Genomic DNA, 140,152 nt, shown 5'->3' on the forward strand with positions numbered 1-140,152 from the left:
AAGACACAGAGAGTGACTTTTTGGAGTTTCCATTTACAGGTCAAGCAGGTACTCACCAGAACCTAATAGAATTGTCACATCAGGCTCCACACTGCTTAAAAGCTTCTTTTCCTCTTGTTTGTACATGAAAGTAATTATTTCATACAGAACTCAGTGGTAACTAAGGCTTTGCATAAGGGAATAAAGGCAGAAATTCAAACTACGGAGGAAATGTGTTCAACCTCTTCTGAATGTCTGCAGGTTCCCAGTGGTTGTGGCACTTGGAAAGCAGGAACAGGGCACGATTGAAGCACACATGGTCCAGGAGGAGTGAAGGGTGGGAGGGAGAGGAAAAGAATCAGCCCTGGAGATATTAAACAGTTTAGCACTGATCCCCTGCCTGTAACCACTGTAATCCCACTGAAGCAAACATTCTTCTTCCCATTCACAGAGCTGCTTTACCTTCACAAAGATTAAGATAATACACTGACTCAGGGAAAAAAAAAAAGTATTTTATGAGAGATCAAAATCTCTATTCCCCTCCTCTGTTTTAATTTGAGCTGCATTAGGAGAAAACCTCTGTTTTTGCAGTCATGTCTCAATATTTTTATGCCATTAGAAGCAGCTGTCCTCTTAATGTAATTACAGGTTTCACCAGGGGAGTGATCATATCCTGCTGTCAGTGGGAGGTTGTAGCTGCCTGATGTTGTCTGTTCCATCACCTTTCCATCAGCCTAGCTTTGGGGTTTTTTTCCAGGTGTCTGTTCACCTCCCTTGGTGTGCTAAAACCTCACAGACGCATCCACATGGCCTTCTGCTGGGTTGGGCATCTCCTTCCTAATTTCCCTCCCCTCCAATTACAGAAAGGTTGAGGAAATGGGAACAAACCCTGAAGTGAAGCGTGAAATGAGCTCCATGATCCCAGATAGCCAGGGCCATTTAAAGCCTTGCTTGGCATTTGCATGATAAGAACAAATCCTGTACAAGGATCTCTCCTATGCTTTTTACTCCTGCATTAATTCATGAAGTGTCATGTATCTGGTGTATTTTATTATACATGAGAACCAGACAAATTAAGATTCTCAGCTGAGTATCACATTTGTACACTCAAGGCCACCTCCTTCAGCTCTGGTGAGGGTTGAAGTGACACTGGTTTAAACTCAGCTCACCTTTCAAACCAAATCAGTCAAACCAGCACCAATTCTCCTCATTTCCTTCCAATTTTTTTCACTATTTCTTTCCATTTAGCTTTAACCTCTTCATAGCTAATAGAAGATTAAGAGAAATCCTCTCCTGATCCTTGTCAAAACACAGGCTGTAGATCAATAGACTGGAAATGCTGAAAACAAACCCTTTGTAAAATAAAAACAGAATAGGGAAGGGTGGAACTAGGTGATCTTTAAAGGTCCTTTCCAATCCAAACCCTTCCCTGTTTCTACAAATATCCCCACCAGTGGGACTGTCATCCTGCAGCAGCCAAAACTTCCTTTAAATCTCCAGAAGAGGGAACAAAACTGGAAAAGGGATTTTCTTTTTTTTTTTTTAATCAGATTCCTCATTAGTGATGTGAACCTCCTCACATTAGTGATGTACACTTTAATATGCCGTTGTAAACTAATTAACAATCCTGGAGATTATATTTTTTTTCCAAGGGACATTATCCTTTCAGCTGGAAGGTGAAGCTGAATGCTGATAAGCCTCTTGAACTTTGCAAAACCACTTGTCAAAAGCAGTAAGACAAGACTTCGTTAAGGTCTTCTAATTGAGAAGAACAAGGTCCAATTAAGTTCTCACTAAAGTGCTGCACAACCCAGTTAAACAATGGCATGGTGAGGATTTTCCCATCCCCAACAGAGCTGCTTCATCCCTGGAGTTCATCTCCAGCTCTGGTTTGGAAGAGTTTCTTTGGCCAGCAGAAGCTGTGGTGAGGAATCATGGGACAGCTGGAGCATTAAGATTTTGGGATTTTTTATTGTTCTGCAGCTGGAATTGTTCTGAGATACTCTCAGAGTCACCAACAGCATTCCAGAGGCTGCTTTTCCCTCTCCTCTGACTAGGAGTCACTTTGCACCCAGATCATGTAGAGCTACCTGCTCAGGCTGCTGTTGATTATCTCATTATTGGAATCTAAAGAGGTTCCTAACTCCCAGCAAGGACAATGTGTGTGCTGCCCTCAGCTCTGAGGCTGCCCTGCTGCATCCTGGATGCTTCACAGCAGCTCCTACCCCCATTTTATGAGATGTAGCTTCCTCTTTCTACAGAAGATGTAGAAGAAAATTAAGTTTTGCATCTTGTTGCTACCTTAGATCTCGTCATAAATGAGCTAAAATACACCCCACTTGAAGGGAGAAAGGTGAACTGAGTAATTTGGGATTTATCCTCTCAGTTTTGGAGGACAAGATCCAGTGAGCAGACTGGCACCTCAGGAAACCACTGACAAACTACAAGATTTCAGTGGAGAAATTGCTCAGTGCACAATTCCAGGTCAGCTGGAGGAAGACCAAAGCCTTTATCCACTGAAACATCTCCAAAGGTGAACCAGAACATTCCCTACAGACTCATTTCCCCCAAACCAAAACCCTACAGTTCTGTCTCAAGCACAACTTAGACCCAAGTACTCCTTCCTAATGCATTTTAAATCTAATTTTAACACCCATTCACCTGTGTGACTGACTGCTCTGCTCATAAATGAAATACTTTTAAATATGTATGCACTAAACTGAAAGACAATAATGGCCCCAGGGAAGTTGCATTCCATCAGGCAATTACCTGTGTTTTTAAAATCACTGCATAAGTAATTCACACAACCCATTTCTCTTGCACATAACAATAAACAATTTTATCAGCTGTGCCCTGCTTGGGCTGCTGTGTACCAGCTCATTTTATTTCGTTGAGAACCACCACTAACCAGGAAATTAATTGAAATCATAAGGCAGCAAGAGGGGGAAGTAGCTGCTCTAACAGGAGCTGACAAAAGCACATTTCCAAGAGGGGAGTGATAAAACCACATCTCTCAAGGGCAAATGGGCTGATTCCATCACATAATTCAAGAGTCACTCTGGAATTTGCAGAGGACTGAGTGAGAAATGCACCCAGCCTGGAGTTCCTCTGCTCTAATTGCTTTGCTGTTGAACATTTAAGTCAGAGCTCCAAGCCATTTCCAGAGCCAGCTCTATTTGCATGCCACACATCCCACTAAAATCTGCACATGGAGCTTTCCAGGCAAAACACTGTGAACCTCAAATTATAAATAGCCAAAATTTTTTTTTTAAAAAAAGAGGGTTATGTATTCAATCTTCCATCCTGGCAGCCCTAAGCCCTATCCAGTGTTTCTGGATAAAACTTGAGGCAGGTCAGCAATCCAGCTGCAGAAAGCTTTGCACATCTGACAATCACAAGAGATCAAATTAGATCCATTAATGAAACTTTCTCCAGTGTTTCCAGCATGATAAAGGATTTAAAAAAAGCAGCCTCTGGGCATTGTATATGTTCTTAATGTATCTGTGCTTCTAAACTATCTTTAATTAATGAAATAACCCAAAATTACTTATTAATAAGGATCTGTGGGCTTTGTAAACTCCAGACATTTTGCATGAATTAAAGAACAATATAATGAAGTTTTAATGAATACAAAGTCACAGTTAATGTAAAATTTATATATAGCAAGCCAGAGGGGGAAGGAATTTAAAAGTACTTTTAATCATAGATTATTGGCAGCTTGATAGCTCCTTTTTATACTTTTCTAATGGGTGCTTGGTATTTCTATTATCACACCAGCATGGTCTGACTAGGTACAGTGCAGAAAGCAGCAGCACATTTAAAGCTCATTTGCTAATGAGGAATTTCTGCCTCCTGCAGTGGCAGCAGGGCTGCTGTCCACCCTGACTGTGCTGAGGCAGGGAGGGGAAGCCCCAGCTGCATTCATGGGCAGCTTCTCTCTTGCCAAATTACAATATTTGACGTATTTTGCATCAACCTGCAGCTTACTGGAGCCAGTGAGCCAAGAGCTGTTACAGGGTGGGGAAAAGAAATAATAAATAATGAACTAAATAATGAACTTTTACCAGCTGCTGCTGCACATGAGCACCTGGGATTTGCCCTCAGACACATCACAACCTACAGCCTCTTACTGCACCTTCCCAAAGCACATTTTTGGCAGATTTTCCTCCACTCCTGCTCACCTGTGACCTTCTCAATGAGCCAACTGTGTTTCCCTTGTCTTGGGCCCTGTGTAAGAAATCAGGATAAAACTGTCACAGAAAGTTTTGTAATCAGCTGGAATTAGATTAAAACCATTAAAATCAGTAACAAACTAAGCTAAAAATTATTTTGTGCCACCCAGTCAAAAGGAAAATAAAGACAGCAACAGCTGAAAGATGTAATATATAATTATATATATAAAGAATTGATTCCTTTTAATTAACTCTTTATCAACGCTGAATGCATTCAACACAATTGTAAGTACAATAATATTTCACCCACAAAATTCAAATAGTGCAGGAGACACTGAATGCCAGAGGGTTGGTACAACTACTGCAACTGCATTTTATGGAAAACAAAACACTTTAGTGCTTCCATTTCACTGTTTTTGTGAGCTCATTACATTATTTTTCCCTTTACAAACCGGAGGGTTACAGACCTAGAAAAGGTGTCTCTCACTTTCAACATGACATTTAGTAAAAAAAGTTACAAAACCCATCAGCTTCTCATTAAGAAACACACTGGAATTCCTCAGCTAACCTTAGAGCCAATGAAGGACTTCAACCAAGGAAGCAAAAATGTCTTCAAGTGTAATTCTGTCAATCCAGAGCAATGGCAGTAAATTCCATGGAAATAACCTGGAGTTACCCCAGGAATGAGGAGGAGGGAGTTGCTCCCTCACCTCCTGAGGCCCCAAAATTCTCTCAACCAACAGCTTAAAACAATGAGAAAACATCACCAAATGAAGCAGCAATTACCCTCAAAGGTACCATGAGATATTTCAAGACTGAAGTCATTCAGAGTCCAATGGGTTTAGTGCATTATGATTTGGCTTTATAAAAACATTTGAATGCACACTACACAGAGAACACTTGCATGGTTCAGGGTCAAGGGGTTAAAATCACTGTGTGTTCCTTGCAGGGTGCTGAAACACATGATTGAAAAACCTTGCTAAAAATCCAGTTTAAAAAAAGAAAGCAAACATATTATTAAAGAAATAGTCTATCTGCAACTATTGGTGCTCCCATTTGATGGGCTGTTGATGCAACTCTAACCAGAATAGATGCACTCATATATATATATAAAAATCAAAACAGGCAGGTTTCTCCTTCCAGGCTGGAAAAAACTCCAAAATATATGGCATATTTAACCAATAAAAGGGAGCTAAGCTTTACCCAAGCCTTTCATAATGCACTTCATGAAGTATTTTTTTCTTTTAAAAGAACCACTGGTATTAAATAGAGCTTTTTCTTTACATACAGTATTGGTATATACAAAACAAATACAGAACAAAGACAGACAACAAAAAAAAAACCCCACAAAAACCCAAAAAAGTGACTTTAATAGTCTTGAAGCTCAGGAATATTTTGGTACAGGTCCAAAGCCTCTGGGTTTGAGAAAGCTCCCCGCTGCTCAACTTGTTTCCCTGCAATTATTTGCTTCACAGCTACTTCCACTTTCTTCCCATTTACTGTGTACTGCAAAACAAAACCAGAAAAGATAAAATTACTTTTTTTTCCCCATGTAGTGGCTTTATGAAAATATGCATGAAACCCCCCACCAATTCCAGAACTCTATCAAAATTTTGCAGAATGCCTTCTCTTTTGTTACACTTGAAGCAGTTTCTTCTGAAAAATCACTTGAAGAGTAGGTAGAATTCAAAGAGTTTGTGTCAGTTTATTACTCCTACTGGCAATTCTGTGAGAACACGACTGAGCTCCAATATAAAACAACAAAACCAGATCAGAACCATGCTGTAAACACAAAAAATATTTGGTTTTTATGTTCTGGCACATTGGATTTTCAAACTGTTTTTTAAGGATGGGCTCAAAAAACAAAGCCCAACCACACTGGGCTTTGGAAGAAGAAAACCATGATTTTCTTATCTTAACTGGACAGTTTTCCTTAAAGGGTGAAGTGAACCTCTGGGCTTAAATGGAATTCTACAGTGAAATGTTTCAAAACCAACCATAACAAATAAAATAAACTGTAACAGACAGAGGCTTCACCTCCACTTATGAATCACACAAATTCTCTGATATTGTGTGACTCAAAGTAAGGACATTGCAGAAAAAAACCCTAATTCTTCTCTAGGGATCAGAGCACTGTAATTTCTGACACAGCAAGGGAGATGTGCTCCAGTGTGAAGAGGAACAGCCAAAGCTCATTAGGGATGATCTCTGCTTTTGGAGGCACCAAGGCTTTATGAGCTCCTTCCTTGTGCTGCTATCACTGAGACATTTTGGGGGTGGATGCCTCCTTTAAGGAAAAAAATCAGGCTAAATTAGTTTACTTTAATCAATAAATCCTGAGGATGATGATCAGAATGTTGATCTGGTCAGGACAGAACCAGACAGACTCACACTGTTTTTTAACACCTGAATATCCCATTAAAACCATGTTTTGTGTATCCAAATCACCTCAGCACAGATGTACTTTTTCTACCAGAATACAGTGTCAGGATCAGATTGCATTTTCAGATGAGGATTCAAACATTTCTAAAAGTAGCAGAAAATTGGCAGTTCCCCTTCCAAGCAAAACTTTTAAAGAAAGATGGGAGACAGCTTTGATCACTTCACCACTGGCACATCTATGTGAAAGGTAATTAAAATGCAGTCAATTCTCAACTCAGTCAATGTGTGAACTAATTAATGATCTAAGCAGGCTCTCCTGAGGGGCAGCCCATCACAAACACCCCCCTGCTGCACACCCAGGTGATTCACACAGTTCACAAGTTCAGCACTCCATGCAGGAGCTGAGCTGCAGCCCAGGAGATGAGAACTTCAGGGTTTCACACTCATGCAAAGCAAACATTGTGAGCCAAGGATTATCTGCCAACAGCATCCTGAAACAGGAGTAACTCAACAGATCAGGAGCAGATCACTCTGTGGATCACAAAGTAGTTCCACCTGGGAACCTACACTGGCTCTAAAGAGGTACCAATATCCACTGCTGGCTCTGAACTCTTCAGTTTTTTTCTCTAGACACACTCAAGTCTGTGTGCAAATGGACTTGGAAAACCACACTCTGCAGCCCCATTCTGCTCCTCAGAGGCATTGAGGAGACTAACATCAGAGGACTGTAAAAACAGACATTCCAACTAAAGAATTCATACAAAGAGCTCTAGTAGAACACAGCTTCCAGACTGAGCATGCAGAACCTTTAGCTACACAAACTTCTCCCTGTGAATAAGCACAACAATTTCATTTTAATTACTGTTACAGTTAAGACAGTGATAGAGCTACATTTAAGTGGCTAAGCAGATGTAAAAGTGAAATGGTTCACAAAATGATTTTCTGAATTTGCCGAGTGCTCTCAGCTTTCCCAAGAATGTCACTCATAACAGGAAAACAAAAAATATGCTTATGGATAGCCAGAAAAGTTAAATTACCTTTTTAATATTTTCTTTTAAGAGGTTTAAGTGCACATTATTGAGAAAACGCAACCCATTTAAAAAACAAAAAACACCCTTAGCTGAAAAGGAGATGAAAAGATGTTGCTAGGCAACACAGACAAACTATTTATAAAGCTCGAATACACTTTTGAGATGCTAAAATTTCCATGCATGTGGGTTTGAAGAGCAGTGACAACTGCTCCTTAATTACTATTCAAGGTGACAAAGAAAACAGTAGGCAGCATTTTCCCTGACATACCGGAATGCCTTTGGTTTCTAGGATGAGGCTGGGGACGTGCCGGGCGGAGAGCGCCACGCGGATGGCGTCCTGGATCCTCTTCACCAGGCTGCGGCTGAAGGAGTGGTTGGATGCCATCTTCAGGAACAGGATCACCCTCTCCTCGCCGTCCTTGTTGTACTGAGGGACGCAGAGGCTGTCTGACACCTCCTCAAAGGCTTCCACTGCAAATGGAGTCATCATTAGCACTTGCGTTCTGGGCTTTTTGTGGTTGTAGTGAAAAAAAGTGTCACCTCTCCTTCCTGGGTTATCCAGAGCTTCACCTCTGGGTGCTCTGAAATTTTAACTCCTCATGCAAAAATCCAGATCCATAACAAAAAAAAATGGCTGTAAGTTTTGGGACGGAGAAGGTTTTACACTAAGCTATTTTCTCTGGTTTTCCTCACAGTCCCAACTGCAGCACCGACAGGAGACTGAACGTCCCTGGTGACACAAGAACGAGGAGGCAACAGGTCCCTGACTCTCAGATTAGCACCTTTGCAGGGACAGTTTCCCCACCTGTCACAACAGGCTTTGAAATGCAAAGCACAAGCTCGAGAATTGCTTCTAATTATCAGGGAAAGTACAATAAAAACAGTGTCAAGGGCTTGGCTTTAAGGGAAAAAGAAAAGCCTGACAGGTTAGGTATTCTCTTACAAACCTTCATGATACTGTTCATCTCTAAGGCCCTACTGTCTGCTCCATAAAATATTGCTTTTGTGTATATCAACAAATCATCTCCCACCCTACAGATACTTCAGGAAAGCAACCAGTTTTAAGCTTATAAAACCAAATTTTACTGATACTAACATACTCTGTACTGTCTCATTTGAAAAACAGCACATTTGTTCTTACTTAATCCTTTCAAGCATCTTTAGAATGCCTAAAGTTCACATTTAAGGCAACAATCTCATAGCTGAAAGAGGTGGAAAATTGATTTCATACCTATGTTATAGATTTCAGAACTTCCAAATCTTACTCCATTTGGATTTAATGTACCATCACTGCAAAATCATAGACAAATAAAACAAAGAAACATTAGGATGTGATTACAGCTTGATGAAGAGGAAAAATTGATGCAATTAACCAAGTCTCTCTAGTGAAAGCAAAATGACATTAGAAACAGAATTGTAAGAGAATTTGAGTCAAAAAGGCATTTTACTCATTAGAGCAAAGCTGTACAGAGAACAGCAACATGATTAATTCACTCAACTTTGCTTCAAACAGCAACTTAGAAATGCAAGCAGTAAATTCAGCCCCAATTGTGATCTTGAATGTCTGTGATCACTGATTCAGGCACAACTTCATACCTGACCTTCTATAATGAATTTTTGCTGTAAAACAAGTTGATGGCAAAGCCAAGACCACAAAACAAGTTCTCCAATTCACCACCCTGAATGTACAACACTCAATCCAAACTCTTGTGACCATTACGAACCATGGAACACAAAACCAAGCTCACTACTGTCTTGTGTTCATAAATACAAGAGTGGGGTAGAACCTCAACATGAGCTCCATTCCCTCAAATCCAGCTGCTCTGATTAATTTAAGGGCTGAAATCCACAATATGGGATTCAATAAAATTAACATAAAGCTAACAAGTGTGACAATCATGTATATTAGACTCCAAGGTGAAGATTGCAGATTTTAACTCTTGTTTACCCAAAACACTTCCACGAGAACACTGTACCTGCGACCCAGCATGACAATTCCTCCAGTCTTGGGATTGATTTTGCAGTAATCACCGTGGGCCCAAACACCTAGTGGGGAATGGCAAATGTTAAACAGCTGATTTCTTATCCATCCAATCACAGCAGACATTGTGTAACTCAACTGGCATTAACTTAGTGAAATACACACAGAAATATACATATTTTGAAGTACTGGCAGCATCTTCCACAAAAGTAACAACATTTCCACCTCGATTCATTGCCTTTCTTGATGCATTTTTTTATTACGCACAATTCTAGACAAGAAGCTTTCTGGGCTTGTGTAATAGATAAACAATTCCCTAGGGAGCTTTTGTGCTTACTGCTCTTCATTTATGTTAATGCAAAAATCAGATTTGACTTTTTATTATTATTTAAGATGGATACTGATACAGCAGCCTGACAAAAACGGAAGCACAACCCAATTCTAGTCAAGTTTTTCTAAGGAAAAATACCATCCTCAGTTATTTGCACATAAAACCATTTCCCAACTTAACTGTTACAACCTTAAGCCCATTTACAAGACAGAAAAGATGTCCAGGCAGAACCTCAGTGATTTCAGTCTTAAAATTGTCACAATGATTTGTTTTTCTATTTACTGCTGTCAGGCTTACATGCAGACAGCAACTTCCACATTCCCTCCATTTTCCTATATGATTATCTCCTGCTGCACATCCTGACTTTTCTTGTGAATCCACTCTGGATTAATGCTAATTATAAAAAAAAGCTTCCATATCCAAAAAACAGCAGCTGGAGATCCTGCTCCTAAAAAACCTCTGTCCCAGAGGCAACAGGGATTTCAGCACTGCTGTGCCATGTAAGGAGAAACCCTGGATGAGTCAAGTCCTCCACAATTATTAAGAAAAGCCTCTGGCCCACAAGTGCTCCTTTACTCTGCAGAAGGCTAAGGATGCAGAATATGCATGTCTGAGGCAGCAGAGATTTAATCCTAATGCTAATGAGGTGGCAGGTCAGCATTATCCTTTGGGATTCACTGCTGCAGCCTGGCAGAGGTGCAGGAGCACTCATTAATAGCTGATTGCTACCTGACCTATTCTGCACTTCCATGTCACACCATGCCAAGCAGTCTGAGCTGCACTGCACACTGTGAGAGGCAGATCTGCCTCAGGAGAGCAGCAGCAAAATGGGATTTGAGCTTTGCAGAGATCCTTACTGGTTTTATTTGGATCTCAGTTCGAAACAAAGCACAGGGAAGCAGAATGAGGTATTATGAAACACACTGGAAATAGGGACTCAAAGCTGCACACGTGGCTGTCATTGGGCAGCAGCAAATAAACCTGTGCCTTCCCCAACAATCTGCATCCTTGGTCAGGCTGCAATATCCAAAGCCTTTCATTACACACCTGGGAATTTTGAAAAATAAGCCTTTCTGTATTTGCTTCCATTCTCATCATTCCAGAAGTGCGTGGGCTGGCAGGGAATAGGCTTGGTGCAAACCAGCTCTCCACTTTCACCCCAGACTGGCTTTCCTGGAGGAAAAAAAAGTAGTATTTTCCACATTTCCTTTCTGTAAATAACAGTAACAAAGCAAAGAGCATCTACACTTATTATTTGTTGTTAAAATTAAGATCATCTAACTACTGTATTTTGGATCACAGTTACCTTCATCATTCCATGCTTCTACGGCCATTCCAAGATTTCTGGCCTGAATTTCTCCTTTGTAAACTGGAACTGTAACATTCTGACCCATGAAACATGAAATTATATCTGTTCCACCTACAATAAAAGAAATCCATTTAGACTAGACAGTACGTTTTGGAAAAAGCAAACCTGGAAACTACATAGGAACTCTGGAACTGCCAACTGCCAACCCTTGCCAAAGGCTTCTGATCCACACTAAGTAGCACAGAACAAACAGCATTATCTAGGATGTTGTGACTTATTAAAAGGTTTTCTTCCTTAGTTTATATATCTTTTTATATGTGTATGCCTTTCATGCAGAACTATCCCTCAAGGCATAGCTTTTCTCCTTTCAACAGTCTCTTTAATCTCATTTAAGGAAATTTCCATTTATAGGAGAAAGAAAATAAGCAGGCCCTACTTTACAGACTCCAGATATTTACTGAATTACTTCGAAATGTTTTCTTGTTTGTTTTCATTAGTTTAAAGTAACCAGTCAAGCTATTCCACTCAACATTTACTTAGCTTTTATTCCTTATTAGCATGGGAGGAGGGGAGCCAGGCCTTCAGGATGAACAGTTATCTCAAGAAAAATAGATACTGTCAAAGTGCTTACTTAACTGGAATATTTATAGTCTTTTTAGGACTTCATGGAAGAGAATTAAAACACAAATCAATCATGTTAGCTTTTCTCAAAAATAGGCTTCTGCATTTGAGTCTATTAATGTCTGTAGTAGCAAGTTCTAGATTCAGCACTACTCTTACTGAGCCCAGAGTCTGAGATAACTTCAGTGGCAGAATAGTTACATTTTAAAAATCAAACTGAGTTTAAAAGCCCTTTGAAAAAGTCAGTCCTTGTTACAAAGCAAAATGAGGAGTGCTGTGGCAGACCTGACGTGACCAGAAGTTGCCTCAGCTAGCACTGCTCACAACAAACTGCACAGCATGGGGGCTTGAAATTTCTCTAATTATATAATCTACAAAAAAAAATCTGTCTGCAGTGCCAATTACTTGGCACAAAAGAACCGAAATGGGAACTCTCCAAGAGGTATTTTCTGCTAAAGTCAGCTATTTGCAGAACAGTATGTTCTGTAGGTTAATAGAGTCTTTGCTTGATCTCACCCTGCCACCCCTAAGGACAGCCAGTCAAAATAAATGATCATACTTAAAATCCAAAACATGCACCAAAACCACTTTGGAGTGTCTGACTTTCATTATGGCACAGTGAATTATGCAGAAAAATCTCAGCACTAAAAAGACAGCTCATTCCAGTTTAACTACAACCAATCCCAAGTGATCCAAAGGCTTGAGCTTCCCAAACATGCAGCACAAACAAGCAGGAAGCAACTGCAGTCAAGAGAATTACTGAGATGCTGCAGCATAAAAGCCTCACCTGAAATGGATCCCAGGAGGACATTGCTTTTTATGTGTTTGTAGACATACTCATAGCTTTGGGCTTTGAGAGGTGATCCTGTAGACAGGATAGTGTGGAGTGTTTGGAGGTTGTGTGTTTCACCTTAAAAAGGAGAAAAATCAACACAGGTTAAGGCAGAGTTTTTACAAGTGTTTGGAGCTATTTGTCACTACAACCCAGAATAATTACACAAAGGACTGTGACAAGGTAGGGAGCCAGAACCAGGAGAGGAAAGGTAGGAGGGAGGACAGAAGGGATTCACCAGCTTTTTGAAGCTTACAGGGTTTTAAATTTTTCTCTTCTAGCACAGCCAGCCACTTTGCACCCGTTCCAAGGATGGTGATCCTAGAGGGAAAAAAAAGTTTACTTGTTTTGCATATTTAAATATGCTAAGATTCTAAAGACCTGCAATTCCCACTGCAGTAAGCAGAGGCTGTTCCACACTCTGTACGTGGATCAGACAAACAATGCAGCCTCTTAAAGCTTTCTAAGTGCAAAGCACATCCTTTTGAACTATCAAAATCAGTCAGATCACATGTCATCTCTGCAGCTTTGCAACTTTGAATTCTATCTTTAAATATTAAGCAAAGCTTTCCCATCTCACAAAGGCATTCACTTACATTTACAGGGATTTGTAACTGCAGAACACTCCAAAGAGACATCACAAAATGTTATAATATTTACTTTATTAATGGGTTGTAACTTTCCCAAAGTGCCTTGCTACACTCTCACACAGAAAAACTTTGCCATTTCAGGGCATAGTTTGACAAAATGTACTTTAATACAGAAACTAGTGATTTTATGGAGATACCAGTCAAGTTTCCACTGGTGAAAGCCAAGCCTAAATCAACAGGAAACTTTGCCCAACTGAACAATTCAATCCTGTCCTTGTAAAGTGTATTTAGAGCTTTTCAATACAACAGAAAACTGGAAACAAAGGCTGTGTTTCTTCCATCTGTCAATGGAAGCTCCAGTTTAATGTTCATACTGACATTCAGGAAATCCTCTCACCTGCCTTCTGCTATTTCACATTACAGCAATAAACTCACTGAAGAAAATGCAGAGCTAGATGAGGATAAGGGATGCAGTCTGAGGGCACAGATAATGGGCAGAGCTTTAGGTAAGATCCTGCTAGGTTGGCTTTTACTCCAAAGGCAGTGTGGAAGGTAGGACACTGCTCAGGCAAGGAGAGGAGATTTCAACAATCCCAAAAGGGGATGCTCTGCTTTGCCATTCTGGTGGAAGATTCCCCCCTAAGGGAGGAACAGGGCACAGAACAATTTATGAGGCACATGGGAACAGCACCAGGGAGGCACAGAATGGTTTGGATTGGAAGGAGCCTTGAAGATGATCTCATTCCAACCCTGCCATGGGCAAGGAACCTTCTACCACCAGAGCCCACTGCTCCTCAGCCACCCTGTACCTCAGCCATGTGAACTATTTTCACTCTTGTGTAACATCTCACTTGCCTTCCATGCCTCCAATCAGGGCTTATTTTACATTAGAATACAAAATGCTCCTCTATTTTAAGCTCTTTGACACTTCCTCTACAGCACATGTAGAGCCAAATCTCCTATTATTTCCTTCCAAGCGCTACATAACTGCATTTAGTCACCATCCAACCAATTCCCTCGAACAGATCACTAATGGTTGTCCACTTGAGTCATTCTTGCCATGCAGGATGAGATATCCTGATGATACCCTGAGAATATGCTATCTGAAGGGAAGTGTGGTGCATCTTCCCAGAAGAAGGTAGTCTTCACATGTTGAAGGCTTTTTTGTTCACATATTTAACATATGAGTGAGCTGGGAACAGACTGCATGATGAAGTAGCACCCAGATGGCCACCGCTTTTAGCGCCAGATTACAAAAGTGAGACATGCAGACACATTTATCTTCACTTGCTTTTGGCATGTGGAAACAATGCTTAAAAATAAGCTGGGTTATTTCTCAATTTGGATTTCTTTGCCTGCTGTTTTACCAAGGTTTTGTTGGGGGGTGAAGCATGGCTTAAGTTGGTGGGTTTCTTTTGTGCTCTTTTAAATGGAAGCATTTTGAGTTGGCATTAAGCTTGAGTTATAATAGCCAGAGACAAAATGTCAGCCTTTAAATATTACATGTCACAAAAGACAGTGGAGTTTGAATTATTAATTATGCAGAGTCAGAAAGTGAATCTTTTGTCATCCACTTTCCACCACAAACAATTTTAATTATCAATTAAAAATGACACTCATTTTACTGGTAATAAAATTCAAATCTACTCCTTACATGCAGTTGGCAAAACAGGAAAGTTACAAAATAAATTTTAAAAAAATTGAAGTTTAACAAAGTGTACAAAGTTAAATGCAATCACAGGGTTTTACTGCTGTTTATCTGATACCTGTCATTTCTCCAGGCTTCAAGAAAGGGTGCTGTGCATTTTCAGGCACCACAAAAATGGTATAGAACAATTACTGAACAGCTTGTCAGCAAGAATTAGGCATTACAGATTAAAAAAAATCAAAATATGAAAATATAAGCAACCCTGCTGAGCCTTTTCAGTCAATTTATGTCTTTAAGTCAAAGTTCAATATTAAAATCTTATGCTGAGCTGCTTGAAAAAAGAACTCTTATTTACTAAGTTCTGAGTGTGCTGAGAAATTACTCTTCAGATTGCTCCCAATTACTGCCTTTTGAAAAGGCTGCTCTTGGAAACTATTGAACCAAAAGTCTTTGTTTGCCCAGAATTCTAATACCTGACTCAAATTTGAAACAATCAGCTCTTTGTCTCTCCTGCTCTCTCAAAAAAAAGGCTTTGAGCACAAATTTTTAAAAGCAGCTCCACTCAAGGCTGAGCAAAAAGAAACTATGTCATGCTGTGAATGCGTTCCTGACCTAGAGAATAACACCTTGACTGAGGTTGCTGGGATGTGGTGATTGTGACAGCAGCAAATTCCACTACTCCTCTGTTTAATCCTCAATACATACCCTAGTCTGTCAGTCAAGTCCCAGAGCACGTTTGGTGAAGGAATTAGAGGAGATCCATCATACAGCACCACTGAAGCTCCTGTAGCAAGTGCACTCACCAGCCAATTCCACATCATCCAGCCAATCTGGAGGAGAGAAGATATCCCTATGAGTTGATCCTGCTCAGCTCCCTGTCTGCAGTTCTGGCAGCTCCAGCAGCTCCAGCACAGCACCAGCAGTGCTGCCTGTTGGCACAGGAGCTCCAGGCAGCTAGAAAAGGATGGACAGGGGCAGATCATGGCAGCAGCTGGACCACAGCACAATCCCTGCCCTCCTTAAAGAGGTGTAACTTTCCCCTCCACTTCCCCTGCTGTTAAACCCACACCACTGGTTTTGTCTGATCATATTATTTAAGACTCAGCAAATAAGGCTGGAGCTCTGCTTATCCTCTCACCTGTCCCAAGACTGAGTCAGCTGCATGTTCCTGATGGATGTTCATCAAACTGATCCTTACAAATACCTAATGAGATGGGGATTCCATGCCTCCCTGCACACACAGCTTTAAAGCATGAGTCAGGAGACAGAACAACTTTGAGACAAGGCAATTACCATGATCCCTCCACGGAGATATAGCAAACTGACTAGTCATGTTAAAGTTCAGAAAGGAACTCATGAGGAAAGACAGCAGCCATCTCAAACTGCTACACTCATGAAAGTCTTAGGAATCATTTTTCTTTATCACAACATTAGAAAAAAAACCACCCCCAGCACAATACTGAACTCCTGCACTGATGAGGTTTACTCCCTTTCCTTTATCAAGCTTAGAGCTGGGCAGCTTCTTTCCTCTCAACCAAAACAGACATAACAAAAATTCTCATCTTCAGTATGACCTAGCCCTGCAGGAAGGTGGAATCTGATTTGTAGGTGATATTGATGAGGCACCTTGATCAATAAACCTAAGAGACTTAAAAAAAAAATCAATCCATTTTCCTCACCAGCTAGGTCAGAAACATTTAGCATGGGTTTGATCTTTCATCAGAAAGGTCCCTGTTGCATTTTATTATTTCACCCAATTTTTTTTTTTTAAACTCAGGCAGAACAATCCCTTGCAGTAAAAAAATTTAACACACATAAGAAAAAGTACTTGTGGTTTTGTTTGACAAGTTGTCCCATCTTTGCAGGAAAAACATATTACAGTGCTTTAAAAAATGCCTTAAGCCCCACTTGCCGTTGTGTAGTACATAATCACATCATTGCTGGTCATGTTGCCATGAAGAATGTGTTCCTTCAGGTGCTGGATCAGAGTACCCTGGAAAAAGAGTGAAAGGAGAATACAAGATCACATAAAGGATAAAGCAAAACTCTGACAGCACATTAAGACTTTAAAAATACTAACATAGTCAATATTTGCAGGATGTACTCCAGGATTAAAGCAAGTATTTCCTTTAACTACAGCTGAAGCAAATCCCAAGGCCTATCTACAGCAGCAGCAATTGCATTCTCCATTTTCTCACATAACTTTTCAGCCTCTCTCATTAGACCTCAGCAATTCCCACTGCACATCACTTTTAATCCATGGAATAAACAACTTCCTTCACTCCCAATTCCCCACAGCTATCAGAGCTGCACAATACTCCATGCAGACCCTAATTTTAACAGCAGGCTTTCACCAGTCAGTTTTTCCCAGACAAGCCCTTTGACAGTTTCATTTTCAGTCTATTTGGGCAATGGGAGGAATGAAGGACTGAGAGCTGCTATAAACTGCAGGAGCTGCTAAACATTAGCATTAAGTATCCAAATTATCTTATCTATTAACATCCAGGGAACAAAAGACCTGACAATACAGATCTCTTGTAAACACTGGAGTGACTTGCAATGTGAAATGTCTCACTGCTCGGAGCATCAATATTAATAATGTCCTTAAATGCATTACTTCCTTGTGTTGGAAATGCTGCTAAACCACCTTCCTGATCATTATTAAAGCATAACTTGCTAGGATAAATAAATTTAAAGACTACTTCATTAAGTCACTTCACTGCAGTGACAAATTAACACAGCCAGTGTTAAAATAAAAAATGGTTTTTGCATTTATGCAAGGAGTCATAGCGAAACTATTAAGAGCCTCATAAGCATGAAACAAGATTTACACTGAAAGAAAACAGATTACAGATAAACATTCAAAATGAAAAAGGAGAGTCATAAAGCTGGCACACGCTTCGGGAGAAAAAGCCGAAAACATTAAATAAAAATAAAGGAGTAAATCTTATTTTCACTTCAGCGCTCAAAGGAACCAGGTCTGAATTCACCTGCTGCTGTTTGAACAGCCTCAGCTGTCACAACGCTGCCATCTAGCTACAGCTAGATCTTCTACAGCTAAAATTCACCCCAAAAATCAGATGGAGAAACACTGTGTCGAACTGAATTGTTAAGGTTGCCCAAAAAATTGCAGGTGTTAACATAATTACTGCATTTACAAAGGAAAGCACACTGTCCCTGCAGGAGATTTTGAACGAGCCACACAAAATAGAAAAAAGTCAAATTCAATTAAAGTAAATATAGGTTTTCTTTTTCCTTCGTTTAGTTTTTGCTACTTCAGTTGTGGAACCAAAAGGGGATTTTTAACAACGACTTCAGGCACAGACTTTGAACAATTTCCCTGCAAAACCTGGTACATCTCAGCCTGGAAACAAAGACTCTGGGAGAAGGCAGAGAACTCACAGCCCAAGATGCTCCCTCGAGTTTATTTATAGGGCTTGTTTATTTATAGGACTTTTACGACCCTCCAAACAAACCCCAAGCATTTATCATTTCCCAGCAGCTCTGGCAGCTGATAAAACTCCCTGGTCTGCTTGTGCTCCTCAGGAGCAACACCCAGCTGGTGGAGTGCTGAGCATCTGGAGTGGCAGAAATCAGACATGAGCCCAGCACAGCCCAGGAGGGAGCAGGGCTAGCAATTCCAGAGCTGAGAGAGCCAGGAGCTACTCAGGGAGAGTCTGAGTGTGAAACACCCTCAGAGTGATTTGCCTGCAGCTGCATGAGGAATCTGCAGCAGTGCAGATGTTTAAACCCAAGCCTTGCAAGCTCTTGAGATGGATAGAAATTAACTGAAGAGGATTTTACCCAAAAATTCTCTCCTCAGGTAGCTGGGAACATGGAATAACTGGAAAGGGGACTGGTGTGAATGAGGCAAGAAGAACCACCAATGTTTTTAGGACTACAGAATAACAATTACTAAAGTCTTTCTGTAGCACAACCAACTGGTCAAAACCAAAAAGCTGATTCCAAAACAGCCACCATTTTTAAAATCATCTCCCATGACCTGGCTTCATTTTCTTTATTTATGTATGCCATTTCACTGTGTATCAAGAAAACAGAATATGTGCAGAGAAAATAGACCAAAAACATACTGCAGAATTAGATAAACTGAGTTGTGAATTTGAAGTAAGCTGCCTATTGGCATCTAAAATCAGTACAGTAACAAAACAGCATTGAAACACACTATAAATATGCAATAATTGAAATGTCTTCACTGAAATGTCATCTCATCTTGCTTTTAACTACCAAAACCAAACTTGGTTTAATCTAAGGCTGGAAAATCAGGCAGAGATAGTGGGCTAAATCTGCTTTTTAAAAATCAAATCAATGCGAATCATCCTATTGATTCCAGTGGAAACAAGATTAAGCCAAGAACAAACAGACAAAGCCAATCAATTGTGTAAAAGACATCTAAGAATTTATTTGCATGGACTTTGTGTAGGCCCTATTCAAACTGACATATAAGGCATGCAAACACTGAGGTCAACAATTTGCTTTTAGGCCACAGGTGTTAGCAACCAGGAAAAAAAAAATATCACTCTGCACCACAACTACAGAGCTGCACAGTGGGAAGAATCATCACTAACAACAGATCTTATTCATCCATCCATCCATCCTTCCCTGCTCTCCTCCCCAGCAAGGATGAGTAGTCTGGACCTAAACTCTAAGGTAGCTCTGCACATGATTCAGAAGGAGAGCAGAACCATGATTCAGGAGAAGCTAACACAGGTAACACAGGAAAAAAAAAGAACTTTGCAAGAGAAAAGTCCTATTATCTGATCTACATCTATTTTTCATCTCTACTGTTTATCACGCATCACTGAACAAAATACCTGTCCTGTTTTTGCTAATCCACCCCTGCAAGTACTTAACCAGTCTAAAGCCAGCACAGCTTCAAAACAGCTGTCAACCTTCAAAATCCACCTCCTTTCTTCTTCACAAACGTTGGATTTGTGTCCCAAAGGGACCATTTTGCACATCACGTGCTGCCTGGTATGATCTCCTACTGATAATACCTAAAGCAGAGTGTTTACAGGCAGCAGGGGATTTGTCTGTGGGCAAATCCTGCAGTCCTTGCCATCAAAGAGAGGCAAGAACACACACACTGCGGGCACAGCATCAAAGGATTCTGCCCTGAGGCCACACAGCCCTGCAGGATGCTCATCCTGACTTGCAGAGCAAACAGCAGAATTGGACTCTGGCTAATAGTTGTGCAGTTCCATTTATATATATATTGGTGCAAATGCTCTAAACAGCACATCCTGCATGCCTGAAGGGGAAAAACACCTCTATTAAGGATTATATTATAGCAGAATTAAAGTTTCAACACTGCTGCAGTCACTTCCTCTGCTTTAAGAGCTTTAGAACATCAATAGTAAGTGCAAAGCACGTGAGCAAGGATCATTTTGGCACCAATATCATATTACCTTTAGCCACAAGACACTGCCTAAAGCACAGTTTCCATACAAAGCAAAACCTACACTCAAGGAGATGCCAACCTTCTGGCCTCTTTCCTTAAAAAAAAACAATAGATGAGGATGACATACTCTGAACTAATAATTTTTTTTACCTTTATTTCATGTTTATCTTAGCTAATAAAAACTGCAAGCTCCCTATGGGCCTCAAGCTAACAGTGTCCAAAAATCAGTTGCAAACACCCAATTCAAGTTCTTTCCCTTTTCTTCTTCAAGTATCAGTCAGGCTACCTCTACTGGTGCTTTTTTAAATGACCAGGAAACATCTGGAATCTGAAAGGTCTCCACACTGATCTCTAAACCAATATATTTGATATCCTTATCAATCCACACCTGCTTTCAAACAGCCACTAATAAATACAAAGGTTCACTGCAAGTTACTGAAAAACTGTCAGCAATCAATTCTTCCTTAAAACACATCATGGTGTGATATTGTTAAAGGTAAAATGCAAGCCAAGCAGTGAAGCTCCAGGAGGGAGGACATACCCCAGCTGAGTGAACCATGCATTTTGGTGCCCCTGTTGTGCCTGAGGAATACATGATAAAGAGAGGATGGCTGAAAGGCAGCTGCTCAAACTCCAGCTGGGGAGCCTGGTCTCCTTTCCCAGTGGCAAGGAAGTCTTCTAAAAAGACACTGCATAAGAAGTGGGGAGAGAAAAAAAAAGGAACATTTCAAAAATTTCTGAAAGCATTACCCCAGCCCATATATATAACCTTATATGTGAGGTTACCTCTGTACCCAGTAGTGCTCCCATTACCTGTTTGGAATCTTAGAAATATCTATGGTTTCTCTTGAAGACACATATGGAATCACCACCACTTTTTTTAGGTCTGGAAGACCTGGAAGAAGGAAGAAAATTGTTATTTCCTACCTTCAGTTGCATAACCAAAGGTCTTTTCTGCCTGATTGAATCATACAGTGTAATGCACTAAGTAAAGGAATAATTCTGATGCACTGAGTATTGAAACCCCAGAAGACTAAATTGTTACCCAAGATGTAATTTCCTCAATGCTGCCAGCCTTTTATGTGTAAATCTGCAAGCTTTAGTGCTGTAATTCCTCCCCATTTGTCTTCAGCAGCATTTTGCTTGAGCTTAAAAACACAATAATCAGCCCCTCTTCCCCTGCTTCTAGTGTTGGCTCATTTCTGATGATCTATTAAAGTTAAGCAAGCAGAATGCTGTTAAAATTATAGAAAAGCCATTACCATTTAGCTTTTACCCAATTCTGTTCTGAAAATCAAAGTGGCCACACTGTAAAAAAGGAAGTACAGCAACAAGCAATGGCAGTGCAGGCTCTGAGTGCTCACAGAACTACAGAGCAGGTGAGATGCAGTGAAAGAAATACCTTTTACCACCCTCAGCAGCTTTTCCAAGTGGTTGTGTTCTTTGCCATTGTATATAACAGCTTCGACAGAGAAGATGAGCTTAGGCTGAATTTGGGAAAATCTGTCTAGTACACCCTAGGGACAAAGAGAAAAATGTGTTAAAAACATGAAATTAACTGCTACAGTAGGAAACTTCAGGGGGTGCTAAATGCAAAAGGAATAAGGCCAGGAATTAACAGGAGAGTTGTTACAAGACTGCCTGCTTGTCTTTCACTCACACAAGATCTCTGAAGTACAATAGATTTGTAAGAATCTGTTTCATGACCCCCAAACAGATCAACCAACTATAAAATCCCCACGGATCACAGAGCAGGCCAAAGTTCTCCACACAGCTAAAAATCCACCTTGTCTGTCAGGTGTAGACTCACGTAAAGAGGACAAGCAGCTGTGCTGTGAGCAGGAGCTGAGCACAGAATTCACAGAATTCCTGGCTGCACCTGCATGAGGAGCTCCACGAGCCCCAAGTCTCCCAAACAAACACCAATCCTGGGGGAGATAATTTCTGTGGTGAGGTGGCCCTTTACATGAACTGGCAGCTTTGTTCTGCCACCATTAAAGGAAACTGCACCACTGGTTTTCAGCAAAATAAATCGATATTGAACACAGACTACCAACAAAAGACACCACAGCTCCTTTAGAATCTCTGTGGCACAGCACATTCAAATGCTAAATTTTCAGGTGTCTCCTCCAGCTTACACTGTGTTCAGGAATTTACCACAGCTATCATCTCTTTTGAGATTAAAACCCTTCTGGCATTTACTTTTTTCCATGTACACTGCATGCAGCAGCCTACCAGAAATGGATCTTTTTGTATGCAACAGCAAGAAGCAAATCCTTTCAATAAAAGCTCTCAGCACACTGATGTTCAAACCACTCTAGCTCCATTACTTGAAGCATTAAGAACTACAAGATTACACAATACTGTAAAATTGTCAGCTAACTGTTCAAGAACAATCTCCTAAATCATGTTTCAGAAATCAGACTTGAGTCATCCACTTATTCTTCCCAGCATTCTTTATTCTTCTGTTTTCTATTTTGCCCTCTATTTCACAGCCAAAATGAGAAACAAATTATTACCAAATCAGAAGATGAATGCAGAAACATCACGATCACCCCATCTCTGTTAAACTCCATTCCAAACCAAGCTGCTCAGGGTTGAAAGAAAACCTGCTGCAAAAGAACAGCAGTCCTGTCCTGACAACTTCTCCACGCTGTCTCCTCAGGAAAACTCACTGAACACCACAGGTAAGGTACAGGGATGTGGCTAAATATAAATGTATGTGCTGAGTATATCACTTAACAGCTTTCCTTCCTATCAAAGATTTATCTCCTGCCCCTTGTTTACAAGCAAATAGAGTGGCAATGCACTGACATTCAAATCTATTTATTACTTTAAAACATCACCAGAATCTGTTCTGGTGACAGAAGAGGTTTTCAAGAAGCCCCTAATGTGTTACCTCACAAACTCAGAAATGGAGATTTAATTAATACATTACACTTACTCTCTAAGGGAGTATGAAGCCACATTTTCTGCTTCTCAGGTATATTCTCATACCTCCTCCTTTGTACCATTTTCCAAGAACAGACCAGGCAGCCACACACGTGCTGTGTGCATTTATATGTGAATATATCCTCATGCTGAGTGCAGAGCACACACAGCCCATTTCTGTGCTGCCTGATGTTTAAAAATTAAGACCAATGAGAACTAAGGGTACTCTAAACAGAGGAATCAAATGTGAAAAGAAGTGTGAATCAGAACCAGAGATGGCTCCAATTCTCAGGGTCCTACCAAATCTGCTAACACACCCAGTTAGATTCATTAGCACTGGCAGGACCAAACCCCACACGGCAGCCTGAGACGATACAAAGGCAATGCAAACAGATGGAACATGTAATTGCTACACTGGAACTTTAATCCAACCAGATGGCTCAGCAAGGAATTCCTTCCACAAAAAGCTCAGGTGTAGCAGATATGGCTTGTTCTATTCCACGAGCCTCCAGCTCAGTCAAAAAAATTGTGCAGCACCCCATGAACGGAGCTGTGCTGGAGCTCAAGGGCTCCTCACCCAGCCCTGAGAGCAGAGCTTCCTCATGAACTTATCCACCCAACCATTTCTCATGCACAGGCCACAGAACAGCACTTTCCCATTAATTTATGGAAATGGATAACAGGGACTAGAGAAATGGTGCAGCAGCTGCCAAGAGTGGCGTTGTGCGTGGGAGGGAGCTCAGTGGTTCTCTGACAGCAGACTTCCTCAACGCTTGGAGCCCTGGGATGGATGGCATTCAGAGCCTGCAGTGTGTAGGCAGCTCTGAGGAGTGACATTTCTAAGCTTCACAAAACATGTATACACAATTGGACTTGAGATGTTGAAAAAGCTATGCTGTTTCTCCAAGCACAAAAATCTTCATTTATGTTAACAGGACTAATGTAACTTCACTGAAGGAGGAATAGCTTTTCCTTAGGTGGAAGCCAATGTCTCTGAGGAGCTCTGCTGAGCTCCCTCAGGATTTTAGGATTTGAATTCATGCCAACACACTCTGCCAGGGGAAAATAAATGATATTGATGGCACTGCAGCTCCAAGGCCAAGTTGCATTAAAAAACTATCACAAAAAACTAAAAGCTGGGCACCAAAAACAACAGCACACCAACAGGGACAGAAAACATACCAGCCCTTTGTAATGCAAGTAAAATGAACAATCTTCCCCCAGATGAGAGATCGAATCACACTGCACAGAAAATACTCCATACCATCATTTTCTGAGCAAGCAGAAAATATTTGTAGAACAGATTGATCATTACATGCTGTAATGATTTATTTAATCATTTTTTTCCCAATGATACACCCTCGAGGCTAAGAACATGGAATGCTGCTGCCCTCTAGTGCTATCCCAGGCAGGACTGCTCCATACATTTTCCCAGCCACTGGGGTTAAACACCAAAATTGAGGTTATTATCTAAAAACATTTTTTTCTGTACTGTGCAATGCACAAACACTGTATTTTTCACATGTAACCTTTTAGAGAGAATAAAGGTTCAACACCCCCTCTCAGAAGTGATTTAAATCTGTTGTTGTGTGCTAAAAACTTCCCAAAGGAAGCAGAATATATTCCCAAAGCTTCCAGGGCACATCTGTTTGGATGTCATGACTTCACACAAAGCATTTATTTCTACCCTAGAAAGAGTTAATCAGGTTAGTGATATTAGCATGGAATTTCTCACTGTTGGCAAATAAAGCCTTCTGGAAAAGACAAATCAGGGTGGTGCTGAGTTCACCCATACAGGAGGAGAAGGATGGAACTACTCAGGTAAAGAAACTGGAGCATGGCTAAGCAGCCTGGGGCAGGATTTGGGAAGAAAAGCCAAGCCTCAGCCAACTCTGTTGCACTGCTGCTCATTTCCATATTTAATATAATAAATGACCACCAAGAGCAAGGAGTCCATCTCAAAATATCCCAACAGTGAAGGGCTAAAGCTGCTCAAATCACCAAGCTGAAAATCAGTCCTGACAGCTGAAAGCAAGTGGGTTTGTGCAGTTTGTGGCAGCTGGAAAAAGTCCTGAGTACTCAGCTGTGCCAGGAGGTGGCAGCAAGACTGAAGGGAACAGAATCCATCTGCCACTTGAATTTGTCACCCTCACATTTGTGTGAGACACAGCCAGGGCTGCTCTGCACAGGCACTGAGGCTACTCACGTTAATGCCAAAGTCTGGGGATATGGAACTCCAGATAGCACCAATGCTTGCAGCAGCCAGCATTGCTTCCACTGCATGGATGCTGTTGGGCAAGTAACCTAGGGCAGAGGTGGAATGGTTAGAGATGGAACAACACTAACAAATAGATATATTAGCAAGTATACAGTAAACAGGCTTTTAAAAAGCAAAATCCTAGGCTGATGCACCCTTTAAAGTCTTCCACACAATCAATGTCCTACTTGGAAGTCAAATCAGTTACATGAGGAATTAGTAATAAATCTATTTATAGAAAGATTTGTATCAGGCTTCTCATCTACAGTGTTACTCTGAATTGACAAATGCTCCTGCTTAATTAGGAGCCTTTCCAGATAAGAGGGCAGCACACTGAAAAGAGTAACAGGGAGAGAAAATTAGTGGATTGGTTAGGGTGCACAGAGACTAAGAATACAGCAGCATGCAGGGGAATAAAACAAGTCTGTAGGAACAGATATTAGAGCAAGAACAAGTATCTGTAAAGAAAGATTATAAATAGCTCAGGAGCAGAGATTCAGCTTCACAAAGCTAAATGTTGTCTGATAGACACTGCCAGAATCTTGAACACAAACAAGCAAAACCAGTGTCTCAGCTGATAAGGGAGTAACACACTGGAACAAGCCCTGGAACATTCCCACACAAATGTGGCTCTGCAGGTTTCTCTCCTCAGCTTGCAGCAAGATTTCAAGATGTAAATTCAATTTATCATGACATATAGAATAAATTAATGTCAAGAAAGTCAATTTTTTGTTTCAATGAGCTCAATTTAAGCAGCTCTCCAGAAGGTGCTGGGTGGCTGAGTCTGACTCTGCACTGCTCAGAATTCAGCCCACAAATGAAAACATACAACTAGAATTCACATACTACACTGAGGTGGATCAAAGATTGGCGTTTTTGATCCTTAAGCAACCAAAAAGTACTTTAAAAAAGCACAGGAAAGGCCTACTTGCAGTGCTCTGACCTCTAATTAGAATTCTGCATTTGAAAGCAAAACTTAAATGGCAATAAAAACGCTTTCCAACCTGCTGAACAGCAGTGGTGGGCACTGAGATGTTGGACTGCAGGTGCATCACAATATCTACCAGACAGCAAACACTCACCAGTGCAAGGCACTTCTCAAAGAAGGATATTTATGGATGTACTTTCCAGGACAGGAACTGAAATCACAGATCTTTTCAAAACAGCAATTTCTGCTACATTAATATTATCAAGTAGGAAGATACCAAGATGGATTTTTGTGAGGTTTTTTTATGCAGCTTGGAAAAAACCCATCATTTTTCAACTTTGTAAAAGGTCAACTTGAAAATCAAGTCTTAAATTGAGAGTCTTCCTCATTCAAAAATCAGTGAAATCAGTTTTTTAAACCAGCAGTGCCACTTCAGTTACTGAAAGCTGCTGTGCTCTTGGGAGTGTTAACTTTTAAAACAGCATTATGACTTAAACCCAAAAATTTCTGGAAAACACACAACTGTGAATAAAAGCCTCATGCCATGTTAATACATAAATTACTCCCTAAAACTGCCTACAGCTATCATGTTTTGTTCAGTGAAGTCTTGAAGCACATAAAGTGCAGCAAAAGCTCATGCCCACAAAAGCATTGTTTATTTTGCTATTTTTCCCTTGGGGCCAAGGTTTATCCAAGACACAGTATCCCAAAATCTTAGTGATTTTTCTTTTGAGACAAATCTTCCTCCGTAAATAATTTGAAATATATGAACCAGAACAGAACAAAATGTCATTTTGTGTGACAAAAGCAGTTCTTTAATCGATGCCAAATATTTCCACAGAGCATTTCTTGGATGGGATCATCAGGGGGCCAGAGGGCAAGGAAAACTGAAAAGATCTCTCCCCATGCTTTGGACAGTTATTGCTTTGCCACAGCTTACAAGCTTCAGTTCTATTCTAAGCAATTCTCCTTTTCACCACTCCTACACAAAAGCCCTCAAGGCAAGAACACAAGTCTGTGCTGATTATTGTGAGCCACACAATTAAATCATTACTTTTATTTGTCAGCTGGCTTTGAGGTGGTGGTTGAGTTTTGGAGGATACCAGCCAAAAGTGCCCAAAGGTATGAAACATGCACAGCAACTGACTCTGCATTTCTGTGTCCTCACCCCATCACTGAAGCCTTGCTGCTCTCTGGGATCTCACAGATTTGTCCTAACACCACCACAGATAAAAATATGAGTTTATTCTGGCTGGAGATCTTCCAAACACAGCAGGGTAAGAACTCATGTTCCTTTTCTCCCAACAGCTAAATGACAAACTACTTATCCTGCCAGTCTTTCAGATTAAAACTGGATTCTCATTTAGAAGTAATTATGAACTTTTTCTTCCTCTCACATGTCAGATTTTTGAGCTGATCACAGTAACTGCCATGTGTGTAAAGCTCCCTGCATTTCACTGAGCCCCTCGAGATTCCAGCACTCAGTGGGCTGACACAGGTCCTGAGTGTCTAAAACTGGAGAAACAGCAATGTTCTGACAAAGAGGATGAAAAAGGCAGCTTCTTTAGCTGGATTAACATCAGGCAGGAGTCACAGAGCTGTGACCTATGTACAACAGAAGCTCTGTACTGCAGAAGAACAGTACTGCTAATTTAAATATTGATTGTATTTGTTCATATATTTAACTAGAGCCTCTGTGTTCCTTGATATAATATTGCAGCTAAGGATCAAAACTTGGATGTGTCAGCATGGGAAAGGCTACAGAAGATATTTCTCTATCTCTGCATTTTAACTTACCCTTTTCTCGAAGGTGGTAAAAAAGGTGAAAACTACCATTTGTTATTAAAAAAGATCTTCCTACTTTGGGTTAGCTAGAAAGCAATTGAATGAAGGGCTCAAAACACAGGAGCTGGGAACTCATCAGGAAGGAATATCAGAGTATGACACACAAGGGTCCCAGCAGCACTCCTCCTGACTTATAAAAATGTACACAATCTCCATAAAAACAGAAGTGGAAGCTTTACCTGACATAAAACCTGCAAAATCTCAAAGCAGGACAAGCAGTATTTTAAAAACACTGGTTTTTTTTTTTAAGAGGCACTTACAGCCTGATCTGTTCAGGACTATAAGTGCCTCAGCATTTTCTGTCAATTGCTATTTGCTTAATCTGGCACACACCAAGATTACACTTACATGTGTTCACTTACACTGCAGCACCTAAGCAACAGAAGAGAAAAACTGCTGTCCAAAAATTTGATATCATCACGCTGAAAACTATGGCAAAAGTCTAATTTCTCACAGTGCTGAGAACACATTCCATATGAGCACCCAATGCCTTCATAAAGTTTAATAAAGGTGTACTCAGAAAAAGAGGCACCAGAACATTCAGCTATCTGCATTAAAAAAAACCCAAAAAAATAAATAACTGAATTGGGACCCTGCAGCAGAGATTTTGGCTGGGCCTTCAAATAAGACACCATGAAGAAGGAAAAGAGGGAGAGGCAATTAAATATCTTCTCAATGTCTTATATTTTTGAGCTACAGCAACTCTTGAACAGAGCTCAGAGCCCAGACTTCCAGTTTTCCTTTTCAGTGTTAACACAGCATTTCACACTCCTGTAGGACTTGTAAGTGACCACCCTGCCTAACATCACTGTGGCCTGAGACTATTAGTACCATGCTAATCTTCTTACAAAGCTAGCTTTAAAACCCACGTAAGCAAGCAGGGCTAATACAGTTGCTATAGATAAAATAGCAGCTTTAAACAATGTACTTTATTGATGTTTTGTTGAGGTTTTTGTGTGAACACCTGGGGAAGATCAGATGGTTTTTAATTGCTGGCTTGTAACAGAGCAAAGCTGGCTATAGGTATACAGCAGAAGCAACCTATCCAGAGGTGAGAACATCCTCCCAGTTTTATTTTATTCCTATTTCAGCCATTGTTATTTGCCAGCTGGCCAGTGGGAGACCAGGAGTACGTCACATGTGGATCTGTGCAGCCTGCAGTAGGTTTTGTTAGTCTCTTCCAACTGCTCAAGCATCACTGACAGTACTGTAAGACATCTTTAGAGGAAGAAATATGTTTCACAACACATCTGCTTCAATTATGTTCACTATTAACTGCTCTCCTCAGTGATGGAAAGGGAAGACTAGGATGAAATCAAGCTGGAAAAGTGCTGACACCACTGCCTGTCCACCCACACTCACCCACCTCCAACTTCAACATACTATTACTGTCATGATGCAACCATGAATTCTATTGAACAAACTAGGGGGTATGTTAAGTATAATGAGAAGTTAAAGCAGTCTTGTCACAGAGGCAGTAAAGCATGGAGATGAAATTCACAGAAAACAACAGCAATGGTGTAATGTGTAATTCTAACAGCTCCAGATTTTAAGAGAAAGTGTCAATGAAGGGCAGCAGAACCTGACAGGCTGACTACACGTTGGCAGCTCTAATAAAGTTCATGGAATATCGCCTTTTTAGTTAAATGCTGATTTTTCAGCAGCAGCAGAAGCATGCCCTGTGTTGCTATGATGAACCACACCAAGAATTGCCCTTCCCTCTGCCATCTGCTCTAAATTTTGGAACTAATTACATCCCAGTGGATTCTGACAAGTTTTGGGGAGCCTGATTTTTGATACCACAAGTGGGTTTCCTCAACCAATGCTTCACCTGTCTTCCCCAAGTGAGTTTGAGAAGTTTCAACCTCTGACTACAATGTTGCAGTTGAGCTCTTCCAAGGAGTGTCAATATCCTCTGGCAGAGGAAAAACATAGGAAAGAAGTTGAGACCCCACTGAGTATTACAGTGATACTTTATTAATAACTTTAACATATCAGCTATGCTTTTTAATTTAAACAAGAGGTAAGCCAGCTGCCAAAACAAGAAATATTCAAAAATCAGCCAGCCTGCAGTTGTGTTAAACAAGACAGTCACTAACTGTTACTAAAATTATAATAGCATTATTAGCAGCACAGGCTACAGCTATATTTGTTTTCTCCAGCTACAGAGTACATTTTCCCTGCTGCTACTGCTCAAGAAATGGTCAGATATGAACATGACAGCACTAAGGTTGAAAATTGAGGTAAAATTAGAGCATCTTCATCTTCATTCAGACAAACCTTCTCAACTTCACTGTATGGTTCATCCCTAATTAAGGATTTAGCTCTAATTCCATATTAAAAACCAAGCCACCAGCTGTGATAATTTCATGTCTGGCTGCCAGTTCCAGTGAATACTCATACCATATGCAAGAAATGAGCTCTACTGAGTAGATTTACACTTCCAGGTCATATTTGTGGGTTTAAAATTCTGGTTTTCAAGACACAGGTTCAAGTTTTCAGCATGCAGAAAACAAACCAAGAGTTTCAACACTTTGAGTTTGCATCATCTAAGAACTAACACACACTTATTTAGGATAATGGCCAAGTGTTGCTCCAAGAACATGCAGTACAGTGGATACACACAGCAGAACTGCCAGGCAGGAGCCAAGGAGCTTCAAGGATATTACAGCTCTGACTTGCATTACACTGACAAACTAAAGAGCTTTACAGAGCACACACAACAGAGGTGAAGCAGCTCAGCCAGAAGATCAAAACCAGCAATTTAGAAATCGATGTAACTCCTCTCCATGTCTGGACTGCACACTGTACAAGCTGTTCACAAGACAAAAACCTGTTTATACAGAAAAACACGACAATCTTGTGACAGGAAACCTGCAGAAGATGTGGTGAGCTGCTGGAAGGATCACAGGGTTCTAACTCCCCATCTCTGCACTGCTGACTTGAAGAGTTATTGTCCCCCAGCTGCTCCCTACAGCATTCTGGTGCAGGACAAGTTCTCTCCTCCAGACCTGCAGCTCACAGAGCACTGGATTGCCTGGAATTGCCAGGACAACCAACCTTGGACCATAATCTCCCAGACTACCCCACATGAACCTGCCAGACCTGAGCCAAGGCTCAGCTAGAGGCAGAGTCTCCATCACCTCTGATTGCACAGAGTGTTTCTGAAGCAGACCTTAGTGAACAAAGCATTTTCCTTCCCCCTTCAGTGCTAGAGAACCTGCAGGCTAATCCAGGTTCCTTCCCTCTAGAAATGCATTTCCTACAAATGTAAATACAGCAGCATAAGAGCCTTTTCTCTGGAATATGTATGCAAAAATTTCTGTGAAGCACTTTTTCACATTCATGTTTCTGTAACTCTGACTACTCACTTGCACATTTAAAAAAAAAAACCTACCTCCCATCCTTTAAAAAAAATTACTCACCTACAACTCTGTCTCCTACTTTTACTCCCATCTTCCTCATGGCTGCAGCATACAAAGCCACAGCTTGTCTCAGTTCTTCAAAAGTAACTTTCTGGATTTCTTCTTTGCCTTCCCCTGAGGAAAGAAAATTAAAACAACCAGTCAGAAATCAGGCATTGCAATGTAAATAGAGTCTAGTACAAACAACTAAGTCTAGAAGAATAGAAAGCAATTTTAAGAGAACAGTTTCCACTAATATTTATACTTTTTGCTTCTGAAATTCCTCTTATGCTGCACCACAAACTCTTCTTTTTAATGGCAATCAATTATTAATCAGTGGTATTTGTTCAGTGTGCACAGGTTTTACTACAGCAAGTCACTGACTAGAAAATCCTGCATGTGCAGGCCTGACTTTCAGTGTACTTTTGGAACATCTACCTCTGCCAACACAGCACAAAGCAAACAAACTCAACTGAACTCCATTCACCTCAGAGGATCTGCAGGGTGTTTTCCCTATTGTACTGAATGTCAGGTGTTACATAAGCTGTTAATAAATCACTGGTGAAACAAAATGCACAAAACTAAATGTTATGAAAGCAAGAATCTGTCACCTTAAAGCCCCTTCCTGTACTTCCTCAGTGTAACAAACCATGTGCTCTGTCCTATTCCCAGTATCCAGCATTCCTTAGGAAGACACACATGCCAAGGATATCACTGGAAAGGTGAGCTGCACACCCAGGTCCTTGCAGAACAGCTGCTGTCAGTCTGATTGCCTCAAGCAGGGAATGGTATTTTTTACTCTTGCCTTCTTAAGAAGAGTTTCACACCCATAAATCTGGACTTAGAGCAAGGGAGCAGGTCGTGATGCAAAACAAGGCAAGACCATGTACCATGTAGCTCAGAGTTAGCAGGGACTGCCAACAGAGCCTGTGTTCCCACAGAACAACAGGAAATGAGACACTGATCTTGCTCTGTGATTACAGCCCCAGGAGAAGGGAATCACAACAAGGATTCACCGTGGGAGCCACAGACAAGTGAAAATGTTTAGGAAAGTCACATTTACATGCCTGTGCCCTATCACATACCCACACTGCTCCCACAATCATCCCCAGTGAACACAAACCTGACCCAGGCCTCCAAACCACCACTCTGACCTAGCAGCAGGGAGTTATCAAAAAATACTCTGACTTAAGAGGTCTTAAGGAGATTAAACACTGCAGAAGGTCACGAAAGAAATGCAGGTAGAAGTCTGTTCACCACAGGAGCCAATGTGCTCATTCCAGCACTCATACAATAATCAACTAGAAAATAATTTTGCTCTTTTTGCTATCACCACCTGTGAGTATGTGACACAAAGCAGTCTCTGCTACACCCCATGACTTCCTAACAAAAAGCAAAACCTACAGAACAATGCAATCACATGTCAAACAAAGCAATTCACTAAATTGATAATAACTCCCATGATAATTCGAAATGACAATATTTAACTCCCCTTTCTCAAGTTGCATGTTTAGCTTTTAACATTGCCAAATCAATCACATCAATTCTACATACATTTACAGTTGACTTATTAATCAATGTTTGGCTTTCAGGTGCTCCACAAGATGTACTTCACTACATTGACTTTTTTCTCCACTAAATAATATATAAGAAGCTTTCCTAACCATCTCAAAATCTGAAAGTGATGAACCCATTACTTTGAAGCCAGCTTTTGGTCACAAGCCTCATCTCCATCAGACTTTACCAGATCAATTCTTATTCCACCAAAACTGGGTCACAGATTTCACCATTCTCTTTGAACTGATAGCTTGTTTATATATATTATACATATATATGATCAGAGAGCTTTCTTTCAACACCTCTAAGCAGTGAAATGTAACTAATGAGTCTTTCTCCATCAGTAAGCTTACAGAAAGTGTTTGCTGTCTCACACAGCTGTTTAAAAGCTATTTATTTGTAACTCAAAAGCTAATTCCCATATACCTAAAATCAGAAATTAAGATTTTAACACCTACACAATCAATGCACAGTTCTGCATCATTTCCTCTGCCAAGGAGCTGCAAGGCTTCATTGTTCATTGACAAGCTACTAGGAAGCATCACTGCTTGATAAGGATTAGGTCCAGCAGAAGGGAAGCTCAGAATTCAGCTCCATAAGGAAGCACTCACACCTTCACAGAAGCTAATCCCATCTTAGAACTGGTTTTTAAAGTTACCAAAGTCAGCAGACAGGAAAAAAGAGCCCCTTCTCTGTGTATTAACATGACCATCCTCATGAGTATACACAGATTTTACTAGGCTCAAATCTTCAGTGTAACAAATTAAGACTGAGCTTCAGTGTTCCAGAAAAGTAAAATTCCAAGTCTTGCATGCACATAACTATTGTTCTTGCATTGCCAAATGCAGAGTTAATTCCTACCTAAACCCCATGTAGTTCTTAGTATTCCTAAAATAAATAGCATAGGAAGAGGGTGGGAAGGACATTATCAAGCTACAGTGCCAAAATACTTCCTGAAGGCAAGCAGCAGGTGAGTGTTTCTGACAAATGTGAAATACATCAAATACTGAGTGATGTTAAACAGCATGACCTCCACTGCCTTAATGCAGTTAAGCGTATTCTTAAACTTCATTTAGCCTGCCAAGAACTTTCCAGATCTATATTCCCAGAGCCTGTTTTGCTGGGGTTTTTCTGCAGAGCTGCATCACAGATTGTGCAGCATTACTGAATTTATTACCCATTTTTCTCCTCACCCAAACCAGTTTATTTCACTGTTTCATCACAGCTGTTTCCTAAGGCCTCATCCTGTGAACAGCAAATAAGCACAAGGCATTAATTTTCCTTACTTGCTGCATACAGTGCAATCTTGTCATTGTCCTTGTGCTTCAGGAGATTCTCTGCATAGTTCAGGCGGCTGCCCTTGAACCATTCTGGGACATCTGCAATGCTTTTGGATGTATCCACCACCTGAAAGAAACACATCATTCATTCCTGGAGAACTGTAAGAGAATGGCTGTTTCACAGCATTGCACAGAAGTCAGCTAATTAGTTCCAAGATCTTTGCAGATTAGGCAAGAATCATATCTCCCAGCTTACAGACAGCAAACAGACACTGAATCCTGTAATTAGACACCTGGAAAGTTTAATTATTGGTCAACCATCACAAGCAAATACGTCATTACAACAAAACTAGGGAAAGTTCCTTGCTGACAGTTCTACCTTTGGACCAGCCTTTAATACACAAGTAAAACAAACCACTGTGACTACACCCAGACCAGGAGAACCACAAAAACCACAGGGAGCATTGAGGTTTTGCCCCTAGGAACACCCCAAACAGGGATTGAGGTGAAGAACACTGCAACTCTCTGCCAGACCATACAGCCCAGCCTCTCAGGAAGGTGTGAGCATCCACTCTTCCCCACCATGAGCCACAGGGTACAGAGATCAACATCAGGAACTCAGACAATGCTAATTCAAAATAATCAATTGTACAGCCAAGTGTAACTGAAACATTCCAGCTTTTTATTCAAGTTCTCAATTTTTTAGGATTAAGAGGATTCAGCAAACCCCACCTAGTAAACCCATATTAACTCCCCACTTAAGACTAAGACAATGCAAAGAATTGAAAAATCACCAATACCTTCAGCTGAAACAACTTCCCCCATCTAGAATGAATTAAGTCTCAAAGAATTAAACTACCCCTTCATAAGCCACAGTTAAGACTACCTTTAATAACACTGATAGCTAAAGAGCCCCTTAGCCAGAGGTCTAAATTCCTTCCAAAATGTCCCTCTGCTTAGTGATTCAGCTGCTCAGCAGCAGATTTGGAAATCTTTAAATAGAAACTTTCTTTTCTAGCTGTGTTTTTGAAAGCTTCAGTTTATACCCTCAGGTTCTCTCTCATGGATTGCACATACATTACAGAAACAGCATTCCTTCAGTACAAGTGAAAGGCTCTTCTGAAAGCCAAGCAGAGCTCAAAATACATCCCATTCCAGAAAACCTACTGGTTTTGTGCTTTGAGATGGGCAGTGTATGTATTACTGGAGGCAATTTTAAAATTAACTTCTAACTTAAAACTCATGTGGAAGTGCACTACTGCAATTTATTTCAAATGTATTTTCTAAAAATGGGAACTCAGATTTCTTTGCTCCTAACAATCAGTAAGAATGATTTATAATTTATCAGGCTGCACAAATGATTTTTATACTAAGATATATTACCGCAGCAATTAGAAGCTGCTCTTAAATCTGACTCATTTCTGACTTCCTCAGCTTGAAGAAAAGTGAGCAGAATGTTTTCAACATTTTCCAGGACAAGATCCAACATAATTTTTTTTTTTCTGAACTGGAAAAAATCCTTCACAGAGCTTCAAAGAACTTCACTAGCACAAGGTGCTAGACTCACCCACTGCAGTATTTTCTCCCCAGATAACACCTATAACTCCTAATTAAGCTCAATCTTTGGCAGTGGTACTTTGTTATACAAACAACATGATCCCTCCCTTAGAGGCCTCTCCACAGGGCCAACAGGTGTCAGGTGCTCCTCATGGCAAAAGGAGAAATCAATTTAGAACATCCTTCATTTAACAACAGCTGCTTGTCAGTTAGCATTCCAATGCCAGTGCTGCCATGCCAGTCAGCTTTGCACACTCAAGTACTCCCATTCATTCCACAAGTGACACAGATGTCAACTGCTACAGAGTGACATCAGCACATCTACATCACACACTTAAAACCTTTACTAGGATTAAATAAAATACTGGCTGCTTTTATTCTGTGCACACAGGATTTTATTGTTTTCCTTAGAATGACCTGTGGAAGCAGAAGCTGTTTCACACACAACCTGAGAAGCTCACAAGTACTGTCAAAACCTTCCTAGACACCCCCATCTTGTTTCTCATCCTCAGGAAACAATTTTAGGGCATCATCTCCTGCTTAAGTCTATCTCCAGTTCATCAGCCACTGATGGCATCTGGAAGGACTGACTCCCAGGAGTGCCAGTCCTGCAAGGCAAGAGAACAATTGTTACTGTTACTGTCCAGCTTGCTCAGTACAGATACAAAGGTCCTAGTTTTAGCTCCTCTGAATTCCTTGCTCAAGAATATGGGAATGCATGTGGAAATTTAGAACAGACTTGCTAGCAGCACAGAATACGTGGGAAAAATACAGCTCCCAGAGATTGAGCTAGCATCTGTAGAAAACGTAAAGATTAAGTGTTCATAGTGCTCAGATCACACACTTCAAAGCAGGCTAGCTCTTACACTCTTGCTGCATTCCCTCTCCTGAAGGGTGTCACATTAAATAAGACCACAGTAGGAAGTTCCACTTGACCTATCATATCAGTACAGAAAGCAATAAAACAGGGAAAGTCAAAAGAAACATACCAGGCCCCTCTGCAGGGCTGCCAGGACTCTGAGGGGTCTGGAACAGATGGACTCCAGGGATTAAGACACAAGTCCAGTCCTCCCTACTAAATCCCAGGAAGGTTCCACCGCATCAAGCTTTTCAAGTAATCAGCCCAGCATCTTCCTCAGGTGGGAAACCACAGGGTGATGTTGATATCCTATACCAGGACTGTACAAGGGCTCCATTAGCAAGAGCTTCTGAGTCACTTTTATTCCAAAGGAATGCTGTGGCACTGCCTGGTGTTCCACCTGTGCCTACATTCAACCACTACCATTCCCTCAGAGCTATTTCAAGCCTGCACCTGACTGCAGAGCTTCCACAACCAGTTCTACAAAGCCAGAGTGTAACAGGTGTGCTTATCAGGTGAGCTGACTCAGGCAAGACAAACACGAACTCGGCAGCATGCCAGCACTTACAAAACCAGGGCAATACTCTACCAGCACCAGCCTAAGGCAGAAGGAAGTGCATTGCCAGACTCCTCACAAGAAGCAAGGAATGACAAGGTGTGCAAGAGAACATGACCACAGGGACACTACAGAAGAACTGCCTAGGACAACAAAACTCAAGGATTTCACTGCCCTAAAGTGTACCAGCAACACCACCGTCCACCACACAAGGAAATTCAGGACTAGACACTTGCCAGAGTTCTAAGAAGAGGTCAAAAGATTGATTGTGAAGTCAGTTTATTTCCCCTTTGTGTTGCACTCACTGTAAGATAAGCACTGAACTTACCTCATCATAGAGGCGAGAGCAGACAATGTTGCTGTACTTCCAGAATTCTGCCCAGAAGTCTGAGTAGGATTCCACTGACCACTGGTATAAATCATCATAGTTGGCTGCAAGAAATAGATGTGTTAGCACTATGCAGAGAATTACAGGAATCTAGACAAACTACCATTAGGGATATCCCAGATGAAGGGAATTTGTGGCTAAAACAATTAGGTCCCAGTCTGGGACCAAAGACCTCTGATAGCTCACTGACACAGAGAGTGGATGCACTTGTTATCCAGCCATGGTATCAACATCACTGTTACAGGAAGCACAGCTAATTTTCACTAAATATGGGGTCTGACAGACTGCAGCTTACCTTTCCATGCTGAAACAGCATGAATGAAGTAAAACAAGATGTTTACTAACTACATATTAAAACCATAACCTGTCATTAAAAGCATGGAAATAAGCAGTTTAAGTCTTACATGACTGTGAGACAAATGAAGTAACCTGAAGGATGCATAACAAACTCCACAACTCAAACTAAATGCTGAAATTTAGTGTGTACACAGTTCTAGGTATGAATAACTGAAGCCAATTCCTCATCACAAGCTCAAAAGTGCAATTCCTCATCATGTCCACATTATCTGAAGCTGTGCCAACAACCAATTAAATGTGAGTATCTGCCATCAGTAACAGTAAGTTTCCTGCTCTGCCAACTGTTCCCTATTTGATGCTTTCAGCTAAACCACTAAAAGGCATTTTTGCCAATTATCTCTGGTTTGTCATCCTCTTATCCAGCCAATTGCTTCAAAAGTCATCTTGGCAATCCCTTTCCTACAAGGAGGACATCTTCCAGCTTTTGAAGAGAGAAACATTGAAAACCATCATCTGCACTGTTACTCACACTTAGCCACTACCTAGCAGTTTCCCCACCCAGTCTGTCCCTTCCACATCTTATTCCCACCTCCCAATCCTTCCCATCGAAGTGAGATTATTCCCTAGGTATTATTGGCAGACAAGGCAAAGACTCCTCCATAACTCAGATTTTGTCCACACATTGCCCAAATCCCAGCCTCTACACACCCTTTTTCCATTCCATCACAGCTACTTGTCACTATCCTCTACTCCACATATCAGCTGCACAGAGATAAGACCTGACACAAGAATTTAAGTTTCCATCTCCTCCTTGAAAACCTAGTTGTACCACCTGCTCCAAATCATTCGATACATGCAAGAAGTTACAACTGACCGTTAATTTGATTTGTTACTGTATGAACAGTTTGTTCTGGTTTGTCTATAGAGTTTGTTCCAAATAAGCTTCAGCATGCAAGTTCTTCAGGGCAGAGGCCTGTTACTCAACAATCAAATATTGCATTTTATTACTACATTTCCAGGGCCTGGCAGAAACATTGTCTAAAGGGCTATATTGCCCTCAGCTCTCCTCAGAGAGTCCATATCTTAATGTTACATAAAGCATCCATTCTTTGTTGTTGAATAACACTCAGGCCACTGCACACCAGTGGAAACCCAACGGAAGCTGACAAAGGTTTCTATATATACACAGGAAAGCACTTTCCAATAGAGAAAGCCACTTCCAAGAGGGATGAAAAGAGTTCTAGTTATATCAGCCATAAACACAGGCAGCCCATCCAAAGTTGCATTTGCTCTTGATCACATGAGCACATCACATTCCACTCAGGAGTTGGCTAAAACCCTCTAGTAACTTGCTTCCCATCCAGCAGGAGGGTCAGACACCACACACTTGGATTCCAGTGGGAAATCACCAGCAGTCAAAATAATGATCTGCTTTACCCACACAGTAATCTAGACATGAACTGCCAGAAGCATTATTGACTGCCACCACTCCAGAGGGTGTCTGCTCACACCGTGACATCTATGCCAGACTGAGAAACTTCCAACCCACTTGCCAAAACTACTCCCTTCACCCCACATCAGACAAATGATTACAGGAAATACACACTTGCAATTCAGGCCCCAAATACTCATGGAGAACAATATGAAACAAACTAGTCAGAACTGAAGGGTTTGACTTCCACATGCACTGAAGTTTACCTGGTCCATGATGTAGCTGAGCCTACAGAACCAGCACCACTGCCTCCAGATAGCCTGGAGACATGACCTACAGCCAGCAGTTACAGAAAAAACAGCACTCTGAGTTGGAAACACCTCTGGAGATCTAACCCCTGCTCAAAGCAGGCCTTGTTTCAAAGGCAACAGATTGTTTTGAAGTCAAAGAACCACGCACCTGCTCACAGCCACGCAGGTATTTCTGAACAAGCATGAAGCAGGCATTGCAGTTCAAGAGCTGTGGCAGAAACACGGCAAAAAGCCCTTACCTTCCACCCCTGAACAAGTTCATGCATCACCGTTCGCCTCCCAGTACACCTGAGCATTACAAAACACATATTCTCGGTAATGAAGGATGAGCTTGGCCATAACTCCAGCCTCACCCGCCTCTCCGCTGAAGCATCACGCTGAGGCTCTCACTGCCCTCACAGCCATGGCGGCAGCGATCCCGCCTTCCCACAGCCCTTTAAAACACCCAGTCACTCCAGAGCCGCCCCAGAGCTCCCTGCACACCGGGAGCTCCGCAGGTAGCGCTGCCGGCACTGCCAGGGCTGACACCCAGCCGCAGCACAGCGGCAGATAAGGCTGTTTGCATTTCCCAGCGGCACATACCTGCACACAGCGGATGCTCCCCAGAGGCCTCTGGCTGAGGCTCAGAGCATCCCGGAGCACCGCGCCCGCCTGCTCCAGGAGGTGCCCAGGCATCCAAGGGGACCGAGACCCGAGCGGCAAAGGGATAGCCCCCAGCCATGCCAGCCCCGGGAAGGCAGAGCCCGGCGGCCCCACAGCCCGAGCAGTCCCCGGGCAGCGCCCGCCCACCCCCGCCCAGCACTCACCCAGGCGGCGCCCGCAGCTGCCGGCCACGGCGGCAAGGAACCGGTCCATGTGGGTGTTGCGCTTCGTGTCAGGCTCCCACATCACCTGCGACTCCATGATCTCGGGCTCGCGGGACATGGCTGCGGCAGAGCGAGGCGAGCACGGTCCGTCCCGCGGCACCAACACAGCCCGACCCGCGCTCAGCCCGCCGCGCCTCAGCGCTGACTGCGGCCCCTCCTCCGCGCGCACCCTTTAAGGCGCCGCTGGGCGCATCACTCCGTAACCTTCCGCCGCAGAGAAAAGTGCGGGCGGTGCGCCTTGCCCCGCCCGCCGAGGGGCGGTGGGGACAGCGTGGGGACAGCGGGGACAGCGGGGACAGCGGGGCTGGGCCGGGAGCGGCGGGGTCGGGCGGGGAGTGCGGGGTCAGCCGTGCCGGCGGTCCCGGAGCGCGGGCGGTGCGGGATGAATTGACCGGGGGAGCGGCCGCGCGGTCCCTGTCACCTCTAAAGGTCACCGCTCGGCACGGGAGGAACCATCGCTCTGCGCTGCTCGCCGGATCGCCGCTAAATCACCGCCGCTCTGCTTATTTATTTTCTCCCCAGAAGTACCCAACAAGTGTCTTTGACCCAAAAATGAGGCGTTTTTCCGTGGTCTCGCCATCCCAGCTGCGCTTGTGTAACACTGCCAGCCTACACAGCTCGCACCTTGGATTAAAACTTACTATTGCTGCTCTGCTGTCTAATTGTGAGCTCTGCGAGTGACCACTGAGATGTTGGAGAAGCTGATTTCAGCCAGAAAGCACTTAATGTGCAATTCACTGCTAGACCATGCTCTTTAAAGGTCTTTTATAAACCTAAGCGACTCTACAATTCACAATGTATCCATGCTTATGTAACTTATTTTCAAGGTCATGGTTTTGCTTCTCATTCATGGAAGCCTCAAAAACGGCAATTTGATGGTAAATTATACAGACGTACTGTATAGGAAAGTAAAATACGTGTAGCAGATTGTATACTTTATGTTTCATTTAGATTTTTGTGCTAGCAGAATGCAACTACTTCATTAAATTCAGAGGCCATGGAAACGTGATTTAAACAATCCACAATTTTTATTTGCCTCGAGACAGACCTTACATGTGGCATATTTTTAACTAACTCTCCCCAGAGGCTAAGGGGTTGGGGAAGGCTGAGGTGGAATGGGGACACGTTATCTGCCTGCCGTGGCTCTCTCGCCCTGGCAGCGCTCAGAGGTCAGGGGAAGTGTGAAATCCACGGCAGGACACCTGCCAAGCACAGCAGAGATAAGGGAGCAGCAGGACAGGAGCTCCAGGGTCCACATCCCAACGGGTTCAATGGGATCTGCAGCCTGTGGTGGGGAAGCTGCCTGGAGAATCCATCTTCCTGCAATCTGCAGAGGAGATAACTTTTATTGGTTGCCCCTTTTGGGCCGTGAAGGTGTTTATAACACAGTGTTAACCTGTGTGGGTACATGCACAGGTACAGGACATGCAGGGCAGCTGCCAGGAGGGTTTTTCTCCTCCCCATCACAGCCCCTCAGCACCATTTATTATCATCCCCAACGATGATCATTCTGCCCTGCTCTGGGCCTAGCAGTGAGCTTTGGTGCTGGACAGGCTGAGAATTACACCTAAACAAACACCTGGTGACGCCATCTATGGCTGCAGCCCTCCCGAGGGGACAAGGCATAGAATAAAAGGATACAGGCTTAAGCTGTGCCAGAAGATAGAGTAGATATTAGGAAGAATCTCTTCTCAGAAAGAATAGACATTGGAACAGACTTCCCAGGAAGGTGGTGAAGGCTGGAGATGACACTGAGTGCTCTGGTAAGGCTGGAGATGGCACTGAGCGCTGTGCTCAGGCTGACAAGGCGGTGTTGTCCCGCAGGCCGCACTCGCTGGCGGCAGCAGTGTCCCCGCTCGAGGCGCTGCCGTGGCTCGGTCACTCGGTGACCCTGCCGCCGCCGCGCCCCTCAGGGCCGGGCGGGCCGCGCTGCGGACGGATCCCGCGCGGCGCGCTGCGCCCGTGACGCCGCCGCGTCTGATTGGCTGCGGCGCGCCTGGCCCCACATCAGCCCAGAGCCCGCTCTCCTCGCGCTGCGCCGAGCGGGGAAGAGCCGACGCCGGAAGGGACCAATCAGCGCAGAGCTTTCTAAAGCCCCTCGCTCTGGCGGCCAATGAGCGGCCGGATCGGGGGGAGGTGTGCCCAATCAGAGGCGCGCTCTCATGCCGCCCGGCGGGCGGGGCGGGGTCGCTCGGCGGTTCCCTCAGCGCTCAGGCGATGCCGGAATTGCCCGTTTTAGGATAAAAAATCATTAAATCGCTGAATCAATTCGCTTGGAAAACACGTCTGAGGTCATCCATTCCGACCTATGACCCAACACCACCCTGTCAGCCACACCATGGCACTGGGTGCCTCATGCAATCCTTAAACACGTCCAGGGACTGTCGTTCCTCCACTTCCTGAGCAGGATTAGACAATCTAATGTCCAAAACCCCCTTTCTGTGAGGAGTTTCCTCCTAAAAGCAGCAGCCGAACAGCCGCTTTCCCCCACCCAGAGCAGCCTAAAGAAATGAGCAGCCAAATCACCTGAGAAGGGACCCAAAAATCCTCTCGGTGAACTGAAAAAGGCGTAATTTAGAAAGGACTGACCCAGTTACAGCTCAGGGAGGAAGGGATATAAAACTGGGCTTTTAGGAAAGCCTGACAGTGCTTTTCATTTATTAGCAGGAGTTTTACTATCATCCTTACTTAAAGGGGGTTATGCATCCATATTTCCTGCCTTCATCCCAGTTTTCCCTTATCCAAACCAGTTTTTCCCTCTTTCAAAAGTGACTTTGGAAAAATGGGGCGTAAAAGAAGGAAAATTGAACAAACCTTTAATGAGAAAATGGGCATTAAGAGGACTGTGGTGACTACTGCAATTAGTTTGGAGACTAGAGTAGGATAGCTGGAGGGAAATCGCCTGAATGAGATTAACTGGAATTGTCCATTTTCAAATCTTTTTAAGCCTTGCTTTATTGCCTGCTGATAGTAATAATAGGTTAGAAATTAAATCATGATTTCTGCCTCAGATTAGATTAGGGGCTATTCAAAAGATGCTTCAGAGCTGATGAACAGCAATAACACTGCTGATGGCATTGTGGGCTCTGGGGTAACCTGGAGTCACCTGCAAGATTAAATTGACTGATGAAATTCCTGGATCTAGGAGATAAAAGTTTTGTAATAATACCTCATAGCGATCTCTGCAATACACCAAGGCCTGACCATGATCCATTGATCCAGCCACTGGATTAGGAAATCTAAAGATTTTGGAAAGTTTAAAAAAAAAATCCTATATTCAGAGAATGGGACAGCTGGTTAATGAGTGTGGATAAGAATAGCAAACTTCTGACTCGTTTGATGTTCATGATCTCTGCAACCTCTACATGGTGTCAGGAGTATAAGTAACCAGAATCAGAATCAAAGGCATTTGCAGAACAGGGGGAAAAATGAAAGGAAAAGGAAAGGGAAAAGAAAAAAAAAAAGAAGAAGAAAAGAAACAATGACACATTGCAAGAAAAATCTCATGGGGAGGACATTAAGAAAAAAGGCCTGAAATGACAAGTGGCCATAAAGACATCAGCTATGACAGGTTGAGACTGTGAGATGAAGTAAAGACAGAAAAATAAGGGTGAATGAGGTTAGGAACTGGTCCACAGGAATATCAGTTGACTTTCTTTAAGGCCATGCCACTTTTTTCAGCATAAAGATGATTTTAAAAGATACAACCCTGCAATCTGCTAGAACACAGACATCTAGAAGACCCCAATTTTTTCTAAACACTGTTCAAATTGTAGTTAAATCCCTATCTCCAAGTAAGACAACTTTACATCGTTTTTAGAGCAGATGAGGAAATAGAAAAGCACACTCAAGCTTCCTCTGTACAGTGAGACCCTCACCAGAGGATCCTTCTAGAAACCTCCCAGTTGTCCTCACTAAGAAGTTGAGTGTGGCTGAGATCCGAATTTCAAACCATGATGCAATGTATTCTTTGAGCAGACGCTATTTCATTTATTTAAATGAGGAGTGCGAAATACCACGTAATTACATAAGAGCTGGGCATTTGGAAAGGTAAACTTACCTGAAATAGACTCATTGAGACAGGTCAGGAAATCAGTTAAATACCAGGACAGATTCCCAATTATCCTGATCTGGTGTGAAGGTCAACCCTGAGCGCAGGCCTCTGGAACTATGTAAAGAACAGATGGGAAGAAACAACAGGCACTTTGGAGAAGTGATTTTGAGGGGATTCCACGATGGAAATTCACACAGAGAAATAGGAATGTTCCCAAATTTGCACAAACAAAACCTCTTGGACCATAAACAGCACAAAAGGAGTCAGAGAAGCAAATCAAAGAATTATAGCAGGAACAGACAACAACACTCAGCTAATTATCATCACACTTTTGTACCATGAGGCTCTTTACATGCAAGAAACGCCCCAGAAGCTGACTGCAGTGTGTGCTCAGAGTATAAGCAGTGACACTGAGGACAGATAACCAAAAAGCTCATAAAACCATCAAAAATACCTGTCATCAACCCATTCTGGAAGAGGATGAGACTTCAGACTATACAGAGGTATCAACACATCAGCAATATCAGGGCCATCTTAAATGAAAGCACCCTTTATAAATATATAAAGCATCTATATCCTGCTGAAAGTGAATAATATACTAAGTATCTTGCTGGATCTGGGCCCAGCCACTCCAGGGCCAAATAGAAAACAATGCTAAAACGTCTAGGCCATTCTGCTAAATGTGAAAATAAGTGCTTTGGCCAGACTAAAACCGGGAAAAGGGCCATAGCAGAGATGTCTATATTCTAAATATCTACTCAGCTACAAGGCTTAAAGCTGAGCCACAAGATTTAAACATCAAGAACATGGTGTATAAAATCAGAATGAGATAATTCAAGTTATTCCAGCGGCTGGGAAGGCTACAAGCTGCACTCCTGACTCTGCAGGAGCTCCCCAGGAAGGGCCAGTAAAAGCAGAGATCTGCCCTGTAATTTTCAGAGCAGAAGCCCTGAGTGGTGCAGAGAAATGGGCGTGGGTTGCCTACACTTCCCAAGCTCAACGAGAAGCTCTGGAGAGGACACCAGGATCCCTTGTTCCTCAAAGCTACTGTTGGGCAATTTAGCAAATATTTGCTGCCCGAGGTCATGTCATGAATTGGTGCAGGATCAATGCTACAGACCTGTGGATCTATTCTTATATCGCCATCATTGTGTTCCTGGATGAATCAGAATGTGCTCTGAAGGCAATAAAGTGCTCCTCTATCTCCTGGGGATTCTTACTTCACTCTGCAAACAGCATGCTAGGAATTCATGACCCTGAAGGAGCTAATAAGATTGTCTAATTCACACTTCCCAGCTGTTTTTTGGTTAGCCTGGTTAGCCAGGAAAAGTCAACACGGAACCTGTGGGAAAAGGGAGTCACATCACGAAATATGCTGAATTTCAGCTTGTACATCTATCTGAGTCAGAGCTTCTCAAGGGTAAAGGACATGAGCATCCTTCAAATCCCTTGATCTGAACTTGACAGAGTGGTGGAAAGAGAGATGTCATTTTTTTGACACAAGAGTTCTGTATTTCCCTTGTCATTTAGGGATTGTGTCTAGGAATCTCCTCAGAGATTTCCTACCCGTGTAGAAAGAGCAGCTCATTGTAGTCTCTGTAAGGACTGTGATGAGTCTCTAGAGGCCAAATAGCTGAGTAATTTAAAAGCTCCATGGGAGAGGACTGGGGAGCCAAGGAAGTTAGTTGATCAGGAGCTGGGAATGGGCTCTGTGACTAAGAAGCCCAACAGCACCCAGGGCAGTGTCAGCAAGAGCAAAGCCAGCAGGTCAAGGGACATGATCCTTCCCCTGGCATTGACCACGTCTGGAGCACCGTGCCGAGGTTTGGGCTTGATGCTGGAAGGCAGATATTGCTGCTGGAATGACAACAAAGGACCCCAAGGGTGGAGCCGGTGACACAAGAATGCATCCGGGTGGGTTTGCAATGTCTCCAGAGGAGGAAACTCCACAACCTCCTTGGGCAGCTTGTTCAGTGCTCTTCCACCCTCAACGTACAAAGGATCTTGTAGAGGTGAACTTCTTGCATTTTAGTTCATAGCCATTGCTCCTCACTCCACTGAAAAGAGTCTGGCACTATTCTCTTGGCAGCCACCTTTGAGACATTTATATACATTAATGAGATCCCCTCTCAGTCGTCTTCTCCACGCTAAACAGGCCCAGATCCCACAGCCTCTCCTCCTTAGAGATGCTCCAGACTCCAAATGATCTCTGTGCTCCCTGTCCAGCAGCTCCTCGCCTCTCTCGCACGGAGGAGCCCAGAGCTGCCCTAGCACTGCAGACGCGGCCGGGCTCAGGGATAGAATCAGCGCAGGCCGTCCCTCTCGCGGTTATCTCGGCGGCCTTTCCCAGCTCGGCGATTACCCCGTGATTCGCACAAATCGCGGCGGGCGGAGCTCCGCCCCGCGCTGCCCGTGCGGAGCTGTGTGCGCTGGCGGCCCGCGGGCGGCGCTGCGGCGGCGGGAGCGGCGGGGCGGCCATGGCGGCGGCGCGGCGGGTGCAGCTCCTGGGGCTGCTGCTGCTGCTGCTGCTCGGCGCGGCGGGGCCCGGAGCTCGGGCGGCGCGGAGCCGCGGGGCGGACCGCCAGAACACCCTCCGCCGCGCCGCCAGCGGCCTCTACCAGGGCGTCAGCGGCCTCTTCGGCGAGGACAACGTGCGGGCCCTGCAGAAGGTGAGGCGCCGCTGCTCCCCCCCGCCATCTCCCGCGCTCGCTTCGCTTCCTCTCCTTTCTCCGCGGGGCTCCGGCGGTGAGCGGAACCGTCCCGTTCCCCCGGCGCCCCCCGGTGCGGAGCTCGGTGCTGGAGCGGCCGTGGCCTCGTCCCGCTGCCAGCCAGGCGGAGAACGGCCAGAGCGCTGCTTTGGGGAGGAAAGCGGGAGGCGAGGCTTGCAGCGGGCTGGGGAAATAGCAGCGAAATGTGTAAATCAAGGTTGCTCTAGGTGGGGGAGCCGGCCGGGGCCGTTCGCTGTGGGTGAGGAGCTGAAATCCGGGCTGGCTGCATCAGCTGAGCATCCTGTGCTTGTAGGGCCAGGGGAACTTGCAGGAATCAGGCGTGCGGGACCTGCACATCCCGCTGGTCCTGCTGTCCTCGGGCAGGAGGAAAAAATAATAAATTCTATTGAATTGACCTCTGAGTACACCTGAGACATTGGCGTATGGTGGTGGGGACTTCTCTCAGTTGCTTGGTAAAACTAATTCTTTGGTTTGCTTAGCCAGTTGTTGGTAATAGTGCTTTCTCTGGACTTCAAAACAATAGTAAAGGCAATAAAGTGCATTTTTAAATCCTGTCAACATATATATTTACATGCCAGAATACCTACAATAAGGATAATTTCAATGCATAAATTCATGATGCACAGAGTTTAAAAAATTTACAGAAATACAATTTTTCCCTTGAGGGCTACGAAATAATCTGCAATTCTTTCTTAATGAACTATAATTCTACTCATGACAAATAAGTCTCAAAAGTGTTATTTTAGGACTTGAGGATTTTTTTAATTTTCAATTTTATTTCTCAGTTTTTCTCAAGGTTGACAGAGAGGTTTGTGAATGGGGTGGATGTATTAATGGACACATTCTGGAGAATATGGACTGATTTGTTAGATGTTCTTGGAATTGATGGTAAGTGTGATGCCTGTTCACCCTTGAACTGTCTCAGTCTGTATCAGTGTTTACAAGCAAATGGGAAAACAATTACATTTTACCATGCTGCTTAAACATCTGTCAGTGATGTCTCTCTCTGCTTCACATGGCTTTGATTTTCCTATTAGTATCTTCAAACAAGGAGACTGAACCCCACCATTCCATTTCTGTATGTGTCTCTGCAGGATGTGTATAGAATGGATTACAAGTCACGGTTGGTTCCTTGGTGTCATCATTAAATGGATTCACACAGCCAGGAACAGTGCAGGGAAATCAGTGAGGACTAGAGAGAGGAAAGATGCAGTTGAGAGCCTTTAGAATGTAGCTTTTACAAGGTGGCATCTGTAGCCCCAGAACTTTGACCTTAGGCTCTACAGTGGTTTGTCTTTAAAGAACATTTAGCACCTCTACTGGAATTAATTCAGTTGAATCATTGGAGCTGAGCCAGTGATTTTAGGAAGGTTCATCCAGAAATGGATGAAGCAGCTTTGCCCCTTACATCAGCAAACACAGCCGTGACCCCAATGCTGTGGGGTTTGATCCTTTGGAGCTGTGCTCTGCTTTTCCCCCGTGCCACCTTCAGCCCACACTCATTAACATTCTGTGCATTTCCCTTTGTTTTCCAGCCTCCAACCTGACTCACTATTTCAGCCCAGCAGCAATTGCCAACAACCCGACCCGCGCCCTCCTGCTGATCGGTGCCATTTTACTGGCCTATTGGTTTTTATCTCTCTTCCTCGGATTCTTCTTTTATCTCCTGCACATGCTGTTTGGCCGCTTCTTCTGGATTGCCAGGGTGGCCCTGTTCACCCTGTCGTGTGTGTACATCCTGCAGAAGTACGAGGGTGACCCAGAGCACGCTGTGCTGCCGCTCTGCTTCGTCGTGGCAGTGTACTTCATGACGGGGCCAGTTGGATTTTACTGGAGGAGAAACAACAACAGCAGCCTGGAGGAGAAGATGGACCACCTGGATAGTCAGATCAGACTGCTGAATATTCGCCTTTCCAGGGTGATTGAGAACCTGGACAGGGGCAGTGAGCAATGAGGCAGCCCCGACTGACCACTGTACACCAGCTCCAGAGAATTCCTAAGCACTGTCTCAGTCGAAGTTACAAAGCAACAAAAACATCACATGGTAAAAAGTGTGCAAAGTTATAACTTTTCATCATGTGTAAGACTAATTTATCTAGATTAAACACTCAGCCATTAGACTTCTAGGAGAAAGAGAAACATTTACAAAATTCAGCTGTATATTCAGAGTTTTATCCAGTACTAGAATTTTCTCAGTAGATAAACGCTTACTTTTACAAGCATTTAAAAACATCTTTTGTAAAGTTTTTATAAAAGCAAATTGAGTAGTCTTTCAGATATTGAAATTGAGTTAAACATATGCAAATTTGACACTTTAAAAGTTAAAAAGAAAAAAAAAATATCTCAAGCTACCAAGCACTTCCATTGAGAAGTAACTGCTGTGGGTCCATATTTTTTCTTCAGAGTTGTGAATGTTTTTGTGTTTTTGTTGGCTTATTTCATTGCCTTGAAGTTGCCTTTCATAGAGTATCAGATGAGGAATTTTCTGGTATCCAGGCCAAAAAATTCACACCATAGCTTTTAACAGGAGGTGGGGAATGAGGGAGAAGGAAGATTTGAAGTCCTTAAATGCCAGTCCAGTGAGGAAGCACACGTGTGGCATTTTGTCATTGCATATCATCTTGAGAACTTTAATTTGTTAGTGTCTGGAAGGAAGTCTGGTTTAATAAATTGGCACAGAAGGAAGACATAGCGTGACAAATTGTAATTCATATTTGATCTGCACAGTGCAGCATTTTCCAAGCATAAGTGCATAGACTAAAACATGATTTTTAATCTCAGGACCCACGTACTTTCTCAGAAAAGGCAGCAGTTAAAACACGTGCAAATGTATTGTTGCTTAAAGCTTTCTCAGGACCAATAAGCGGCAATAAATTATCTTCAGGAAGATCTGGATTTTTTTCTAAAATTACAATAGTTTTATAGGAGCTTTTTGCTTGAAGTCTGTGTCCTCATTAGGTTTTGGGAAAAGTGAGTCACCTTTAAGAGGAGGGTGTAGGAAACGGTTCTCTTTCCAAAGCGGTGGAGCTTTGAAGCAATTTTATTTTGCAGGATTTCTGTATTTGTAACTTAGAACTAACGAGCTTGGTAGGTATCACTGGCTGTGCAAGGTTTACTGAAAAACAGTGACACAAAGGTAACCTCAGGGAAGGAAGTCTGGAATGTGGTTTAACCTGGAAACAGCAGCATCCAAGGACACAGATGTGTGGAGGGAGGGGAAGCATCCAACCCTAGTGATGAGCACAGTTCAGTAGGGTGAGCGGTAGGATGGAGCACAGCTGAAGCATTCCATACTCCATAGGGTCCAAACGAACAACCGCATTAAAAAGCGCAACAAAAATCGGTCTGTGGTGGGGCCTGGCTACAAAGCAAGGGAACAAGGAGGAGGACAAGGAGGTTCCCCAGGTGTGCCTGCCAGTGCCAGCTCCAGTGGGACAGGCTGGGCACAGCTTGGCCTTCAGCCTCTTGTTCCACTGGGTAGAGCTTTTGTTGGATGTGATGCTTAACTGAATGTAACTGTGGGGCGAATTTATTTTTCTCTTTATGCTGAAGTTTAATGTTCTTCTTAAAATGTGTGTGTTACTTGCCTAACCTCTTTGGGTCTGTCTATGGCATTTCCATGGGGGGTTGTTTTTAAATTCATGTTAATGGCCTTTACTCTGAACGGTGATCACTTTGGTTCAACACGGTTGAAGTTCATATGCACTTGGCACGGTTGGAATCCATTTTAATTTTTTATGTCACTTGTAAATCCCTCTGCACCCCATTTATCGACAAGAACATGGTTTAGAGTTGTTAAATAACTGGTTATCGCAGCTTAAAATACTTCCTGTGAACAAATAGGGACTATGGCAACAAATAGTCCACTTTGTGAAGCTGAAAATGTAAATTACAGTAGATTACCTTTTTCAGCTCATTTTCCATGGTATTACAGAGTCTTCCCTGTAAACTCAGTTCTCTCTACTGTTGTGCACAGAGGACTGGGCTAAAACACAAACCTGCAAATTAGGAATTGACTAGGACAGCTTGTCAGGTCTTGATGTGTTTTGTCAAATTTGAGACCTGAGGACCAAAGTTTGCAAACCTTGCTCGTGTCAGCAGCTCCATGGCCTTCTTAGGGCAATGTGCATGGGTCAGTTTGCATAGATTGTATTTTGTGTAATCCATATTTAACGTTGAAGTTAAAAATACCGAATCATTTATATATTAAGAGTTGTCTGTGATAAAGATTTCTTTAAAGGTATTAGGTAAAAGTTAATTTGGATTATAGTTTCTCCCTGTGTCGCTCTAATCATTTATCTTAGTTTTGAAAAATCAGCTCTCCTATATTAATACTCTTGATTTTGATCACCCCGCTGCTTGAAAAATGGTATTTTTATATTTACTTGCATCCCATGTATAGCAAAATGTTATATGAAAAGCAGTATATATAAAATTGGGTATTTTTAATCAGTATTTTTCCCAGCACTCAGTTTTCACGTTAGTCAAATTCAGAGGTAATGATTTTTTTAAAGCACAATCTTATCTTCAATATATATATATATAAATATATACTTTAAAAATGCTCTGTATTTTTAAACATGCACTGTAGTGAAAGCGCTTTTGGGACATGAATGTGGTATTGTATTTAATCTCTTTCAACTTTTGTAAATACCTTTTACAAGTATTTTCCATACCGGGCCATCTAGTTTATCCATGGAGGTTTTTGCTGTTTTTTAGAACCCGTGCCGGTGGTTGCACTGCTTTTGTATTGCCATTGGTAGGAGCATCCCAGGTCTGTGTCACCCGGGACAAGCGACACTGGGAGGTGACACTCGGGACAGGGATGGCCCTGCAGCAATCCCGCAGCTTTTCACCGTGAATTCCTGGAGTGAGGAGCAGCGTGTGAGCGGGAGCTGCTGCTGGGGGACAGGGGACAGCCCTGGGGACAGTCCTGGGGACAGCCCTGGGGACAGCCCCGCCCAGCGATCCTGCTCACGGAGATTCCCCGCTGGAAAACCATCGCGGTGTGAGCAGCTGAGGATGATGATCATCGGGCTGCCCGGATCTGCAGCTCCCTTGGCTCCGGAGGGTTTGACCTTCCCACCTTAGGACCTAATCTTTGAACCTCTTGCAGTGTTTTTCCCAATCTGAACCTCTTGCAGTGTTTCCCCATTTCCTCGGAGCGTTTCCTCTGGACACACACGCCTGTAGATAACCGATGTGTGCAATGGAATGTGATGCTTTCCCAGTGGTTTGGGTGTCAGAGTGCAGTGTGCAAACCTGGTGTAGCTCAGTGCTGTACTTCTAGCGCGTCCTTCACTTTGTGATTTGCTTCTCAAGACTCGTTGCATCGTCGGTGTGGAAATAGCCCAGTATCAACCTTAGCTCTTCGGTGGTGTGGAAGTGTTTAAGTGTGGTTTGCCTCACATACTGATGCGCATTTGGCAGCTAATGGCGTTAAGTGACCATGAGTTCTCTTTGTCTGGATTGGAAAATTAAAGGTTTTCTTGTATCCGCATGTATTTTAAACTTTTTGGATAATTCCATCGACCTGTGATGACAGCACATGTGAAAAACGATCTTTTCCTTTTAATCAGAAGTTCTATTTGCTGTGGTAGCACTTGTTGTTGGCACTGATGGTAGTGATTTCCCATCCTGTTTCGTACATCAGGTTTCATGATTACGGTGTTTGAGTTTGTACAAACGTTTGTGTAAAAATGATTTGGTCTGAAGAAAAGCCGTGTGTTCGCTTCTGATCCTAGACACATGCGAGATCCTACTGATAATACTGTTAGGTAGTTACAAATGTACCAGACTTATTTTTTACAGAGCTTTCCATGCCTTTATTTATTCCTTTATCGGGCCGTCCGAACCATGTACTCCGTAGTTCAGTATTTGTAGACCAATTTCACCGATCAACTTATGGTATTGTGGCAAAGCTTCGAATAAATGTTTACTGAGACTTTGCACTGAGCAGCGAGTGCCTGGTGAGGCTGTGAGGGGTGGGGTGGGATGTGGGATATGGGATTGGGAGATGGGATATGGGGTGTGGGATATGGGATAGGGGATATGGGGTGTGGGATATGGGATATGGGATATGGGATTGGGATGTGGGATATGGGATTGTGATATGGGATACAGGATATGGGGTATGGGATACAGGATATGGGATACAGGATATGGGGTATGGGATATTGGATTGGGATATGGGGTATGGGGTATGGGATATGATATGGATATGGGATGGGGGGTATGGGATGTGGGATATAGGATGGGGATATGGGATATGATATGGATATGGAATATGGAATATTGGATATGGGATTGGGATAGGATATGGGATGGGGACATGGGATATGATATGGGATTGGGATATGGGATGCTCTGGGATGGGGTTCCAGACCCCACGGTTCCGCCTCGCGCATGCGCGCACTCCGCCCCGCCCCTTCCCGCGACACCGCGCGCCTCCCGGAAGTGGCGGCAGCGCGAGCCGCACGTGGGTCCGGGCAGGGCCGGCGTGTCGCGTGTCGCGTGTCGTGTGTCCTGAGTTGTGTCGTGTCTGTCGTGTGTCGTGTCGTGTCGCCGCCACCGCCGCCATGGGCCGCGCGCGCCGCCGGCACAACTGGAAGGCGCGGCTGCCGCAGAGCCCCGCAGCGCCCGCCGAGCCGCTGGAGCTGCCGCTGGAGCTGGGAGGTGCGGCGGGACCGAGCGCTGCGTTCACTGCTGTGTTCACTGCTGTGTTCACTGCTGTGTTCACTGCTGGGTTCATTGCTGTATTCACTGCTGTATTCACTGCTGTATTCATTGCTGCCAGCTCGGGCTAAAGGGCCGCAGAGCTGGAGTTGCTGTCGTGTCTTTACTGTATTTCTATTACCTTTCTATTGGAAGCCTTGATGTTATTTTTCCAGCTCGCCCAGGGAGGCGGGGGAGTCACTGTCCCTAGCTGTGGCACTCAGTGCCATGGTCTGCCTGGCATGGTGCTGTTGGTCAGTGGCTGGAATGGATGATCTCAGAGATCTGTTCAAGTCCAGCTGATTCTGTGATCCTGCAGGCTTTGCTTTAACAGCTCTGCTAGAGCAATTACTGCCTTCAGGGAGTGAGGAGTTGGAATCAGCGATCCTTGTGGGTCTCTTCCGACTCATGCCATTCAGTGGTTCCATTATTTATTAAAACAACTGCTAAACATACTCCTCATGCTGAACATTTGCTTTCTCAGATATTACTTATAAAATGTCGCGTTTGATGTTCTATTTTTATTATTCAGAATTTAGTAAGGCAGTTTTCTATTATTAAAATCCCCTGATGCCCAGGTGAGCAGGAGGCTGGGGAGTCACCCCAGGGCACTCTGTGTCCTGTGCTGCTCCGCTGCCCCCTGACCCTGGGGAATTGAGCAAAAAGGCAGAAATTGCAGAATGTTCTTACATAAATCATGGAAAATCCCCCTCAGGGCTATAGTAAGCTCAGGATTATTAAATCCCCAGTTTCATGATCTTTTGCCCTTGCTGATGTTGCAGAATTTTTTTTTTTTTTTGGCTGGGCGTGAGGGTTGTGTCTGTTTGAAACAGCTAAATCTTGCCTGGTGCTTGATAAGCCTGCTAAGCATTGTGCTGAAAATAATCCACCTGGCACGAGTGAATAACCAAACCCTTGCCTTCAGATGGAGCAACACTGAAGGGAATTGATGACAGTAATGCCCTGGTGCTGCCAGCCAAGAAAGCAAAGAAGAAAAAAGTCACACGTGTTGTGCAACAGCAGAAGAAACCTCTGAGCAAGAAACAGAAGAAAAACCTGCAGAAAGTTTTGGAGCAGAAGGAAAAGAAAAAACAGGTACATTGCTGCTTCTGGCAACACCAGCTTTGTGTTCTTCTCTTAAAATGGTTTAATTTTGGTGTGTGGAGAAGGTGGGTGATGATGAGCAGCTGGTGAGGCTCCCATTGCTCCTTCCAGTGTTTTAATTCCAACCCATTTTCTTTTCTGCTGTTTGAAGGTGCAGCTGAGCTGCTCACTGCAGTGATGTCAAGTCCCCATTTCTATTTTTGCTCCAGTACAGGGCTGAAATCTTCATCAGGGAGGCCTGACCATGCAGCAGGAGGAAAATCTTTACAACTGCACAGCAGGATTTGCCAGAGAGCAGAGCACGCCCTGTAATGCTCAAGTGCAAATCTTGAAAGGAAATTATTTCCTGGTCAAAACAAGGCCTGATTTTGATTGTTCTCCCCCAATAGAGAGCTGAGTTGCTGACCAAGCTGAACGAGGTCCAGGCTTCTGAGGCAGAAATGAAACTCCTGTACACTACTTCCAAACTGGGGACTGGGGAGCGCATGTATCAGGCTAAAAGGTAAAGGGATTTTTGGGTAGAACCCTTGCAATTGATCACTGTATTTGAACAGAAGCATTCTGAGCTTATTTTCTTTGCTTTTTCTTCTTCTTGCTGCAAACAGGTTCTTCAGAATGGAGTTAAATAATTTGCTATGTTTATCTGATAATGTGATAGTTATTTTCTTGTATGAGAGGATTTTAGCTAAAGGAACTTGGTATTTCATAAGGAGTGAGGTGGGTGACTTTGCAGACTTTTAGCAATTATGCTAAACTACATAATGAGCGGATAAACATTTACTCATTTTCTTGTATTGGAAGACATCTACTGATGTTGACCATAGTTGCTTGATTTATCAAGAGATGGATTTATCAAAAGCTCCATTTTGGCAGAAGTTGAAACAAATCAAACTACAAAGATGCCTTCAGATAACAAACCCCAGGACAGAGCATGCTTAGATAGGAATCCAGCAATCAGTTTCTTCAAAGCTTTACCTGGCAGAGTTGTGAAAACTCTTTTTTGTGGAAGCCATGTCTGGTTTAAGGTGCCAAACCACAGTTCACATGCAGATGTTTTGCTCCAGGGTGACACAGGAGCCAAGGAGTGATGTCCCTGAAAAGATCAGAAGCATCAGTGGTGCAAACAAGAGGAGGCACAGCTCAGGTTCAGAATCAGAGCCAGAGGAGGAGCCCAGTAGCTCTGAGGAGGAGGAAGAGCAGAAACAAGAGCCTGAGAAGTCCTCAGGAGGTGCTGTGGATGCTGCTGAAAAGCCAGAGGGAGCAGTGGGGAAGGCAGGGGCTGAGCAGCCTCCAGCTGGTCCCAGTGTGCCACCTCCCCAGGCAGCTCCCAGCACAGCACCCTGCAAGCCTGCAGTGTTCATCCCTGTGGACAGAGCTCCTGAGATCCAGGTGAGGCTCTGGGGACAAAGGTGTTGGAAAGGAATTCCATCAGCTGGGTGCTCTCAGGGTCCTTTTTCAGGCAGCTTGTGCAGGTACAGGTGTGAGCTTTAAACCTGTCTGGTCCAGCAGAAGGAAAACTTGATTTGTTTTAGGATGTAAGCATTTGTCTCTAGTTTTATATACAGAATCTATTAGCGGTCCTTTGTTGTCCTTTGCTGGAAAATCTTGTGAAGTCCCTTTTAGCTCTCCATTGTGCTGGAACTTGTGCTGGATGGTTTTGTCCCATTTGCTGTAGGTAGGACATCATGTAGAAATGGGAAAAGCTCTCCATGAGTCTGAACAGACGAGACAGTTGTGAAATGAGTTTGCACTTGAAATGCTATATTAAGAAACTCAAGGGACTCTGAAGTTTCACAAATTAAAGTGCAGGGCTGGCCAGCTGCTTCCTGGGAAGCTGCTCTGATGACTCTGGTTCTCAGACATGCTGGTGTGGTGTTAACTGATTTAGAGCTTTCTGAGCCACAGGCTTGCAAAATTCCTTTTTGTGGGTTTTATGGTCTGAGGAAGGTAAGAGTTTTTAATTCTGGGGAAAACAAAAGGAAGTGAGAAACAATGCAACTAAAACATGTGTTTTACTCTGTTTAGGAAGCAAGACTAAAGCTTCCAATCCTTGCTGAAGAGCAAGTCGTCATGGAAGCCATTAATGAGAATCCCATTGTGATCATCTGTGGGGAGACAGGGAGTGGTAAAACCACACAAGTGCCTCAGTTCCTGTATGAAGCTGGATATGCCAGGTAGGAATTGGGGTTTATATGCAGCAAATGGAGTTGCAGAGACAGCATTTTGACAAATTGCTGTGATCCATGCATATTCAGATCAACACACATACAGCAGAAGGGAATCCCAAAGCTTCCTTTCTGTGTTTTTCCTCTAATTACGACCAAGAGTGATGCTGTGTGACTGCTACTTAATCTAGAAGCATCGTGTAGAAATCCTGCTGTCATTTTTCTGGTTTTCTGGGTTTTTCTATTTATCTGTTTAATTCAAACAACCCATCCTTTCCTCTCCCTCACCCCCTTAGTTCCAGCGGTGCCATCGGGATCACGGAGCCTCGGCGTGTGGCTGCTGTTTCCATGTCCCAGAGAGTGGCTAAGGAGATGAACCTGTCCCACAGGTGAGCTTTAGAAACGCTGAGACCTTGCTGGAAGATGGCACTGAGATGCTCTGTGTGTGACATGGGCTTTGTGCTTCTCCCTGTGCTTTTTCCTGTGGCTGCCCTGGTGTTTCCCCACAGAGTGGTTTCGTATCAAATCCGATACGAAGGGAATGTTACAGATGAGACACAGATCAAGTTCATGACGGATGGTGTGCTGCTCAAAGAGATCCAGAAGGTGAGTTGCTGTCCTCAGTGTTGTTAAAATGGAAATTTTTTGTATATCTGGGAAGAGAGGCCAGTGAGGATTTGTTGCCAGTCTTTCAAATTAGAACCCCTTTCAGCACCAGAGAGTTATTTCATCTGTACTCTGGATATTCTTGCTCAAGTCCCTAAACATTGGGTTATCTTGCTGTGTAAAATGAGAGCAAGGAAGAGACTCTTGGGAACCAGACTGCTTTGTGCAGGCTGAGTGCATTAAACTCTGCTGAAATGTGTGACAAACACAGCTTTGAGATGGGGCTCAGTGCTTGTGTAGCTGTGGGGTGTCCTGACCCAGATGTCCTTGTTTGAGGCTTCCTGTGGTGAAATTGATCTCTGTCCCCAGGACTTTCTGCTGTCCAAGTACAAAGTGATCATCATTGATGAAGCCCACGAGAGGAGCATGTACACAGATATCCTGATTGGCCTCTTGTCTCGCATTGTTCCCCTCAGGCAGAAGGTGAGAGAGGCAATGTTCCTGCACTGGGCATGGATGTGCCAGGGAGGGCATGGCACACATGAAGGGATGTTTGTGATGTGGGATTTCATGGGAATCTCACAGAAACTATGAAATAATACTCACTTAACATGTTTGTCTTCCTTGAGCCTACAGAAAGGAGGAAATGGTACATATCAGTACCAACAGATGACTTTTCAGGCAAAATGCAGTTCATTTGAGACTTGCAGTGCCACAAGCCATATGTAGATAATTGAATACCAGCAGCCTGGGAGAAAGCAAGGTGTTGATTGTGGCTCAGGCTGCCAGCAGCAGTGCTTGGGGGCTGTTTGGGGCACAGGGTGACAGATGTGTGTCCCTGCAGAAAGGGCTGCCCCTGAAGCTGATCATCATGTCGGCAACCCTTCGAGTGGAGGATTTCACTGACAACACCAGGCTGTTCTCTGTTAAACCTCCTGTCATTCAGGTATTGTTCTCCTCCCTGGGAGCTGGGGCAGGTGGAATGGCTGAGATGCAGCCAGGGCAGCCTTTATAAAACCAGTTACAAAATAGGAGCACTCTAATCTTTCTGCTTTCAGCACTCTTTGGTGCTGAAATCTTTCAGATACCGATTTTAAAAGTCATTTTGTTTAGGCTATTGTTTCTTTTGGGACTCGGTGTTTTTCTTTCCACTTTTATCTGAAAACCGCCCTGGCAGAATCTGATTATCTTTAAAAACTCTGAAATTATGATCCAGGAGAACTAGAAAGCCTCAGTCTGTGTTCATGACCTGAAAGGGAGAAAAGCTTTGGTTTCTACCATGGTTTTATGGTGTTCAGAGTGGACAACACCAGTAATTCTGCTGGCTCTGGTGTTTTGTAGGCTGCCCAAGCCAAGAGCTGAACAGAAATACAGGGTGAGCTTTTCTGGTTGTCCCATGAACACTGTAATGATTATGCAGGAATTATGGCAGCAAACAAACTCTTTTTTTGTATTTCCTCTCCAGGTAGATGCAAGGCAATTCCCTGTAACTGTTCATTTTAACAAAAAAACCCCTCTGGATGACTACAGTGGGGAGTGCTTCAGGAAGGTGTGTAAAATCCATCGGATGCTGCCTGCAGGTGAGGGAACTTCACTGCTGAGAGCCTCTCAGATTCCTTGTACTGAACATGTCTAAAGTTTTTTTGTGTTGGTTTTTTTTCTTCTTTTTTTTTTTTTTTTTTTGTTGTTTGTTTTTTTTGGTTGGATGGTTGGTTGGTTTTTTGGTTTTTTGGTTTATTTTGGAAGGAGGTTTTTTTTTCCAAGTTGAACATGGAGCTGCAATGAGGTATTGTGTGTTTTTCTCAGAAGGTTTTTGTTGTGAAAACCATCCTTCAGTTACATCATAGTTCCACCAACAAGCTTATCAGGGAAGTGGTAGGAAACAGATGAAAACACTGTTCCTCCTTGGTGCTTCACACTGTATTTAGACTGTCTTTTCTCAAAAATCTGAAGCTTTCCAAGGAGGAATACCTGTGCTAAGGTTGAGTGTGTTTCCTTCTCTTGCAGGTGGGATTTTGGTGTTTTTGACAGGCCAGGCAGAAGTTCACTCTCTTTGTAGAAGACTAAGGAAAGCCTTCCCATACCAAAAAAACAGCACTGCAGGTAATGCTATAGAAACTGTTAAACTTTGAATTTATCCCACTGAGAAGTGAGCTTGAGTGTCTGCAAATAGGAACTTTTATTTTAAAACCACAAAAATCCAAGTTTGGGGAAAGGGCTCATTGTGGATGATCATCATGACTGATGTTAAATTTTGTGCTGGTTTGAGTTTGGGAAAAGGTTTATATATATCATCCCTCCCAGTTCCCTCTGACCATTTGCTTCTCCACACTGTGACCCTTTGCATCCCCAGGAAGGTGGGAGTGGCACCAGACTGCTCTCACTTAATTTTCCAAGAGGAAAGCATGCTAACAAGCTGTCCCACTGGCTGTTTTTGCAGGAGGGGAGGATGACAAAGAAGACTCTGTGGAAGAAATCAGGAAATTTAAGAAATCGAGGAAGCGGAGGAAAGTTATGGTAATGTGTGGTGGGTGGAATTCCTGCAAGAGACAGGAGGAAACATCCCCCCTAAATGTGTTGTTTTCATCTTTGCTCTCTTTCTCAGACACTCCCCAAAATTGATCTGAACAATTACTCTGTGGTGCCAGCGGATGAAGGAGATGAAGACAGAGATGTTGACAGTGATGATGATGCTGCAGGCTCTGATCTTGACCTGGATTTAGGAGATGGAGACTCAGAAGAAGGTTTGGCACATATGAAAGGAAGAATTCCAATCTCCTGTCACCCCTGAAATGAGTGACATGGGTTGGTTGTCCTGTGCTGAACTGGCTACCACAGCAGACCTGTGTCGTGGGAAAGCTGCTGAAGTTTTCCAGCTTTGTACCAAGGACTTTACTAGTTTTAATGAAGTTTTATGGAGATGTTGTTGGGTCAAAGCCTGGAAGTTGTACTGAACAATGTTGGTTTGTTTCCCCACAGATGAGAAATCTGATTCGTCCCTCCCATTGTATGTGCTCCCACTCTACTCCCTGCTGGCACCAGAGAAACAGGCAAAGGTAAAGGATTTACTGTGAAAATGAGCAGAAGGTCTTACAGATATGTGGGATCGTTGCCTGAAATCACAAGTGAGCTAAAATTCCCATCTTGGACTGTCTGTGAGTGGAATGGCCCAATGGACAGGCTGGGATGGGATTGGGGCAGGCCTGGCTTGGGCTGAGGTTTCCCTAATGTGCCACTTCAGCAGGCTGGGAGAGATGATCAGTGACAGTCCTGCAGGATGTTCAAATCCATCCTGGCCCTGGGCACATGGGGATCGAGATTCCTGTGTTCCTTCCTGTCTCTGGGGGTGTCTGAACACAGCCCAGGGCTGCTCTGTGCTCCACCTGCAGCCTCTGTGGTCACTTCTGAGGCCTAACTGGGCTGGCCAAAGAGCTCCAGAGCTAGAGACACAGGGTTAAATGTCTGCTGTGCCTCCTGGATTCCCCTAGCAGTGCCATATGCGCTGCCATCCCTTTGCAGCCCGTCCAAGACCTGTGCTGTCCCTTCCCGCTGCTGGCAGTGCCTCTCACACTCCCATCTGTCCCTTGCAGGTGTTCAGGGCTCCTCCTGCTGGCACCAGGCTCTGTGTTGTGGCCACCAACGTGGCTGAAACATCCCTCACCATCCCGGGCATCAAATACGTGGTGGACTGCGGGAAGGTCAAGAAGCGTTTCTATGACAAGGTCACGGGGGTCTCGTCCTTCAGGGTCACCTGGATATCCCAGGCCTCGGCAAACCAGCGGGCAGGCAGGGCTGGCCGCACCGAGCCAGGCCACTGCTACAGGTCAGCTCCCTGCTGGACACAGCCCAGGGTGTCTCTGTGGGAATTTGGCATCGTCCCCCATCCCACTGCCCTTCCCCGCTGCTGCTCGGGGTGTTTTGGGGTTGTCTGCCCTGCTTTACAGTGGGAGAGGTGAAGCTGAATGGGAATTGTCGCTGTTGGTTTGAGTTTGGCTTCTCAGGGGCCTTTCTCTTGCTGAGAACACTTATTTTCATGGCTGGATTGGATTTCACCGTGGCCAGATTGGTTTTAACCATGGCCAGATGGATTTAACTCCAAGCTGAGTTCTTGTTGTGAGTAAGGCAAATGCCCCAGCCATGTAAATAATGATATGGTTATGTAAATATTATCCGGAGTTGCCTTTTTTTAAAATCCCTTGCTAATTTTTTATGCATATATTTTGAGTTAAGATTTCTTTTAGGACTCTAAACAGCACTTTTGGTCTACTAGGTTATATTCTTCAGCAGTTTTCATGGACTTCGAGAAATTTTCTGCTCCAGAAATAACAAAGCGACCGGTAGAAGACTTGATTCTGCAAATGAAGGCATTAAATATAGAAAAGGTGAGTTGGAAAGGCCTTTGTGCTACAGCACTCATTAAAATGGTTGCCCTTAGGAGCCAGAAACAAACAGAAATGTCTTTTATTGTCATTGCTTGAAGCTCTGCCTTGTGTTAGAAATTAGGATCCTGAGACTCCATTCAGAAGCTGCTCTGAATTCCATTAGGCCTTAACAGACATGTTTGTTCAGGTAGTAAATGCTTTCTTATATTCTTAGAGATTAAAAAGAACCTTGTCTAAACAGGGCTGTGTTCTGGAGATACTGGAGCAGTTTCAGAACGCACAGCACTTAAATTTAGACCTTAAAGCAACCTGCCCTAGGCGGTGCCTGCAGTCAGTGGCAGCAAAGGGTGATTCTGGTATTCCTGTTTCCTCATGTTTTTGTTCTAAGCATTTCCTGCCATTATGTGTCCTTTCCTCTTGCTCCTGGCAAACATCTGAGATGTTTTTCTTTGGTACACGTAACCAGAGGGGAGGATTTCACTCCCTTCCAGAGCTTCTCACTGCGTGCAGAGCCTTTTCCAGCAGGAGCTGTGTCAGTGATGTACTGAGGGACTTTTTCTCATGTTTCCATAGGTAATCAACTTCCCATTCCCAACACCTCCTCCCACGGAAGCTCTTGCAGCAGCTGAGGAGTTGCTGATAGCCCTGGGTGCCCTAAAGGAACCTCCTATGACAGGAAGGTAATGTCTGTGGTGCCTCACTGATTTCCTCCACTGTCGAGCCTGTGGGCTCTGCTCAGCCCTCACATCCAAGGACGTGCTTTGGTACAGAAACTGGCATCATTTCAGCCTCTGGCCTGGGTGTGTTTGGGCAGGGAAAAGCTGTGCTGGGACTGTGCCATGCAGGGCTGGTGGGAGCTGCATCAGGGAGCCTTTCCCTGGCCTTTGGGACCAGCATGTAACAAACCTGAGAAAACACATCACATTAATTGGGCCACCAAAACCAGGAACACAAACTTGTTCTAATCCAAAGTTACTTCATGATGTGACATTTCTTTCTCCTCCCCCAGGCTGAAGCAGCAGCTGGCAGCAAAGCTGAGCTGCCCCATTAGTCCCCTGGGCAGAGTCATGGCCACTTTTCCTGTAGCCCCCCGCTATGCCAAGATGTTGGCGTTGAGCAGGCAGCACAACTGCCTGCCCTACAGCATCACCATCGTTTCTGCCATGACTGTCAGGGAGCTTTTTGAGGAGTTTGACAGGTGAGTGACAGCCTGGTGTGCTCCTCACAGGGTGTGTCACACTGTGTCCCCATTGGTGTCAGCACAGCACTCACTGATGCTGTTTGGTGTTTCCTTCAGGCCAGCAGGGAGTGAGGAAGAGGCAGCCCAGCTGAAGGGGAAGAGAGCAAGGTTTTTACAGATGCAGAAGGTCTGGGCTGGGCAGGGCCTGATGCAGAAGCTGGGGGACCTCATGGTGATGTTAGGTACAGACCCTGATTCCCTGTACCCTTCAGTTCCTTCTGTTCTCCTGCTGTCCCCCTGAGCCCTGTGCAGCCAAAGGCACCCCTGTGCTGCAGGACTGAGTTCAGCAGTGTTTTCCAGGCTGTTCTCTGAGCAGCCTCCAATTCCCCAGGCTCGTGCCGAGTGGGAGCTGTGAAATGCACTCAGTGACTGTGACAGTGCTGCCCCACTGCTGGTTTAATTAGGAGAACTGATCAGGTTCTGTCTGTCCATCCCAGGAGCAGTGGGGGCCTGTGAATACGCTGGGTGCACCCGTAAGTTCTGTGAAGAGAATGGGCTGCGATACAAAGCCATGCTGGAAATCAGGCGCCTGAGAGGGCAGCTGACCACAGCAGGTCAGTGGGGCTGGGCAGGAATTGCTGTGTTTGTTCTCTTTTGGGGGATGATGGAGCCACAGAGCTGATTGTGCTTCCTGTTGAATCTTCTCTCACCTCTTTTCCCCGCAGTGAACTCGGTCTGCACAGATGCTGGGCTCTATGTTGACCCAAAAATGAAGCCCCCAACAGAAGCTCAGGTGACCTACTTGAGGCAGATTGTGCTGGCAGGGCTGGGGGATCACGTTGCCCGAAGGGTTCAGGCAGAGGAGCTCGAGGATGACAAGTGGAAAAATGCCTACAAGGTAAACAGCTTGATTGGACTCAATTCCTCTTCCCCTGCATGGCAGAAAGATGTTCCTGTGCAGAGCCCAGGTTTCTGGCTGGGTACAGCACTGAGGCTGCCTGTGCTGGCTTCCTGCAAGTTCTCTCTATGGAATTTAAGTTTGCATTGTTGCAATTCCCTGGTCTTCACGTAGGAGATGTTATAAAAGAGCCCAGAAGTTCCATTGGTTCATCTTGTAAAGTGCTTGATATCTCCAGCGAACGTGAAGCAGAAATTGATGGGGTTATTAAAAACCTCCATCACTGAAGGAAACCTTATAAATGTACATCTGAGAGAGACCAAAATGAGATGCAATGGAGAAATTGAATTGTCATTAACTTGCCTTACTCTGCTTCAATCTTTGTGCCTCCTTCCAGACTGCACTCCTGGAGGACCCAGTGTTCATCCACCCAAGCTCAGTGCTCTTCAAAGAGCTCCCAGAGTTTGTGGTGTACCAAGAAATCGTTGAGACTACAAAGATGTACATGAAAGGTGAGTGCTGTGGGCCAGCTCGTGCTGCAGCTCTGGTGAGGAGCTCAGAAATACCTTGGCAGAGTGTTCCCCCTCTGGGGCGGCTGAGTGCTCCCCTTACAGAGTGGTTGTGACTTCTGGGACGTGGATCAGGAGATAAATTGGCCCATTTTTTTATTTGTCTGGCAGAATTGGCTGGAGCAAAGCTCAGCTTCTGAAATGGCTGCTTTGCCCAGCCCTGCTGGTCTCTGAGCAGGTTTTTTACAACATAGAAAGGTCAACTTGAAAAATGAGGGACAAGGAAATCTGTGGAGATGACATCCTGACCATGCCCTGTACCTGTGAGGCTGCCAGTGAGTTGTCCTTGGCAGCAAACCTGCATTCAGTTGTGCTTTCCCTCCTCAGGTGTGTCTGCAGTTGAACCCGAGTGGATTCCTGCCCTGCTGCCACCATACTGCCACTTTGGGAAGCCTCTGGAAAATCCTCCTCCCTCCTACTGCCCTGCCACAGGCCGAGTTCGCTGCCACAGGCCCAGTGTCTTCTGTAAGTGTTTGAAGGTGGCACTCAGGAGTTCTGTCCCAGAGCTGCTCTGTAGTTCCTGTGGTGCTGCTTTAGCAAGGCTGGCACAGCACCAGAAAGCTCAAGCTCTGCTTGGGCTGTCCCAGTGGTTTGAGCATCCCCATGGGGTTTGTAGCATTTAAATTTTGGGATGTTCCCGTTGAAATGGGCACTTTGTGGAGCTCATTGCTCACCCTGTGAAAGCTGGGTGGTGGTGGCAGTGTCCTCCCTGCTCCTCTGGGCACTTGTGTTGTCACACCTCCATGGAGATGTGCCTTGCTGGAGCATGGAGGAGAGCTGCTGTGATCTTGGTTTGCAGACCGTGTGGGCTGGCAGCTCCCTGCTGTGGAAGTTGATTTCCCCGAAGGTATTGATCGCTACAAACACTTTGCCAGGTTCCTGCTGGAAGGAAAGGTGAGTGGGATCCAGCTGTGTCACTTCCCTGATGTTGGCAAAGAGTTTTTAGGACAATTTTTGGAGGAGTTGAGCCTTTTGGCTTCTTTCTTTGTGTATGTGACTGTTCCTCGTAACTTGCTGGTGGGTGGAAGAGTTTGTGGTGGCTGATGAGGTGGGGAAGGGATCTTTGAAACACAAAAAAGCTTTAAAGCTTTAAAAGACACACAAAAAAAAATCAGTATTTCAGTGAAAGAGACCCCCAAATTTAAGTTTTTGCAAAGGGAAAAAAGCTATAGCTCATGTCTTTGTCCATCCTGAGGCAGAAGAATTGTCTAACAGTACAGTCAGGGCAAGACTGTTATGGACATGTGGATAGGAGGAAGATGGTAATAGAGAATACGACATGGAAATCTACAGTAGTACAAGTCCATTGATGGTTGTTACCATAGGAAAATTCATTTACCTTTTTCATTATATTCCTCTTGTAACAAATCTTGCAGGTCATTAAAAAGCTGAGTTCTTACAGCCAGTGCCTGCTGTCCAGTCCCCTCATAATGCTGAAGACATGGTCCAAGTAAGTCGTTAAAAACAAACTTCAGGTCGTTGTCTCCACCAAAGACTTTTCCTTGCTAAATTTAAAAAAAAGCTATCAGCTGTCACTTCCTTTCTCTCCCCTTGTTCTCTCATTTACCAAAATTAATTTTCTCAGTCTTCTCTGAGTTTTTTTGGAGTTGATAGGTGCAAGGATTTTGGAGGACTTTGTTAAAAGTGACTGAAGTTATCTGAGGGTCTTACAATGACCAAGTGTTTTCCTGTCAGTTCAGAGCTCAGCATGGCACCTGGGGATTCCTTTTTGCTTTACCTTGAGCTCTGCAGCTGCACAGGAGCCAAGAGCAACCTGCTGCTGCTTTTAACCACTTTAAGAAGTTGTAGTGGAAGGAAGAAACTATTTGTAGTCAATTTTCTTCAGCCAGTGGCACATCTCTGTGTGCAGAGTGTTCATATGTCTATATTTAGCCTTTTAAAAAGATGTAGAGTTCATAAAGGTGAGTGAATGCTTTAGCACTTTGCTAAACTGTGCTAATGAGTGCTGTTTTATTGCACCATTTCATTGATTCAGGCTTCAGCCCAGGACAGAAGCCCTACTGCAGGCTCTAGTTAAAGAAAATTGTGATAATCGTGATGCTTTATTGGCTGCGTGGAAGAAAAATCCAAAATGTAAGTGTTCTGCTTGCTTAATTATCACTCATATCAGTGGAATACCTTGAGCACTATTGAATTATAATTTTAAAAATGGACTATTTAGCTTGTTAAGCTCCAAATATTTCCTGTTTTCTTACCAGAAGCAGTAATGCCCTGTGTTTGCTTCTTGTGAAAAATGAGAGAAACACTTCAGAAAGCAACATTTATTTGTACTTCAAGATTTTTTTCTTGTAGTTGTAACCCCAGATAAAATGTATTAGACTATAGTGGTACTGCCTGTGGATATTGGAATTTTTTTTTCCAGGTAAAATGTATTTTTTTCAATATTTCAGTTTTCAATATTGTTCTGTTTCCCTTGCAGATCTGCTCGCAGCCTATCGCCAGTGGATCCCCGAGGCCATGCACCAGGACCTGGCCCTCAAGTGGCCACCAGTAGCCCTGTGACTCTTGGTATTGATGGATTCCTTTTCTACAAGATGTTTTGAGAGCTTTCCAAGGGTTTCCTTGGAAGTCTGAAACAGATGGACTCACCAATGGGAGCAATACCTTTTTGAATGCAAACCAGGTGTTGTTCTGCTTCCCCAGAAGCCCTGCCAGCTGTTTGGCTGGTATTCCCTAATATTAATGTTTGGATAATTTTATCCATTGTATTTTACAGATTTTTTTATTTTTTACCTGAAGTTTCTCTTTGGACTATATTAGTCATATGAACTGTAATAAAGATGTAAAATTCTTGGTGTGGATGGGAGAAATGTTTGCTATGTAGGATGCTGCAATGAGCAGAATTTCAGGCCTGTGCAGGCATTTCCTCATCTCTGTCAGCAGATCCAGATGCAGACAGAAGCTTTGCTGGTGAGCTGGCCCTGGGCAGCAGCTCAGGACAGGAAGCACAAAAGTGAGGAAACTTGTGGGGTGAGATGGCAATGGTTTAATTAGTGAAGGGAAGCAGCTTGGATTTACCTTCCCCTTCACCTGATCTTTTTGCGTCTTGGTAAACCCTGTGCTCACATGGAGTTGTGACACTGCTTCAGGAGAAGGGGTGGACGGGGACCTTGCTGTCCCCATGTTGTGAAGGAAACCTGTGCAGCCCAACCACTGAACCTGCTGGATGTTTGTCCCACTGCTCCCACCTCTACCATGAGCTTCAGGGGTGAGGCCAGGACACTAGAAAGCATTAAAAAAATCTAAAGTTGATGAAACAACAACTTCAGATTTCAAGCAGGAAGGGGAGCAGCCCCTTGCTCTGTGTGTTGGTCAGTCAAATGCCACAGCACTGCGGTGTTTGGGATGATCCCAGGCAGGAGGGTGCTGGGGACTCAGGGCAGGGCACATTTCTCTAGCAGATTTGCAGCCGAAATCTACAGAGTGCTCTGTTATTAGGGGAGGGAAGAAAAACAACAGGCAGGTACAGAGTGCGTGGGGAAATTTTGGCTTCTCGAGAAAATGGGATAAAAGAAAGCAAATACCACCGGCTTTGCAGGGCGGGGGCAAAAAGTGGAGATGCCGGGGATTGAACCCGGGGCCTCATACATGCAAAGCATGCGCTCTACCACTGAGCTACATCCCCTTGTTGATGTTTTTGTACCGCGCAGTGTATACACCGATAGCAGGAGCCGCACGTCGCGCCCGATGGTGACACCGCGGTAACACCATGGTCACCCTGCACCCCCGCATCCCTGTTCCGGGCCCTGGCAGCGACAGCACATGCGGGAGCGGAGCGAGAGAGCCGCAGCTACACCCGGGGCGGGACCGCACCCTTATAAGGGCAGGCGGTTATCCCTTTCCCGTGCCCGTCCTCGTTAGTATAGTGGTGAGTATCCCCGCCTGTCACGCGGGAGACCGGGGTTCGATTCCCCGACGGGGAGGTCAGACAACTTTTGTCGCCGAACGTCACTTTTTGTGGGCGGCGCCGCAGAGTTTTGTGTGCGATGCGGCAGTGGAAGCCCCAGGCAGAGGGGCGGGACAAGACCAAGAGAGCTGCGTTTTATGCCCGGGGAGCGGATCTGGCTAGCCGCTATCCCCAGGGTACGTGCTGAGCACCCCGCTGCTGCTGGTACCTGGGGGCTTCCTGGGGTCCTGAGAGTGGAAGTCACTGGGGGAAGGTGTGAACCCCTGGGCGCCGCAGGAAGCGGGCGGCGGAATGGCGGAACCCTCGTGGGAGAGCGGCAGCGGCGCGCAGGGGGGCGCGGGGCGGGGTCGTATCCGCGGCCAGCGAGGGCGCTCTTGCCCGCCGAAATAGCTCAGTTGGGAGAGCGTTAGACTGAAGATCTAAAGGTCCCTGGTTCGATCCCGGGTTTCGGCAGAAGCTTTTTCTTTTTCTTTTTTTTCTTTTTTTCCCTTTACCGTCAGGACGGTTCTTTTTGCCGGCGGAGGCCGCTGTCCTATTGCGTCAGGAGGCTGAGCCGGTGCTAACGCAGGCGCTCGCGCGTGTGGGAGTTTTTTATCAGGAAGTGATTCCCGAAGAATGGTAGCGATGGAGCGAGTCCGGCGAAAGCCGCTCGGGCATGGCCTGGCCCGCGGGGAGCACTCTATCAAGCCGTCCTCGTTAGTATAGTGGTGAGTATCCCCGCCTGTCACGCGGGAGACCGGGGTTCGATTCCCCGACGGGGAGGTTGTGTATGCCTTTTTTCCTTCAAAGCAGTTTTTCTTTTTCCGCACGGATTATTCTAATTTCCAACAGGACAGAAGCATTCAGTTTTGCGTGTGCGAACCAGCGCATTCCTGCCTTTCTAAGGGCTGCCTGAAGATCACAGCGGGCTCTGTACCCTGCAGCGCCCACAGCCCACCCGAGCCGGCGGGGTCTCGGCGCTGTCCCCTCCGCCCGCCCTTCTCCGCACCGGGGCCAGCGGAGCGCCGACCTGACCGGCGGGCAGGATGAGCACCACGGGCAGGGGGATGTAGCTCAGCGGTAGAGCGCATGCTTTGCATGTATGAGGTCCCGGGTTCAATCCCCGGCATCTCCACATGGGTGTTGCTCTTTTTTCCCTCTTGGTGATGTTTTATCAGTTAAAGTCACCACTTCCCGTTAAACAGCAGCAAAGTGACGGTGCGGCCGAAATGGACCCGCGGTGGCACTTCCCAGCAGCACAAAATAATGGGGTTTTTTTTGTCATTTGGTTCTCCTCAGGCCTTTGCAAACACGCACAGCTTTTATGTCTCACTGGGCATCCCATCTGCACTCTAAGGGACAGACACAGAAGACCCAAAAAGGACAAAGCACCAAAGCCCAAAATGCAGGGGCACGTTGGCCAGTCATCCCAGTCTGACACTACCACATCCCACAGCCTGGCAGAGCTGGTGACATGCAGCCCTGCAGCCACACAGAGCTCAGGGGCTCTGCTCCACATTCCCAGAGCCAAAAGGGAAGGACAAAAGCCAGGACACCACAGCTGACAGCACTCCCTGGCTGTGACACTGCAGGAGCTTCTCCCTGGCTCTGCAGTACCCACTCCTCTCCGCTGACCCGCTCAGCCCCTTGGCAGCCTGAGCAGCTTGGGAAGAGCTGTCAGGGAAATAACTGCCCTGCTTTGATCTCCTCAGGTTGGCTGGGCCCATCGGGGAGCTCTGTGGAGCTGGGGGAGCTGAGAGTTATGGCACAGTTGAGAGGTTTGGCCCAGGGAGACCAAAGCCCATGCAGAGTCTGAAACAGCTTTGATCTACACGGCTCAGTGGCAGCTGTTCTATCTCACTGCTCAGTTACCAACAGCAGCAGGAGCTGACCGCTGGCAAATGCAAAGTGACATTTCCTGCCACAGTGGCTGAAAAGCTCCTTGTGCTATTTATTTATTCATCTTACTTCCAGTTGTTATTTTGAGCCAATGTTTGCCTACAGCACTGCTAAGTGTGAAGATCCCTGTTGTAAATTACTCATTTATCATGTATCTCATGTGTCTCCCTGGCAGCTGTACATCTGCAATGTGCTTTGCATATAAGAGACAGCTTGTAGTAACACGCATGAAGTAACAGAGTTTTTGTCACAAAATACCTTCCCACGTGCCTTTTTGATAATTTTCCAGTCCTAAGTGCTCACCTTGTAACTACAAGAACAAGCTTGAAGCTAGTGGCACTGCCTGAATCTTGCAGACAAAGCTCCATTCTGTTCTCACCTGCCCTGGAATTGCTGTGCAGTCTGACTAAGATGGGACAGGAGCTCACTGAGTGCACCACAGGTCTATCAGAAGGTGCTCTGTGAGAACAGAATAAGAAATAGACATTATTATTACTATCATTTCTCACTGATTTTATCCGAGTTGTAAACTCCGTTACAGCTCAGATGCATACTCCGCTTTATGTGTGCACATATATATACACACACTCATTGATTATATCTCAGGCAGACCATCTGCAGGACTTCTTTATCCACCAGGCCTTTGTCCCTCACGTCCTCTCTCCCCGCTCCCTGATCTCCATCCCCAGACAGGAGCCTCCCCTTTGCTGGGGTGTCCCTGCCCTTCAGGCTGCTCACACCTGGGCGGGTGCCGCAGCATCGCCACAGCAGCCGCACACCTTCCCTGCCCTGTCCCTTGTCCCCAGGCCGTGAGGGCACCGAGGGTCTGGCATAAACCTGTTCCGCCTGTGCCCGTCCCAGCGGGGCTGTGGTGACAGACACCGCCCTGCCCCACCGCATCGGAGGCTTCTCACGCAGAAATAACACTCGAGGCGTCCCTCAGGATAAAGCAACGAGCTCCCTACCTCAGGAACCCCCTCACGGTGAGGCCGCGGGCAAAGCCGACCCTCGCCCTGCCCCAGGGGTGGAAGCCACGGAGCTGTTTTTCAAACAGGGGCACAACTGCAGGGTTTAAAGCCCTGAACATAACGAAAGGCTCTGACAGAAGCTTTAGATGTGGCTCCATTCCAAGCTGGGCTCGCTGAGGTGCCCCAGCCGCCGCCCCGCTCCGGCGGCTCCAGGCCGGGTTTTCCCGCCGCTCCGCACGCGCCGCTCGCCGTCCCGCGCGCGCCGGCCTCAGCACACCCGCGCGCGGCGCCGATCCCTCCGCACTCACCCCTCACCCACGCAGAAGAGCGGCGGCGCGCGGCGCGAGGAAAATAGTGCGCGGCGGAGTGATTCGGCCGAGGGGGCGGAGCGCCAGAGGCCATATAAGCACCGAGCGGGGGGATGTGTGGCGCAGTTGGTGCTGGGTGAGGCTTGTAGTGTCGGCTTCGCCGAGCAGCGCCGCGGTGAGAGCTCGGCGGGGGGAGCCGCTTAGAGACGCGGCGAGAGGGCCTAGACATGTGCTGGGCGTCCGGGCGGGAGGGGAGGGGTGTGTGCGCTGAAGAGGAAGGGACTGCGGCGGGGGGCGATGGCAGACAGTGATGGCGGGCTGAGGGCCGGGACGTTGCCCTCCCCTTCAACGGCAGCACCGCGAGGCGGCGGCGGGGAAGGGCGGAAAGGGAGAGGGTGAGGGACCGCTGGCAAAATGGCCGCGGCGCAGGCGCAGTGGCGCCTCAAGATGGTGGCGGGCTCGTGCCCCGGGCGGGAAGGGGAAGCGGGTGGAAGCCCCGCCCCTCCATGGGTGTGGGCGGTGCCTCCACTGTGACGTCACGGGCGGGGAGCGCAGCCCTGGGCACAAGGAAGGGGGACAGTCAGTCACTAAAGCACGGCGGGTTTTCTCTGTTCAGGGGAAAATGCAGATCTTCGTCAAGACCCTGACGGGCAAGACCATCACCCTTGAGGTGGAGCCCAGCGACACCATTGAGAATGTCAAAGCCAAGATCCAAGACAAGGAAGGCATCCCTCCTGATCAGCAGAGGCTGATTTTCGCTGGCAAGCAGCTAGAAGATGGCCGTACCCTCTCTGACTACAACATCCAGAAAGAATCCACTCTGCACTTGGTGCTGCGTCTGCGCGGTGGCATGCAGATCTTTGTGAAGACCCTGACTGGCAAGACCATCACCCTTGAGGTCGAGCCTAGTGACACCATTGAGAATGTCAAGGCCAAGATCCAGGACAAGGAGGGCATTCCTCCCGACCAGCAGAGGTTGATCTTTGCTGGCAAGCAGCTAGAAGATGGCCGTACCCTCTCTGACTACAACATCCAGAAAGAATCTACCCTCCATCTCGTGCTGCGACTGCGAGGTGGGATGCAGATCTTTGTCAAGACCCTGACTGGCAAGACCATCACTCTGGAAGTCGAGCCCAGTGACACCATTGAGAATGTCAAGGCCAAGATCCAAGACAAGGAAGGCATTCCCCCTGACCAGCAGAGGCTGATCTTTGCTGGCAAGCAGCTGGAAGATGGCCGTACCCTGTCCGACTACAACATTCAGAAAGAGTCAACTCTGCACCTTGTCCTGCGCCTGCGCGGTGGTAACTGAACCAGCAGGTTGTTGCTTCCAAATGAAAGGGTCCCTGCACTTGTTCATTCCAATAAAGCTGTTGCATCCACAGAAGTTTTTGTCCCAAATTACATGCACAGTTGTTGGTGACATTGCATGACTCCAGCTCTCTAATAAACAATAATTATGTAGTTTCCACAGACAAAGGAGTTGCAAAACTGCCTTATGCAAGGCTTCCACATGCCTGGCAATTGCAGCTAATCCCTCAGGCGTGGTGTTGCCAGGGTTGTATAAGTGTTCCGATACCTGGCTGCAGCTCAGTGTCCGCCTGCAGATGTTGTGCAGCTGTGGGCATTGTGTAAACTTGGATATGAAATGGGAAACAGTAGATGCTGCTGAGTCGGAAGGCTTTGAAGCAACTCCTGGTTGCCCAGCAGCTGCCAAGTCCTGCCCTTGTTTTGGGATTAGTGGAGAAACAACAGAAGGCTGATCCTGTAGCTCTGTCTCGGGCTGAGGCAACAGGATGTCACTGCTGGTCCTGCTGCCCTTGGGCTTGAAAAGTGAAGTGGTAGGTGTGAATCTCATCAGTTGTGGGTGGACTTGTTTTTTGTTGAGCTTAATCACATTAAACAAGTAGTAATTTCAGATGTACTTACTGGAAATCTGGAATGTGCTTCATTCCAGCTGTGCCCCAAGAGGAAATGCTGCACTGTTGAGCTGACATGTCACAGAACAGTTCTGTGTGCTGCAGAAGCCCTGGAAACGGGAAGTTTCCACTGAAGTATCTGTGGTGAAGGTTGCATGAGGGGCTGATGAGGAGTTAACCATGGCTGTGCTGGATACAGGGAGTGGGAAAAGGGAGAGTACAACAAATGCTCTTTACAGTAGTGGTGACATGGACTCACCTGTGAAAAGGGACACGATGGGAGCTGGTGACTGCACGGGGATGCAAACGGATTTTACACTGCCTGGGTGGGATAGCAGGGTTTGACTTGAGTAACACCACTTGTTAATTATCAGGGAGTAGAAGAAAATGCTTTTAGTACTGTGTGTCCTGTAAAGAACAAGTTTGGATCACCAAGATCTGTGCTGGGCTGGAGAAGGCATTTGAATGCTAAGGAGCTAAATCCTCTGTGGGCGGAGAGCTGGTGCTGTGCCATCCCGGAGATCCGGTCCTCCCCCACAGGAGTTCCCTGGGTTCTGCCCATGCCTGCTCTGGCTCCCTGTTCCTCAGCTAAACCCCAACAACCACAATAAAGTTTGCAACTCTGGGTGTTTTCTGTCCTCTGGGGATGTTGGAATTCACAAACTGAGCAGTTTTTCAGCAGAGCTCCTTAAACACCTGTGTCTGGTCAGTCGGAGGGAGGGTGTCACTGGAATTCAGGGAGCAGAACTGCAAGTGGTTCTGGTTTGAAGGCAGGCTGACTGCCATGAGGGGAGAGCTGCACGAGGACATGAGGCACTTGATGAATGTCAAAAGCCTGCACGAACAACTACAGAGCTGTGTTTTAAGAAATTCTTTAATTTTCAGTGTCTCAGTAAAAAATCTCTACAATGCCATATTTAAAACCCGCAATGCTGGACAAATCCATAATGGCCTGGAGCAGGCTGCAGCCAGGCAGAGCAGGTAGCCTGCAGGAGAAACTTGTGCTGTGGTGTCGTGAGCTGGGACAGCCTCTGCTGACCACAAAGGGAGTGGCATGAAATTATGTCACGAGGGTTAGGTTGGATATTAGGAAAAAGTTCTTCCCCCAGAGGGTGGTTGGGTACTGAACAGGCTTCCTGGGGCAGTGATCACAGCAGAATAAACGTGACCACAGCTGAAGAGTTTGGACAATGCACTTGGGCACAGGGTGGGATTTTGGAGCTGTCCTGTGCAGGGTTTTGATTTGGTCCTAGTGGGTCGCTCCCGACTCAGGACATTCTATGGTTCTGTGACCTCCACAGGCCACTTCGCTGAGTTTGAGGAACCTCAGGGTTCACAGTGGCAGCAGCAACCCTTGCAGGCAGCACCCATGAACAGAGGCACAGCTGGGGTGGGATCAACCGCAGAACAGCAAAATTTGATGAGAACAGCAAAGTGTTTCATAAACTTCAAGGTTGTGTTTTGTTCTAACCATGGCAGAACATGCTGTTCTCAGAGATCTTATGATCGCATTTTTCCACAACGCCTGAGGGAATCTCCTGGATTTTCGTGGGGTTTATTGGGATTTGAAGAAAAATTCATTTCCCAGCATTTCTTTGAAACAAAATGTTTTAAAAAGTAAAAGAAAAGAACGCCTACTTTGTGCTTTTCTGAAGGCATTGCTGCTATGAGATGGGGCATGTCCCACAGCAGAGACCTGCCAGGACTGAACAGAGACATTGGTTAATTGATGTGGTAATTAAAGAGAGGAGATTTTCCCCTCATCATGGAGGACAGTGTGTGGCAGGTGGAAGCTCTCCAGTTTCCAGATGTTTTACTTCAGGTCAGCTGGGACAATGGGATGTTGTGTATGATTGGTTTAAAACAGGCTGTCACAATCTGGACTCTATTTTCTGCTGCTTTCTAGATGCTTCTAGGCATGAGTCTCAATGAGGTTTTTATTCAGGGCCACTTTCACATGCACAAGATAGACAAAAGACCCAATTCCTTGGAAAAGCAGAGTCAGGTTAAAAAGGAAAATGGGCAGGTTAATAGGTGCTGGGTCTTTACTCCTTAGGTGAAACATGTCTATACATATACACATGAATACAAATACACATTTATATTTTTTTTGTCTAGCATGTGGTGACAGAACAAGGAGAAATGGTTTCAAATTAAAAAAAGACTAGGTTTAGATTACATTTTAGAAAAAAAATCACTACTGTGAGGATGGTGAACTGGCACAGGTTACTCAGAGAAGCTGTGGCTGTCCCATCCCTGGCAGTGTCCAAAGCCAGGTTGGACAGGGCTTGGAGCTCCCTGGGATACTGGGAGGTGTCCCTGCAAGGCAAGCGGGTGGGAGGAGATGAACGTTAAGGTCCCTTCCAACCCAAACCCATTCTATTCTACAACTCCATTACCGAACGGTATTTGATCTATTTACATATGCCATTTCTCTCTCTATTTTGCCGGTTCGCCCCTGTCTCCCCATGAGGGAAGGTGTTGGTTTACAATTCAGAGTAAAACACCAATGGTGCGCGCCGCGCTCGGCTCCGCTGCCCGGCCCGCGGCAGGGCGGGGCTGGGGGCGTGGTCTGTCCCGATTAGCCCCGCCCACTCCGAGCGCGGCTCCGCCCCTTCGGCCAGGCCGGGCCGGGCCGGGCCGCGGGGCCATAAAGCGGCGGCGGCGGGGTTGACCCGCTCCCGGTACCGGCTCCGCTCCGCCTCCGCCCCGCCATGGCCGTGGCCCGCCGCAGGCTGCCCGTGGGGCTGGGGCTGGCCGGGGTGGCCTGCGCCCTCTTTGGGGGCAGCCTGCTGCTGGTGGGGCCCCTCATCATCCGGCAGCAGGTCATCAAGGTCAGCGGGGCCCGGGGCCGTGTGGGCGGCGGGAGGCCTGGCGGGGCTCGGCGCTGCGCGGTGCGGGATGCGGCTCGGTGGCGGTGCGCAGCGGGATGTGATGCAGCGCTGCGGGCTCGGTGGCGGTGCGTAGCGGGTGCGCTGGAGCCCGTGAGCGGTGCGGTGCGGTGCGGGGCTCGGTGCGGTGCGGTCGGTGGCGGGAGCCGGGCGCTGTGGGCTGGGGCTGCTGTGAGGGCGCGTTTGCTGTGTGCAGTGCGGTCAGCAGAGCCGAGCGCTGGAAGTGGCAGTGTCGCTGCTGCAGCTCCGAGCAGCCTCAGGCTTTTACTCCGGGCAAACGCGGGCTTGGGGCTGTTCCACCCTTGGTGACAGCAAATTTGCCCGGAGTCAGCCGGTTCTCACCCCTGGTTAATGAGGGCTCTTTGCATCACTGGAATTGGCTGGGGACACTCAGCTGAGTGCTTGGCAGAGCATCACCCTGAGCGTGAATCCTTCCTCCCTTCCTTCCTGCCTCTACCTGCAGCACCAGTTATTCCTTTCATAAATGGGTGAGCAGAGTACCGGGCTCACAGATGTTGTGGTGAGATGCTTTCCGTACTGGAAACAGGACGGATGAGGTGCAGGTGCGCTCCAAGGGGCTTTGTGCATGCAGCAGCCTCCAAATCCTCTCTCCTAGATTGAAAACCTGAAGAGTTGCTTCTCTGAAGACCTGATTTATCCACAGGAGAGGTCCTGAGACTGAAGAGGGTTTGTCCCCACAATGTGGGGCTGTGGATGGAGTTGTTGGTCTGTTCAGTAACTGCTGCACAGTTTTATGAACCAGCACTCCTCTCCGTGCTGCTGGGACACCAGTTATCCTGCTGTAATGTAGAGCTCATCCCCACAATTAGCCAAACCTTTTTCTCCCTGTCCAAAGCAGATGTCCTCTCTGCCTTGGCCTTTTTCCAAGCTTCCACCTACCCAGGTCAGTCCCTGAAAATTTGCTTCTGATGAAAGAGGTGAACAAACACCCCATAGCCAATGGCTGGCGTCGCGTGTGGCGCAAAGTCTCTGCCGAAAATGACCTACTTAAATATACCCCCTGGAAGTGCTACTGGCTGGGCGGAACCAGACTGTCCTGTAAATTAAACAGTAGAACATCTTTGTTCAGTTTCATGGACATCGGGAGCTGGTACCTGCAAATAAAAGGCTGAATGGCCCCTGCAGAACAGAAATTACATTTTTTGTGCAAAAACCTTTTTGCCCTCTTTTTAGCTAGTCCTGATTCTTTCAACCTAATTAGCAAAATCCTAGTAATTTACAATGAGAACAGAAGGTGAGAAAAAGACCAACCCTTGTTTCTCCTCCCTTCACCTCAAGCTCAGTCTCCACATCGTCAATGTGACACAAAATAGCCCTGAGCCATACTTTTTCCATTTCTGAGTGATGATGGGTGATGAGAAACGTTCAGGGCCTTACTGAAACTCCTGGGTTGATCTTCAGAGTAGTGTGGGCGGGAGGAGCTTGAAGAGCTGGGGTTGGGCAGGTAAAGGTTGATTTACCCATCATTTCTTGCTGAGCTCTGTCAGGATGGTGTATCCTGATGAAAAGCAGTTACAGAGAGGTGGTTGTTTCAGGGATATCTTTGGGTAAAGTCTGCAGGGAAAGACACAGGAAGCAGGGAACTTGGAGCCTGTCTCCTGCCTCATCTGCACTGGGCTGCCTGTGGTGTTGGCCCTGCAAAACCTGGGGAGACTGCTTGTCTGGAATGCCACAGACCTGCCGAAGGTACGAGCTGGAACATGGTGAGGTTGCATCAGCTCATCCCTCTGCCACCCATGGCTGCTCCATTTGGGACCTCTGGTGCTGTCCTGGGTGGCAGGAGGTGGGAGCAGGGATGGCACTGTCCTTGCTGATGTAGCAGGTGAGGAGGAGGCTGCTGAGAGGATGTGGAGGGTGAGGTCTGACTGACACCCATCTTGACTGCTTCTCCCAGTCTGCAGGGGAAACCTCGTCTCTGAGTTTTATTGAGCAGGGTGCCTCCCTCTTGGAGAAGCAGGGTTTGGACACTGTGGTGCAGCTGCTGCTCTTCTGCCCCTGTCTGGAGCTGATGGGCAGTAACCAGTTCCTTTCAGTTCCTTTCAGTTCTTTCCAGGAGCAAAGATCAGCCTGGTCAGGAGGGGTCAAACATTTCAGTCAAACATCTCCTCTCCCTTCGCGACCCATCTAGTTGACAAATACTCTATTTTTCTTTCAGACATATGACCATGTTTGTTTTGACCTACAAGTAGCTTGATTTTAAGGCTAACCTGTTATGTGGATCTTATGCAGCAGTGGCTGTGGAGTATCTTGAGCTGCTGTGCCCAGGTGGGAGAGAGCTGGGAAAGGCAGCAGGGAGCTGGGATGAGGCTCCATCTGACTATATCATTTTAATTATAATAAATTTTATATTTATTATAAAATAAATGCATATGCAACAGGTGATTGAAGGAATGCAAGACAGAGCAAGCAGTTAAAGAAAACAAGATGTTCCTGAGCATATTCAATTGAACACTTGGGAATCAGGGTTTAAAAGCAGACTAAACCAAAATTAATCCTATTATTGCTTCTTTGCCATGAAATCCTTGAGGGTGGCGAAATTAAAGCAGCATGTGGGCATGGAAGTGACGGTGGGAAGGGTTTGCTAGATTATATGGTTTCCACATAATTATGGAGATTTCTGCTCAGGGGTAGGGCTTGCATGAGGGGTTGCCAAACCCTGCTGCTCGCGGATAGCTCAGTCTTTCCATGAAATGCCTCAAGAAAGGTGGGGCTCTGTGGGGAAGCCTCTGGCAGTGTTCCACCTCAACCCCCTGTGTCAGCAAATACGTGTCTGGTCAGATAGAGCTGCTCCAGAGCAGGAGCTGCTGTGAGGCTGCTGAGCTGCACCAGGATAGAGCCCAGGTGCCTCCTCCAGTTGGTGGATCAACCCCACTTCCATAATCTGGCTGGGTTACCTAAGCAGGGCAAGGATTTGTGCTTGCAGAAGGAAAGATTATGGTGGAACACATCCAAAGCAGATGTTCAAGAAGGAACAAGTTCTTTCCCCTGCTGCAGCCCCCTGGAGGCAGAGGTGCCAGGTGGTCCTGAGCTGGAGAGGGCATAAATTGTCTTTGAGCCCCTGCAGGCATTTCCCACGACACAGTGATATGGGATCACAATAGTGCCTTGCCTTTGACTGGGCTCACGATTTGCCATGAGTCAATGCAGGTTGGCAGCTGAGAAAAAACACAGGTGTCCTGTGCTGTGCTGTTGGAACACAGCTGTGTCATCATCCCAATTCTCTATCTTCTTTTTGGCAATCTAGTGGGCTCTCCCTGCTGGTACCCAAACAGTTGTGAGGATAACTGTGCTGCTTCTCGTGGCCCTTGCCTGCCCCTGGTTGTGTGGAGCTGCCAAACCCGCGAGCGAAGGCCTTTGGGACAGGGTTGTTTCTGGCAGACAAGTAGAACATGCAGAGCAGTGAATAATTCAGTGCTGGTTTGTCTAGTGCAGAGCTAAGTCTCCAGCACATCAAAAGGACTCGGAAGCCCTTGGGGGTAGGATTTGAAGAGTTAAGCCTGAATAAATAAGCTGGCAGACATCCTGTAGCATAAACATGATGCTTCTGCACGCAAAAGAGTTCTCACTGTAGATCTAGCTTGGTTTCAGTCTGCCAAACACACCTGGATCCTCTGGAGAGCCTCTGTTGGAACTGCCACCTTTGTACACCTTTGCTGTACATTGAGCTGAGGGTGGATGTGCTTATCTACAGCCACAGAGACAAAAAGTCACGTCTCCTTACTAGTTTTTTCCTTACAGAACGTCAGGATCGACCCCAGCAGCATCTCCTTTCAAATGTGGAAAGATATCCCCGTTCCTTTCTACTTGTCGGTGCATTTCTTCGAAGTGCTGAACCCCAAGCAGGTCCTCCTGGGAGCGAAGCCAGCGCTGAGACAGCGTGGACCCTATGTGTACAGGTCAGGTACCACTTGTGGTCCAGCTTGGCGTGAGCCTGACCACTGTGCAGCCTGCCAGGCTGCTGGCTCACTCCTCTGGCAGGAGGACATGGCATCAGCAGGCTTGATGAGAGTCCAGTGCCACCGGATTTTAAAGTGACCCAAATGTGCTCTGATTGCTCTGATCATGCGAAAGACACACGTAGGACATCTGGCCACTGAGGTAGTGAGACTGGTGGGTGCTTCACTGAGTTGTGGAGCTCAATCCCATTCTGGAGGCTGTTGGGCAGCCAGACATGGGCTAATAGGGTCACCCACCACCACCCCTCCTGCCTATGTTTGGACCATATCTTCAGAGTGCTCTTTTTGATCTTCACTGTGCATTTAAGAGCCCAGCTCTTGAGCTGGAGTCTCCTCAATATCAAACTTCATGGGTCAGCCTAAGTCCTTGTCTAATGTGAGACCCAGAATGTGCCTAACATGAGTGCTCTGGTCATGGGAACCAGTATGGAGAACATGTATGGAGCACTAACACTGGGTCAGACCCACACACAGCAGGGCTGGGTCTATTTGCCATGCCTGAGAATGATGGCTGAAGCCCCAGGTACTTCTCAGCACCTGAAACAGAAACTGAAGGTTGATGTTGAGTTGAGTGTGTGAACTTCCCCATAAGCAGTGATCTTCAATGCATCAGTGCCTACACTAGTTAAATGAGCAGCCTAAGCAAGCTCAGTGGGAAGATTATTGGTTAATCCAAAGCTGTTTGAGCAGTGTGGAGGGAAAGCCTGGCAGTATGTATATGCCCTTGTTTTCTCTGGGCTTGCTAGGTCACACCATGTGGGTTCTGTACATTGCCATCACATCAGTCACTTGGCTTGGGGAAAAGTATCACTTACTGTAAATAAGAATAAACAAAGGGGCAAAGCTTATTAGTGTGCTTGTGTTCCTGCTGAGCAAGATTAGTGCCCTTCCTTAAGGCTGTAAAACAGAGGCTTCACAGTGAGAGACTTTGTTTTTGCTGGTGAGTTGAGCGTCTGTTCCTCCAGGAGCAGTAACAGGCTTGTGATGTTGGGGACAACCTCACAGTGCCGCAGAGACCGGGGTTGCCCATGTGGCATGGGCTGAAGTCCAGTAGCACTGGGCAGTGTGCAGGACGTGGATGGCCTGAAACCCTGAGGAGCAGAAGGGCCATGGTGCCATGTGGAGGGTCAGGCTGCCCTGAACCCAGGAGCCACTAGGGAGCTTGGGAGCAGATCAGTGTGGAACTTGTGGCATCTTGACTGGTCCTCTCCTGCTTGCAGCTTGTTTTGGTGTGTGGGTTGCTCTGGCTCTGCATATCTGGGCACCTCTCTGATGGGGCTAGGTTTTCCAGTGGCTGTAGATGAAGCGACAGAGGAGACTTACACTTTAGTCCTAAATTTCTTGTCAGCTGGGTGTTCAGTTGGGAAGAAACACTTTGTGTCTGCAAGAGTCCAGCCTGTCAGGGATGCCTCGCTGACCTCCTGACTTGTTCTGTCCTCCTGCCAGACCCTGCCCCTGGTCGAGGTATGAGGTTTATGTCTTTTCCCACGCTGCCTCCCCAGCTGGCCCATGGCTCCTCGCTGGGGTTTGGTCTCCTTCAGCAGCAAGCCCAGGCCTGTGCAGCCCATTCTTGCTCTGCAGACTGCAGGGACTCTGCCGGGGGGAAGGTTCCCATGATCTCCCCTCTCTTTGCAGGGAGTACAGGTATAAAACAAATATCACATTCCATGAGGACAATGACACTGTTTCCTATTTGGAGTACCGGAACCTTTACTTCCAGCCAGACTTGTCCAATGGCACCGAAGATGAGTACATTGTTGTGCCAAACATTTTGATGCTGGTAAGTTGCCTGGATGGGTTCCACCTTCTGAGCTTGCAGGGAGGGTGGTGGTGCCCAGCACTGGATTACTGAATCATTTTATTGTAGGGTTTAAGGCTGATCAAACAGTGAGGTGGTTAAGCTTATAAAATGCAATTTTCTGCTTTCTGGGTGTTAGCTGTTCTGTTAGGCTACTAATGTTCCAAAACCAGACCGTGCAGAGGGGCTGGAAGAGCAGCTGGGCTTGAGTCTGCAACCTCACTTGACCTTCCTGCAGGGAAATCAAGCCTGTGAGCCCTCAGCTGCTTTCTTCCCAAACTGGGAATAAATGAAGAGTCTCAGTCTGTCCAGAGAACTCCTCTGGGGCTATAGATGTGAGCAGCAGAATGATTTTTCTTAGCACCAAAAATGCTTCTTCTTTGGTAAAGATGGGGTTCTCATCCCAGGGGTTTGTTTTCTTTCCCAGGGAGCAGCTGTGATGATGGAGAAACAGCCAGATCTTGTGAAGTATGTACTGAGTTTAATCTTGGCTGGCCTGAGACAGAAGGCATTCATGAACCGGACGGTGGGGGAGATCCTGTGGGGGTATAATGATCCCCTTATAGACAAGATAAATGAGATTGCTCCTGGCTTGATCCCTTTCAAGGAGAAGTTTGGATTATTTATGGAAGTAAGTAAAGTGTTTATAGATGTAAGTAAGGTTGGGAATGCTAAAATCACAGAAATATTGGTCTTGGGGATAGCTCAGACACTCAACTGAAATCAGTAGACGTTGAGTAGCTAACAATATGTGAGGCACCCCTAGAGCTGATGGAGCACCCAAAATCAGTGAGGGGTTGCAGTCTTGCTGTGTACAGGGGATTAAACAGTCATTCTTTCTCTCTGCAGTTTAACAACTCCAATTCAGGACTATTCACAGTAAACACAGGCATGAAGGACATCAGTCAAGTTCACATTGTGGAATCGTGGAATGGGCTAAAGGAGGTGGGTGTCTGGCAGCAAACCTTTAGTAATGGGGCAATACCTGCTTTGAAACAGGGTAAACTGAAAGCTCTGGGTGCTGTTGTGTCTGGGTCAGGTTTGAAGACAAGTTTTTACAGGACTTCAAGTGCTGCAACTTCTGTTCTAGCAAGTTGCAAGAAGGCAGCCATGTGGCAAGGGGCTTGTCAGGAAGCATTGAATTCATCTCCTCATGAGTGTCACTTGAATTCCTTTGCAGTGCTGTTGGAGCTGGTTGCCTCTAATGGTTGAAGTCCTGTGTTTAAAGCATTAAAAACCCTCATTAAAGGGATGTTTTATTCTTCCCTTGTGGAATTCTTGCCTTAGCTAAAATCAACCAAACCTACAGATCAAGCACTGTGGGAGCACTTGGGACAGGTGGATCTTGTCCATTAATGGGGTGGGTGTTTGACTCACGGAATCATGGAGGCTGGAAAATATGGTTAAGATGGGAAAGGTCTTTAATACTGCTATGGAAGCAGTATGGGGTGGTGGATATTCCATGCAGGGGTGAAAGTTGACTCCATCAAGCTTGTCCTTCTGTATTTTTCTCTCTGCATTTGTCCCACAGGTGAATTACTGGCGGAGCAGACAGTGCAACATGATTAATGGGACAGCGGGGGAGATGTGGCCACCCTTCATGTCCCCAACCTCGCTGGAGTTCTACAGCCCTGATGCCTGCAGGTGAGGCCTCAGCCTGTCCCCATGCAGGTGGCAGGACACTCTGGATTCATCCTGCACACAAGAGGCCCCGTGCAGTGACACAGAGGGCTCAGGATTTGTTTCTGTTGTTAAAGTTCAGCTGCTATTCAGGGTTGCAGTATCTGAGCTTTGCAAACAGCCTAGTTGTCTGATTATCAGCATCTTGTGGTGTCCATAAATACCTTCCAGATCACTGGAGAAGTCCAACTTGCCCACGTTGAATTAGTAGAAATTAACCAGATGGGGCTATCATATGTAGATAAGATATGGGGCAGGGAGAAGGAGAAGTAAGGGTTGTGAGAGGGGAAATGCAACTGTAACTGTTTGCAGAACTCTTTCAGCTGACTAAATCCTTGTGGAAGTTATGTCAGGGGGAGAACTCGTGCCACCATTTCCAGGGTCTTTCTTCTATTTTTTTGTTGTTTTTTTTTTTTTTTCTTTTCCCTCTCCTGCTAGTGTAAGACACCCTGGCCTTAGCTGATCACACAGGGGTTAAAGTACCCTGCAGAGCCGGCCTGTGTGTCTATGCCTGTGTGCTGGAAGGAGGGGAAGCAGCACAAACACCCTGTCCCTAGCTTGGGGGAGATAATGTTAATTCTGGCTTTGTAGATAGTGCTGCAAAACAAGCAAGTGTTCATGTTGAATGGAGAACAATGACCTCAGTGAACAAACAGGCAGCTGAGCCTAGCAATAGCACAGGGATTCCTCTACACAAGGGACATCAGCAAACACCAAAGTGACCCAGAGTCAGGAATTTACAAGGAAGTTTACCTGTAACTGAAGTTTAAACACATACCTGTTCTTGTAAAACCACAGAAGTCTCTGGAACAGAGCATGCTTCCAGGGAAGGCTTCCAGTGAAGTGGAACCAAGCTTGGTTTCTTGTTGGCACAGGAGGTTTCTGCCACATGGAACTGTGGGGGAAGTGGCTCAGCTTCTTCACCAGTCAGTGCTGTGTCTTCTCCCTAAACCTCTGCCTCTGTTCACCCAGAGTCACAAATATCAGCTGGTAGGCTAAGAGCATACTTGCCTTCCTGCAGGACAGGCAGGGCTCATCTCCTGTGCTCTGTGCACATTAAGTGCAGCTGATGCTGAGATGAAACTGCCAAGGTTTTATGCTACTGATGGGCTACAGTAATCTCTGCTTCCTTGCTGGAAAGTGAGCAGAGCCAAGAGGTACACGTGCAACTGCTGAATTTGCCCTCAATTCCCCATCTTCAGTCCTGGCATCAGAAGACACTTGTAGGAATGAGCATCCCCTTGGCCTGCCCAGGCTGTCCTGGGTCCCCTCTGTGACCCACTTAGCTATTCTGTGATTCTCTGATCCCTGAAAGCCTCACTCAAGTGTGAAGGGAGCAAACTTTTGTCCTGGAGACTTGCATTAATCCTGGCCAGCTGGTAGCAATATTGTAGTACAACATCAATAGCCTGTTGTAGCAAGAAAAAATGTCTTGCTGTGTCATGTAGGGAAATTTTCTACTCCCCTGGCAGCCTGTTGCTGGAGCTGGCCTGCAAAAGAGATTTACATGTTCATGCCCTGTAACGGGGCACCTCAGGGCCAAGGCTTGCATAAAGTGGGTATTACCTCTTGGAGAGCAGCCCTGGGGATTACTGCACACCTTTAAACAAATCTCACCTGGATATAGCTAACAGACTTAGAAGCTTGTGGTTTCTCTCCATAACTAGTCCTGACCAACTCTTTTTATATGCTTTAAACATGGAAAGCAAAAGGCTTAAATATTCATTCCCCATCAAAGCATTGCCCTGAGGGTTTATCTTGATCTCAAAGTCTAAGTTACATTGCAACCGCATCTTATCCAGCCAAGATAAGAACCCAGTCCTGTGCTGGGAGCCTGTTGGCTAACCCTGATCCTTCTCCACCGAAACTCTTCCAGATCCATGACACTGGTGTATGAACGGTCTGGGAAGTTCAAGGGTGTGCCCACCTATCGCTTCGTGGCGCCGAAAACCCTCTTTGCCAACGGCACAGACTATCCACCCAACGAGGGCTTCTGCCCCTGCCTGCAGTCTGGCATCCAGAACGTCAGCTCCTGTAGGCTCAGTAAGTCCTTTGCCCCCTGGCTCTCCCTGATGCACCAATATTAAATTAGAGGTGTGACACAAGCTTGGCTGTCTGGGAAATTGGCTCTAGTGGTTGCTGAGGTGCTGAAAAATACTGCTGGGCTCTGTTTGCACTCCCACTGGCATTTTGGCAATGAGGGAAAGAGGGAAAACCCTTGTGCCCAAAGTTCCCTCAGTCTCCAGCCCTATGACAGCCTGGCTTTTGTGGGAATGCCCAAGGATACAGTGGGAGCTTTATGTCCCCTTGGTTGGGGAGCAAGGAAGAGGAAGCCCATGCAAATGCCAAATTAAATGTTAACTTCGGACACTGAATGTGTGTCACACGGGAGTGACTGTCCAGACTGTGTGTCCTAACTTGTGTCTGGGAACAGGGAGTTACCATGGCAGTGTGTGATGCATGGCTGGAGAGGGTGGTTGGTCCTTAACTCTCCCAGAGTGGTGGAATTACCTGCGGGGAAGGAAGGGAACTTGCTGGGTGGGAGGAGAAAAATATAAGAGCTTGTTCAGAACAAGTACTGCAACAGCTTAAAAACCTCAACAAAAGCACTTAGGTGGGTGTGGAGGAGCTTAAAATGTCTTTAATCTCACCCAGATGCACCAATGTTCATTTCCCACCCTCACTTCTTCAACGGCGACCCGTCCCTGGTGAACGCTGTGGAAGGCCTGCACCCAAGCAAGGAGCAGCACGGGCTTTTCCTCGACGTGCACCCCGTGAGTGAGCCAACCAAGGTCATCCCCTCACCCCAGGGACCAGCCCAGCATGGGGGGGACCCTGCCATCAGCTGAGTGGTGGCACCACTCTGCTCTCATGGCGCTGATTTGAGCAGGTTCCGTAGTGCAAAGACTGGCGAGGTCATGTGCAGATAAAAATGTCATAAACTAATTGAATAATTAGCCTGGTTTCTAGAGAATTGCAGAACTAATTATAAACATAATTGTTTCGATAAGCACAGTGAAGTTTTTTCCACTGACTCAGGCCTATAACACCAGGAGGTGTATCTGGCAGCAGCCCAGCTATGCCCCAAATCTGCAAATGCACATTGCCATGAGAACTGGCTGGCAAAGGCTGAAGACCACACTGTGGTTCAAGCTGGCATCTCCATTTTTGGGCTGGCTTCCTCCACTCTCTCAACCTGCCCATCTGGAACTGACTGCTTTTGCACTGGGCTTTGCTGCTGTGTTTCACCCCTCATGTAGCTGCAGCATGAGGGTGAAGTCACTGCTCCAAGGGGATGATTTGGGGTGTCCTGAGGTGGCATTGTCCCAGCTGCTGACGGGAAAGGGACTTTGAGATTTTTCCACCCACAGCCTGTGTTGTGTGTGGTCAGTTTTTCTAAATGTTCAGTGATGTTTGCTCAAGCAAAAACCCGATTTGCCTCTTGAGGTAATATAAACTGTTTGTCTTATCTACCCACTGGGTTGGGACTGCTTTTCTTATCACAGTTATGAAAATCTAATTAAGTTTATTACAGTATCAAACATCTACTGATAACAGTTTAGTTAACTATATTCTTATCTAGCTGCAGGCTGCTGAGTACAAACAGGTACAGTTAAAAAAATTCTTTGCTTGTAAAAATGTGTTGCAAAACTGCAAAGTCATGAGAAACCAATGCCTTAATGAGTTGTCAGCAAGATCAGCTTTGAAGTGTGATGTTTTCATGGTTTTGGGGTGTTGCTGGACAGGGTCTGTTGGTCCCTGTGAAGTCACTTAGAGATTACTGATGATTTGGTCTCTTCCTGTGCAGATGACAGGCATCCCCATGAACTGCTCCATCAAGCTCCAGCTGAACCTGTACATAAAGAAGGTGTCTGGTATAGTGTAAGTGGTCACCTTCTAGAAATGTCCATCTCCCTTCCCTGAGCAGGGAGTGCTGCTGATGCTGAGGTCACCGCAGAGTTCACTCTCCCCAGAGATGAAGCAGCTTTACCATGACCACTTGTCCTGATTGCTGGAGCCAGCTGGCTCCTGTTGAAACATCAGCCACTCCAGTGACCACAAGTTCTATCTTTTAGCAGTGCAGTGTGTGGCTGCCTGTTTGCTTGGCTTGGGCAGTGTCCCTGTCCCTGCCCAGACAGCCGGGATGGACTGTTCCTCCTGAAGAGGCAGGAGCTGTTCACCTGCACTGTGCTGCCTCACACTTGTTACCTGCAACAAGGAGAGACAAAACCCACTCTGCCAGCAGGGTTGAGTGTTAAGGCTGTGTCCAAAAAGACACGTCCAGCTCTGTGAAAGCAAACAGGAGGTCTCTATAACCAAACTGTGGTGCCAGATGTTACATACCAGCAAGGGTGGGAGTGTGTTCTTGCTGCTTTGGCTGAGGGGCAGACACCTGCAGACAGCCCCCATGGTGCTATTCAGGTGACTGAGACATGAACTTTAGCTTTCTGGTTCACTGAGATGGAGCCCAGGTTTGGGGTGGCACTGACTGTTGTCCTCGGGCAGTTAAGCCCCCATGGCAGCATAAGCTCTGCTCTTGCATGAAAAGCACAGGTTGGAGGACCTGTGGAGGATCTTGGTTCCCCAAGATGGGAGCAGCTCACTGGAGCAGCAGGGATTGCCACCTCCTTGTGCTGGTTTCCTTGCCTCTATCAGTCTGTCAGACACAACTCCTTAGGAAGAATTACGGTATTAATTGTGACCTGATCAACCATAAACCTAACTGTGTGTTTCTTTTTTTATTTCCTTCCACCCAGTCAAACAGGGCAAATTAAGCCAGTGGTCCTGCCGCTGCTGTGGTTTGCAGAGGTGAGCTGCCTTCCTCAGCCTGATTCTGCAGAGCCTCTCCTGCTTCCCCATCACCAAGCACTGGGGAAACTCCGCTTTGGATAAAGCTTTAAGCCAGCCAGACTAATTAAGCACCAACAGAAGGCTTTTCAATACTTGGCTATGCCATTAATCCCTCTGAGCTGAACAAACCCTGCACTATACTTGGTAAATCTCTGGCTCTGCCCTAGATGTGGGGTTAAATAGGGCCCTGGGCAGAGCTAGCAGCATCCCTGTCCTCATGTGGGCCAGGGAATGCAGCCTCCAGCTGTGGGTGCATGTCCAGCTGACTCCAGCTATTTAGCAAAAGCTTTTAGCCTGACTGAATCTTGAATAAATTCCTTAATTTATGCTGGGAGGTGGTGGGAGAGGAATCATTCAGCTGGTCTGTCTCAGCCCTGGACAGGAGGGAAATGCCACTGACAACTCTGCTTTTTTGAGCAGAGTGGATCCATCGAAGGCTCAGTCCTAACGCAGTTTTACAACAACCTGGTGCTGATCCCGATGGTGCTGGACTACCTGCAGTACATCTTCCTTGGGCTGAGTGTCCCACTCATTATCTCAGCAGCTGTGCTCGTGGCAATGAGTAAGGTAAGAATCTGCAGATGCCTGATGGGAAATGCTGTTAGTCAAATCAGACTTAATCAGATGATGTCGTTTGGGCTGACAATCTAACACGTCTGAGGAAACATTGGCTGATGCCACCAACAATCTCCTAACGGTGCCAGCAGACAGCAGCAGGGCTTCCTTAGCCATCTAGAAATTGGGCTGCAAATAGATTACATTAAACATTTCAGGCTTTCTTGGTGCACAGCAGCGATGAAAGTGGCTTCCTGGAGGAGAAGGTATTTCTCAGCTCACCTGGCTAAGGAAGAAACAAGCCTAGTTTATCCACCCAGCCCTGTAGAAGGCAGCAGCAGGTCTGTGCCATTGCAGAGATCTGCATCTCTGCAGGGTCCCAACAGTTTTGCAGTCAGAACAGAGCCTTCTCCAGAGGATGGAGCTATTTGAACACAGCCTGTCAAGTGAAATGCAGTTGCTGTGTTCTTGCAGAGAGGACACAGTCACTGTGGCTGCTTCTCAGCCCAGCACAGATTCTGTCTTTCCTTGAAATGCACTTGATTTCTGTGCAAACAGCTCCAAAGAGCTCTGAAAGTGAAACCCTCAGAGCCTTTGTGCATCTGGGCTTACTGAGAAGTGAAGACCTTTGAAGCCTGCTGGGAGCTGGCAGCTGGGCCATGGGGCAGGCAGTGGGGTGAGGCTGAGCTGAGCTGTCAGGGCAAAATATAAAACAGCCTAAACACTCAGTAGAGATCTGTGGCTTTAGCTCCACAGTGATCTGATAACACTAAGCTCTCGACAAGTTTTATTTCTCCAAGCAGAGATCTAACCCCTTACCCTAACCCTATATCAAAGGAAGCTGATTTAGAGTTACACTGCAGTCAGGTGGCTTAGGCTGGCTCTAAAGCTGCAGAGGTGAAGAGGCTGCTTGTGGGGATAAAAGGCAATGCTTGGGATGAGAGCAGACTAAGGGGAAGCCTGTGTGAGGGGCTGCCTTTGCTCAGCTGGTTACTGCCCTTACTGAAACACTGGTGCAAACCCACCTTAAATAGTGCCAGGGTTCTCAGAGTACCAGGTAATTGGATTTTAAACAAGTCTACAATTACTTAAGTGACTTAAACACATGATCCCAAATCCCCTTGTTCCTCCACACACTTCCCTGCAGGGTGGGAGTGATGCTAGGGCCCAGCATGGAGCCCAGAGCTCACCAGCAAACCCTTACTGTGCTCCCAGGATGGTGCTGGGATGAGCTACTCCCCTTTCAGCACGTGTGGTTGGTTGCTGGCAGACAGGCTGCACTCTGCTGCATGACCCCAGTGGCTCAAATAAAGGGCTGGGCAGCTATTTCTAACACCTTATGCAGCTCTGAGCTGGCATTTCCTCACCCTGCTTTGTGCAAGTCTTAATTCCTGGTATCAAAGAGGTTTAACCATGCCAGAAAGGGTGAGGGAGAAAAGCTGGATTTTAAACTCATTCAAGCCAACGGAATATCTGCTTGTGAAATATCCCAAGCCCAGGCATAAAACAGCTGTATTTGTGTGCTCATCCAAAAGAGTCATGAAGTGCTAGAACTAAAAATCAAGGGCAGGAAGTGCCTGACTACCTAGGAAGTGATTGAAAAGCCTCAATGACCTTACAAATCTCTGAGAAAGCTGTACAACACATGAATGTCTCTGCCTAATGAGTAGATAAGAGCTTGTAAACTGGAAGACAGCGATTTGCAGCCAAGGTGTGTTCCTCATTTGATTGAAGTGTTGCTGATCTAGCCCTGATTGCTTAATCGTGCACAGTTCTGCCTCTCGAAGTCACAGGCCATGTCCGAGGGGACACTGAGCAGGGACATTGTCCACACCTTCACGTGTCTGCCAGCGTGAAGGTCTCCCTGACCCCAGAAAGGGTGAGGGAGAAAAGCTCCTCCCTCAGGTGTCTTGTGTGCCTCTGGCTTCTGGAGGGAGCAGTGTGCTCTGAAGCCAGTGAGGTACTGTGAAACACTGAAATCTTAGTCTAGTGGAGCCAGTTTGAAATGCATCTGTTGGACTTGCAGCTCTAAAAAAATGCATAATCTGTACAGGGTAAAACACCCTCAGATGTGTAGCTCTCTGCCATTGTGGCCTAAAGCCTGTGTGGTGACACTTTTAAAAGGCAAACAGACCATTTTAAAACTGGCTTGACACTGAACAAAATCTTAAATAGGACTTAGTTTACTAAATTTCAAAAATCGTCATTAATAACTAGATTCTAGTTAAACAATGATTTTTCAAATCTCCTCTGAAAATTGGAACCCTCGTGAAATTCATGTCCAAGTGCACCATAAACCAGACTGATTGTCTTCTAGGAAAAATGCTCTTTATTTTGGAGTAGCAATAAAAAGAGCTCAGACAGTAATAAGGCAAACCAGGCCACCTCTGCCAAAAACCTGCCTCCGGTTAAGGGGAAGGTGTTGAAGGAAGCCAGACTGTAGGTGGGTACCCAGTCAAGGTAAAACGTTTTTCTCTCATCCTGATTTGATTAAACTCTACTTAAAACCAATCAAATGAAATGTTTGCTGTCCACATCTCCCAGACACGCCCTCCTGGCAAGCTTTGATGGAATGATGTTGTCTCATGGCTTTATTTGGGGCAATTTAGATGTTTTAATACTAGCACTCAACCAGGTTGCAAGCACGTGCTTTTATTGTTTCTCCTGGTGTACCTGATCTGCAGTCCTAATAATATCAGCAGGGATCAGGGGGAAAAGTAGTACTGGTGTGAGGAAATACTTTTCTTGCCTCTTTCCCCCCCATCTCTGAGTGTTTTGAGATCCAGAGGTAAGTTTTCTGAGTGGGTAAAAACTTGTGGGGTAACAGAGGTAGTCCACTGGTGGGTGTCACCCCTCCCCTGCATGCAGGGACCCCCAACAGAGAGGCTTGCAAGAGAGAATTTCTGATGTATAAAATATCTGGGTTTGTATTACAGGAACAAAAAATCACTGAGTCGTTGAGGTTGAAGGGACCTCTGGACCTCACCTATCCCAATCCCTCTGCTCAAGCAGAGTCACCTAGCACAGCACCATGTCCAGATGTCTCTAATATCGTCAGGGATGGAGATTCCCCAGGGCAACCTGTTTCCATTTAAAGAAAAAGAAAAAAAAGTATTTCTTAATGTCCAGATGGAATCCCCTGTATTTAAGTGTCCCTTGGCTCTTGTCCTGTCCCTGGGCACCACCAAGAAGAGCCTGGTTCTGTATTTACACTCTCCCTTCAGAAATTTGTTTACAGTGCTGAGATCCCCCTGAGCCTTCTCTTCTCGAGGCTGAACAGCCCCAGTTCTCTCAGCCTTTGCTCACATGAGACACATCCAGTTCCACAATCACTTGAGTGGTCCTTTGCTGGACTCCTCCCAGGAGCTCCATCTCTCTTGTTCTGGGAATCCCAGAACTGAGCACAGTACTCCATCTATGGCCTCACCAGTGATGAGCAGAGGGGAAGGATCACTCCAAGACGTGCTGCCAACACTCCCAATGCAGCCCAGGATGCAGTTGGCTGCCTTTGCTACCAGCATGGTGCTGGCTCACCTTCAGCTCGGTGTCCCCAAGATCCTCAGGTCCTTTTCTGCCAAACTGCTGCAGAGCTGGGTGACCTTTAGTGTGTACTGGTGTTGTGAGGTTGTTCATCCCACGTGACAGACCTTGTACATCCTCTTGTTGAACATCATGAGGGTCCTTCCAGTCCGTTTCTCAGCCTGCTGAGGTCCCTCAGGTGTACCAGCCACTCCCCCAGTTTTTGCAGATCGTTAATAAAGATGTTAAACAGGACTGGACCCAGTATTGACCCCTCTGGTGTATACTGATGGTTGCTGGCCTCCAACTCAATTCTCTGGGCCTGCTGTTCAGCCAGTTTTCAGTCTACTTCACTGCCTGCTCATCCAGTCCCTACTTCATCAGCTTCCCTATAAGGTTTGCATGGGAGATGGTGACAAAAGCCTGGAGTCCAGGTAGACCATATCCACTGTTCTCCCCTCACCTACCACACCAGTCATTCATCATAGTTGGACAAGCACAATTTCCCCTTGATGAAACCAACTGACTACACTTGATGATTCAGTTGTCCTTCATGTGCCTGGAAATGGTTCCTAGAATTAGCTGCTCCATCACTTTCTCCAAGGTGAAGGGAGGCTGACTGGCCTGTAGCTCCTGAGGTCTTCCTTCTTGATCTTTTTCAAGATTGAAGCGACATTTGCTTTCCTTCAGTCTTTGGGTCCCTCTCCCCATTGCTAAGGCTGTTCAAAGGCAACAGGGAGTGGCCTTGCTGTGACATTAGCCAACTCATCCTATCAGGGTCCTTGGATTTGTGCATGTCTAGGTTACCTAAGTATTCTCTGACCTCATCCTCTTCTACCAAGGGTGCATCTTCCTTGCTGTGGACTTTCCCCTGGTTTCTGGAGTCCCCTGCCTCGTTCAGCCCCAGGCCCGCATGTTCCCTTCTCTTTCTTTTGTCACCTGGATTCTTAGAGGAGTGTTTCATGTCTATGACATCCTTGGTAGGATTCAATTCCAGTTGGGTTTTGGCTTTCCTATCTTCATCCCTGCATGCTGGGAGAGTGCCCCTATGTATTCCTGACAGGTCCCTGCTCCCACCTTCCATATGCTTCCTTTCTGTATTTGTGTTTGTCCAGGAGCTTCTGGTTCATCCATGTTGCCCTGCTAGCATTTTTTCCTGGCTTGGGATGCTTGTTAGGGTGGACTATTCTTGAATTTGGAGGAGGTGATCCTTGAACATTAACCATCTTTTTTGCCCTGACTGTATTCCCTCACCTAAGGTCTGTAGACACTTTTAGAATCATAGACACATTAAGGTCGAAAATTCCTCCAAGATCCTCAAGTCCAAACTTCAACCAAATCCCACCATGCCCAAAGAGTTTCCAGGTGTTCCTGGTGGTATCACTGGTGCCCACACTGGAGCAGCAATGGCAATAGTCAAAGGGTTAGACATGCCTCACAGTCCCTCCACAACACCCCAGTCCATGTCCCCATATCTAGGTGAGGGCCAGGTGGGTGTCTCTGTCCCCAGCAGCAGGAAGTGACCCACTCCTGTCACTTGCTGCTTCCTTCTGAGGTTCTTGAATGATTTAGGGTCAAGGCCCACGTGATTTAGGGTCAGGGCCCACGTGATCTGTTTGAAGGCGTGTCCTGCTCATCTTCGAGGGTGGTGAACCTGTTTTGTAGGTGTGTTTAGGTGAGGAGGAGCCATCTTGGTGCCAGAAGGCACCAACCTCCACCCTTCCCCAGAGGCTTCACCTGCCGTTATCCTAGCAATGAGTGCTGCCTGTGTCTGCTGCAGCTGGTGCCTGGTGGTCTCCAGGCTCCTCTGTCCCTCAAAAGACTGACCATCTCCCTCCCATCTGGGATGCTGAGCAGCACACTGGCTTTGTCCCATAGCTCCTCCACACAGCTCTTCAGTCTGGGGGTTTGGGTGGTGTTACAGGTGTTGGTAGCATGAATGGAAATAACCTCGTTTGGGTAGGGCAGGAGGTACAAAAAGGAGGTATAAATATCCTCAATTTAAGGAGAGGGTCCTTGATCACTGAAAGTCCAAGAGGCTTGGGGTGCGCATGCCATGGGTGGGGATGCGCTGGCACCGCCGGGTGTGACCACGCTGTGACCTCTGTCCCTCCCCTGCAGAGAAGTGCCACCGAGAAGATCCCCCATCCCCCTGCCACGCAGAGCAAAGCTGCCCCCTCCTCCGAGACCACGCCGCTCCTGCACGACGCCGACACCCTGGGCCAGGATGATGCTGAGGCCTGAGCTGCCCGCCCTGCCATGCTTCCCATGGGGACACACTTCCCACTGGGACACTTCCATGCTGGAGGTGACACCTGCTTTGGATCCCCAGAGCTCTCTGGAAGGTGAAGTCCTGGACAGCTCAGCGGAGACCCTGCACAGCACGGCAGAGCCACGGGGTGGTCCTGCTGCACAGCATTCCCGCTCATCCAGAGACCTTGTCCAGACACTGAACACAGTATTGAAGAACCCTTGTCCCCGAGGGGCAGCCTGAGCCACAGCCCCTCTCTCCGGTGGAATGAAGATGACTGATCTGAGAAGCTATTTTTTGCCACAGCCCCTCTCTCCGGTGGAATGAAGATGACTGATCTGAGAAGTTATTTGCAATTTAAAACTGCCTATTGCTAGGGATAAAAGGCATTTTAATGGGAGACTTTAAAATAAATGAGGTTTGTATAGGTAGCACTGATGGGATTTAGTGATCTTTTTAAAAGCCACTGTTCATCTCACCAAATGGGCCACGCTGTCCTGCAGCCACTTACAGTTTTATTGCCACTTGATGTAACTGGACTACACTGCAAATCATTTCAGGGTGCTGTCACTTCAGTGATGTCTCTTCCCACAGTACCTGGAGCTTGCCTGGAGTTGCTCCAGCTTTTGCATGTGTTGGAGAGTAGTAGTGACTTTGAAAGCCCCAATTCTGTGCCATGACCTTGTGGTCCACAATGATTCCAGCTCACAGCCCTGTTACTTAAGCCTCTCCTGGCTGTAGGTGTCTGTGTGAGATGAGCCTTGGCAAAACCTCGGTGGTACATCTGAGCTGTCACTCAGCTCCTGGCAGTTGTCCCTGCTGCCTGCTCTGGCCATGGCCATCAGCACTGGGAGGCTGTCAGTGGCTCTGGCCACACTGCCTGGCCACGGGAAGCGGGAAGCTTGACCCTGTGCTTGAGTGTTAATGAAGATATTTGTGCTTTTTAGAGGGAGGAATATGTGCAATCATGAAAGTAACAATCGATGAAAGTAACAATCGCCTTAAGTAGGGTTTGATTAAAGTATTGCAGATTTCTGAAATGGTGTGTTGGGTGACCTGGGGCTGCATGTTACCTGGGCGTGGGTGGTCTTGGGTCACACTTTAGTGGGAAGGAAACCCAAAGCCCAGGAATATTTTTGGAAAATTACTAGTCAGTAGTTGTCTACCACACCTCCCCTGCCCACTCCCAGCCAGGAGCTTGGGAAAACCAAAGGGGCCAGTGCTGGAGCATCTGGAAAGGGAGAGACAGAGGTGGAGAATCTCTGGTCTGTCGTACAGCAGAGGACTTGTTGCACTGTGTGTGACAAGGATACTGTTGGGGTCTGGAAACCTTTGTCCAGGACAACCCTGTTACCCTCTAGTGGGGTAAGCAATACTTTCCTCCTACACTTCCATTCCTCTTACTGGGCAGGAAGAGCACAGGCCCTGAACCCAACTGTTCCTGGACCAGTGCATTCCTTACTGGCCCTGTCCCAGTCCTGCAGAGGGCCTGGCCTGCCTTACCATGGAAGCAGGCACGATACAGCCCAGGTCACAGCGGGGAAAGGTGGCACTTTGGTCCCTGGGCTGAACTCCCCTACATGCCTCAAGTGTGTCTTGCAGGTATGACAGCACTGGCCAAGTCCCTTCTGGGCCACTACTGCTGAGTTATCTCCGTGGCACAAGTGCCCACTGAGAGTGATTTTAAACTGCAGCTGTAAACTCTCTCTGGCTTTGAATCTGAATGCATCCACTGGCAGACAGCAGCTCGCAACACAGCCTCGGCCAGCGGTGATGGAGCCAGGAGTGGGGAGAGGCTCTGGGCCAGCAGAGGGTACAGCAGCAATAACCACCTGTGGGCTCCTGTGAGAGGCTTTAACGACATTACGGTGCTAATTGCAGTTGGACAAGTGAACACAAATAAAACACAGGAATACCGCTCTCAGCACAAGCCTTGGCCGGTGTTTTTTTGTGTGTTTTTGCAGAAGAACACGTTGCGAGAGCCCTTTGCTTTCCCCAGCGCTGCAGTCCATCGATGGGGCCGGGAGGGCTGGGCGGCGCTGCAGTGCTGCCTGAGGCCGCCCGAGGGCGCTCTGGGGCTGCGGACGCTGCCGGTGCAGGGTGGTCCCGGGGGGGGCGGGACCCGGATAGGAGGGGTTCGGACATGGAGCGGGAAAACGGGGAGTCCTGGCCGTGTGGGGAACGGGGGAAACGGGGAGTTCTGCCCCTGGTGGGGAATGGGGGAAACGGGGAGTTCTGCCCCTGGTGGGGAACGGGAGCTCCATCCCTGAGAGGTAGCGGGGAAAAACGGGGATTCCTGCCCCGTGTGGGGAGGGAACGGGGGCTCCTGAGGGGCATCGGGACACAGGGGTCCTGCCTCAGATGGAGAACGGGGGCTCCAGCCCTGAGGGGCAAGGGGGGAAAAACGGGGGTTCTTGCCCCGGGTGAGGAAGGAACGGGGGCTCCAGCCGTGAGGGGCAGCGGGGCAGGGGTCTGACTCCGTGTGGAGAACAGGGGCTCCAGCCCTGAGGGGCAGCAGTCCCCCTCAGAGACCCTCGGCACTGATCTGTCCCGAATCCCCGTGGTATGTCTATCCATGGGCACGCAGCCCTCCGGTTGTTTTCCTCCTGTGCTTCAGTCACCTTGTTGGCTGCTTGTGAGTTTTCCAATCCGTTTTAAAATGCTTCTCACAACCCCGAGTCCGTCCCTGGCCCTGACTCACTGTCCCTTGCCAATTCCCTTTGTACACGGTGTTCAGGGCTGTCACAGCCCCAACGCCCTGGTGCAACATCCTCCCTCCCCTGTGCCAGGCCAGGTTGAAGTCATTCCCCTTCTCCCGAGGATCTTAATTGGCCCCCACAGGCTCAGTTATCATCACAACAATCTCGATTTACTGTGCGGAGCAGTGGGAGTCGCCTTTCACCCGGCCGGGCACAGCCATGGGAAATGAACGGGTTATCTCCATCCACAAGGCACTTCATCACCAAGGGGGAACTGTCAGGGGTTGGTGTCTACTTCCCCCACTGTGTAACAGAGGCTCCACTGTCTCCTCTGGAAGACAGACAAGGGATAACACAGCCCTCCCCATCTGCTTTTATAAATGCAGCACAGGAGCTTTTCCCATTCCTTGTATCCATCTCTATCCCACTCCCTGAAACACCCCCAGCCTGGCCATCGTCTGGGGCTGCAGGGCTGAGGGGACAGCAGACCCTCCTACATCAGGAGCAATCTAGTTTCACCTGTGCCTCATTGCTCCCAGGTGTTCATTGTTAGCTGTGCTGGGTTAAAATCCTGTTGGGAAGGAGAGGCTCTGGTTTCAGTCCCAGCAAGTCTCAGCTGCGGTGTGTAACTGCTCTGCTCCTCCTCATCGCCTCCAGGTCTGTTCCTGAGCTGTGGCTTTGGTCCCCTCTGTGCAAGACTCTTCCAGCAGTGACCAAATCCTCCAGCGATGCACAGCAGAGAGTGAGGTTAGTGTTGCGGTGGTCGTGGACAGATGCGTCTCCTGGGGCAGAGCTGTGGCTCTTACTGCTCAAAAAAAAGCCAAAAACCTCTCCAAAAAGAAACAAAGCAATGTGTAGCTGTTGCAGTTGTGGGAGTGGCAGGGTGGTGTTTGGTGGAGAAGTGCTTTTCTCCTTGGCAGCTATAGGGCGCCCAGCTTTATGTGCCTGCAGTGTGGGACTGCAGGACCCAAAATCCAGGCAACAGATGAAGTGACTTGTGGCACCTGGTTTCTCTTGTATTTGGCCACAATGAACCTCTCTGTCTGGGAGGAAATAGCTGGAGGGAGGACAAGCAGCTCATGTGGTTTTGGAGGAGAGCCTGGACTGTGCCTGGGCACTGCAGGGTTTGCTTGTGCTCCTGTGCTTAGTTGAGTTTAATCTCCTTTTGGGCAAGGATCTCTGCTGTGTTGTGCTGTGGTGCAGAACTCAGGTCCTGGATGGGTGCAGAAAGCTTAAACCTGCCACCCTCCTGCATGGAACTGGGGGTTCATCCTGGGCTCCCTCCCCAGGCTGTACATGGGGACCCATGCTGGTTTAAGCCATTTCTCAGTGTGACACGGAGCTGGAAGTGTTTTTGTGCTCAGCACCGCAGTGCTGGCACGAGCAGTGCCCGGCAGCCCTGGCCCTGAGCTGCCCTCTGTGCTTGGCCAGCCCCGCTCTGCGCAGCCGTCTGCTGCCTTGGCTGTCACCCAGCCTGCCCTAGAGGTGCCTGACACTGCAGAGATCTCTGCCCGTGTCCCTTCCCTGGCAGCACAGCCCAGGGACAGTGCTGGGTGCCCCTGCTGTGAGACCTGCTGTAGGTACAGCCTCCCCTCTCGGAAATATGTTGAGACCCACGTCGGGTGTGTTATTGTGGCAGAGAGCAAATAAAGGCTGCTGGGCTTTGGCAGTGAAGCCTCAGATCTCAAGGGTGTGTTGGATGTTGGCGTTAAAGTTGATGGTGCTTAATGCCTCATTGAAAGAGTGTGACTAAATGTCCTTCTACCTCCTGCTCGTGAGGACACAGGAGCTTAATTTTATTGCCTCTCCAGTCACCAGAGTCAGGGCTGGACCATTTCTGGGAATAAGCCTGTCCATGCACAGCCTCCTCTACTCAGGGCTGCCAGAAATTCTCCTGCCCTTCAAAAAGGGTAACAAAAACGCCACACTTCTTGCTTTGAGATGTTGCTTTTACTGAGGCTCCCCTGTGTCCTGGCAGTGAGAGCCACAGAGTATCTCCTTGGGATGCTCCATCCTTTCTGCTGTGGGCACAGGGCTTCCCAAGTCACCCTACTACCACCTTCTCATGGCTGTTCAGGTGCCAAACCTCAGCTCTTATGGGGTAAACCAGACCACAGCCCCATATTGAGTCTCTGTTTCCCTTTCCCATTGCTGTGTGCATCCATGTGGGGTGATGCCCAGCAGGGAGCTCCTGCTGCAATCCAAGCCTGTGGGGCTCAGACTGGTGACATGCAGCCAGCGCAAATCCATGCTTCCTGTGTTTGGTGACTCCCTGGGAGCACAAGTTTTCTGGAGGAAAAGAAACAATTCCTAAAAAGGAGCAGTCAGATGGAAAATTGATACCAAATGGTGCTATCAGTCCCTTGAGGAACAAGGTTTGATCCCTCAGCCTGTGGTTCCTGGGGGTTAGGGCAGAGGCACACAATGCTATTTTAGAGAGATTTCTTTTTAAAATGTTTATTATTTTCCCCTTTTTGTAAGTTCATGATTTTCCAAGACACAAACTGGATTCAGATTTTATGCTGGTGGCACGAGATGGTGCTTTGGATGCATGTGGTATCTGCAGGATGAGGGTCTGTGAGCTGTGCCCAGCCTTTCTCTAGCTTCATGAGTCCTGCAGGGCCAGGGATGATCCTCAGCAGCTGATATCAAGTCAGGGGCTTTGCCAGCCCCACAGGGTTGTTGTCCTCAGGTGGAAACAATCCTAATCAGGCAGCACCCCTGGGGCTGCCTGCCTGGTTCCCAGCCTGGAGATCCTTCCCATCTTCATTGTCTGCTCCTGTGACTGTGGATGTTGCTGCTCAGTGCTGTTCCTAGGGGTATCAAGCTGTATTTCTGGGCTTAATCACATTGTTTGTAGCACTGTTAAAAACCCCACCTCCCTACGTGACCCAGCTGCTTTCTGTCTTTTCCATCTGGACTGGTTTCTGGACCAGTTCCTGTAGGAAATTGCCTCCTGAGCAACCAGTGCCACAGACAGGAGGCTTCACCTCGTGCCCACAAACTGTGGGTTTTGTGGGTCACAGTGTCTCACCACCCAGTGCTGAGCACTAGGCAGTGCACAGGCCTGGAAGCCACTGGGGGGAGAAAGCTGAGCTTTACAACTGAGCTTCCAGGGAAGGAATTTCCAGCAACTGCAGATCCATCCCCAAAGACAGCATTTCAAGGAATTACCCTCTTCCCCTTGCTGCAGACTTCCTCTGCTTTTCCAAGTAATTCTCTGGCTTGGGGCCATTTTTGTAGTAACCAGAGCAGAACAGATGCATGGGAACATCCGGGGCTGGAAGTTAGTGTTTTCCAGGTTCACAGTCCATGGCTCTTTATCTGCATTAAGTGTCCCCAGTTCTGACACTGAGCCTCTCTCTATGAGTTAGCTCCCTTGTGAGCACCATGTTTCCAGAGCCCTGGATGCCATGAGGAGCAGTGAAAATGTCTTTAGTGACAACAACAAAAAAAAAAGGTGATTAGGGTTTTTTTGAGCACTGCTTTAGCAAACAGCAAATGCTGGTGTTGGTAATTCAGTCTCCTCCCTCATGGCAGGGCTGCTCCAGGTCCAGGTGTGCTGAGCATCCTGGAGGGGTGCAGGAGAGATCCTCTGTGGGTAACCAAACAGCTTGTCTGACCCTGTGGGGAGGCAGAGACCAAGGGGCAGTCTCTGCCTGCTTGCAGAGAGCTGCCAGACAGCCCTTGGTTGTGCTTCCCCCCTTGCTAGAAGATGCTCGCATTACAAAGTTAATTTTCATGCCCTGATGGGGAATAGTCTAGGGGCTCTGGTGAGGCCCTGGAGGAGGTGACCCCTCTCCCCAGCAGCCAGGACTGAAGGCAGGGATCACATTCCCCCTCAGCACCTAAACAGCCTCAGTGTCCTGGCGGGTGCAACCCTGGAGGCATACCTTGTGGATTTTCTTCAGCTCATAAATATTCCCCTGCCCTCCTCAGTGCCCCTAGCAAATAAATTATCTGAAGCTACATTTCCCCATTTCAAAGCCTTGTGAAAGAAACCAGAGGGTTTAGCAGCCATGGCTGGCTGGAGTGGTTCACATACCATCCAGCCATTTGCATTTGATCTACTTCATCCTGTGTTAAGTAATCCTTGAAAGCCCAGTGGGCTGCAGGCCCTCTTCGTGCCTGTAAATCACTGGGGCATGTCACAGGCTGTAAATGAGTGGGGTGAGAGCATGTCCCACCCCTTCATCTGATCCAAAACGCCCTCCTGCCCCAGAAAAATCATCTTTGTTAAATCAGAACTGTGGTTGAGGAACCTACGTGATTCTACAAGTCCCTCTTGCAGCCAGACTATGGCTCTCTCCCTTGTAATAAATCAAAGATTATTCCCCTCTTCCCCATCGCCTCCCCTCAAAGGTTGCTATTGCTCAGCTGTGGCCTGACTTTAATTACAAATTAAGAGCAGCAGAGCTGGCACTAGGTGCTGTTAATTGGCTTTTCAGGGAAGCTTTCACGGGGAAAGCTGAAGGCACCAGCGATTGATCCACTTGGTTCCTTGTGTACAGTAGCACAGCCTGATGTGAGCCCTGTGCCAGGTCCCAGATTCAGCACTGTGGGTGTCATTTGCCCAAAAACTGCAGCCAGCCTTAAGGCTCCAAGGTACTTTTCCCCTGCTAATTGAAGCCTCAGGGGCTCAGAGCCCCCCTGCCTGCGCTGGGATAGATTTTTAGCTGCTGAGAACGAATTCCAGGGGAGGATGCTGAAATAAAGCAGATGGGATGATTCTGGAGGTCAGAGCGAGGAGAGGATGCACTGCCAGGCATCATGTGATGAAAACATACTTACTGCTCCAGCAGCTGTCAAAGCCCAAACAGATGAGGCGAGGTGCCCAAGGAGTGTGCAGGGATCTCATTTACCTGGTAATTAATGGAAATCGTGAAACAAATCAACACATGCTCCCTGTGGAGAGCTTCACGCTCTGGTTTCAAACTGCTGACGGAGAGCTGGGCATGACTGGATTGCGAGAGCAGTGAGTGCTGCTGTGGGGCTGAGACAGGACTCTGTCCCCGTCACTCTGTCACTGATAGAGCTCCTGGCTATTTGGGGATGTCCTTACCTGCCGGCATGCGTGGCTGTGTCACACCATAGCCTGCCTGCGTGTTTAGGGCACCGCTAATTGCTCTGCCCCCGAGCGCACGGGGACTTGCAGTACTGTCTGTCACCGGCAAAGCCGCCTTGGCTCATGGCTGCGGGGTAGGAATGAAGATGTTACGATGAGCCCCATCCTCCCCTCTGATCCTGCTCGGCTGAACATGTCACAGCTGATTTTGCCGGCCCAGCCCTCTGCCCGTGTGCCAACCCCGCCGGGCTGGGGGGGCTGATGGCAGCCTGAGCCGACACCCCGACATGCCCTTGTGCTCCCTGATGGAGAGAAAGCTCATCCCACAGAAAATGCCGTGCCATTTTTTATTGCAAGTTAATTAATTTGGCTCAGTTTAAACATTAAAAACACTGCTTGCTGGTATTTTTTTTTCCTTCCAGAGCAGCAATGTGCTCTGCAGGGCTCTTAGAGAGAAGCAGGGATGCTTGCTCTGATTCAAGGATGCAATGATGAGGGAGTACTTTGGTTCCCTGTCTTGTTTATTCACTGCGTTGCAAAACGGTTTTGCAAAACAAAGCCTTTCGAACAATTAATGCCAATCAGACTTGCTGACAGCCCAGCCCCCGGAGCATGGGCTGAGCTCCACAAGGCAGCGTCAGGGCTTTGCCTGGTCCTGGGGGCTTCTGGGGTGAGGGTGAAATAACCCCAAAATAGCACAGGTGAGCATGGAACTCACCTCCTCAGTCTTCTGCCAGTAGTTAGCAACTGGCAAAATGCCTGAAGCATAAGGTTTGTGATCCCTTCCAAAAATTGCATCTGAATGTTAACTGGCGTATAGTAAATGCCAAATCCCTTTTAAATCTTGCTAAAAATCTCTGTTTAAAATATGCAAGCGACCTTTCTGTCTTTCTAAAAAGCTCCCTGCTTCTGGAAATTAAAAAAAAAAAAAAAAAAAAACCACAAAAAACCAGACATGCAAGCCCTCTTGCTACTGCATAAAAACATATAGTCCTGAGGTTGTGTGAAGGGGCACAGCTTCCCTCACTGCAACACAGGTGGGTCAGGGTTCCCCTTGCAGGCTGGACTGGAGCAGATCATTAAACTGCAGTAATAAACCTCTCCCAGATATCCTGACAGGAGAAACTACAGAAACTCTGCCTGAGGAATTGGTGGGCTCTTGCTCTCTTTGATATCCTTCACATTATAATTAAGAGATAATGTCAATAGAATAAAACATTGTCTCAGGATAATGGTCTCCCGCTGCTACAGGAGTGTCAAGGTGAAGTCAAATCATTTATCAAAAATGAATGTTGAGGCAAGTCTGGGACGTTTGTTTTCACAGCAAGAGGCATTAATCCTGGAACAACAATATTCCAGTGCTTTTATTTCTCCTGTGCCTGGTGATTGATGCCAATGCATCATCGTGCCTGAGAGCCAGGGGCGGCTGAGTGATGGGCTCTCCTTCCAGCTGTATTGACCGGGGGAATTTTGACTTGTTGAAAAAGATAACAGTAAATCCAGGAGGGCTGGATCGTGTGAGTGTGCATCAGAAAGTGGGATTTTTCCTTTTGAAGGTGAGCAGTGCTGCATGTGGGCTGGCTCTGCCTGGCCAGGGTGCGTTTTGGGTCTGCGTTTGCCTTGCTGCTGCAGCTGTGGGAGGGTTGCTTGTTCATTTACCATGCAGGGCTAACCTCAGAGCCTAATCCCAGCCCAATTTCACACTGCTTCAGAGGGTTTTGTCATCCCTTTCTGAACAGTGGGGCTGGGCTTGTGCAGGACAGAGCAGCTCACTGGCTTTATGCATTTATTGAAATACTACTGAGTATAAATACTCACAGCCCAGACATGGAGGACATGGATCCAGGTCTTTCAGCAGAGGCTGGGGCAGCCTCAGCTCCATCCCTGGCATCCACAAAGGGCTGGGAAAACCACTGCTGTCTGACTCAGCACCTGCTGCAATTGCTGCTGCTCTGGGCTGGGGAGAGGAGCAGCCTCTGCTGCCCATCATTGGTTTGCATTGGGAGAAATTATAGGTCAACTCTTGAAACTGAATATGTGTAAGTGGCAATTAGACTTGAAACAAAGTCCCAGGAGGGTGTACATAAGCTCTTCCAGAATTTTTGGGTTTTTTTTTCCTCCTGGATTTGTTAGTGGAGAGAATTACACATCCAGCAAACATTTTGGCTGCAGAGGAACACAAGTGCTTTGTACCATCTTTAAATTCCAAATCTGTTTTTCTGAGGCAGTGCTGGTACCTCCTGCACAGGAGCTGCCTGTTGGCAGGAGCATGGTGGGTTTTCTGAGCCCTCAGCTCTGAGAGGGGACAGTCCCCTCTGCCAATGAGCTCTCCACAATGCCGTGCCTTCTGCAGGAGAGGCAGAGTCGTTGGGCTGCAGCAAAACTCTTTCATTCACAAGGTGGTCCCAGAAGAACTAATTGGAGATGATTTTGACTCATTATATACTCTTAAACTTACTGTAAACTTAAAAATTATATACTCTTGACTCGTTACATACTCCTTAACTGTGGGCTCCTTGCACTACTCTGAGGGGCCTGAAGGGATCCAAGTCCTGTGGCAGCACGCTGTGTCCAGAGGAGCAATTTGCTCTATTAACTGGTGCAGTGAATCCTCCAGTGCAGCATTTTGCACTGGAGGCCATCAGCATCTTGGGCTCAGGACAAGGACTGGGATGCACCTGGATTTTTGGGTGCAGACTCTGCCTTTTGAAGCTCTGGGTGGTCCTGGTCTCCATGCAGAGTGGGGGAGCTGTGTCCTTCCCAATGACTCCCAGCTGTGTCTGACCACCTCAGCTGAGGGCCAGTGCAGCCTGTTGGGTGCATGGTGGGGGCAGCTCAGCCAGGACAGGGACACATTTTGGTCAGTGTTTTACTCTTTTACTGTTTTCTCTCATTTGCTGCCTGTAGGAAGGGGCAGGGGCTATGGAAAATTCTCTTTTAAGAGAATGGTCTGGAGCATGGCTGGGTTGTGCTGCCCAGGAGCTTACACAACCCAGTACAGACCCAGGCTTAGAAAAAATTCTTTTAAAATTAGATTCTTCAGTTGAGAATCCCAAATCCATGGTTTTGCAAGAGGATAGTGGAGGCAGAACTGGTTCTCCATCTAGGACTGAGGACACTGAATCAGGAGCTTATAACTATAATTACACTTGTGTAGCATTGGCACATTAACTAAAAGAGGGGAGGGAAGAAATTCTGTATGTCCTGGGCTGGTGTTAAACTCTGAGGCCAGGGAGCTCCAGCTTGTTCGAAAAGGAACAATTTCCATCACCATCTACTCACCCTCAGAGAGGGAGCACTCAGGCCAAGCTCAAATGTAAGGTGGGCATTGGAGAACAAAACCAGAGGAAAGCCTTGCCCTGTAGCTGCCCAGCCAGCCTGAGGCATAACGAGCTCCTGCAGCATGGCCAGATGGTGATTTAGCCAGGAAATGATTCCTGCCAAGTGAGGGATGCTCAGGGCAGCCTGAGACCCCAGAGCACCTTGTGCTGGGCGTTGAAGGAACACAATTGCCTGTCAGGGTCTGTGTGTGCAGTCCTGCTCCTGCGCCGAGGGCTGTGCCTGCTGCAAACACCAATAAAGATGTCAAGCTGCTGTGTGTGGGGAAATAAATCACAACATTATTTTCCTGCCCACAGCATCAAGGTGTCTTCTGGTGCAGTGTAAGGGGGAGCCAGGGGAGGGGCAGGCGGTGATTTCAGATCTGTGATAGGAATGAGGGCTCCTGTGTAATGCCCACACCAGGCACTGCTGCTCACAGCCCCTTCCCACCAGCACTGACTACTGTGGTTGTACATGCCCCCTGGCCTGATCCACCCAGGAATTTGGGATGTGACCTCTGGCTCACCCAGGGTGGATTGCCCATCACTGTGGCCTCAGGGTGGACAGGAGCAGCAGCTCTCCCCCGAGGCTCTGTGTCCCCTCACCTTTGCTCTGTGCAGCAGGAGGGCATGACCATAAGATATTGCCATGGCCTGATAGTGGTCAAAGAGAAAAAGAATAGGTGGAAAACTTAAAATGATGAAGTGCTTTGAGGCAGACCTTTGCTGTCAGTGTGAAGCAGCAAGCCCTGATTTAAACAGCCCCTTCAGTAACTGACCTACACCGAACAAATCCATTTACAGTGTCTTGTTTCTCCTCACTGTTTAACTACCAGAGTTCAGAGATGATTCCTTAAATGTTAATGGTGCAGGAATTTGGAAACTTTCCCAGAGTTGCTAGGGGAGCCGTGCAGGAATATGTCTGCTGTGCTTGTGCAGTTCAATTTCCTGCTGAACATCAGGCGGGCTGTTCTCGCCTACTGCTTTGTAATTAAAGTGCTGAAAGACCATCACTCTCCAAGGCTGATGGTGCTCAAATTCACCCCCGGGTGAGGGCCAGCTCTGTGCCTACCTGCAAGGAGGACAGGTTGCAAAATAAATACAGATGCAATCCCAGCCTGCTCTCATCCTGCTCCCACCATCCCAGAGGGCTGAATGGGGACTGGGGATCAGTCTCTGTACCCTGGATGGACTGATAGACCAACAGTCCAAATCTGCATCCCTTGTGCTACCATTCATGGGCTCCATCAGTGGTGGGGTCAAACTGAGGGTTTGCCCACATCCCTCAGACAGCTCATCCGCAGGGCTCAGCTTCAGCAATGTGACAAAGGACAATCTCCCACCATGGCTGTGTGTGACTCTGGCCAGCAGAGTAAGTTTGGGCCATACCTGAGAGTATCAGAACTTCTCAAAACCCTTTTCCAGAGGAGCATAGCTGGTTTGGTACACACTGCTGGCTTTCATCAAAGCTAAGCTCAGGGTAATGACCCTGGACATTTGTCAGCATGAAAGGTCATTGTCTCAGTGCTTCCTGCAGTGGGATGCTGTGAATGTAAATGCAGCAAATCCCTGGGGTTAGAGGACAAAGGGTAGAGTCCCACACCGGGCATGCCAAGTTTCTTTATCAACCCCTCCTGCTCACAGCTAAGGGGTGTCTGTGCCTGGAGAACCCTACATCCCAGTGCTGCTGAGGGATGTCCTGGCAGGGTCACCAGCACCTCCAGTCTGTGCTGAGATGGGGACACATCCTGGTTTGGGAGCAGGGAGAGCCAGCTGAGAGCACCAGGGGAACGAGCTTGCCAGGGACGTTGCTGAGGAAAACAAGGGCTTTAAAAGGAGCCGCAAGCGGTGAGCTGGCGTGTCCTCCTCCAGCTCTTTTGTCTCTAAACTTGGATCTGATTGTTTCCACCATCTCGTTAGGAACAAGTGCTTGGCCCAAGTTTCATGGCAAATTTTGACATTTTAAAAATTGATGCCTTTTTCTGCTCGTAACTTAAGCTGTCTAGTTTATCAGGGACATATGGAAAGTTTATTACATTCTTATTACAGATTCAGCCAAATGAGCTGACTAATGAATGTGATTTTATTATTTTCTTTTTTTTCTTGTTTTTATTTAGTTAGGACTTGGCATGGAAGGCCTCCTCCAAAAGGGATAGCTTTGGGTCAAGAAATAAATCACCAGAAGTTTTTTCCCCTCTGTCCTAAGAGTTCAGCTTGGCAAGAGCCACAGCATGTGTGATTTGGGGGATGGAAATTGAGGCACAGGCGGAAATCAGGTTTGCAGGAGGTTTATTGTGTTGCCCCTTGACACCCCCAGCAGCATCTGGCAGTGTGAGACCCTTGCTGCTTCTGCTCCGTGTTGTGGGCAGGGAGCATGGATGGGCTGCCAGGACAAATTGCACAAATTCACAGGAAACCAATGTTTTGTTGCTTAGAGCTACTTGGGGTTTATTACTAAGAAAGAGGGGTGCTATGAGGGTGCAAACCTGTGTGTGGTTTAGGAAGTGTTAAACTCCTTGGAGGCTGCTTTGGGTGAGCTCATCTGGGTGCCAGGTATGAGAGAGTGGAAACAGCCTGAGGCTGGCTGTGCTCCAGCCCCACTGCTGGGACTCTGCTGGGCTGTGCAGTGCATGCAGAGCTCCTATACCCTGACCTGAGCATCTGCCTGTGTGCAGCTCTGCCTGTGTTTTTAGGTAGAAAACTGTGTTTCTGTTCTCTTGCTGTGTTTGGACTTGTGAGGCTGTGCTTGGAGAAGCTGTTTCTCTCCTCCTGTGCATCCTCCATCCCTTTCAATGCCAGGTGTCCCTGGAGGGTTCAACCAGCACGTCTTCAGAGCTGATGCTGCAGTTTGGCAATTTCCAGCACAAACTTGTGCTCAGAAAATGCTCCATCCCTTCCAGCGATGCCCTGGTAACCTGAGGGCAGATCTCCTTGGCTTTTAACAGCTGTGGGCACAAATTTTAGTTTTTCCCTTGTAGGAACCACTCGCTTTGGCTTTGGGCTCATTTGATTCATTAATTCAGTTGGTTATAACTTATTGTTGGTTTTCCACTACTCAAATTATCCGCCTGTGCCTTCCCTCTGCTGTTCCGTGGTTTATAGTGCCCGCTGGGACGATGACAGCAGTGCTGCAGAATGCAGGGTTTGGCTGGACTGTTGTAGTTTTACTGCCTTGCCTTGCATAATGCAGAGATCTCCAGCCCAGCTCCCAGGCTTGTCCTGCATTACAGCTCGGGTTTTGTGGCTCCTTGCACCGCCTTGTCTGGTGGTGGTGGCCTTTTCCACTCCCCATCTGCCCCCTTCACATCTCTCTGCTGCACTTCTACCATCTATAGGCAAAATCTCTTCCTCTGACTCACTGCTTGGTGCTTTCCTCCCTTCAGGCTGCTGACTTTGGCAGAATTCCCTCTTGCTGTACACGTTGCAGGGGGTAGCACACACAGGACACTTCTGTGGGAGAAGGTTTTCTTCACAGCACACTAGGAATCAGCCTTTGCTAGTTTTCTCTCTTTGCTAGTTTCTCCTACATCTAAATCCCGCTTTTGTACGACATGAAAAGTGTGTTTCCCTGTGGAGCCTGGTAAATCATCTCTCCTCCAGGCTCTGCTTCTTCCCTGTGTTTCTTAAAAAATTCAGGGCACTGAACGTGTTTGTGGGTCTTGGCAGAGCAGGAGCTTCCCTGCGAGGCTGCTCAGTGAGGCAGGCAGGGATGTTACACCCCGTTATCTCTGCAGCCCTTTCTCCTTGTGGCTCCACACCCAGAGTTCTGGCTGAGCCTGGGGTTGCTCTGCTCTCTTCCTCATCCCTGCTCCTCTACAGCGGCTTAGTGCATCCTTAAACTTGGACCCTCACAACACCAGCCATCTGGTGTGTTTTAGCCATACAAAGAGCTATTGTTTGCTCCGGAATCCGTGTTCTGGCGAGGTAGCTCTGCTTTTGGAGCTCTCTGCAGGCTTTGCCAAGGGTCCTTCTGCTCTGCTGGCAAGTGCAGGTGCCTTTGGAGCAGCCTTTGTCCCTGACAGAGGCACAGCTTGGATTTTCTTTTCTCACTTTTCCTTGTCTAATCACAACCCTGAAGTTTCCCACAGTGAGCCTGCAGTGAGAAGTGCTCCTATTCTTTGTCAGGGATGGGACCTGGGGCTGATCCCTGACTGTCTTTCAGTGAGAGCAATGTTCTGAAATGTCTTTTCTAGCGTTAAATCTTTTAATGTCCTTTAGCATCAAATCCTCAAAGTCAGGGTCTCAGCCCAAGTGCATTGCCCAAAGCTTGTCCCTTGGGAAGCTCCGTGGAGAGGAAAGCAGGGGGTTAAAAGCAGAGCCCTGCTGCTAGCTGGGGACACTAGTGCATGACAAATGTGGCTTTTGCATTTCCCTCTGCAAATGAGCCCGTAGTCAGCCTAATTTCGGAGAGAGCCGCCTCTGAACCCGAGTGACTCAGAGGAATTTGTTCTGCGCCCCGGCGGTGTCTGGCGGGGCTGCGGCAGCCTCGCAGGTTTAATTTGTAAATGCTGACACATGGCATTTCCTCACCGTCTCGTTGGGAAGGGCGGTGTGTCTGCCGGCACTTCCAATTTGTCACTGTCAGGACTGGCCCCATCTCCTGCTCGTCTCTGAAATGCCTTCTGATCGGTGCCGAGGAAGTTATTGGCATATAATTTATCATTTAATATTACCAGAAGGGTTTCTTCTCCAAACATCCCTGAAATTATGATCCAGATGATGTTTGGTAGCTCTTCCTCTCACCTGCAAAAATCTCCTGGCGTCTGTTTGCTGCTCTGCTGTAGTGCTGGGGATAAAAACTGCCCTTGATGTGATGTCTCCTTCACCAAGAAGCCTTGATTAACACCTGGCTGAGGCTGCCTGAATGAAGGAACTCTCTGTGCCTGGGCTTTTGCAGAATATTTTGCATTAAGGGCTTTTTCAGGACTGCACCATTGTCATCTATCAGGCAGCTAGGGGAAATGCTTCCTCAGACTTTATTCCTCTCTATGGAAAAAGGATTTGGGGGTGAATAACCTGCTGCCTGGACACTCCTGGGTGGTGCAAGGGGGCTTGTTCTGGGATGCTGTGCCCCCAGGAATAGAGAATCTTCTGCATTGCTTATCACATTGGTGGCAGCTTGCTCTTGCAGAGGAGTGCTGAGGTATTGCATGGAACTCAGGGAAAGCAAATGTCCCCAAAGGCTGGCACAGTGAGGGGGCAGAAGGCACTTGGGCAGCTGTCCTGGTTCAGAGCCCTCTGGTGCAGCAGAAAGGGGTGATCCTGATGGTCCCAGCTCCTGCTGCTGTTCAGCAGGACCCAGATGCTGTGGGATCACCACGTGGGCTGTGCTATGGGTCAGGAGGAGACAGCTCACTTGCATGCAGCTTTTCCCACCTCACAGCCAAAGGTGGGATGTGGGAGCTGCTTTTGGGGCTAAAACAGTATTTCTCAGAAGGGGCACTGCAAAGATGTCTCTGCACATAAGTAATGCCACATCCCTTGGGGCACAGGGGTCCATGTGGCCCCAGCACAGCCCCTCCACTCAGGCTTGTTTTGGCTGCTGCTTTCTCCATCTCCTGCTGCTGTTCTCAGCTGCAACCAGGCAGTCAGTCAGTCCCAACCCCGGCTGGTGTCCTGACTTGTGCAGGTCAGCTTTCCTTGGAAGCTGGCTCATGGTTTTATAGTTCTGCTTTATTAGAGACATGAAAGTGATTTTTTGTTGTTGCTGGTTTATGAGCCAGACTTCAAAGAATGCAATTACGCAGGCTGGGCGAAGACCTGCTGGTATCTCATGGAAATCTGTGGAAAACCACTTCCCCTCAGAGCTTGTTCCACAGCAAGGCTGCACTTCTGTTATTTTCATTGCATTTGCAGATTTCTGGGAGAGATGGCAGTCTGACAAGGTCTTTGGTGGCTGTGGTCAGTTGTTCCTTGGCTGGACATCCTCATTCCCCATGACATTACAGTTGGATGCCAATGTTGGGTGATGCCTTTAGGGTTAGAGAGCATGAACTAAAGGGAGGCAAAAGAGCTGTTGCAGGAGAATCATCTCAGGAAAGGGCAAAGTGGAGGGAAAAATGATATTTTACCTGCAAAATCCAGGCAGTGTTCCTGCTGCAGGCAGATACTGTTGTATCCACAGCCGTTTTTCCCTCTCTGCATTGCCAGGGAAAGGTGCCAGCTCCCCATCGTGCCCTGTGCTGCTGAATGTGGCAGGGGACCCTGCCTGAGACACAGGTGGAGCTCTTGGTAGGCGTGGGCTTGGTTTCCATTAGGAAGTGTGCAGGGTCAATGACATCTTGGCCCTTTTTTTAATCGCGAGAGTCACAGCTCAAAATCCAGCTTTCCTTGTGGTCCCTAAACTTCCTAATGAAGATACTCCCCTAAAAATCCCCGCCCAGCTTCCCTATTTCCAAAAGCAAACTCCCAGCATAGGGCGGTTTCCCTCAAGGCAGTGGGTCTCTCCCTCCTGGCTCAGTTCTGCCACTCCTTCCCAAGCCTGCAGGCGTGGGGATCTGAGCCCTTTATCAGCTCCTGTACACCAGGAAATTTTGTAAGTGTCTGAGAAGACCCTGAGGCTATATAAAAGTTCAGCTTGTGATTCATTTCCTTCCTATTCAGGGATAGGCTAATTTGAGAGTATGTGCTAAACATTAATTACCTTCCTTGCCATGGTTTCCTAGTCAGGCATCCTTTCCCAGATGACTTTCTGCTCACTCAGGTCCAAGGCCATAAAAGCTTCCCTATTAGGAAAGGAAATATTTTACATCAGGTTTATACTGTATGCCTGAGGTCATCAGAAGTACAGATCGAGTGGCAGAAATACACACTGAGCTCTCCTTCCCGCATGAAAAATGAATCAATAACTCATCGATTTAAATTAAAATGTCTGCCTTGCAAAATGCCTCCGAGTGCTAATATTTGTAGCCCCCATGTTTTGCAGCAGCGATTGGAAATCCACTGCCCCTGTAACACGTGCAGGGATCCATCTCTGCTAACAGCATGTGATTGCTGACACCCAGAAAAAAACCTGCTTTCCCTTCCTCTGGAAGGATCCAGCAAGGTGAACTTTTGGAAATTGCTTCGCCTGGCACATGAATTATGTATCGAACAGGTGGCAGTCAATATATCTGACTTCTTCACGAGGTAATTAAGAATAAATGTGGGAATTCAGGCAGAACTGATGCCCTGTGCGGGATGTGAGAGTAACAATATGTAGCCAGCTCTGGAGGGAATGGGGGAAGGGGAGGGGATGCTGCAGGGATGCAGGGGAGCTCTGTTGGTGCCATTGCCTTTCCCCTTCTGGTACCTGTTCTCTGCACTGTTTGCATTCCCATCTGCCTCCCCATAGTGGGGATATCGCCCTTTTTCCATAATTCATTGGGTTATTTGCTGCTCCGGTGTACCTGCCAGCCCTGGATGCTGAAATGAGCCTGAGTCCAGCCATCCAATCCTGGATGGGGTTATTGCCCCCAAACTGCTGGGTTTGGAGTGGCAGGGAGGATGGGCCCTTTAGTGCAGGCTCTTATCTTGGGATAGCATTGCTTGGGTTTTTTTAAACAGAGGTCATTCCTCTCTGCTCAAATTTCTTCTTGTGAGCTAATTAAAAAGTAGCTGTATTAGTGAACACATCCATGGTCATTAGCAAACAGTTAAGTAACTAATTTTAAAGATTTATGGTGTTGGTAGCAGGTAAATTATAGTCTTTGGAGAGTTTTCTTGCAAATGAGCTGAAAATAAGGTTTGTTCTAGCCTCAGGGAAACATAAAGGAAATGCATTTAATGACCACAAATTGTAAGTGCTGATAGTCTCAATAAGATATTTAATGCCCACTTGAAATTTTAGCAGTTGGAAAAGTACAACAGCACGTGTGGGTTACGTGTCCTCTCCACCCCTGGCTGGTAGCTCCAGGATCTGCCATCTCCAGGTGATTCACAGGGCCCTGGGGGAAGGATTTCCTCCTCTTACCTGGTTAGGGAAAAGCTGTGATGTATTAAAACTAAGTGTTGGGCTTTTGTTTTCCACTTTTAGTTACAAAAACCTGCTAGTCTCCAACCGTGACAGGGATTATGGTCTCGGTTTCACAGTTAGAATAATGTTTAGGTTGGCAAAGGAAGCCCTGAGTGTGCTTGCAGAGGAGAGACACTGCTGCACTTGCTAGAAACTGCTCTTTATTTCTGCTCTGAGCTGGCAGGTCACTGCAGTGCTTCCTGGGCTTGCAGGTGACCAAAGGTGAGAATGGTATCACCTCCCTGCCAGCAGTGTGGCAGGGAATGCTGAGAGATGCCCAGAGCTGTCAGGCTGGCTGCAACCCCCACATGGGCTCTTAAATCCCCAATTGTGATTTTTTTTTTTTCCCCAAAACCCCATGCGTGAATAAGAAGAGCACTGAGGCAAATAATGAACAGCTCTGGGTCCAGAGAAGCCATAGATGGGCCTAAATGATTGAAGGAGGCAATTTCCCTAACGGAGCTGCGGGCCCCTGGCAGTGATTAGTGCCTGAGCAGAAATGCATCACTTAGCTCCTATTATTTAAACATAAGATACTTGAGCAAGCACACAGAATGTTGTTTGCTGTAAATTCTTTCCCTCGTTTGAAGGAGCCGTTATTTACACATGCAAGTGCTGGCAGTGTGTGTGGGAGCTTCCTCGCCTGCTCCTGGACCCACATGGAATATAAATGACCACGTTTCTCCTCGGTAGCAACGACTCCATCTGAGGGCTATCTTCCCTGCATGTTAACTGTTAATTATAGGTTACATTTATATCATTAAGGTTTATCTGCAGCCCTTTCCTTCCCCCTGTTAAATCGCTAATGCATCTTGCACGGCTTAATTCCCTCAGCTTCCCCTCCTTGCCTGTGCAGGCAGTGGCAGCTGTGAGGGAGGGATGGCCATGGGTGATGGGAGCAGCACTGGGCTGTGCTGGGATCATGGAATCACCAAATGGTTTGGATTGGTATGGATAATAGAATTCCAACCACCTGCCATGGGCAGGGATGGCACCCACTAAACCAGGATGCTCACAGCCCTTCCAAACCGGATTTGAACATTTCCAGGGATCCTGAGGAATGACCCAATGTAGCCAAATGCCTGCTGGGACACGGCATTGATGCTCTTGGCCCATTGCCTGCCAAAAACACCATGGCAAAGTGCTGAAAAGCGGAGATGCTGTGGTGCCCTGGGTGACAAAAATGCCCTGCATGGTGTGGGTTAGGGACTTTGGTGGGAGCCCTGCTGCTGCTCAGGAGCTGTGAAAGCTCTTGGTTTTCCTCCCCTTAATGAAGAGGTGTTTGCTAGGCTAGGGAACGTGCCTGACTCTGGCAGATTATTAAATAAGCAGCTCATTCGCCAGGGAAGATGCCTCCAGGGATGCACAGCTCGGCTGTGAGCAGGAAGGGCTTCTCTCTCCCCCCAGCTGCAATTAAGCTCTTGTCAGCCTGAAGCCGCTGGGTGTTGGGGGGAGATGGACAGCATTGCCGGCAGTCCCTCAGCACCTTGGCTGCTGGTTAAACAATTTGTATTTCTACTCCCCATTAATTGGTGTAAGCCCTGGCAGGGGCTGCTTCCCACTCTCCTGGGACAGGGTGGCCTGCGGGAAGCTGCCACAGAGGCTCATCCTCATGCTCAATCTTGCTTTTCCATGGGAATCAAGAAGCTTTTTATGCCTTTATTTTTGGGTGCCTGATTTTGGTGTATCAGGAGCTGTGGTTCTGCAGAGGTCTGAGGGTTCATGTGCTCCCCAATATTGGCATGGATTTGGGGTGTCAGGGGCTTGGCCCCAAGTGGGTCCTTGCAGCAGGGCAGGTCCCAAAGCTGTGGGAAACCACAGATTCATCACTTGGCTCTCTATTTGTATGGTGCCTGTTTATCTTGAATTGCCAACAAGGTTTTGCTGGGTTTAGAAAACATGTCTGTTCACCTCCTCCTTTTCTTTGCTCACGGTGGATTTCTGCCATGCCTGAAAACCAGTTCACATAAAAACAGTAAAGGGAGCAAATTATTTAAGGGCTGGGGGCAGGGGTGGGTGAGGCAGCTGAAGGCCAGATATGTGGGGTTTGGCCATTAAACTGCATATCATGCTTAATATAGCAGGTGATATCTTCAGTCTCCCCACAAATTTAGTGTAAGAGCCAAGAAACAGAAACTGGTTCTTGTCAAGAATCTCTTAATTTTACTCAATACTACCTTTAAGTGGATTCCTTTAAATATGTGGCCTGAGTTCTGTGGGTATTTGCTGGAGGAATTGCTCCCATGGCAGATGTGTCCATGGGAGATGGCAGTCACCAGGCAGATGCTGCTTCTTCTATCTCCCACATCTGGCCAGGTGACAGTAGCTCTGGGACACCCCATATGCTCTTCAAGGGCTCCTCCATGGGGTGAAAGTGGCATCTTGCTATTCCCTCATCCCCAGGATCCAGTCACAGTGCCAAGCTTTGAAAAAGGAGTTTTGATAATTGGAAGTTTAAAAAAATAAAACTCCCATGCTTCCTTAGGTATCCCCTTAACTCCTGGGCTCTGAGTCTGGGTTGAGCCAAAGGGAATCCTCCTGTTGGGTCCCAAGAAGCCAAAGCCAAAAATCCTTGGACTTTGGGTATTTCCAGGTTTTTCAGATAATCTTGTGAGAGCAGAGAGCCCACTGGGTGACTGTGTTGGAAGGAAGCTGTGACAGCCCTCAATGGTTCCAATGTGGGTATGGAGGGCATGGAGCCTCCTTGGGAGCATGGGGGACACAAAGCAGAGGTCACAGCCCCAGCAGGACCCCAGCAGAGACCTCCTGAGGCAGACAGTTAAGCCCTGCAAATCTTCAGGTCCTCTCAACATTTTTGCTACTAAAGCAATCATAAAAACTTCAAGGAAAAAAATGTTTATATATGTTAATAAACAGAGACACGCTTGTTACGTGACAGGTCTTCCAAGCATGGGAACAGGCTGACCAGGGAGCTCTGCCTGGCTGTCTGTGCATGCTGACCTGCCAGATTCCTGATGACCCCTTAGAGGATAACTCTTACACCACAAAAAGCCTGTTCCTATAGCTTTATAACTCCTTTAAATGTTTTGGCACTGGGGGCTGCTGAGCGCTGCGTGTATCGTCATTTCTGCACGTTTCCTCCATCCATAATTCCACGTATGATTGCACCTGGGTGCCAGGGTTGTTTAAAATATTCCTGCTTGGCACACGTGTGTTGCAGCCTGAGAGATGGGAATGTTCCAGAGATGATGGCAATGCAGCAGAAGGCACATGAAGCAGCGACAGGAAACCTAATGTGTCAACCTCCAGATTTTCCATCCGGAGCCATGCTTGGGGCTTTTCCAGCCCTCGCTAATGTTTCCTTAACCATCCCCAAGGCCTGGATTCAGCCCTGACTTCTTCCTTCATCCTCAGCTGATGTCTTTATTAGGGGAATGCATGAGGTCAGAGGTAGCCTCCTAAATCCAGTTCCCTGGCTCTTCTCAGCACTGTTTTTTCTCTTCATTTGGAAAAGGCAGAGGGGGAGGCTGGAGGGCTCCTGCTTCAGTTTGCACCTTGCCACACCTTTGTTGGATCTGTGCATAAAAGCCCACAAGTTCTTTTCCTTTCATAAGCTTTTTCCTTATTCAGAAAAAGCTTTTAACCCTGGGGCTGTGCCTCATGGTCCCTGAGATGCTCTCATGTCCACTGAAGATTATTTACACCCCTGCCTGGTGCAGGATGCCAAGGCAACTGTTTTTCTTAGTAATTCAGAGCAAAACCTCCCCCCAAGAGCCAATTACCCCTATTTACACCACACTGCTCAAAGCCCGGCTGGGATCACTTAAACCAGCACCAATCATTTTAACATCCTCACGGGCTTTAGCATGGCTGCAGGCTCCATCCTGGAGCTGCACCAGCTGGATCCAGGCTGTGAGGGCTGCACACATCATCCCTGCTCCCTTCCTGCCTGCTGCCTTCCACAGCCATGTCTCAGAAATCATCACACTCTCTGAATTGTGGTTTTACAATTTTTGGCCAATGTGCCCAAGGACTCAGAGGGCTTTCCCTGGGCCAGGAGCTCTGCCAGCTGTTCCTCTGCTGCTCCACACCACTGAGTCCCATAGTTGCAGCCCTTAAATAGGTTTATTTTCAGCATTAATAGATTTTTTGATTGTTTGTTGTTGCGCTTAGGAAATCATGAAATTTTGTGATTGAAGCAGCTGAATGAGGAGCTGGAGGAAGCGAGAGTCAAAAACGATTAAAGGTGGTGGTGGGAGCAACTCCAGTACGGATGCACGGATAAGGCAAAGCCCCTGAGAGACAGACAGGAATTTCCTTTGTGCAGCTGAGAGCAGGAGCTGGCTCCTCTGCTTTTTAAATCATTTTATCGTGGAGATGAAAATCCACAATCCCACAAGGTACAGCGTGGGGGGAGGAAGAGAGGGAGGCTGCTGGTGCCAAGAGGCCACGGTGAGGGGCAGCCCTCCCTCGGGAGAACACAATCCAGGATGCAGGGGGTTAGGGAGCAGCACAGGCTCCCAGCTGGGGTGACCCTGTGTGGGGCAGGATCCAGCTTGCACTGCCCTCCACAGCAATTCTGAGAGAGCATCTCCCATTTCCAGGCATTTTCAGGTTGCTTTTCTCCCTTTCCGCAGAGCCTGTGCCTTCCCTTGCCATCGTCAATCATTTGGGCTGGGGATGGGAACTTTATCTTCATTTTTTGCCCTTGAAGAAGGTGTCATAGCTGCAGTGTTAGTGCAGGAACATTGCCTTCTGCTTGCCAGCACTTGCTGTTCCTGCAGAGCTGCCACGGCAGCAGCCGCTGCTGCAGGAGGCTCTTTATTTTTCTTAATTTCCTGAGATTTTTCTGAGGCTGTGTTGGGAATGCAGGAGCTGCTTTGAAGCACAGGCAATCCTGTTCACCAAACTAAGTGTGTGTTTGGGGTAGTTGCTTTGACAGCTTTGAGGTCTGGTCATCTCCTCTCACTACTTAAAATGGGCATATTATAAACAGGGAGAGTGGCTTTTTATATGGGTGGGTAACAGGGAGTGATTTTAAACTACAAGGGAAGATTTATATTAGCTGTTAAGAAAAAAAAAAATCCTTATTCAGAGGATGATGAGGCCCTGGCACAGGGTGCCCAGAGAAGCTGTGGCTGCCAAGGTTCCCTGGAAATGTCCAAGGCTAGTTGGACAGGGCTTGGAGCAACCTGGAATAATGGAAGGAGTTCCTGCCCATGGCAAGGGGGTGGACAAGATGGGCTTTAAGGTCCCTTCCAACCCAAACCATTCTGTGATTCTATGACATCTACCTCTAGTGGAACCCAAAACTCCCAGGAATTGGCATTTGGTGGCTCTTTCATGCCCCATCTTTGTGTTACTGCTTAACCCCCATGTAAGAGAATGAATCTGCTTCTCCCCAAAATGATGACTCTAAATTTAGCATGCTGTCCCATCCAGGTTCTGCTCCATGGGCACTGTGGGACTCACTGCCCAGGCTTGGGGCTGCACAAACCCACAGACAGCTGTTGAGCCTCTCCACGAGCAATTCCACTGTGTCACCTCTGGTTTTCAATCATCTTAATTCTTCAGCAAGGGCGTTGCTCTATATTAGCTTACCATGTCACTGGTGTAATATCCGTGATGCTGATTAAATTAAAGAAAGGTTTCTACTAAAACTGGGATTTGATTACTTGTGTTAATCCCCTTTTCCCCCCCAGAGATGTGAGGGGGAGTGTGGTGGGTGCTCTCCTGCTGTGCAAGGCTTTTCCCAACATGTGGTGGAAGCGACTGGGGAATTAAGGTGACAAGAAAAGATGCTGCACAGTTTGGTTAGTCGAGAGAAAGGAACATTTTTTTTTTTCCTAGACAGGAAAATCCCACTTTATACTTGTCTCTAGCCTTCAATTTAACAAGATTTTGCTCATTTATCTCTTCAAAAAGAAATGATCCTGTGGGAAATACTTCTTGTGCTAGTTCCTCCACGGTGCTGAGAGCACAGATGAAGCAATACAGTAGTGAGATTTTTTTTGTTGTTGTGTATTTTTTTGGATCCCGGGAAAGCTTGGGGATTTCTTTATCCATGGGCAGGGCAACACAGGATGCTGATGTTGGAGTGTGGTGTGAGCTCCTGTCTGCACCTGCAAGGCTGTTGGTGGCATCAGGCTGGGTTTTGCTGCATCGAGCAGAGGGAAAACAAAACCCAGAGGCTTGCCCTGATCACCTTCTCAAGGGGAATTTCCATCCATGCCCCATGCCTGGGAAGCAGCACTAAAGGGTTTTCAAGCACTTTGAGAGCTCCTCTTAAAAGGTGCTATCAAAATGAAAAATGTGATTTTCTCAGAGCGGCCCCACCTGTGACTCATCCATCTCCATTAGGGCAGAGACTCAGAGTGAGTTATGGGAAGTCCTTGTTAACCTCAGGGGAATTTTTTTTCCTAATTTTGGGGGTGTTTTTTGCTTTCTGAGCAGATCTAGCAGAGGATTCTCATAAGAAAAAAAATAGTTTAATGCTAAAATGGTGCAGCATTTATTAAAAGGAAATATTTTGCACTTCAAAGAATCTATCAAATGCATGAATTTGAAAACAAGAAAAATTTCTTTATCAGACCAGAAAATCTTGTCAATTCATTATCTGTCTGTGATGGATAGCCAAACTTGAAACTGGGGTCTCACCAGGATGGTTGCTTCCATCCCCAGTCAGGGAAAGAGATAAGCAGCTCTAAACAAAACACCCAATCTAATAAAAAGTCAACATTTAGTTTGGCCTCAAAAACGGAAACCTCTCTCCTCTGTGAGACCACTTGCTCCCCAAGACACTGCTGACCTCAGGGAGATTATTTTTAGCTGAACTCAATTTTAAGCTTCTTCCCACCAGAGTGGGATGGGGCCAGAAAGCAGGATCTGTCCCCAGAGCATTGCTGGGCTGCTGAGGAGCTTTGGTGATGCTCAAACCCATCCTGAGCTGCTGTTACAGGCAGAGGAGAAACAGATGCTGAGCTGGTCATGTTGGCCAGTCGGGAGGGATGGGTAATGGGACAGCATCTCCTTGGGACTTTCTGCTCTGGCCCTAAAGTTATCTAGTTGATGGCTTTGGAATGTTTTTCTTTAGTCTTTGAAGCTTGTGTGGAAAGGTATTGAATTAAAGCAGGGTTTTGCCAAATCAGTGCAGTTTCCTGAGAGCTCAAACTGAGTTCATGCTTTTTTCTGCCTGTTAGAAAGAAATATTATTATTTTCTTCAGAGGAGAGGGAGAAAAAAATCTATAAATTTCTGGGTTTTATCTGAAACTTGAAAGCACAGTATTTGTCCTTATTGCTGGTTGTGGTGGAAAGTTTTCTTTGGGGACAGGGAAACATCACATCCTTGTGCTGCTGGTGTGGGTTACCCTGGGACAGACTCACACCATTTTCCACAGGATAGAAATCCTGGCCTGGAAACCCTCCCTGTGTCCCCCTGAAACCCTGGCATGTCATAAGACCCTATATTTAACTTCAGAGTTCTCTTAGGCTAAATAAGAGCCCTTTTATAGGGAACGGGAAAAGTTAAATATGTTGTTGGGTTTACATGTAGTCATTAAATATTTGCTGCTGGGCTGCAATGGATTCCCATTCTGTCTCTAGCTTGCTGTCAGGTCTGTTTAAAGGGACATAAATAAGCCTGGAGGGACTCTGGGGCCACACTGGCCCAGCCCTGCCGGGGAAAAGCCCCCTGGCTTTGGATTTTTGGAAGGATTTTGTCTCCCCAGGTTTCTGGTTTTCCCCTGCCATACAGACCTGGCTGATAAAGCAATAACTCAGCTTTATTGATTATGTCAAAGGCAGTAATTCAAGAAAGCTATTTAAATTCACAAGAGGAAGCTATCGCAATTATAAGTGTCTGCAGCAGATTATTAATCATTTTTGTTATGGCTATCAAGCCACGAGACAGACATTTTCTGTAAGGCTTACGTGAGCGCCAGCTTTTCAGTAATGACTTGGGTTTTGCTCTCTTATTGGTTCATAATGCAGAATAAAAAATAAGCAAACTGCTTTTTTTCTAAATCAATGTGTGTAAAGCTTTACAACATATTGCTATAGGAGCATATGAACTTCCAGTTGTTTAAATTCATATTCTTTTTAATCCAGCCAAATACCAACACTAGCTATGTCCTCCCTTTCCCTTTATTTCTCCAGTGTTATTCCCACAACAACACAGAGACTTGGTGCAGAGCAAGGTGACAATCCCTGGAAGTGTTCAAAAAACATACAGATGTGTGCTTAGGGTTGTGGTGCAGTGAGGGACTTGATGATCTTGGAGGTCTTTTCCCATCTTAATATTTCAAATCTTAAATGTGAGAAGGGAGATGTTGCATCACTGGAAAGCTGCTGTGCTGGTTTCCCGGATGAATCCAGGGGATTGTTTTTGGGGATTGGTTATCATTCAGCTCTCCTGCGAATACCCACCTCTTCCAGACAGGAAAAATGGGTTTTTACACCAGTCCTTTAAATTACTACTTACCTTTGGCTACCACTGAGCCCCAGAGCTGATAACAGCAGCAGGTTGAAGCCAGGCAGCCTTGGCTGAGGGCCAGTCCCCATTTATACTGTGGACATTTTTTTTCTCAGAAAGGCAGTTAAGCAGAACATTTCTCTATAAAAAGCTGCAAAAGAGATCAGAGCAGCTCTCCCTCTCCTCTTCCATCTCCTCTGCTTAGTGACCTAGAACTAAATGTTTTATTATTAGAAGAAAAAAATTGTAATACATATATTGAAGGCAGGTCTTTGATACAGGGTTTTGGGAGGGTGGGATGAGAGGTGATGCTTGCATGGGTCACTTGCTGAAGAGGATAAGGGGCCTGGAGCATCCTCTCCAGTGAATGAAGAGGTGTAATGTCCCTCTAAGCACAGTCAGCTCCCTGCTTTCATCTGCTGAGCTGGGATTTGGGAGAAGCAGCCTTGGCTTGGGAAGGTGAGGGGCTGGTGGGGCTCAGCAGCTCTGGGTCCCCTGTAAGGGACCAGCCCTGCTCTCCTGTGGCTGTCTGAGAAGAGCCCAGGTTTTGATAATTTGTCTTGTAAAACCAGAATGGTGGGGGGTGGGAGTTGCAGGACACTCAGGGGGATGTTGTCCTGATGGACAAGGGAGCCGTGTGCTGAGTGACCTGGGCAGGAGGACCCTACAGTCCTCCAAAATGCAGCAATACACCCTCTTGGCAAAATTCCTTTCCCCTTCCCTCAAAGTTATGCTGGTTTTGATTAAATACCTCATCAAACATTTATTTTGCCTGAAAGGAAGCTTTTGTTCTTGTTCTGGGGCCTTTTGGTTATGAAAACTTCAGCCAAAATCACTTAATTAAAAATGTGCTTTTCCTGCTCTGCTTGTCGGGGAGCTGCTCTGAGGTGCATCAGTCTCGAGGTGCAGAGCAGGGTGTCTGCAGGGATAGCACAGCCTGGATGTGCCATCTGGCAGGGAGACAGGGCTTTGGGCAGCAACAGCTCCTCTGGACCTAAAAATGCCTCCAGCAGCAAGAACTCTCCTAGAATCATAGAATATCTCAAGTTGGAAGGAACCTGTAAGGATCATTGGGTCAAACTCAGTGGTGAGCAAGGATTTTTCCTTTTGGGTCTAATCTACCTTCAGAATAAAAAAGTGAATAATAAAGTGGTCACATCAGCTCAGGTCACCGAAGGATGTGCAACCAGGACTGAAGAGAAAGCAAGTTTTAGTTTAAACGAAAGATCTCTTCTGGGAAGATGCTCTGCTAACAGTCACAGACAGATAGGACTTTGGCTTTCTCTCCTCCATCAATATCAGTTACTCTGTGGATGACAAGTGGGCCTTTCCCCAGGCTCTGCCTCCGAGTACTCATGTACCTTCAGGGAGCTAAAAATGGCAATGTAGAGGCGAGATGTTCCTCGCCTTGCTGAGCGCAGGGGTTTTATTTTCACTCTAACATATCAGCTATAAACAGCTATTAGAGATTCTCCTGCAAGAGTCCAAAATGTTTTGGGTTCTGTCCCAATTATGGAGTGTCAGAATAGAAGTAATTAATGCTGTGATAGCAAATGACAGGGAGAGAGGTTTTTCTGGGGGAATTGCCCTGAAAATGCATTTTCATGGAGGAGCCGGTGCTGGCACATCGTGACAGGTTTTGCTGTGGTGAATTCTCAGGCTTTTCCATCTTTCCTATCCTAATTTTCCAAGAAAGCCTTTATTTTTTTTTAATGGCAAGCACTGTGCCACAGAGCAGCAGAGCTGAGCTGGAGGATCCCAAGAGGCACTGCCTAGCTAGGTTTCATCCAGGTATAAAGGCATGCAGGGTATTATTTATTAAGCTGCCAGTGATGGGCTGCAGCAGGGATGGAGAGAGGAGCAGCAGCTAAAAGTTGTTTGGAATACTTTTAGTTCTCTTTCCTAAAATGTAAATATCTCTGAAATAAATGGGCTTTCTTCATTGTGGCCTCTGTTTTGGTTGGTTGGTTCATCTTTCTTTGTCCTTTTACACCTTTTAGAACAGAGAGGGATGGGTTGTGCAGGCGGGAAGGAAGCCAGGCTGAAAAAGTGCTGTAATTTCCCCTTTCCCTTTTGTAATGGTGGTGAAACTAATAGCCAGAGCCTCTGCTTTGCAAGCAAACATCTCAGAGCTGATGGATGCTGCCATTTTACTCTGCATCACTTGGATCGTATTTTTATTTGCGCTGTACAACCTCTCCCTTCCATTAGCACCAATGTTTTTAGGTCTCATTTTCACATAAATTTTGCTGTTGTGACTCCCAAAATCACCGATGCTTTTGGCTCCTGGTCACAGCTGCTGTCCCAGAGGAACCACCAGATGGATTGGTGGCACTGCCAGCCCTGGCACTGAGGGCGAGATGGGAAGAGTGGAGGTGAGGGTTTGGGTCAGAGGAGGATCTGCAAGTCAGGCAGGCAATGCTCTGAATGGACTGAGCACCAACTGCATTTTTCTTCCTTGTGTCTCGTGTGAGTCAAGGACTAAGCGTTGTGTATGGGCTCTGCTGTGCCAATTTTCAAGATGTAAAAAAAAAAAAAGAAAACAGAAAATTTACTGCAAACAACCCCCGAACAGTCTGTTCGAGCTGGAAATCTTCACCACTCGCTTGATGTGACCTTTTTGGCTGTGGGGAAGGGGAAAGCAGGTTTGTGCTTCTCATAAATAGCATTTCGTAGGACAGCGGGAGGTGTGGAGGGAGAGCATCCCCCAGAGCAGCCCAAGAGTAACCCCACTCCACACAGCTGGATTCCTGCTGGGCACTGCTCCTGCCTGGCACTGCTGGCACATCCACTGCACCACCTTGTGCTCCTGGGCATGGAATTCAGCAAGTGATGGCCAAATCAGGGTGTCACTTGAGTGGTGTGTGCTGGCAGAGAGCTTCAACCAGAAGGGTCAGAGGGAAAAATGCGTATTTTTGGGGATGTAGCAGCATCCCATGGCAGGAGACTTTCTGGTGAATGTGGAGGAGCAAATTGAGGCAATAATCTCCAGCTTTTATTGGGAGCTGAGATACCCTCAGACTTACCCAGATTTCAGACCTGGTGTGTCTTCCCTGTTCCCTTTCTCTCTGCCTCTTGAGAAATTATGGGAAAGGTATAAAAAGAGTGGATGACTCTTTAATCTGAGAACAGTTAGAAATGTCTTGTGTTTTGTAGGTTTAATGAAAAGAACACATTCCTTCCCTGCCCTTTTTGGCTCTCAGCTTGTTCTTTATGTCTGCACTCCCTGTAAATCTGGTCTGTATACTGCAGACCATCTCCAAGCCTGTGGAAAGCAGATTTCTCTGGGAGAGCTGATTGGATCAGCACAGGGATGAAAACTATGGGGATTTACCCCAAGATGAACGACTGAACTCCATGGCCCAATTTGGTGTTTTTATTGCTCTCCTGAAGCTGCAGCAGCATCGTGGGGATGAGGAGGGAGCAGGACAGACCATCCCAGCTACAGTCAAATAACCAGAGAGGTTTCAAGGGAGATGTGTATCCAAAATTTGCCCCTGGCTGGCAGGAAGGCCCCGGCTGTGGCTCCAGCCACCCCATGGCATGTCCCCAGGGCTGTCCCCAGGGCTGTGCTCCTGCCGGTGTTTGCATCCGCAGCGGCACAAGGCGCTTTCCCTTTGGCAAAGCGACAGGGTAATTAATTTCAGGGCCATTGTGCTGCACTGGCAGGCACTGATTTATAGCCCAGGGAACAGCTTCTGGTTCAAAGTGCACATCCGTTGTGTTAATGCTCCATGATCTTTACCCCCGTGAGGAAACGGCAGAGAATGAGGAGATTATTGCCACCAGACTGGGCTCCCGGTATTACCATGATAAAGAAGGCACAGATGAAGGGTGGGTTGTGCATACAGAGCAGCTTCCTTTCCCTGCATCCCGAGTCCAGTGGCTTCCCCAAGGATGGAACTGGTGAGGGAGATTTGGTCGCACAGTCTCTGCACCCAGCTGCTGCTTGGGCCCCTTTTGCTGCCGCTTTTTTTTTCCCCTCCCCATCTATTTTTGTCTATTAATTGTGCTGCTAAAAGGCACTTTAGAAAAGGCGTGTGATGGGGCAGGTCAGGGGAAGAATGCCTGGTAACTGCCTGGCTCCTCTGGGATCAGAGGTTTCCAAATTCTTCCTTTTCCAAGAGAAAAGACTTGGAGGGGCAAGTGGATGAGGAGTGGGTGTGCAGGGTATTGCCCATGCCTGGGCATCTCCTTCCAGCCCTGCTCCCACCAAGAGCCAGCCCAACCCTCAGCTTCTCAGTTCAGCAGCTTTTGGAAGCTGTTTTTCCATGTGCAGAGTCTGTGAGCTGGGCAAGTCATTCCCCTGGCAGGAAAAACATCTCATTTCACTGGATTGATTTTCTGCTGTTTTCTGGGAGTGATTTCATCCCTGAGATCTGATCAGGCAGGCAGTGCTGGGGTCCTGGGAGCATCTCTCTATCTGCACTTAGTCTGTCTCACCTTCCCTGACATCAAGGACTGACTGATTCCAGTCCCACCAAGCCTTTTGTGGGTTTGGCTTTTTCCCCCTGCTGAAGATGCTTCGACTTTTTGCCAAGTGGTACTTGGGCAGGGAGAAATGCTGCATTCACCCTCATGGACCTGTTGCAGGAATCTGAGCAAAGGATGATGTCAGGTCTGTAGGCAAGGTCTTTTTTTGGAAACACTTATCAACCCCTGTCTGAGATTTTCTTTGGGAGAGGTTTGTGGCTGCACTGGGGTGATTCAAGGTAATTTCATCCATATTTGACTGTTCCTCAGAAAACAGCTTCTTCTTGTGCTTGGTTTGGGGCTGCCCTGATTCACAGCAGCACTGAGGGATCCCTGGAAGCTCCTGAGAACTTTGCCTGGGTGCAGCCATCCCCTCCAGGGGCCATATCCAGACCCTAGGGATCAGCTCAGCTCCTGGGTCAATTCAGCTGGGTTTGGCTCAAACACAAAATATATGGAACAGGAGGGTTCTGCACGCTGCTGGGGTTTTTAGGTGTTATTCTAATACTAATAATTAATACAGTGATGTGTATAATCCCATGCACAGAGAGTTGAAGCGTTCCCTAAAGCTTCTTTGCATCATAAAACTCCTAATCAAATACAGAATAGATCCCTGCCCTCTCCATAGCTTTAATCCTACTTCTCTTCCAGAACTAAACAGCTTTAAATTCCTCAGTCCCATGTGTATTCAGCTGCAGAGGCAAAAACTTTGCCATTTTAAAATCCTCCCCTAGTGCCAGACCAAAATCTCTGCAAACACAGACTCTGTAATCCTCACTAATTTATCAAAGGTGCTCCTGAATGCTAATTTTCCTGTGCTGTGCTCTGGATCAGAATTACAATTGATTGACTATAAAATGATAATTATACACTGGGAGCTTTGCATTGTGTAAACACCTTAAATTGATTCTCCTGCCCTGCCAATGGGGAAATTCTTTCCATCACGTGCTGCCTCTGAGATCGAAATGGTTCTGCCTTTTACAAACTTCCCTACCATGTATGGATTTTCTTGTTTAAAGCAGGCAGTGAGCATTCCTTCTCCTCCATGCTGGGCTGGTGCTGAAATGGCAGAGTCTCCCTGGAAATACCTAGTGCAAATGGAGGTTTTCCAAGGGCTGGGGGTGAAAAATAAGGTCTCTGTGACAGATAAAACAGGGCAAAATAGGACAGGATAGTTCAGTTGGAAGGGACCTACAGCAACCATCTAGTCCATCTGCAGAATTGCTCATCCCTTCGGAGGTCATGGCTCACCCAGGGATGTCCTCCTCAGGAATTCCCTGGTTTTCCTCCAGCCTCCCATTTCCTGTGGACACTGTTCTACCCTGCATTGAATTAGTAATTTCCAATGCAGAAAGAGGTTCTGAACTTCAGACATTTTGGGAGAGGCTTGTTTTACATTAATATTCTGGCCACAAAGAGTCCCACAACCATAGTGGCAAAGGAGAAAAGCCACCCTTCGATTTCTTGACACATCTGCATTTTCAGATTCCTGCAATCTGTTTTTTTAATTTTAGCTTTAGTTCCTATTTCCCATATTTCTGGGAGGGCTCGCTCTGTGAAAGGCATCAAGAGGCATCCCCAGACAGCCAAACCATCTGGAAAACCCAACAACCTGGACGGAGCTGTCTTGGAAACAAACTTCCCTTCCCGTCCTCCCGAGTGCAGTCGCTGGCCCTGCCAAAGGAATCAGGCACGGTGCTGCTGGGCCATTCCACAGCTCCTCCATCCTGGCCGGGGGGAAGGAGAGGCTTTTCTCCTTCCTCTAATAGGATGTTAATGTACCACTTGGAGGACCACGCAGCTGAATCAATCTTGCAGCAGCATAATTTATTTAATGCATGTGTTCAGCAGTCTTAAGCGCCTCTTCAGGGGGTGCACATGAGGCAGGAGGATGCTGTGGTGTTGGGGGAGCTGGGATGGCACTGGGGCAGCATAGTCAGCACTGGTGCAGCGTTAATGCATCAAACCCCAGAGTGACCCTGCTGCCAGGCAAATAAAAGCGAGGGCAGACTCCCTTTTCCTCACCCTCTCCTGTTTGCTCAGACCTTGCAGGCTGATGCCCATCTATCTCTGTCAGTGGTGGGAGCTGGGGGGATGGAGGATGAGCTTTGGTTGGGTGTTGATGTTCCAAAGCCCCTTGTGTGCTCAGCAGACAGAGCATCCTTCACGTGGGGCTGGAGGGGAGGACGCTGCCACATCCTGCTGCCACAGGGACGAGCAGTGGCTGTGGTCTAGAAACAGAGGACCAGAAGCAGAGCAAATTAAGAAAGGAAGATAGAGAGGTAATTAAGTCTGGCTTATCCGCTGTCCCCAGGGGCTTGCACTCGCTGAGGCTGTGCTGTGGTCTGCCCTGCAGGCAGCATGAGGAGGTTCCTGGAGGTTTGCTCAGCCTGGAGGGCAGGAGCACATGGTGAAGGACCTCCAGAGCTCTTCAAGATGAATTTCGTCTTTTTTTTTAGCTGCTGCACATGCCCTGAGGTGGTTTTCTGTGTTTTCTGTCGGTGGGTAACCTTTGGGCATGCTCAGAAGCAAAGCCTACCTTCCTGGGCATGGGAGGCTGCTGGGGCATCCCAGGGAGGACCAGCACAGTGCTGGAACCGTGAGAGGCTCCTGGAAATGCTCAAACTGGCTTTTTCCTAAGAGCAACCCCTTATGCTTCTGAATTTTTGGAAACCTCTACTTCAGTTGTTCCCTTAAGTATTTATTGGATGTCTTCCTTTTTCTTTTTTTTTTTCTTTTCTTTTTTTTATTTATAAGCTTCTTCATCCAAATTCTTTGCTCTGTTATTCCCTTGAGGATCATGTTTGCATTTGGCAGGGAGGGAGCTGGCTTGGTTAAACACAGACCTTGGTGAAGTAAAGCCAAAGGGATTTCAGAGCTCTCTGTACCTCTCTCTGCTGCTCAAAATCGTCCTCCTTTCTGTCTTGCCCATGTAGGAGACTTGGTACACACAAATCCTGGCATCCTGCTGGCTGGCAATGGCTCTGCTCCTGGCATTTTCCTTGCAGGAGGCAGGCAAGGGCTGCAGGGCTGTGCTTTGGTTATTTACTGCCTTGCTGAGGGTGCAAACAGCTGTGCCCCACACATCTGCTCAGCTGTAGGGTCTGGGATGGGCAGATTGCTCCTGTTTAGTGGTGTTTTTAGCTGGAGGGGAAGGATATTGCTGTTTTGCAAGGATGTGTTTGGAGCCCCCAATCCATCCCTGTCCCATCTTCTTTCCCTGTGACTGCTGCAAAAGCTTCTTGAGCAGCTCTGGGGAGGGCAGGGAAGAAACAGCCCCGGGTTCCTGGGAGATGCTGAGAGGAGCGGCGTGGGCAGCCTGGAGATTATGGGAGGAATGTGAACAATTTGGGATGAGCTGTCGGCAGAACCACGGCACTGGCTGGCACGGCCAGGGCTCCCTTTGCCAGCTGGGATCCTCAGGGCCCTGTGCTGGCACAGCTCTGAGCAGGGCATGGGGGCACCAAGGGGCTCATCCCCTCTCCCTTTCTCCAGGACTGCAGGGCTGTTCCAGGGTGTGGATCTTCATGAGACTCAAAAAAATCCCATAAAATCCCTCGGCCCCATCATGGAGCCGAGCTAATGAGAGAAGGTGTGCTTTTGCTTCATTAAATACATGGCCAGACTCTTTCAGAGTATCTCCCTTTCTCCTCTCTGTCCCTCCTCTGGGGTGACACTGAGCCCTCCTAATCTCACCATACCCAGGCAATCATCTAAATTTGTGTCACAAAGTAAATTGACTTTAATCCCATGATCACAGCTTGTGCCTTCCTTTCAGTGGGCAGGCATGGCTGGAGCAGCAGCTCCTGGTATAGCTGATGGGTTGTTTCTCTTTGGCTCTTGGTGGGTGTCCCCAAGCCTAGGGACCTGCTTGGGGACAGGTTTCCCAGAAAAGCTGTGGCTGCCCCATCCCTAGAAGTGTTCTGGCCTGGCAGTTTTTCACAAGTTGATGCGTTCTCAACAAAGCATTATCGCCGTAGTCAAAATAAAGTGATTTATGTACATAGTCCCTTTATTGTTACAGGCAGTTTCAATATGTGGCTGGGCTGGTTTTCCTTTCACCTCCTTCAAATGACTCATCTTCCAGCGCATCTGGTGTCCCTATTGCAGCCCAATGATTCATAGGGACAGTAACACAGGGAGAGCAGAGGGGGAGCAGCAGGATTGGTGCCTCCGTGGGGAGGCTGCTGGGTGAGTCACGGCAAACCGCAAGGCAGGATGCAGCACGCCGGGCGCTCCGGCTTCCCAGGGAGAAACCCGTGATGTGAAGGTGGAGGGAGCTCAGCCTGTCCCAGCAGCCTTGGCATCCCCAGGGAGCTGGGGAGCTCTAGCATTTGCTCCTTCCCGACCCAGTTCTTCAACAGTGTAACAGCTGGAAATGCATCTTGTGTGTTATCAAGGAGTGTTTCAATCAACTTTTCGGAAAGATCTTGGGTTTCCGTCCCTACATGCAATCGGCTGCTTAATTCCACCGTGGGTGCTGCCAGTGTGAGGTGCCTGTTGCTCCCATGGCTGCATTTGGGGAACCCATTTGCCCCTCCAGGGTTTGGGCACAGCTGGGACTTTGAGGGAGCAATTTTGGTGACCTGGACATGCCAGCGCTGCCCAGGTCCTGCCACAGCCCTGTGCCACCAGAGGGCAGGTGCTGTGTGGTTCTGGTGTGGGTGTTGGCAAGGGTTTTCAGGGGCTGTTTGTGGATTATTCACTGCCTGAGCTCTGTGGGAAATTAAGCACAAAAATAGATTTTCCTGTTCCTTTATCCTGACCAAAACATCAGGGAAAAGTGATAGAGTGCAGGTGGGGGTGTCCAGTGGCACAGAGCTGGAGGCAGAGCACCAAGGAGGTGACATGGTCAGCCCAAATCACTGGCACCCAGTGCCCTAATAAGGGAGATCTTATAGAGTGTGTATGAAATGCTTTGGTGCAACGAGGTGCTTCTGAACCTATTGTCTAATTCTCCCAAACTGCCCCAGGAGTGAGAGAACCACGGGGCCTCTGGCACCTCTGAGAGGGGAACAGGCCCATACCAGAGTGGGAAGAAAACTGCAGATGCCAGATTCTGGCTATGTGTCACAAACTGACTTCCACGGGCAGATAATTCCCACGTTGCAGGAGTCAAACGCAAGGAGCTGAGCCATGTCGTAAGCCTTTTGGGCTCGGGGTGGTTGTGGTGGGGATGAATTTGGCCCAGAGATTCCTGTTCAGCTGCACTGAGTTACCGGCCATCTGGCTCGGCGCGCTGTAATCCGCAGCTTCTCCAAGCCCATATGGGAGGCAATGTTTTTTTTCGCTGTGTATGTTATATTTCCCAGAACGTATGGCCCATACATTTAAAATATTTGAGCACTGCCTCCTGCACTAGCAGATAATCTGGAGCTGCGGCACCAGAGATTTCTTTGGGGGAGAATTTATTTCCCAGTGTTTTAAGCAGCTTTAAAACATGATCCTGGGAAGAGAGTGTTTGGCTTTGTGCCCAGTGGCCAAGTCAGGCAGCAGAGGGGCCAGCAGTGTGGGTACTGCCTACGCCTGCTCTCCAATGCCAGTGCTATAATAATAATTACATTCCTTTTTTATCCTTTGTCCATTTACAATGATCTGGGGACCTCAGTCCCTGCGTGCTTGCAACCTGCTTGCCCCTGGATTAAACAGGATGGTAGCACCAGTCCTGAAAAAGGGTGTCTGAGCCAAGAGTCAGCCCAGCCTGGAGGGGGATCAGGTGGATCCTGGCCTAAGGGGGCTCCTCTCCATCCAACAATCAAGGTCCAGCTTTTCTGCTCTCTGCAGCTCCATATCTGTGTGCTCTGAAACCAAACTGCACCCTCCAGGGAGAGGCACTGCTGGGGCTCAGTGCCTGAGGCAGGGTTGGGGTGTTTTATCCTTCTGTTTTGCAGTTGATGTAGCAGAACACTGTGAGCATCATTGTCAGGAAGGTAATAGCTCCAGACAGGGCTCTGATAAAGACCAAGCATTTAAAAATATGTTCATGGCATAGTTTTATACCCAAAATACATGGTGGTGCAGTGTGCAGCTTAAGTGTAAGTGAATGATATCATATTACTTTGAATATATGGACAGCTTAGCTTATGAAATGTATAACTCATCCGGTGTATGGAAAACCAATACATCTTCCATATGGGCAACAAATCAGAGATGATTATCCCCAGGGAAAAAAAATGGCCATGCTGTATTGAGCATTTTGACTTGGAGTAGACACAAGTTTTCATTCCTGCTTCATGACTAAATTTCCTAAGCTGAACAGTCAAATAAAATGATCTCATTCCCTCTCTGTGCCATGGCACAGCTTTGCTGAGAGCTGTTTGCTGTAGCAGGCTGGGTTCCAGCTAGGGGGGTCAGCAGGAGCATTGCCATCAGCCCCTGGGTTGTGTTTGGTCAAGGGCAGAAGGTTGTTGGTGGCTCAGTGCTGTTTTGTGGCTCTGGCACGTCTGACCACACTGGTGCCATGTGTTTGGTGATGGGGAGTGGGTGCCAGGGGAGAGCTGAACTCTCACAAAACTGCAGGGAATGGCATCCTCAGGGAAGGGCTCAGAGCAGTGGGAGATGCTGCAGGGTGCAGGCTGTGCCCCACTCACCATTCCCAGTGCTGGCATCCCAGGGCTGCAGCCGCTCGGACACAGTCCCTCTGCCTGGTACCGGCGTGTAAATATGTCAAGCTCAGGAGATGATCTTGTTATGGGAAGATTATGCTAATGAAATGTTTCCTGAGATCAAACTCATTTTGTGTTCAAAAGCATTAAAATAAATGGCTTCTAATTGAATCTTATAAACGGTCCCCTCCTGATAATGAGCCACTATTAATTATAATTGAAGGAAGGCAGAACATAAACACAGCGGCAGTGTGGGGGGAGGTGATGGCACGCTGGGGGCAGCTCCGTGCTGCCCATCTGGGAGGGGTCCTGACCTTCCCCTCCATCCCTCCCACACTGCTGGGACCGTGGTCCCCAGGGTGATGCACGGGGCCTTGACTGGGGACATCTGCAGCTGCCTGGGGACATCCCAAGGAATGCTCTTTGGGTCTTTGAAGAAGAGGGAGAGCAAATGTGTGCACTGAGCTGTGTGCACAATCCTGTAGCCTTTAAAATCTCTGTCCTTTATTACAACTATTATTGTTATTATCCTTTATTCCTTTCCAAAAGCCCAGGTCCCTGCCAGGCACAGCGTGTGCTGTCCAGCCAGGGTGACCTCATCTGCTTCGAAGCACAAAATGGGCATCTGAGCTCAACCAAAGAAAATTTACAGGAATTCATCTGTCAACAGGGACGTTTCCATTTAATAAGTGCTCAGTTTGAGATCACATTAGCCCTTCAATTATTTATACGCTGAAATTGTACAACTTCTCCGTTCGGGTCTAAAAAAAGAAGCAAATGTCTTTTGCTTTCCCTCCACCTGAGCTTGTCAGCTGAAACTCAGCAGGAACACGGCAGGCACCCCTGAGGGGTGCTGGGGATGACAGCCTCATGACAGCAGGGTTTGGGTGCTGTGAATATGGGCTGGGCAGATAAACCCACTGAGGATGCTCAGCCCTCGGCTGCTTTTTGCAATGGGTGCCTGTGAGTGCCGGCTGGGGTGCTCTGGGGAGGGTGGAAACAGGCCTTGGGGCATCCTTGGCACCTTCCTCCTTGTTTTTCCCACTTTGTTGTCTCTATTTAAAGCACTGTTCCCTCCGGCATGCCTCTTCCCACATGGCTGTCCAGCACGGAGATGGTAGGTGGGCAGCACAATCCAGGCTGGGCTTTGCTCTGCCTGCCAGGCTAATGCCCCTGCACATCACTCCAGAGTCACTAATGGCCTTTGCTTTTATGTCTCATCTGCTCGAAGGGATTAAAAGGGAATAATTAAATAGCCAGCAATACAGTCATCGATAAAATCACACTGGTAATGATGGAAAAAAGTACCAGCAGGAGAAGACAAAGCTGTGCTGGGCTGTGCACGGCGATGGGGGCTCCACAGCCTCTGTGTGCTGGCAGAAATCATTAAGGCAGGGCAGGCTGTGGCCGAGGAGCTGTGTGTCCCCCGGGCACGCCTGGTGTCCGTGCATTTGGCTGCTGTGAAATCAATGAGAGCGACTCACATTTCCCAGCCGGAGCAAGCCGGCTATTAGACAGCGCTAATGCTGTATTTAAAAATGTGCTCATCTTGTGCAGTCAAGGGGAAAGAGAGGAAAATTCCCTGGGAAGGGGGATTGCTGCTCCCCCGCCTTGCTGTGCCTGTTGCTGGTAGAATCACGTCCCTGGGGTCTTGCACCTCAGATGGGGAGGGAGAGGAGGTTCTGCAGGCTGTGCAGAGCCCAAACCTCCCCTTTTCACCAGCAAGGGCTGTAGACAGTGAACCCTCATCTCTGTGGTGGAGAGGGAGTTAATCTAGCACGGGGGATGAGGAGGGCTGATGGAGGTTCTGGGGCAACGTGGATGTGTGGATGAGATTTCAGATGTTGGCTCAATGTTGCTGTGGCTTGAATTTTGCTCTGTCCCAGCACAGATTCAAACCCACTGTGAACTCTTCGAAGTCTGTGCATAAAATATAACAAACTCTGTGAACCCAGTGGTACTTTCTGGGTACTTTCCCATTTGACACAACAACCTGTGTTTATTTTCTCAGCAGTGGGAGGGACAGTGCGTCCTCATTGTCCTCTGCTTTGGGGTAAAACCAGGCTTTCCGGGGAACAGGGATGGGGGAAGCTGCTGAGGCAACTCACGCATTTGTCTCTGGTGTTAGTAGGGATTTCCCTGCTGTTTACAGCTGGGAAAGCCAGCACTAATGTGCTAATTAGATTTAACACCCGAGCTAGAAACGTGGCAAATTAGCCAAAACATCACAGTGTTAACCCCACAATGAGACTGGGGTTTTGCATCCTTCCCTGGAGCGACCCAGGAGGCAGGAACAGGACATGGATCACCAGCACAGCTTGCCACCGGGAAAATCTCACGGTGTTGTAGTGCACATTAAGCCTATTGCTCCACTTTTGACATCTCCTAATGCAAATCCCTCTGTCAGCATGAAAATCTCCCTCCTGAATCCCTTTCCATTTCTCCTGGTGAATGAACACACGTGGGTAGCAAGATGGGGAGAGGAGGGCAGGAGGTAGTGCTTGTCACACGGATCCCCATGACGGATATTCCATGGGAAAAATCAACTGCTGAGATTCCTATCCAATTCTCAGAGCTGCCCCAGCTCCCAGGTGGAAATCATAGAGACTCCTCTCCAGCAGCACCCTCACCCCGGCAGCACAAACACGAGACATGGGAGGGTTTTCTAAGCAGCACATAAAATCCCGCCGTGCACTGAATCAGCTGCTCGTTTCAACAAGATGTGGCAGGGACGGTAATTGTATGTTGAGTGCTCTCTGGTTGATTAAGAACATATTTATTGAAGTTTATCTACTGTAATATGTATAAGTCTCTTATTAGATAATTGCTAAACCTCAAACACCTGTTTAACAGATCATATATATACCCCATTACATAGTTGTTAAACCACACTGGTTTTAATTCATCAAATGCGAATGTGAAATCCATTCTAAATTAAATTAATTTTGAGGCTTTTTAAAGGAGACATTCCCTCTTTCCCTTCCAGGAAGGGGAGATGAGCACTGTATTTTCTGACAGCAATGTTGTTGCAGGACAGCTCTGTTCTCCCAGTGTCCTTTTTTTTGGGCAGGTAACTCCATGGAGATGTGCTAAAAAAGCACTCGAGTCTTTTCTTAAAAAAAAAAAAAGAATCAGTATTTAAAAAGTTTGATGTTAAACCCAGGGATGCAATAACTGCTCCTGTCTGCAGATGTCTGCAGGAGGGAAGGGGAAAGGTGGTGGGGCTGTGGGCAGAATGTGTGAGGATGAGGTTTTATTTGGTGGGTTTAGAGACTGTAATTCCTCTGTCTAGCCCTGCTCTCCTGGAGCTGGGCAGAACAGCACTCCCACTGCCCCATCAGGTGGGTGAATCCCTCTCCCCATAGCCCCATGGTGCTGTGTGCAATGAGAGGTCTTTGCTCAGGCAGAGATGATCCTTTGTTTTCTTCTCTCTTTATTTAATTGTCCCGTGGGGGAATCGCTGAGTGCCCTTCATTTTGTGATGCAGAACTGGTGTTGACACGCTGCTTTATTAGATGAGTAAGGGTAAAGCCTTGGAGACGCTATTTAAATAAGGGAGAAATCTCACTGCTGGGATGGGAATGAACAGATACACACTGGGCTCTGGTAACCCTTTTTTTCCATCCCAGTCATGTGAAAAATTTTGCCAACATGGTTATTTGTGCATCTCTGCAGCAAACTGGGCTGAGAAGCTGCAAAGCCTCCATCCCACTGTGGACACATCCCTGCAGGGACACATCCTTCTGCAGACATGTGGTCTCCATCTCCATCTTTGAGGCTTTTTATGGCAAGACATTGAGTGATATTTATTACCAACATCAGGCTGCAGCCTCATGACCTGGGTGGGTTGTGTTTCACCTGCTCTTTTTTTTTCGGAGCAGGCAGTTCCCCATGTTGTTCCCAAGGGCAGGGAGAGCTGTGTTGGCTCAGGGGCTCGAGCTGAGGTGGGTGTGGATGCAGGAATGGGATGGAAACCCCAGCCCAGTGTCACCATTGCTACATTTCTGGTTTCTGCCCTCAATCCTTCCTCCTTTGCCAGCTCCATGGGCAGCGAGAGGCCAGACTGGTACCCAGCTCTGCTGCAGCCCCTGTTCAGTCATCCAAGGCTTTGGATGCTTTATCAAGTGTTTCAGCTCCAAAGCCAACATAAATCACACTGTTGGCAGGCTCTGCCTTTCTGTCTCTGCTGTTATTTTCTGTTCATGATAAAACAATGTGGAAAGGAAGCACGCAGGCCAAGGGGAGGGGGAGCAGAAACAAGATCCCTTATCTAATGCATGCCTGAGCTGCTCAAATGTTTCTGTATCAGCAATTATTTTGCCTGGCTTTGGGTTTTCACAAAGCTCTTGAGTCTTGCAAATGCGGTCTGAGATCACATTGGCAAAGCACAGACCCAAATTCTTCCCTTCTGTCTGCCTCTCTCAGTAGCCTGTAGATGTGAAACATCTCACGTGCACAACAACACTGAGGAAATGAGCTGGGAGAGAAAAATTGCTGGGGTCTGGGGAGATGCTGAGCATCTCCAGCTCTGCCCCAGAGCTCCTAACACTGTCTGGAGCCATAAAAAGCTGGGTAGGATCAGGCACCTTGAGATTCCTGACTGCTGGGAGTGGATATATTCTGTGCAAACAACTGGAAATGCACTATATGTTAGGGCATTGCACTCTGTGGAGGATTGCAAAGTGAATAACCATTACAGGGATGGTTTCTGTACAAAACCCATGGCTGATGGCCCAGTTTAGAGCATGAGCTTATAAATTTCTTGCTAAGTAGATAGGAAAGGGGGAAAAATGCTTCACTATTAATGGGAAAAGAGTAGCATCTCTTAATCTATGTCTAAAAACACCTTTAAAGTTGTAGCTGTTTGCTCCAGTCCAGCTAAAGCAATATCCAGTGCTCAGGAAAGCAATATCCCCAAGCTCTGCTCCAGCTCTCGTGTTGATTTTGATATTTTTAATATTGCATCCAGACAACGGAGCCTGTCAACCACCATGTGAAGTGTTCATTTAACTAAGCCAATTTAAAATGTGTAGCAATTATGAAGAGATGGGCTCAGATGAGTCAATTTGTCTCAAGTGTTTTCTAGCTGAACTTAATAATATTGGAGATGTGAGAGAAATTGGAAAAAAATTCACCCTCTGTGTTCAATTCTTTTGAGAAGTCGAAATACCTAATTCACTCTGGCAAATGATAAATGTTCCTCCCCTCTTCTAATTACATCTTGCCTTAGTCACAGCGGTGTCTAGTAAATCTCCTTTTGAGACTATACACATCACATACCGTCCTTGGTTAAAAAAAAAATGAAAAAAGGGAATAAAGGAAAAGTTCTTGATTAGATTTTTTTTTTTTTTTAAGAGCAATTCATTGTGCTCACAGGATCTGGAATTGGCTTTTCATGTTGCTAACCCCCTTCATTGGCACTACTCTTTCATGTGTCAAGTCCTGAAGTTGGACTGAAAAAAGAGGAGTGGTGGCGTGTGGAAGCTGTTGGGTGGGTGTCCCTGTGGGGAGCTTTAAAAGCACAGATGGGAGGGAGAGCATGTGCACACACATTGATTTTTGTGTTGATGGTGATTTAATTGAGGGGATAAATAAGCATTTCCACACCTAGAAGATGCACTTTGCTCACAAGCAGTGCCTTGGTTCGGTGTAGGTGTAGTTGTCCTCCCTTATTTGAAATTGTCACTGGTTCAAGACACATTACATTTCAACAGAATTTTCCCAATTACCTGGAAATTAAAATTATTCAGCCAATAAATATTCCAGTGTAAGAGTCATTTTTGGCTCACTGGCTGTGCTGCCAGGAGGGAACCATTCCAACCCCTCCAGCAGCCCAGGAGCAATGCCCAGCAATCCCACTGAAGCCTGATGGCCAAGC

General features: G+C 47.0%; 5 protein-coding genes and 5 non-coding genes across 15 annotated transcripts; 8 read left to right on the plus strand and 2 right to left on the minus strand.

Moving 5' to 3' along the window:
• Positions 1 to 4,362: 4,362 nt before the first annotated feature.
• Positions 4,363 to 40,927, minus strand: AACS (acetoacetyl-CoA synthetase). The gene is made up of 18 exons (XM_085075377.1): positions 40,704 to 40,927; positions 37,798 to 37,901; positions 34,504 to 34,624; positions 31,682 to 31,795; positions 25,433 to 25,530; positions 21,698 to 21,812; positions 21,109 to 21,190; positions 20,837 to 20,984; positions 16,789 to 16,869; positions 15,582 to 15,706; positions 12,895 to 12,959; positions 12,594 to 12,716; positions 11,183 to 11,296; positions 10,924 to 11,049; positions 9,541 to 9,610; positions 8,796 to 8,854; positions 7,833 to 8,035; positions 4,363 to 5,657 (listed from the first exon to the last, which is right to left on the minus strand). Exons 1-18 carry the CDS (start codon positions 40,819 to 40,821, stop codon positions 5,520 to 5,522), a joined length of 2,004 nt encoding a protein of 667 aa, XP_084931503.1. The 5' UTR covers positions 40,822 to 40,927; the 3' UTR covers positions 4,363 to 5,519.
• Positions 40,928 to 47,254: 6,327 nt separating this feature from the next.
• Positions 47,255 to 53,501, plus strand: BRI3BP (BRI3 binding protein). The gene is made up of 3 exons (XM_085075378.1): positions 47,255 to 47,486; positions 48,332 to 48,434; positions 49,082 to 53,501. The coding sequence occupies exons 1-3, from the start codon at positions 47,295 to 47,297 to the stop codon at positions 49,498 to 49,500; spliced, it is 714 nt and encodes a 237-aa protein (XP_084931504.1). The 5' UTR covers positions 47,255 to 47,294; the 3' UTR covers positions 49,501 to 53,501.
• A 488-nt stretch (positions 53,502 to 53,989) lies between these two features.
• On the plus strand, positions 53,990 to 67,984 carry DHX37 (DEAH-box helicase 37). The gene is made up of 27 exons (XM_085075379.1): positions 53,990 to 54,221; positions 55,186 to 55,355; positions 55,754 to 55,866; positions 56,429 to 56,753; positions 57,390 to 57,538; positions 57,826 to 57,918; positions 58,039 to 58,135; positions 58,505 to 58,618; positions 58,980 to 59,081; positions 59,601 to 59,715; positions 60,143 to 60,238; positions 60,576 to 60,652; positions 60,741 to 60,879; positions 61,115 to 61,191; positions 61,726 to 61,958; positions 62,406 to 62,517; positions 63,091 to 63,197; positions 63,527 to 63,715; positions 63,815 to 63,939; positions 64,195 to 64,311; positions 64,423 to 64,595; positions 64,993 to 65,107; positions 65,492 to 65,629; positions 65,964 to 66,058; positions 66,541 to 66,614; positions 67,161 to 67,258; positions 67,605 to 67,984. Exons 1-27 carry the CDS (start codon positions 54,125 to 54,127, stop codon positions 67,685 to 67,687), a joined length of 3,423 nt encoding a protein of 1,140 aa, XP_084931505.1. The 5' UTR covers positions 53,990 to 54,124; the 3' UTR covers positions 67,688 to 67,984.
• A 754-nt stretch (positions 67,985 to 68,738) lies between these two features.
• TRNAA-UGC (transfer RNA alanine (anticodon UGC)) lies at positions 68,739 to 68,810 on the minus strand. Its single transcript has one exon. It is a non-coding gene; the product is annotated as a tRNA-Ala (tRNA).
• A 226-nt stretch (positions 68,811 to 69,036) lies between these two features.
• On the plus strand, positions 69,037 to 69,108 carry TRNAD-GUC (transfer RNA aspartic acid (anticodon GUC)). Its single transcript has one exon. It is a non-coding gene; the product is annotated as a tRNA-Asp (tRNA).
• Positions 69,109 to 69,472: 364 nt separating this feature from the next.
• TRNAF-GAA (transfer RNA phenylalanine (anticodon GAA)) lies at positions 69,473 to 69,545 on the plus strand. Its single transcript has one exon. It is a non-coding gene; the product is annotated as a tRNA-Phe (tRNA).
• A 237-nt stretch (positions 69,546 to 69,782) lies between these two features.
• Positions 69,783 to 69,854, plus strand: TRNAD-GUC (transfer RNA aspartic acid (anticodon GUC)). The gene has a single exon. It is a non-coding gene; the product is annotated as a tRNA-Asp (tRNA).
• A 280-nt stretch (positions 69,855 to 70,134) lies between these two features.
• On the plus strand, positions 70,135 to 70,206 carry TRNAA-UGC (transfer RNA alanine (anticodon UGC)). The gene has a single exon. It is a non-coding gene; the product is annotated as a tRNA-Ala (tRNA).
• A 2,044-nt stretch (positions 70,207 to 72,250) lies between these two features.
• On the plus strand, positions 72,251 to 73,633 carry UBB (ubiquitin B). Of its 2 annotated transcripts, none has more exons than XM_085075381.1 (2): positions 72,251 to 72,382; positions 72,863 to 73,633. In XM_085075381.1, the coding sequence occupies exon 2, from the start codon at positions 72,869 to 72,871 to the stop codon at positions 73,556 to 73,558; it is 690 nt and encodes a 229-aa protein (XP_084931507.1). In that variant the 5' UTR covers positions 72,251 to 72,382; positions 72,863 to 72,868; the 3' UTR covers positions 73,559 to 73,633. The 2 variants fall into 2 exon arrangements, with proteins under 2 accessions (XP_084931507.1, XP_084931506.1); XM_085075380.1 differs by having other exon boundaries at positions 72,290 to 72,421.
• Positions 73,634 to 76,765: 3,132 nt separating this feature from the next.
• SCARB1 (scavenger receptor class B member 1) lies at positions 76,766 to 96,118 on the plus strand. 5 transcript variants are annotated; one of them, XM_085075383.1, is made up of 13 exons: positions 76,769 to 76,999; positions 80,816 to 80,973; positions 82,669 to 82,813; positions 83,259 to 83,462; positions 83,681 to 83,776; positions 84,363 to 84,475; positions 86,388 to 86,554; positions 87,167 to 87,285; positions 88,320 to 88,393; positions 89,269 to 89,320; positions 89,783 to 89,929; positions 92,235 to 92,360; positions 95,558 to 96,118. In XM_085075383.1, exons 1-12 carry the CDS (start codon positions 76,880 to 76,882, stop codon positions 92,358 to 92,360), a joined length of 1,521 nt encoding a protein of 506 aa, XP_084931509.1. In that variant the 5' UTR covers positions 76,769 to 76,879; the 3' UTR covers positions 95,558 to 96,118. The 5 variants fall into 5 exon arrangements, with proteins under 5 accessions (XP_084931512.1, XP_084931508.1, XP_084931509.1 ...); XM_085075384.1 differs by lacking the exon at positions 95,558 to 96,118 and adding an exon at positions 92,854 to 92,871; XM_085075382.1 differs by lacking the exons at positions 92,235 to 92,360; positions 95,558 to 96,118 and adding an exon at positions 92,854 to 93,700 and having other exon boundaries at positions 76,768 to 76,999.
• The last annotated feature ends 44,034 nt before the right edge of the window (positions 96,119 to 140,152 follow it).

This window comes from Lichenostomus cassidix, chromosome 15 (assembly GCF_008360975.1).
Source record: "Lichenostomus cassidix isolate B80296 chromosome 15, HeHo_3.0, whole genome shotgun sequence".
Classification (NCBI taxonomy): Eukaryota; Metazoa; Chordata; class Aves; order Passeriformes; family Meliphagidae; genus Lichenostomus; species Lichenostomus cassidix.

Coding starts and splice junctions, on each gene's coding strand:
- AACS (XM_085075377.1), bottom strand. CDS start 40,821: ATGTCCCGCGAGCCCGAGATCATGGAGTCGCAGGTGATGTGGGAGCCT. Junction 31,796..34,503: donor GATTGCACTGTATGCAGCAA/GTAAGGAAAATT, acceptor TTCTTTCCTCAG/GGGAAGGCAAAGAAGAAATC. Junction 11,297..12,593: donor CCTCCTGGGATCCATTTCAG/GTGAGGCTTTTA, acceptor CTTTTATTGTAG/GTGGAACAGATATAATTTCA.
- BRI3BP (XM_085075378.1), top strand. CDS start 47,295: ATGGCGGCGGCGCGGCGGGTGCAGCTCCTGGGGCTGCTGCTGCTGCTG. Junction 47,487..48,331: donor ACGTGCGGGCCCTGCAGAAG/GTGAGGCGCCGC, acceptor TTTATTTCTCAG/TTTTTCTCAAGGTTGACAGA. Junction 48,435..49,081: donor AGATGTTCTTGGAATTGATG/GTAAGTGTGATG, acceptor TTTGTTTTCCAG/CCTCCAACCTGACTCACTAT.
- DHX37 (XM_085075379.1), top strand. CDS start 54,125: ATGGGCCGCGCGCGCCGCCGGCACAACTGGAAGGCGCGGCTGCCGCAG. Junction 62,518..63,090: donor AGGCATTAAATATAGAAAAG/GTGAGTTGGAAA, acceptor ATGTTTCCATAG/GTAATCAACTTCCCATTCCC. Junction 63,716..63,814: donor CTTTTTGAGGAGTTTGACAG/GTGAGTGACAGC, acceptor TGTTTCCTTCAG/GCCAGCAGGGAGTGAGGAAG.
- UBB (XM_085075381.1), top strand. CDS start 72,869: ATGCAGATCTTCGTCAAGACCCTGACGGGCAAGACCATCACCCTTGAG.
- SCARB1 (XM_085075382.1), top strand. CDS start 76,880: ATGGCCGTGGCCCGCCGCAGGCTGCCCGTGGGGCTGGGGCTGGCCGGG. Junction 82,814..83,258: donor TGCCAAACATTTTGATGCTG/GTAAGTTGCCTG, acceptor TTTCTTTCCCAG/GGAGCAGCTGTGATGATGGA. Junction 83,463..83,680: donor AGTTTGGATTATTTATGGAA/GTAAGTAAAGTG, acceptor TTCTCTCTGCAG/TTTAACAACTCCAATTCAGG.